This window comes from Manis javanica, chromosome 11, assembly GCF_040802235.1.
Source record: "Manis javanica isolate MJ-LG chromosome 11, MJ_LKY, whole genome shotgun sequence".
Classification (NCBI taxonomy): domain Eukaryota; kingdom Metazoa; phylum Chordata; class Mammalia; order Pholidota; family Manidae; genus Manis; species Manis javanica.
Genome location: NC_133166.1, coordinates 52,921,265 through 53,028,918, shown reverse-complemented (window position 1 = coordinate 53,028,918; position 107,654 = coordinate 52,921,265). Strand labels below are relative to the sequence as shown.

Sequence of the window (107,654 nt, the reverse complement as noted above, 5' to 3'; positions counted from 1 at the left end):
TGCGGTTTGACTGAGTGGGGGAGTGTCAAGGTCCCCACCTTGGGGAACATGGTGGGGACTGGAGGCCACATGTAGAATTAGCAATTCATCAGTCCCCTGTGAATGTACAACATATCCTGGCACTGGTGGACACAGGAGATGAGTGTTCTTTGATTCATGGCAACCCTGAGCATTTTCCTGTGACCCCTGCTGTGATAGATGGCTATGGGGCAAGGCAATTAGAGTGAAGAAAACCCAAATCCCATTGGGGATAGGGCATTTACCCCCAAAGGAGTATACTGTGTACATTTCTCCCATCCCTGAAAATATTTCAGAGGTAGATATCCTTCAGGGCCTGTGGTTACAGACCACTGCAGGTGAGTTCAGACTGAGGGTACATGTGGTAAAGGCAGTTCTGAGGGGACATGCTAAGCACCCACCTGTAGCTCTGCCTGTGCCTCAGTGGGTGACAAATACCAAGCAGTATAAATTGCCTGGGGGCACAAAAAAATTGGAGAAACTCTACAGGAGTTGGAGAAGGTGGGCATCATAAAGCCCATGCATATTCCTTTTTTTAAATTCCCCAGTGTGGCCAGTTCAAAAGCCAGATGGCTCCTGGCATATGACCATGGACTACAGGAAACTGAATAAAGTCACACCCCCTTTGCATGCTGCTGTCCCCTCTATAGCACCATTCTGGACACCCTCAGCCATGAGCTGGGACTATAACATTATGTAGTAGACCTTGCTAATGCTTTCTTCTCTGTTAACATAGCACAGAAAAGTCAGGAACAGTTTGTCTTCACATGGGGAGGCCAGCAGTGAACATTCACTGTCCTTCCACAGGGATACCTCCACAGTCCCACCATCTGTCACAGACTTGTAGCCCAGGACTTGGCCACATGGAAGAAACCAAGAATGGTGCAGCTGTATCACTATATTGATGATATTATGCTCAATGTCTGATTCTCTTGCAGATTTAGAAGGGGCAGTTCCTAGACTGCTGCAATATCTATAGGAGAAAGGATGGGCTGTGAACAGCACCAAGGTTCAGAGACCTGGTTTGTCAGTAAAATACTTGGGGGTTGTCTGGTCGGGTAAAATGAAAGTTATTCCTGAAGCAGTCATAGACAAGGTCCAGGCTTTCCCCACCCCTACCACTGTGGCAGTATTACAAGAGTTTTAGAGTCTTTTAGGCTACTGGAGAGTGTTTATCCTGCACTTGGCACAAATTCTGAAGCCCTTATACCAGTTGGTACAAAAGGGCGTCAGGAGGGACTGGGATGAGACATGTGCAGCTGCTTTTACTAATGCTAAATGGGCAGTCAAGTCTGTAAAGGCCTTGAGTATAATGGACTCATCAAGGCCGTGTGAGCCAGATGTTCATGTAACCAAAGATGGTTACGGATGCGGTCTTTGGCAGTGACTTGAATGGACACACCAACCTATTGGATTCTGGTCACAACTATGGAAAGGGGCAGAGGTGTGGTGCACCTTGATAGAGAAGCAACTGGCTGCTGTCTACCATGCCTTGCTGGCTATGGAACCCATTGCCAGAACAGCTCCTACCAAGGTAATAACCACCTATCTCATCATGGGGTGGGTGTGAGACTGGACCCAAAGGCCACAGAGTGGCGGGCCACAGATGCCTACACTGGCCAAATGGGTCACGTATTTACAGTAGCATAGCACCCTCTCTACTGGCCCCTTAAGTGGAGAACTCCAATGCTTATTGGGGCCAGTGACATATACCAGTAGAAAACAGGAAGAACTTGCTTTTGAGCCATTGGTAGCCAAGAGTCCTTATCAGGAGGGAAAAGGGGAAAAGCCCCTATACCTGAAGATGCTTGGTACACAGATGGCTCCAGTTGTGGGCAGCCCCCAAAATGGGGGGCTGTGGCTTTCCATGCTAGTCTGAGACAATATGGATTGAAGATGGAGAGGGGAAGAGCAGCCAGTGGGCTGAGTTGTGGGCAGTATAGCTCATGATCACCCAGGAGCCTTCCCCCATAGTTGTCTGCACTGACAGCTGGGCCATCTATCAGGGCTTGACCCTGTGGCTACCAACATGACCATACCAACTGGATGGTTTGTCACCAGCCCCTTTGGGGGCAAGAGTTGTGGCAAGACCTATGGGACTCTGGTCAGATTAAGACAGTTACTGTATATCATGTGACTGGCCATTTGCCTTTGGCATTCCCAGGGACTGATGAAGCAGACACACCGGCCCAGGTGCACTGGCTTGAAGGAAAGCCTGCCTCTGATGTGACCCACTGGCTACACCAGTGTTCGTTGCATGCAGGGCAAAAGACAATGTGGGCTGTAGCCCATTGGTGGAGCTTGCCATTGACCTTTGAAGAAGTCAGCTGAGCCCAGAAGGAGTGGCTTGTGTGCTCTAAAAGGGACTTGCGCAGCAACATGAGACAATAGTAAGAGAGCCAATACCCCTTGTCTGGTGGCAAATAGACTATATGGGGCCTCTGCCCATATCAGAAGGATATTGGTATGCCATGACTTGTGTAGACACCGCTACTGGACTATTGGTTGCTTCAAATCACCAAGAGGGTCCTAGAGCATCTCTTTGCAGTGTATGGCTGGCTGCCAGTGATTGAGAGCAAGCAAGGCATCCACTGCACTGGACATGTATTAGAAGGGTGGGTACAGCAATTAGAAATAAAGTGGAAGTTTCATATACCATATAACCCTACCAGGGCAAGCATGATAAAGATGTACAATGGTTCATTGAAATCTGGCCTGAAATCAGACACCAATAGTTTATGGGACTGGTCAGTTCACCTATGGACAGTGCTATGGCATTTGAATGAGAAGCCCCGAAAAGGAATCTTGAGCCCTGTGGATATGCTAACACACTGTATGTGCAAATCCAGAAGAGTTACTGAAGCCAGGATATGGCCAGCAGAGCAACATCCTACTGCCAGCCCCTACTGCATTATACCCTGGAAACACTGTTGAATGGATGTGGCCCTGGACATTTTGACACAGGGAGCAGTGGTGACTGGCCCTTCTGGCACCTTGGGGGAAAGGCCTGGAAGCTGGCCTAGTGTGTTTCTGGAGTAACAGCAGAGTGGCCCCCAAAGATCATGATAGTTTACCCAAAATGTCCAGTTAAGAGCACCCTACAGGGAAGTTTTGTTTATCTTTATGGCCAGTGCATGTACCTCCCATAACCCTATATACTGACCTTTCTGTAACTCCCACAGGGAGGGGGCTGAAATGGTACACTAGACCAGGATGAGGTCCCATTCCTGCGACTATCCTATCACAAGACCATTCTCTTGCATGCATCCTACCTGATTGATGAGATTTGCCTATGCTGGTGTCATTAAAATATGTATCTTATCGCCCTTAAGCTTATTTTCTTCTCCAGTCCTTGTGGCCTGGATGTGCTGCCTGGCTGCAGCTGCTGTGTGATGATTGCTACTGCCTTCCTGTAGAATGGGAGAGCTATGGACTTTGAACCTAGCTGAATCCTCTGGCTTGAGGATTGTCATGATTTATTGCTGTTGCTTAAGTATGTCATTAGTCTGGTTACACTGCTCCAGTTTTCTTACCCAGGGTCCATTGCCAAAGAGGGAGAATGAGTAGATTGTAAGGTGAAATTTCTGGAGGGATGGCCTGTGGGTAAAATTGCAGAATTTCTAGAATGTCTCACCTGGCTTTAGTGCATCTCCATAGCAACAGGCTCTCCTAAGGCGTGGAGAGAAGTAGTTCACCTCCATATCAGTGGATAACCTCCTGGGTGACCCAGCGCTTATCTGAATCTGAGAGGTTGAGGGGAGGTTTCGCTTGCTTCTGCCAGGACAGGAAAGAGATGGCCAGGACCACAGTTGGTAAGCAATAAACAGGTTTTAAATTTTATTTCTCCCTTTGACTGATTTCAGCTTTAGAGGTATTTTGCCCCAGGATTTCCTCTTCCTGGAGTTACAGATGTTAACGAGACTTTCTGTGGTGGTCATTTTGCAACATATACAAATATGGAGTCATATTGTACACCTAAAACTAAGATAATGTTATACGTCAATTATATGTCAATAAATAAAAGAAGCATCTGCAACATATGCTTTTGGTTGGGCTTTTCGGACAGGGGAAGTGGTTACTAATGGAGTGGTAATACGGATAAAGAAAATAATGCGGGCAGAAGCACAGTCTACAGGGGTCCTAACCTGATGAGACCGATGACAGAAATTGATTTTTTTTTGTAATTCTAAGTGCTTGTCCTTCACAAGGCAGAATGTACCAAGAAAGCAAGATACAAAGAGATCTTTTCTCCCCACAGCAACTTAAGGCTATTTACTAATATCTGTTTATAAAAAACAAACAAAAATTTCTCTGCACTCACTGCCCTTGTTAACTACTGTTTCCTGTCCCTATTCTTGATTTATTTTTCAGGAAAATCCCTTCAAATATTCACTCTAATTCTTCTCCCCATCTTTGTTAACCTCACTTCAATCAGATAGTTGCCCCCATACTCCTACAAAACTGCTATGGTCAAGTTTATCAATAACCTCTATATTCTTAAATCCAATGACTAATTGTCAGTCTTCGTACTTGACCTACTAGCTGCATAGTTGATCACTTCCTTTTCCTTGATAAACCTTCTTTATGTGGCTTCTAGGAAAATACACTGTCTTGAGTTGTAGTTTATTGAAACAGAAATTATGAAGGTCTGTGAAATCCAAAATGATATCCAAAAAAGAAAAATCCAGGAAAATGCATTTGTCAAAACTTGAAACAAATACTAACTCACTTTCTTACTTAAAATTTGATAATTAAAGAAGAATTAAGCCTTTAACCTGCTAATAAACCAAGTAGCCCAGTTCATGGAAAATTCTTTAAAAGAAAGCTAGTGACATCCATTCATGATAAAACTCTCAGCAAAATGGGTATAGAGGGCAAGTACCTCAACATAATAAAGGCCATATATGATAAACCCACAGCTAACATCATACTGAACAGCGAGAAGCTGAAATCGTTTCATCTGTGATCAGGAACAAGACAAGGATGCCCACTCTCCCCACTGTTATTTAACATAGTACTGGAGGTCCTAGCCATGGTAATTAGACAAAACAAAGAAGTACAAGGAATCCAGATTGGCAAAGAAGAAATTAAACTGTCACTATTTGCAGATGACATGATATTGTACAAAAAGAACCCTAAAGACTCCACTCCAAAACTACTGGAACTGATGTCAGAATACAGCAAAGTTACAGGATACAAAATTAACACACAGAAATCTGTGGCTTTCCTATACACTAACAATGAACCAGTAGAAAGAGAAATCAGGAAAATAATTCCATTCACAATTGCATCAAAAAGAATAAAATACCTAGGAATAAACCTAACCAAAGAAGTGAAAGACCTATACCCTGAAAACTATAAGACACTCTTAAGAAAAATTAAAGGGGACACTAACAAATGGAAACTCATCCCATGCTCTTGGCTAGGAAGAATTAATATCGTCAAAATGGCCATCCTGCCCAAAGCAATATACAGATTTGATGCAATCCCTATCAAATTACCAGCAACATTCTTCAACGAACTGGAACAAATAGTTCAAAAATTCATATGGAAACACCAAAGACCCCGAATAGCCAAAGCAATCCTGAGAAAGAAGAATAAAGTGGGGGTATCTCATTCCCCAACTTCAAGCTCTACTACAACGCCATAGTAATCAAGACAATTTGGTACTGGCACAAGAACAGAGCCACAGACCAGTGGAACAGATTAGAGACTCCAGACATTAACCCAAACATATATGGTCAATTAATATTTGATAAAGGAGCTATGGACATACAATGGGGAAATGACAGTCTCTTCAACAGATGGTGCTGGCAAAACTGGACAGCTACATGTAGGAGAATGAAACTGGACCACTGTCTAACCCCATATACAAAAGTAACTTCAAAATGGATCAAAGACATGAATGTAAGTCATGAAACCATTAAACTCATGGAAAAAACATAGGCAAAAATCTCTTGGACATAAACATTAGCGACTTCTTCAAGAACATATCTCCCCAGGCAAGGAAAACAAAAGCAAAAATAAACAAGTGGGACTATATTAAGCTGAAAAGCTTCTGTATAGCAAAGGAGACCATCAGTAGAACAAAAAGGTACCCTACAGTATGGGAGAATATATTTCTAAATGACAGATCTGAAAAAGGCTTGACATCCAAAATATATAAAGAGCTCACACACTTCAACAAACAAAAAGCAAATAATCAAATTAAAAAATGGGCAAAGGAGCTGAATAGACAGTTCTCTAAAGAAGAAATTCAGATGACCAACAGAAACATGAAAAGATGCTACACATTGCTAGTTATCAGAGAAATGCAAATTAAAACCACAATGAGATATCACCTCACACCACTAAGGATGGCTACCATCCAAAAGACAAACAACAACAAATGTTGGCGAGGTTGTGGAGAAAGGGGAACCCTCCTACACTGCTGGTGGGAATGTAAATTAGTTCAACCATTGTGGAAAGCAGTATGGAGGTTCCTCAAAATGCTCAAAATAGACTTACCATTTGACCCAGGAATTCCACTCCTAGGAATTTACCCTAAGAATGCAGTACTCCAGTATGAGAAAGACAGATGCACCCCTATGTTTATCACAGCACTATTTACAATAGCCAAGAATTGGAAGCAACCTAAGTGTCCATCAGTAGATGAATGGATAAAGAAGATGTGGTACACATACACAATGGAATATTATTCAGCCATAAGAAGAAAACAAATCCTATCATTTGCAACAACATGGATGGAGCTAGAGGGTATTATGCTCAGTGAAATAAGCCAAGCGGAGAAAGAGAAATACCAAATGATTTCACTTATCTGTGGAGTATAAGAACAAAGGAAAAACTGAAGGAACAAAACAGCAGCAGAATCACAGAACCCAAGAATGGACTAACAGTTAAGAAAGGGAAAGGGACCGGGGAGAATGGGAGGGTAGTGAGGGATAAGGGCGGGGAAAAAGAAAGGGGGTATTGTGATTAGCATGTATAATGTGGGGGGTGGGGAAAGGGGAGGGCTGTGCAACACAGAGAAGACAAGTAGTGATTCTATAAATCTTACTATGCTGATGGAGAGTGCCTGTAATGGGGTTTGTGGGGGGGACTTGGGGTAGTGGAGAGCCTAGTAAACATAATGTTCTTCATGTAATTGTAGATTAATGATAACACACACACAAAAAAGCAAACTAGTAAATAAATGTGAAAGCAATTTTATAGTTATAAAATGATAATAAAATAACATCTAATTAAATAGCAAGTCACAGGCTATCAGTTGGTATAAGAACTCTGAGGTAAATAATTGATGGAGAACTTAACATGTTTGTGATTACAAAAACCATTGGAAATTACTTTTTGGTTGCAAAAAGAATATAATTTAACAGTACAAATATTGGGATCAGACTGTCTCTACTCTAATCTGGTATATTAAGTTTTCTTGATGGACTCTAACTACACGTTTACAGGAAACTTATAGAATTGAGGTACTGTCAGGACATGGGACAAGCATCGTGATTAATTTTTCCTCCCTATGGTGAAAAATGCTGAGATATAAATCGTATAATGAGAACAGGAGGGACTCCATCTTAAGGCTAAGATTCCATTTTTCTGGATTTATGGAGTTAGGAGGTAAGATTCTGAATGTATTTTATGGTAATCAGCCAATAGCTGACCCTTTCTTAAGGCAGAGCAAGTAGTCCTAAATGATATGTCCACACTGTTTGAGGATAACTACAATCTTGGAGTAGGACAGGATCAATAAATTCCTTGCGCTAACTTTATCTTACAGAATACCTAGGGGATTGACTATGGATGGTGACATAATGTCTCTCACCAGCGATAGACATTGTAGAGAAAATGGAAAATTTTTTTGTTTTATTTATTTGTTTATTTATTTATTCATTTATTTATTTATTTTGAGAGAGCATCTCTCATACTTATGGATCAAATGGTTGTTAACAACAGTACAATTCTGTATAGAGGACTCAATGCACGATCATTAATCAACCCCAAGCCTAATTCTCAACAGTCTCCAATCTTCTGAAGCATAACGAACAAGTTCTTATATGGTGAACAAGTTCTTACATAGTGAATAACTTCTTACATGGTGAACAGTGGAAGGGCAGTCATATCACAGATACTTTCAGTTTTCATCACACATCATGAACTATAAACAATCAAGCCAGATATGATTCTTCATTTGATTTTTATACTTGAATTATATGTGAATCCGACATTTCTCCCTTATTATTATTATTATTATTATTATTTTTAATAAAATGCTGTAGTGGTAGGTAGATGCAAGATAAAGGTAGAAAACATAATTTAGTGCTGTAAGAGGGCAAATGCAGATGATCAGGTCTGTGCCTATAGACTAAGTATTAATCCAAGCTAGACAAGGGCAACAAAACATCCACGGATGCAGAATATTTTTCTCAAAATGGGGGGGGGGTGAGGTTCTAAGCCTTACCTCTGTTGATCCCCAGTTTCTCACCTGATGGCCCCCCTGTGACTGTGCCTGTCTTAGGTTGTTCCTCCCTTGAGGAATCTTACCCATCTCTGGCTTACCAGTCATCTTCCAGGGCCATACAGGGAAATGTAAAGTTGGTAAGTGAGAGAGAAGCAGTATTGTTTGAAAAGGTTAGCTTTTTACTTCTTTGCAGATTTATGCCCTGTGGCTTCTATGCCCAGCATTTGTCTTGAGGTATCTTTACCACTTGGAAGAATTATGATACTCAGTAATTTTCAATATGAGGCACAAATTCTACTAAAGGGTTGTAATTAGGAAGGAAGAAGAGAAGCTATAGAAGTAGCAGATGGAAGAAAACATGGGATGATTGATTATTTCTTCGACATATCTTCTTGTAGGGAAACATAAGCATGTATAGGTCTTAAACTACTAATTAAATTGCATACACACATTAACGTAATGGGAATATAGCTATATAACCAAAGCAGACCTACAATTACCAGCCATATCCAGTGAAACCAAGAAACCCAGTTAGGTACCCTAGGCATTTGTGAAAACTTATCAATGATATCATGGATATTGTCTAACTGAATTTGAATAGTTTGAGAAAAATCAGACAAATTAAAACAACACATTCCTGGGAACTGTTCACATCCTATATGTTCTTTTAACAGTAGATAGTCTATAGTCACACGATTTTGGAGCACTGCAACCTGCACTTCTCCTAATTCTTGGTTGAGTTCTGACAGTATAGATCCAGTCAGATTTGTTGTTTTACTGTACGCACAGGCCAGCTTAGATATCTCCTTCTTCATTCCAATGGCAAGTCCAGGAACTGGTGGGAGGAATGCAGCTACAACTGAAACAGCGCCAGGATCCTTGTTGAAGTTTTTTGATGATCATCTTCTGCAATGACTCTTCCAGAAGATATTGATGTTGGAAGTTCTTTGTTCAGATCTTAATTCGTTTTCTGGGTAGCCAAATTAGGCTTTGATCCTCTGTATAAACACAAACAAACCCTTTGCCCACACTTTAATATGCCCTTTATACCATTGTGAAGAACTTATTGGAGATCACCACACAGGAACTGCCTTTTTTTTTTAAGAGAAAGGAATGTTATCAGAAAAATGTACTTCCATAGCTGATCATCTGACGCCCTTTAAATGATCAAAATTAAGGATATGTAAAGCATGCATTAATCGGTGATTTGCAGTTAGTTTTATCCTATCAGGGAGTAACCTTCCTTTTCTTTCTCTTTTTTTTCTTATCATTAATCTACAATTACATGAAGAATATTATGTTTATTAGGCTCTCCCCTATACCAAGTCCCCCCCACAAACCCCAGTACACTCACTCACTGACCATCAGCACATCAAAATGTTGTAGAATCACTACTTGTCTTCTCTGTGTTGCACAGCCCTCCCCTTTCCCCACCCCCCACATTATACATGCTAATCACAATACCCCCTTTCTTTTTCCCCACCCTTATCCCTCACTACCCTCCCATTCTCCCCGGTCCCTTTCCCTTCCTTAACTGTTAGTCCGTTCTTGGGTTCTGTGATTCTGTTGCTGTTTTGTTCCTTCAGTTTTTCCTTTGTTCTTATACTCCACAGATAAGTGAAATCATTTGGTATTTCTCTTTCTCCACTTGGCTTATTTCACTGAGCATAATATCCTCTAGCTCCATCCATGTTGTTGCAAATGATAGGATTTGTTTTCTTCTTATGGCTGAATAATATTCCATTGTGTAAATGTACCACATCTTCTTTATCCATTCATCTACTGATGGACACTTAGGTTGCTTCCAATTCTTGGCTATTGTAAATAGTGCTGTGATAAACATAGGGGTGCATCTGTCTTTCTCAAACTGGAGTGCTGCATTCTTAGGGTAAATTCCTAGGAGTGGAATTCCTGGGTCAAATGGTAAGTCTATTTTGAGCATTTTGAGGAACCTCCATACTGCTTTCCACAATGGTTGAACTAATTTACATTCCCACCAGCAGTGTAGGAGGGTTCCCCTTTCTCCACAGCCTCGCCAACGTTTGTTGTTGTTTGTCTTTTGGATGGCAGCCATCCTTAGTGGTGTGAGGTGATACCACATTGTAGTTTTAATTTGCATTTCTCTCATAATTAGTGATGTGTAGCATCTTTTCATGTTTCTGTTGGTCATCTGAATTTTTTCTTTAGAGAACTGTCTATTCAGCTCCTCTGCCCATTTTTTAATTTGATTATTTGCTTTTTGCTTGTTGAAGTGTGTGAGCTCTTTATATATTTTGGATGTCAAGCCTTTTTCAGATCTGTCATTTAGAAATATATTCTCCCATACTGTAGGGTTCCTTTTTGTTCTATTGATGGTGTCTTTTGCTGTACAGAAGCTTTTCAGCTTAATATAGTCCCACTTGTTCATTTTTGCTTTTGTTTTCCTTGCCCAGGGAGATATGTTCAAGAAGAGGTCACTCATGTTTATGTCTAAGAGGTTTTTGCCTATGTTTTTTTCCACGAGTTTAATGGTTTCATGACTTACATTCAGGTCTTTGATCCATTTTGAAGTTACTTTTATATATGGGGTTAGACAATGATCCAGTTTCATTCTCCTACATGTAGCTGTCCAGTTTTGCCAGCACCATCTGTTGAAGAGACTGTCATTTTCCCATTGTATGTCCATAGCTCCTTTATCAAATATTAATTGACCATATATGTTTGGGTTAATGTCTGGAGTCTCTAATCTGTTCCACTGGTCTGTGGCTCTGTTCTTGTGCCAGTACCAAATTGTCTTGATTACTATGGCGTTGTAGTAGAGCTTGAAGTTGGGGAATGAGATACCCCCACTTTATTCTTCTTTCTCAGGATTGCTTTGGCTATTCGGGGTCTTTGGTGTTTCCATATGAATTTTTGAACTATTTGTTCCAGTTCGTTGAAGAATGTTGCTGGTAATTTGATAGGGATTGCATCAAATCTGTATATTGCTTTGGGCAGGATGGCCATTTTGACGATATTAATTCTTCCTAGCCAAGAGCATGGGATGAGTTTCCATTTGTTAGTGTCCCCTTTAATTTTTCTTAAGAGTGTCTTATAGTTTTCAGGGTATAGGTCTTTCACTTCTTTGGTTAGGTTTATTCCTAGGTATTTTATTCTTTTTGATGCAATTGTGAATGGAATTATTTTCCTGATTTCTCTTTCTACTGGTTCATTGTTAGTGTATAGGAAAGCCACAGATTTCTGTGTGTTAATTTTGTATCCTGTAACTTTGCTGTATTCTGACATCAGTTCCAGTAGTTTTGGAGTGGAGTCTTTAGGGTTCTTTTTGTACAATATCATGTCATCTGCAAATAGTGACAGTTTAATTTCTTCTTTGCCAATCTGGATTCCTTGTACTTCTTTGTTTTGTCTAATTGCCATGGCTAGGACCTCCAGTACTATGTTAAATAACAGTGGGGAGAGTGGGCATCCTTGTCTTGTTCCTGATCACAGATGAAACGATTTCAGCTTCTCGCTGTTCAGTATGATGTTAGCTGTGGGTTTATCATATATGGCCTTTATTATGTTGAGGTACTTGCCCTCTATACCCATTTTGCTGAGAGTTTTTATCTTGAATGGATGTTGAATTTTGTCAAATGGTTTTTCAAGATCTATGGAGATGATCATGTGGTTTTTGTCTTTCTTTTTGTTGATGTGGTGGATGATGTTGATGGATTTTCGAATGTTGTACCATCCTTGCATCCCTGGGATGAATCCCACTTGGTCATAGTGTATGATCCTTTTGATATGCTGTTGAATTCTGTCTGCTAATATTTTATTGACTATTTTTTGCTTCTACATTCATCAGGGATATTGGTCTGTAATTTTCCTTTTCGATGGGACTTTGCCTGGTTTTGGTATTAGGGTGATGTTGGTTTCATAGAATGAGTTTGGGAGTATTCCCTCCTCTTCTATTTTTTGGAAAACTTTAAGGAGAATAGGTATTATGTCTTCTGTGTATGTCTTCTAAATAAGCAATTCTAAATAATCAATGGATAAAATTTCTAGGTAAATCCCTCTGGCCTGGGGGTTTTGTTTGTGGGTAGCTTTTTGATTACCGTTTCAATTTCTTTGCTCATAATTGGTTTGTTTAACTTTTGTGTTTCTTCCTTGGTCAGTCTTGGAAGGTTGTAATTTTCTAGGAAGTTGTCCATTTCTTCTAGGTTTTCCAGCTTATTAGCATATAGGTTTTCATAGTAGTCTTAATAATTCTTTGTATTTCTGTGGAGTCTGTCATGATTTTTCCATTCTTATTTCTCGTTCTGTTGATGTGTGTTGATTCTCTTTTTCTCTTAATAAGTTTGGCTAGAGGCTTATCTATTTTGCTTATGTTCTCAAAGAACCAGCTCTTGGTTTGATTGATTTTTTCTATTGTTTTAGTCTTCTCAAATTTGTTTATTTCTTCTCTGATCTTTATTATTTCCCTCTTTCTGCTGATTTTAGGCCTCATTTGTTCTTCTTTTTCCAGTTTTGATAATTGTGATGTTAGACTATTCATTTGGGATTGTTTTCCTTCTTCAAGTGTGCTTGGATTGCTATATACTTTCCTCTTAAGACTGCTTTCACTGCATCCCACAGAAGTCAGGGCTTTGTGTTGTTGTTGTCATTTGTTTCCATATATTCCTTGATGTCTATTTTAATTTGTTTGTTGATCCATTGATTATTTAGAAGCATGTTGTTAAGCCTCCATGTGTTTGTGAGCCTTTTTTTTGTTTGTTTGTAGAAAATATTTCTACTTTTATACCTTTGTGTTCTGAAAAGTTGGTTGGTAGAATTTCAATCTTTTGGAATTTACTGAGGCTCTTTTTGTGAACTAGTATGTGGTCTATTCTGGAGAATGTTCCATGTGCACTTGAGAAGAATGTATATCCCGTTGCTTTTGGATGTAGAGTTCTATAGATGTCTATTAGGTCCATCTGTTCTAGTGTGCTGTTCAGTGCCTCCGTGTCCTTACCTATTTTCTGCCCAGTGGATCTATCCTTTGGGTTGAGTGGCATGTTGAAGTCTCCTAAGATGAATGCATTGCATTCTATTTCCTCCTTTAGTTCTGTTAGTATTTGTTTCACATATGCTGGTGCTCCTGTGTTGGGTGCATATATATTTAGAATGGTTACATCCTCTTGTTGGACTGAGCCCTTTATCATTATGTAATGTCCTTCTTTATCTCTTGTTACTCTCTTTGTTTTGAAGTCTATTTTGTCTGATATTAGTACTGCAGCCCCTGCTTTCTTCTCTCTGTTGTTTGCCTGAAATATGTTTTTCCATCCTTTGACTTTAAGTCTATGCATGTCTTTGGGTTTGAGGTGAGTTTCTTGTAAGCAGCATATAGATGGGTCTTGGTTTTTTATCCATTCTATTACTCAGTGTCTTTCGATTGGCGCATTCAGTCCATTTACTTTTAGGGTGACTATTGAAAGATATGTACTTATTGCCATTGCAGGCTTTAGACTCGTGGTTCCCAAAGGTTCAATGTTAGCGTCTTTAGTATCTTCCTGCCTAACTTAGCTTGCTTATTGAGGTCTTATATACACTGTGTAGAGATTCTTTTCTTCTGTCCCTTCTTATTCCTCCTCCTCCATTCTTTATATGGTGGTTGTTTTATTCTGTGCTCTTTCATGTTTCCTTTAACTGCTTTTAGTGGGTAGTTGATTTTATTTTTTGACTTTAGTTAGTATTAGGTTGGTCTGCATTCTTTGCTGTGATTTTATTTTCTCTGGTGACATCTGTTTAGTGTTAGGAGTGCTCCCGTCTAGAACAGTCCCTCTAAAATACACTGTAGAGGTGGTTTGTGGGAGGCAAATTCCCTCAACTTTTGCTTGTCTGGGAATTGTTTAATCCCTCCTTCATATTTAAATGATAGTCGTGCTGGATACAGTATCCTTGGTTCAAGGTCCTTCTGTTTCATTGCATTAAATATATCATACCATTCTCTTCTGGCCTCTAAGGTTTCTTCTGTTGAGAAGTCTGATGAAAGCCTGATGGGTTTTCCTTTTTCTCTCTAGCTGCCTTTAAAACTCTTTCCTTGTCCTTAATTTTTGCCATCTTAATTATTATGTGTCTTGGTGTTGTCTTCCTTTTGTCCTTTCTGTTGAGAGTTCTGTGTATTTCTGTGGTCTGTTCGATTATTTCCTCCCCCAGTATGGGGAAGTTTTCAGCAATTATTTCTTCAAAGACACTTTGTATCCCTTTTTCTCTCTTCTTCTTCTTCTGGTACCCCTATAATACGGGTATTGTTCCTTTTGGATCATTCACACAGTTCTCTTAATATTGTTTCATTCCTGGAGATCCTTTTATCTCTCTGTGTGTCAGCTTCTATGCGTTCCTGTTCTCTGGTTTCAATTCCATCAATGGCCTGTTGCATCTTATCCATTCTGCTTATACATCCTTCCAGAGTTTGTTTCACTTCTGTAATCTCCTTCCCGACACCTGTAATCTCCCTCTGGACTTCACCCCTTAGCTCTTGTATATTTCTCTGCATCTCCATAAGCATATTTATGATTTTTATTTTGAATTCTTTTTCAGGAAGACTGGTTAGGTCTGTATCCTTCTCAGGTGTTGTCTCTGTTATCTTTGTCTGCCTGAAATTTTGCCTTTTCATGGTAATAGAGATAGTTTGCAGAGCTGGCATGAGTGACAGCTGGAAGAACTTCCCTTCTTGTTGGTTTGTGGTCTTCCTCTCCTGGGAGAACAGTGACCTCTAGTGGCTTGTGATGGGCAGCTGCATGCAGATGAGGCTTCTGATTCTTGCCTGGCCGCCATGGAGTTTATCTCTGCTGTTGCTCTGGGCATGGCCTGCCTCAGGCGGCTGCTCTGATATGGTGGAGCCGCATTGTAGGGGGAATGGCCAGGAGGCTATTTATCTCCATGAGGGGCCTCCGTGCTTCCTGCTGCCCAGGGGGTTAGAGTGTCCAGAGTTTCCCAGATTCCTTGCTGCTGGACTAAGTGTCCCAGGACACTTCCATCTGGCTTTGGGGTCCCTGTCCCTTTAAGACTTCCAAAAAGCACTCACTTTTCTTTGTCCCCAGTGCGCCGGATGCGGGGACCCACTCACAGGTCTTACTGTCCTGTTTCCCTATTATCCATGACCCCACGCATGTACTGTGTCTGTGCTCTGGTGTGGATGGCTAGGGCTGGCTATTTAGCAGTCCTGGGCTCCCTCTCCCTCCCCGCTTAGACTCCTCTCCTCCCACCCAGAGCTGGGGTGTGGGGTGCTCGGGTCCCACCGGGCTGGGGCTTGTATCTTACCCACTTCATGAGGCGCTGGGTTCTTGCAGGTGTGGATGTGTTTTGGATGTTGTCCTGTGTCTTCTGGTCTCTCTTTTAGGTCTTTGTTGTATTTTCAAAAATATATGTGGTTTTGGGAGGAGATTTCTGCTGCTCTACTCATGTGGCCATCTTGGCTCCGCCTGAGAAAATTATAATTTTTGTCCAGGGTACTCACCTGGCCTTGATATCACCTGTGTGTACATAGAGAGCCTGTTTGTGTATCTGTGGGATGTTTACAGGGGACAGAGTTGCTGGTCAGTCATGGGAGTACTGGGCCAGGGGAGAGGTAGAGAGCAAACAGCCATTCTCTCCTCTCCTCAGTTCCTGCATGTAATTGGCCAGTGGCCTGACAGTCACCATAGAAACCCACCAACAGATTTCTGCCCAATGATAGGGGAAGGGAACCTGGGAGAATGGAAAAGAGTGGAGAAGGGAAGCCTAGAGGGAGAATGGGAGAGAATGGAGGCTGGTGGAGAGAAGCCATGGAGTCCTGGTTCTAGGAGAGGATTAAGCCTGCACTGGGGAACAGGAGGGAGCAGTGCTGGAGCTTAGAGAGCCTGAGCTGTCTGTGCTGCTTGTACACTGCTGGGTGACTGCCATGACAATAAACGTGGTATGAACCCCTTTTAACACTCCCAACTGGCCCTCATCCTTACTTGGTCTCACTGAATTCATAGTGAACTTGACTCGAGGTGGGGGACTTCCTCCTCCCAGAGCAACAGACATCATAAGACCACATGCCAAGCCTACACACCCCCATCTCTTTGCCCCATTCTTGAAAGCCTTAAAAGACAGAATTCTAAGCCCTAAGTGTCCTCCTCTCTAAAGTTGCCCACACCCCCTTTCTCTGTGTGTCATTTCTGCCTTAAATAAAGACTTCTCACTGCTTAACTTACTGCATCTAGTCTCTTTTCTCTTCCAGTCTTAAGTGTCTTTGTGACTTTGCTATTTTATTCTATTTTCTAGACTTAAGCACAAGTCATCACTCTCTCTGTTCTACTTCATACAAGTAGGTAAGGGCTATTAAGATTTGGGCTTGCAAGTTCCTGTCACCTGGGTTATGCAGACAGGACAGGACTGCAGCTATATGACCATGCTCTTTAGTAGTGTGCCTGAAAATCTCCTATCTTTGCCTTTGGGAAGTTCTTACAACATAATCTAACTCCATTCAAGTTCTCTGTGGATCCCCCAAATTCTAGGGTGGTAGGGTCTTACATCCCACACTGTGCAGATTCAAGTGGACACTGGACACCAGGTGACCCTAGCTTCCAGAGTTGGTAAGGGATTTGCCCATTGCTGAGCAGGAGTTCAGTGAACTTCCCTTTCCTCCCTCTCCTCTTCCTTGCGCTCTGCTGCCTGCATGGCTGCTGCCATTCCTGCTACTCTTTCTTTAATGAATTCCTTATCTACACTCGTCAGATCTGTTGAGAATTTTTTTCTCAATCAGAGTCAAGAATTCTCCCCTGTCCAGGTGAGGTTTCAACTAGTGCCCAGAGAGAGACCCCCTCAGACACAGCTGTCCAACAGAATCACTTCATCAGGAAACAATGAGACAAATCCAGAAAGTAGGACATTCTAAAAGACAATTGGCTTGGTCTCTCCAGAAAATCAATTTTGTGAAAAAAGAACTGTCCTATATTATAAGAGACATGAGGAACAAATAAGCTAAATACAATCTGTATTCCTCAACTGGCTCTCAGTTTAAGCAAACCAGGTATGAAAGAAATTTCGGAACAATTGGAAAACTTCGAAAATGTACTGGATACTAGATGATGTTAAGAAATTATTAATCTAATTAGATTTGTTTTTAAAAAACAGCTAAATAAATTTGAAGATCTATTTGGCTTTATGTAGTGATTTATTAATATTAGAGCATCTCCTCTAGCAAAAGACATGTGCTCCCAAGGGCTAAAGAAAGGGAGTTTTTTTTTTAATATTCCAAGTTTTTATCCATCTATTTTATAAAGTTATCTCCCTAACTATTTTTCCTGGGAGCATCTTCACGTGTGTTTATACAGAATTGGAAAGGGTTTACATAAATTAGAGTATAGATCCAGAATTAAGACTTCACAATGGAAAAAAGAAAGGAATGTAGTATTTTACTGCAAATGAGAATGCAAATTATTTTTTGTTTGTTTTGTTTTTGAGAGGGCATCTCATATTTATTGATCATATGGTTGTTAACAACAATAAAATTCTGTATAGGGGACTCAATGCACAATCATTAATCAACCCCAAGCCTAATTCTCAACAGTCTCCAATCTTCTGAAGCATAACGAACGAGTTTTTACATGGTGAACAAGTTCTTACATAGTGAATAAGTTCTTACATGGTGAACAATGCAAGGGTAGTCATCACAGAAACCTTAGGTTTTGATCACACATCATGAACTATAAACAATCAGGTCAAATATGAATATTCATTTGATTTTTATACTTGATTTATATGTGAATCCCACATTTCTCCCTTATTATTATTTTTTTTTGAGAGGGCATCTCTCATATTTATTGATCAAATGGTTGTTAACAACAATAAAATTCTGTATAGGGGACTCAATGCTCAATGTACAATCATTAATCCATCTCAAGCCTAATTTTCATCAGTCTCCAATCTTCTGAAGCATAACGAACAAGTTCTTACATGGTGAACAAATTCTTACATAGTGAATAAGTTCTTACATGGTGAACAGTACAAGGGCAGTCATCTCAGAAACTTTTGGTTTTGATCACTCATTATGAACTATAAACAATCAGGTCAAATATGAATATTCATTTGATTTTTATACTTGATTTATATGTGGATCCCACATTTCTCCCCTTATTATTATTATTATTATTTTTTTTTAAATAAAATGCTGAGGTGGTAGGTAGATGCAACTTTCTGTTGCCCAGGTACTTACCCCTTTATATGGAGCTGAACTACTGCTTTCCACCCCTGAGGAACACGTGTTAATAGGCAGATGCAGTAAAGCCAGGCGAGATATTCTGGAAATGTTACAATTTTACGCACACTATGTAATACTCAAAGAGTTAATCTCTATAACATAGATAGCAATCTTAAGATTCAAGACAATGAAGACCAAAAATAAATGGAAAAATAGGGAAAAGACATGAAGATAATTTAGAGTAAAAGAAAATGACTCATATATATTAAAAGAACATAGCCTTACTTAAAATAAATGTGAATAAAACTATACTGAAATATAATTTCTTACCTATCAGATTGGTACAAATCCAAGTTTGACAGTACAGTACTGAAGGTACTGTGGGAAAAATAAAACACAGATTTTGGAAGTGCAAAATGGCACATTTCCTATGGAAGGGAGTTTGATAAGATCTACTAAAATTACGTGTCTTTTGTCTTTTGACTCTGTTGCTCTGGGGTGGAAGGATGTTCCCAGTCTGGGGCGAAGCCCCTGCAAAGTCAGTGAAACTCAAATCAGTCAAGAGAAATAGGTTGGGAGAAACTATTTTTTATTGCTCATAGCTTGCTCAAATTTGCTAGCTAGGTCCACTCTTTCTATGTCCTTCTGCCGCAGCTCACGCTCTGGTGCCACAGCGCACTCCCTACTTCCTGCCCACCCTTTCTGGGAGGAACTCCATTGGCGGGCCCTTGGTGACTGGCAGATGCCAGACCAATTATGTACCAGGAATGGAGGAGGGAAGAGAATGGCTGTTATCTCTCCAGCCCTTGCCCCACAGGCTGTGGGAGGCTGTAAGTGGTAAACACCTATTGATATGTAAATGGGCACAGGCCAGGCAGGAGTTTCTGAAAATTCTGCCATTTATCCACAGACACCACAATCCCACTGTTAGGAATATACACAGAAGATATAGCCACAAACAAAACACAACATATGCACAAAGATTATTTGATGAATAATTATTTGTATAGCAAAAATTTGGAAACAACATAGATATCCATCAATAGGGTTGGGTAAGCTTATGGAACATCCACACAGTGGAGTGCTATCCACATGTGAAAGAGAAAAGGAATGATGAAAATAAATATTTTCATTACTTACTTTACTCATAGGGAGTGACCTCTACAATGTACTAAGTGAAAAAAAGCAAGCATAGAATATACCTTTTGAGTAAGAAATAGAGTGAAAGATACGTATAGCTTATTTTGACAAAAAGAAACACTAGACAGATTAAACTGGATATTAATAGAAAAGGTTATCTGTAGAGGATGGGAAAGGAAGGGCTACAGATTGAAGTGAAACCTCTCTGAGAATAACTCCTTATATAATTCTGTAGTTGAGCCATGTAGTGGGGTTTTTACATTTAAAAATCAAGTTACATCTAAAAAAGGCAAACATTAAAATTGAAAACAAATGGAAACAGCTGAACATAACTATATGTCAAATTGGTTACAATAATTCAGTGAGAGAAGAATTATTTCAATAACTTTTGTACACAGCATTCTGAGTGAACATACTTAATGTGATGTGATCCAAGGACAAAAACTTTAAAGAAATCATTAGCCTCATTTGGAAAATATATTGTTATTGATATTTTAGTATCAGTATTTTTTCTCTTTTTTAAAAAAATTCATTTTGCTATCATTAATCTACAATTACATGAAGAACATTATGTTTACTAGACTCCCCCATCTTCAGGTCCCCCCTCACAAACCCCATTATAGTCACTGTCCATCAGAGTAGTAAGATGCTGTAGAATCACTACTTGCCTTCTCTGTGTTGTACAGCCCTCCCCATGACCCCCCACACACATCATACATACTAATCATAATGCTCCCTTTCTTTTTGCCCGCCCTTATACCTCCCTTCCCACCCATCCTCCCCAGTCCCTTTCCCTTTGGTACCTGTTAGTCCATTCTTGGGTTCTGTGATTCTGCTGTTGTTTTGTTCCTTCAGTTTTTCTTTGTTCTTATACCCCACATATGAGTGAAATCATTTGGTACTTGCCTTTCTCCGCCTGCCTTATTTCACTGAGCATAATACCCTCTAGCTCCATCCATGTTGTTGCAAATGGTAGGATTTGTTTTCTTCTTATGGCTGAATAATATTCCATTATGTATATGTACCACATCTTCTTTATCCATTCATCTACTGATGGACACTGAGGTTGCTTCCAATTTTGGCTATTGTAAATAGTGCTGTGATAAACATAGGGGTGCATCTGTCTTTCTCAAACTTGATTGCTGCATTCTTAGGGTAAATTCCTAGGAGTGGAATTCCTGGGTCAAATGGTAAGTCTGTTTTGAGCATTCTGAGGAACCTCCATACTGCTTTCCACAATGGTTGAACTAATTTACATTCCCACCAGCAGTGTAGGAGGGTTCTCCTTTCTCCACAACCTCGCCAACATTTGTTGTTGTTTGTTTTTTGGATGGTAACCATCCTTACTGGTGTGAGGTGATATCTCATTGTGGTTTTAATTTGCATTTCTCTGATGACTAGTGATGTGGAGCATCTTTTCATGTGTCTGTTGGCCATCTGAATTTCTTCTTTGGAGAACTGTCTGTTCAGCTCCTCTGCCCATTTTTTAATTGGATTATTTGGTTTTTGTTTGTAGAGGTGTGTGAGCTCTTTATATATTTTGGATGTCAACCCTTTATCGGGCCTGTCATTTATGAATATATCTTCCCATACTGTAGGGTACATTTCTGTTCTATTGATGGTGTCCTTTGCTGTACAGAAGCTTTTCAGCTTGATATAGTCCCACTTGTTCATTTTTGCTTTTGTTTCCCTTGCCCAGGGAGATATGTTCATGAAGAAGTCGCTCATGTGTATGTCCAAGAGACTTTTGCCTATGTTTTCTCCTAAGAGTTTTATGGTTTCATGACTTACATTCAGGTCTTTGATCCATTTTGAACTTACTTTTGTGCATGGGATTAGATAGTGATCCAGTTTCATTCTCTTATATGTAGCTGTCCACTTTTGCCAGCACCATCTGTTGAAGAGACTGTCATTTCCCCATTGTATGTCCAGGGCTCCTTTATCATATATTAATTGACCATATATGTTTGGGTTAACATCTGGAGTCTCTATTCTGTTCCACTGGTCTGTGGGTCTGTTCTTGTGCCAGTACCAAACTGTCTTGATTACTGTGGCCTTGTAGTAGAGCTTGAAGTTGGGGAGTGAGATCCACCCACCCACTTTATTCTTCCTTCCCAGCATTGCTTTGGCTGTTTTGGGTCTTTTGTGGTCCCATATGAATTTTTGAACTATTTGTTCCAGTTTTTTGAAGAATGCTGTTGGTAATTTGATAGGGATTGCATCAAATCTGTATATTGCTTTAGGCAGTATGGCCATTTTGACGATATTAATTCTTCCTAGCCAAGAGCATGGGATGAGTTTCCATTTGTTAGTGTCCTCTTTAATTTCTCTTAAAAGTGCCTTATAGTTTTCAGGGTATAGGTCTTTCACTTCCTTGGTTAGTTTTATTCCTAAGTGTTTTATTATTTTTGATGCAATTGTGAATGGAATTGTTTTCTTGATTACTCTTTCTATCAGTTCATTGTTAGTGTATGGGAAAGTCACAGATTTCTGTGTATTAATTTTGTATCCTGCAACTTTGCTGTATTACAATATCAGTTCTAGTAGTTTTGGAGTGGAGTCTGTAGAGTTTTTTATGTACAATATCATGTCATCTGCAAATAGTGACAGTTTAACTTCTTCTTTTCCAATTTGCATTCCTTGTATTCCCTTGTTTGGTCTAATTGCTGTGGCTAGGACCTCCAGTACTGTGTTGAATAACAGTGAGGAGAGTGGGCATCCCTTGTTCCCAATCTCAGAGGAAAAGCTTTCAGCTTCTCACAGTTCAGTATGATATTGGCTGTGGGTTTATCATATATGGCCTTTATTATGTTGAGGTACTTGCACTCTATACCCATTTTGTTGAGTTTTTATCATGAATCGATGTTGAATTTTGTTGAATGCTTTTTCAGCATCTAGGGAGATGATCATGAGGTTTTTGTCCTTCTTTTTGTTGATGTTGTGGATGACGTTGATGGATTTTGGAATGTTGTACCATCCTTGCATCCCTGGGATGAGTCCCACTTGGTCATGGTGTATGATCCTTTTGATGTATTTTTGAATTCAGTTTGCTAATATTTTGTTGAGTATTTTGCATCTACGTTCATCAGGTCTATTGGTCTGTAGTTTTCTTTTTTGGTGGGGTCTTTGCCTGATTTTGGTATTAGGGTGCTGTTGGCTTCATAGAATGAGTTTGGGAGTATGCCCTCCTCTTCTATTTTTTGGAAAACTTTAAGGAGAATGGTTACTATGTCTTCTCTGTATGTCTGATAAAATTCCGAGGTAAATCCATCTGGCCTAGGGTTTTTTTTCTTGGGTACTTTTTTGATGACTGCTTCCATTTCTTTGCTGGTAATTGGTTTGTTTAGATTTTCTTTTTCTTCCTTGGTAATTCTTGGAAGGTTGTATTTTTCTAGGAAGTTGTCCATTTCTTCTAGGTTTTCTAGCTTGTTAGCATATAGGTTTTCATAGTAGTCTCTAATAATTCTTTGTATTTTTGTGGGGTCCACTGTGATGTTTCCTTTCTCATTTCTGGTTCTGTTGATGTGTGTTGATTCTCTTTTTCTCTTAATAAGTCTGGCTAGAGGCTTATCTATTTTGTTTATTTTCTCAAAGAACCACCTCTTGGTTTCATTGATTTTTTCTATTGTTTCATTCTTCTCAATTTTATTTATTTCTTCTCTGATCTTGATTATGCCTCTCCTTCTGCTGACTTTAGGCCTCATTTGTTCTTTTTCCAATTTTGATAATTGTGACAATAGACTATTCATTTGGGATTGTTCTTCCTTCTTTAAATATGCCTGGATTGCTATATACTTTCCTCTTAAGACTGCTTTCACTGTGTCCCACAGAAGTTGGGGCTTTGTGTTGTTGTTGTCATTTGTTTCCATATATTGCTTGATCTCTATTTTAATTTGGTCATTGATTCATTGATTATTTAGGAGCATGTTGTTAAGCGTCCATGTGTTTGTGAGCCTTTTTGCTTTCTTTGTACAGTTTAGTTCTAGTTTTATACCTTTGTGGTCTGAGAAGTTGGTTGGTAGAATTTCAATCTTTTTGAATTTACTGAGGCTCTTTTTGTGGCCTAGTATGTGGTCTATTCTGGAAAATGTTCCATGTGCACTTGAGAAGAATGTGTATCCTGCTGCTTTTGGATGTAGAGTTCTATAGGTGTCTATTAGGTCCATCATTTTGTAGTGTGTTGTTCAGTGCCTCCGTGTCCTTACTTATTTTCTGCCCAGTGGATCTATCCTTTGGGGTGAGTGGCGTGTTGAAGTCTCCTAAAATGAATGCATTGCATTCTATTTCCCCCTTAACTTCTGTTAGTATTTGTTTCACCCCTTGTTGGGCGCATATATATTTATAATTGTTATACCCTCTTGTTGAACTGACCCCTTTATCATTACATAATGTCCTTCTTTATCTCTTCTTACTTTGTTTGAAGACTAGTTTGTCTGATACTAGTACTGCAACACCTGCTTTTTTCTCCCTGTTGTTTGCATGAAATATCTTTTTCCATCCCTTCACTTTTAGTCTGTGCATGTCTTTGGGTTTGAGGTGACACTCTTGTAAGCAGCATATAGATGGGTCTTGATTTTTTATCCATTCAGTGACTCTATGTCTTTTGATTGGTGCATTCAGTCCATTCACATTTAGGGTGATTATCGATAGGTATGTACTTATTGACATTGCAGGCTTTAGATTCGTAGTTACCAAAGGTTCAAGATTAATTTCCATACTGTCTAAGAGTCTAACTTAACTCAGTTAGTATGCTGTTACAAACACAATCTAAAGGTTCTTTTCTGTTTCTCCTCTTTTTCTTCCTCCTGCATTCTTTATATATTAGGTATCATATTCTGTACTTTTTGTCTATCCCTTGATTGACTTTGAGGATAATTAATTTAATTTTGCATCTGCTTAGTAATTAGCTGTTCTACTTTCTGTACTGTGGTTTTATTACCTCTGGTAACAGCTATTCAACCTTAGGAACACTTCCATCTATAGCAGTCCTTCCAAAATAGACTGTGGAGATGGTTTGTGGGAGGTAAATTCTCTCAGCTTTTGCTTATATGGAAATTGTTTAATACCTCCTTCACATTTAAATAATAATCTTGCCAGATAAAGTAATCTTGGTTCCAGGCCCTTCTGCTTCATGGCATTAAATAAATCATGCCACTCCCTTCTGGCCTGCATGGTTTCTGCTGAGAAGTATGATGTTAGCCTGATGGGCTTTCCTTTGTATGTGATGTTATTTCTTTGTCTGGCTGCTTTTAACAGTCTGTCCTTATCCTTGATCTTTTCCATTTTAATTACTATGTGTCTTGGTGTTGTTCTCCTTTGGTCCCTTGTGTTGGGAGATCTGTGGATCTCCGTGGCCTAAGAAACAATCTCCTTCCCCAGATTGGGGAAGTTTTCTGCACCTACCTCCTCAAAGACACTTTCTATCTTTTCTCTCTCTCTCTTCTTCTGGTATCCCTATAATGCAAATATTGTTCCATTTGGATTGGTCACACAGTTCTCTCAATATTCTTTCATTGTTAGAGATCCTTTTTTCTCTCTGTGCCTCAGCTTCTTTGTATTCCTCTTCTATAGTTTCTATTTCATTTATCATCTCCTCCACCATATCCAACCTGCTTTTAATACCCTCCATTGTTCTCTTCAACATTTAGATCTCTGACCTGAACTCATTCCTGCGTTCTTAGATGTCTTTCCATACTTCCATTAGCATGTTGATGATTTTTATTTTTAACTCCCTTCCACAAAGAGTCACGAGGTTCAAATCATTTAAATCTTTCTCAGGAGTTGTATTAATAATTTTACTCTGGACCAGGTTTCTTTGGTGTTTCATATTTGTATATGGCGCCCTCTAGTGTCCAGAGGCTCTATTCTGGAGCTGCTCAGCCCCTGAAGCAATGTCAGTGGTCACAGGGGAGCGGTATTGGTGCCCCATTTGGTGAGGTATGCTGTTTTCTCCAGGTGTATGCAGTCTGGTGCCGTCCTCTTCCCTGTTGCTCTCTCAGGATTAGTTGCACCAACTATATTTTCTAATTGTATCCAGTTTTAGGAGGAAGCCTCTGTCTCTCTCACACTGCCATCTTTAATCCTCTTCAGTATCAGTATTTTAATTTAGAAACTTTTAAACATATTTTGTAGGAAGCAATATTTTTAGTATAAGAGAAGAGAGATATCAATGTAAAATAAACAAAATAGAAAACTGGTTGTAAGTCCGGGGAGAGGAAATCCCAGGGCAAAATACCTCTAAAAACTGAAAAAGGGAGAAATAAAGTTTAAAACCCATTTATTGCTTACAAACTGCAGTCCAGTGCCGTCTCTCTCCCCTGCTCAGAAGAAGCAAGCAAGCAAGCCCTTCCCCTTAACTTCTCAGGTTCAGACACACCCTTGGTTGCCCAGCTAATTACCCACTGACATGGAGATGAACTTCTCTCCACCCCTGAGGATATGCAAATACACTAAAGCCAGGTGAGATATTCTGAAAATGTTTCAATTTTATCCACACCAGTATATTAAATTTGAATTGGAAATCAATATAATAAGTCATGATTTAGAAAATACATTTCGTATATCTAAATACTGAAAAGACTTGAAAGCAATGATACCCACTAGCAAAAAGTACATCAACTGCCTACATCTTGGTTCTAAATACTATTTCCCAACTGAAGGAACCAGGGTACACTGGAGAAATGACTTGAGTCCAGATCTGTGATAGGGAAGGTACATAAGTGAGTCTGAGACAACTCAGGCCAGAAGGCTAGGAAGTTGTTGAAGACTAATAGCATCATGTCAAAAAGACACAGGATCTACTCACCCAATTTGAAGGGACTTGTACTGGCCTCAAAAGAACAATGATCACAATTGATTAAAACAACTCATGTCTTATGAATCCACAATGATACTCAAAAGGAGAAGGCCAGGCAAAAAAATCATTTTCCACTACTTGTAGATATGAAATCAAACTTTACTTTGAAAATTGGTCATTAAAGGGAAAAAAATCAGACATTTACCTTGCTTTTTTTAAAGGTTAATGAGGAAGAGTTCTTTTTCACAGAAGAGCTTTCTGTTAATGTAGAAGGAATAATAGAATTTGAAAACTATTATTTAATCAACAAATATTTCATTGTTAATTCAGGAAAGATTTATTGATAGATTACCAGACCATGGTGAAAATTTGCTGGGGAACAGGAAATTAGCACTGTGCCATAGCCTTAACTCTTCAATTATTTCTTAATACAAAGGATGAAATATACATAATGGAGAGATCTGATAACCATAACCTTAGAGAAGTGATCAAACTCAGCCTCAAACTAGTAATTTGATGTACCTCCTGATATAATACAAAACAAAGTACATAGCTATACCTATGACATATTCTTACCAAAATGTTTAATCTGAATCTAATTACTCCTTTACAGCACACTTTGGGGAGAATCCAGAATATGGAATATTCCTAGAGACAACTAGACAAAAATAAAAAATTCATAAAAAATAAAAAAGATGAGTGGACTATTTATAGAACTAAAAAAGACTGAAGAAATATAACAATTAAATGTAATGATTTAAATTTCTTTGGATTCTGATTTGTAAAAACTTTCTAAAATACATTTTTTGAGTAATTTGAAAATGACTGAATAAGAGATGATTATTTATTTTCTTCAGAGTGAAAATGATATTGTAGATACCAAGGAGAATGTCATTCTCAGAATATAAAAATTGATTTATTTTGGGATGAAGAGTCATGATGTCTGTTATTTACTTCCAAACTGTTTTGCAAAAAAACAAATTATATATGTAAATAGATACATATAAAACAAATATGCACAAATGTTGTGAAAGTGGTGGGGATACAGGTATTTATTCTTTTATTCTTTGACCTTTTATTCCTTTGACTTTTTCATAATAAATATTGGGAAAAAAATGGCACCTGAGTCAAACTTTGAAGAATAGAATGTGAATAATATCTTTAAGACTGTTGCTCTTGCAAAGTTCTTCATAGACAAACTCAGGAAGCAGATAAAAGGAGAAAAATTGTGTGACACTCTATCTAGAGATTACTTTTAATATTTTGAGGTAGTGTATATACAGTTGGCTCTTGAACAATATAGCTTTGACTCCTCAAAAACGTAACTACAAATAGCCTACAATTGATTTTATGGTAGTAAATGATAAAATAGATGGGTATGTACATATATTTTATGCATTCATTACATACCTAACTTTTCCTTTATTTTTTCAATATTTCTAGGCTACATGGTTCATCTGTGAGTTTTTTCAAATTGTCAACAAATCTCAAACATTTTTTCCAATACATGAATTGAAGAAAACCTGCATATAAGTGGGCCTATGCAGTTCAAACCTGTGTTGTTCAAGGGTCAACTATTTATGTATATGTGTGTGTGTGTGTATACACACTGTATATCCTATATAATGTGTGCTATTTTAGTATTCTATTTTTTTTTTACTTAATATCATGGATATCTTTGTTAGTAATTGCATATTAGTATCAGTTTACTGGCTGAATGACTGTAAGTCCAGGGAAAGGAAATCCCGGGGCAAACTACCTCTAAAAACCAGAATCAGTCAAAGGGAGAAATAAAGTTTAAAATCCATTTATTGCTTACAAACTGCAGTCCAGGGCCTTCTCTCTTTCCTGCTCCAGCAGAAGCAAAACCAGCCCTCCTCCTCACCTCTCAGGTACAGATAAAACCTCTGTTGCCCAGGTAATTACCCATTGATATGGAGATGACTTCTCTCCACCCCTGAGGAATGATGCAAATGCACTAAAGCCATACTTTTTTCCACCTTTGAACGCCTATTATATGCAGATGTACTAAAGCCAGGCGAGATATTCTGAAAATATTACAATTTTACCCACAATGACATTTCATTGTACTAGTATCTTGATATATTTCATTTAGTCTTCTATTATTGGATTGTAAAGTATCTGTTAACACATCTTTTCTCTTGTGTTTGATTACCTGGAAGGGTAAAAATTCATAATGTGTAAAGCACAGAGGAGGAAATAGGAGTTAAAGCACCCAGACGGAAAAAGAGTAAGGTGTATATGGGAAAGGTTGAATAGTTTACTTTTTCTGGGGCGTAGGCCACTATAGACAAGGAGAATAGAAGGAGGTAGCTTACCATGATCCTTGAATGGAAGAGTTTGAGAAGACTTGCTCTCACTTAATCTTGGACTATGCCAGGTACTGTTTTTTCATGTATAACGTACTCAAATTGCAGGAACTGTTGTTTTTCCTAACTATAGGCAAGGAAACCCAGGCACGGAGGAGTTAAATTGCCCAAGGTTACCCATATTAATGAGAGATAAAGCCAGGATTCGAGCAAACGCAGTCTGGCTCCAGAGCCTGAGTGCTGTTCGCCTTACTTTGCAGACAAGGAATAGTGAGATGCTGAGCTGAAAACCTAGGACCTACCGACCTCAAGGCCTTAAACATAATAGATGGTGACAGTATAAATTAATATGGGCTTGATCCGTCCCCCTCGACCGTAAGAAGCATAAAAAGCGTTAGTTGAATACCCCTTAAAACCTCGATGGATTCCTTATCTCCAAAATGTAGGAAGCATTCAACACTTAGCCGCCCTAAAATGGCCAGTGCGCCTGAATTGAACTGATTTAACACTCAGGCTTCAACGGTGACGAACCGGGCTCCACCGCTTGATAATTAAATTCTAAAATGCGCGCGAGCCCCTAGGCAAAACAGTTTCCCGCCTCCCAGTCGGTTGGCAGCCAGCTCAGCAACAGCCTTCCAGCCCTCCAGCCCAGGACCGTGACGTCAGCACAGGCTTTGGGCCAGCCTCTGCGATCCGTCGGCTTCTGTACAGCTGGGTACCCGGCTCTTGGCCCCACCCGCTGCCCCGGAAGTTAATGTAGAAGTCACACCTCCCTCCTCACCGGCAGGGCGCAGCCATTTTAATTCATAGCTGAGTAGGCGGTGGCGATTTGAGTTGGTGGTCTGGCTCTGCTGGGCAGGGGGCAACTTTACTGGTTTGGGGTGGTTTTTAGTTTAGTTTTTCTCTTCTAGCTTTGCATCGCGGGCCAGTTCGCACGTTCCAATCAGCTGAGGCCATGTCAGGAGACGGAGCCACGGAGCAGGTGAGGAAGGAGAGTGGTGGGGCCTCGTGGCGACCGCTTTTCTCCTTGTCTCTGTTCGTCCGAATACTTGGCTATGTTCACTTGAGAAATAAATTGCGCTTAATGAGCCCAGGGGTTCGGGTACAGGAGAATAGGGACAGGTTGGGGAGCAAGATCTGAAACTTAAAATTATTTTTTGGCTTCTCCGTTTTAGGCGTTATTAAGAACTAGTACTTGATTTAGACAGTAGTGGTAGCTTCTTTGTCCCCTTTAGGTTCAGGGGGTTTATTCCAATGGGAAACCTTCCTTTGATACCATTTTGATATTAGGGTGGTTAGGAATTATAACGTGTGCTTGCTGTTTACGGAAAAAAAATTGTTTCCCCCGCTCCCTTTCCTATATGTACGGTACCCAGAAAATAGGTTACTAGTTTGAGAAATAATTTGAGATGAAACTAATCTGGAGGACTGTCGCTAGAGCGAATGAAGAAAGCAGTATGCTATGAGTAGAGTTTGGGAATTTTGTGACTTTTTCCCGCTTCCTTCTTATCTTATCCACATTTCATTTTCGTTTTTCAGCGACACAAATATTGCAGGATTTGCTAAATCGAAAGCCTGTTTTGGTCACTAAATAAAAGCATATGTTGTAGTATTGGACATGTGACATTAAATATTTTTAAATTCAGACCTTTAAACGTTACTTTTGCTCAGAATTTTGTAGGATAGTATTTACTTTTTAGTTTGGGAGCGGGAACTGATATTCTGTGAAAGACGTCATTCAATTTTATTTTCTATTTAAGTCCTGGTATGTTCGGGTAAATAGTTTTTAAAACGGAGGTTGGCTATCGTGCAGAGTCTCAATTTCCTGAAATTTCCCATTGCCATAGCAACGAAATACTTAGGTTTTCGTTTTCAAAGTCCCCAGTTTACAAAGTGGAGGCTGTTTTTGGAGATTAACAGAGATGAGGGAAAACGAGCATTCCTATTGAAAAGTCTAGGTGACTAAATTTCATTATTTCGGGGCACTTGGACTAATCAGAATTTTGTGTTTGTTTGTCAGCTGGTTCAGACGTGAAATCTTAGCGGTGTTTCACATGCCGTTAGTATGCCCAAGAACTCAAAGTCTAAAATTATATCGAATCTGTTTATGTATATCCTTTTTCTGGCCTTATAGTTGGTCATCTTAAAGCCGAGGAGGGGTAATGTACTAAGGTTTCATTGAAAGTTTCCGGAGTTCCTTGTTAATTCTTAAATTTATCTAAAATTGTAAAGGCTGAAATGTTGCTATGACCGTAAATATTCTAGAACTGTGGTGTTTTAAATAGAGGTGGTGGTGGAAATACACAGAAAAGAAGTTACCCATAAGTTTTAATGTACAAAGTTTAAAACAGAGCAAAGTTCAGTGAATACCAAGAATAAGATTCTTTACGTGGAATCAACAATTGTTAAATATTTTGCCATATTTATTTTATCTCTCATACACATTATTTCACAGTAAGTAGAAACATATTTCAGCATTCCCTTATATAAAGGGCATTAATGCTGTTATATAACCATCATACCATTTTCCTACCTATGAAAACTAATAGTAAACCATACCATTTCTAAAATCTAGTATGTCTACAAATTTCCCCAGTTGTCCCAAGATGTGATTCGTAAATTTGTTTTTTTTTTTTTTTTAAGCCAGAATCTAATCTGGGTTTTCATTGCATCATTTGGTTGAATAGACCCCATATTTTTTCTCCTAGGATATTGTCTGTCTGAGGAATTCAGGACAGTTTTCAAGTAGGACTTGCCATTTCCTAAGTTTACTTGATTTTTTTGTGTGTGGTGTCATTTAACTTGTCTCTTTATCTGCGGTGTTTCTGAAAACTTTATGGTTAGGTCTAAACTCAAGAGCTTTGATAATGTAGGGTTAACTATTTTCATACAGAATACTTTATAACATTGCATCAAAAGACACTTCATGCAAAGTTGTTTTAGTGATTGTTAAGTTTGTTTATTTGCTTGGCTTGGACGTCTTCGTTGTGAAAAATTTTTCCCCTTTGCAGTTAGTAATCTGTGGGCTGATATTGCATTCCTCAGTAACCTTTTTACCTAGTTATTTATCATCAATTGATAATCGTTTATATAGTTATTACATTGGAGGTGACACATGGTAGTTTGGGTTTTTTTAATCTGTTATTCTTTCTCAACTTGCTGGCTCATATTTTTCTTTAAGAGAAATTTCCTTTTTTTCCTTTCTCCTTTTTAAGATTGAGTGTCACTGGATTCATGGTTTAATGTGTTACAGTCAGCTATAGCCATTTTTCTTTTGTATGATCAACTAACTTGTCCCCACCTTTATGGTGGCTCCTGTATCTTCATATCCATCAACCTGAAGGACAGTTTTTGACATTTGATTGCAAACAAGAGTCATCTTCATATAATCTTTCAACTTTTTAAAGTGATAGATTTCAAATATGCAGAAAAAAATAGAATGTATGATATTTCTATCATAGAGCTTCAACTTGTTGCTAATCTTGTTTTCCCCATATTTTCATTTTCTCTCCACCCATTACTTTGAAGCAAATCCCAGATATTATCCAACTTTAACTGAAATGGTAATGAAATTATTAAAAATATGAGTCAACTAGCTTGATGTGTAAGACAGTAGTAGCATTGAACATTTAAGGGAAAAGAGAGTGACTTGAAATGATGGACAAAAACTAAACAAAGCTGAAGAATGATAGGAAAAAATATTAAAACCACTCTGAATCATAGATTTGCTTTGAAAAGTTGCCAAGGGATGGGATGGACAGAGAATCCTACAAAATATGAGGTACAGTTTCTTTTAAGTCTTTAAGCTAAAAAAAAAAGTTTGTTGAATAAACCCCGTAATAGCTTTTTTCCCCAACTGTAACTCATTTTTTAAATTAAGGTATCATTGATATACAATGTTATGAAGGTTTCACATGAGCAACATTGTGGTTTCAACATTGACCCATATTATCAAGTCCCCCACCCCACTCCCATTGCAGGCACTGTCTATTAGTGTTGTAAGATGCTATGAAGTCATTACTTGTCTTCACTGTGCTGTACTGCCTTCCCTGTGACTACCTATAAACCCAGTAATATCTTAAATTTGTTACTCAAAAATATGTATGGTCATTTCTTTTTTGGTACTGACTAGATTTGTGCCCTCTGAAAGAGGGAAATGATTGTAGACAAGCAAAATCCCTGCTGAGGTTTATTGTGTTTTTTTTTTTAACTCTTGAAGGAAATTCCATTTTGCATCTAGGGAGCTATTTAAATTACTTTGCAGTGTTGGCTATTCTGAAATTCCAGGTTTATTGTCTTTGCCAGTTTAATGGTGACAAAACTGTATGTGTGTAAATTTTTCCCCACAATGAAAACATCTGGTTCCTTTGCAGAAATATGGTTATATTTTTATCTTGCACATCTTTTTTTTTTACTGCTTGGTTCAACTTTTGACCTCATTCTTTAACTCCATTTTTCCTTGTGCACTACCCCTACAGCGTTTAGTAGGTAGGCTGTTGTGTAGGGTTCCTTCATTGGGTTTGAGCTGAGTTGAAAGGGCTGCCTTACTTATTCATCATTGCATGGTAAAAATGAAATACTGTTTTGATATTTAAAGGTGTTCAGTAAATGAATGGATTAATTTTGCATCTTGGCTATGCTAATAAGTTATCGATTCTCAAGGAACCTAATCTTAGAGAGACACAGCATAAATAATACAAAGTAAAATATTTTGGACCTAAAAGAGTGGGTGGTTTCTAAAGTTTTTTTTTTTTTAAGGATGGTGAGAAATGTGTTAGCCAAGTCAATTGATATGAACTTTTAAGTCCTTAAAATTCTGTTTTGCAGTCTTAGCCTTTATAAATGTTACTCCACTTTTTAAACAATTTATAGTCTTTCATAGAATTAGGAAGGTCAGAGTATCCTTTGGAAAAATTGGATAAGCACAAATTAATTGCCAATAGTTCTTAACAAAGAGGGGGATTCAGGTCCAGAAATATTTTGCTTTTGGTGGAAAATAAGTTTTGGAAGATACACAAAATGTGAAAAATGTGTTCTGTTATATCTTACTGATGAGGGAAAGTTGAAACATCTATAGTGTTGAAACCTGAAACCTGGTTTATTTTGTTGGGTAACCGTTAGTACTCACTAGCTGTAAAGAGAACAGCAGGACCAATTTAAAGCCAAAGTGGATGATGTGTGAGGGGTTAGGAAGAGGGAGGGAGAGGGCTAAGTATGTATGTTAGGTGATATGTTCTTTGGGCCCAGTTATTTTCATATCTATTCTTAACAAAATCTTTCTGTAATAGGGTTAACTACTTTTCCCTCTCTTATTTTACATGATACTTAGTATAACAGTTTGGGGGAGGCAAATTTGATTTGTTCATCATTGTCAATATTTCTTGAAAATAACTGGAAAAATATATAGAATACTCTATTTGGCAATAATTGTTCCTGAGACAGATTGATCTATGTTTGCAGAAACACTGGTTTTCCTTAGAGGTACACCAAAGATTGTGTTAGGTGACCTTGTGTTCCTTCAGAATTAGGAATATAGGTGTTTCAAGGGAAAACAGGACTTCTCATCCTAGATAGACATTCCATAGTGGCAAAATCTGTACTCAGCTGTTTACCTATTAAGTGGAAACTTCCTATAAGTTTATAGTTTTAAGCTCTTCTGCCATTTTCTGTAAATCTCTCTCTTTACCAAGATCTGGCTAGAAATTTAAGTCTTTCTGTTTTGTTTTGCTAAACAGTGGTAATGGTGTTAGAATTGATAATAAAAGGGTTTTGAGTTGAGCAAATGTTTATTTTTTGATCAGTGGATAGTTTATTATAAAACAGTAAATAATAAAACCAGAAAGGCAAAACTATTCCCTAATTGAGGTTTTTCTGATGTTTCACAGAGTTTATATAGTTAATTAATATCTTGGCTATGCTTGATCTAAAAACTACATTTATCAATTCTAAAAAACTAAGTTTTGTTTTTTCATAGGGCATGAATAAATTAATAAGCAAATGTGATAAGTGTAATTATTTGGACCAATAACCTTTAGTCTATTTTAAAAATTTTTCAGTTGTAGATTTTTAGTTTTTGGAAGGGTTGATTGGATTATATGCAGGATACGTATTCCAATTCATTCACCAAAAAAATCTGGTAGACTCTTCTGCACTGGTAAAGGAACACAGGACTAAGCTGGCATCCAATCCTAATGTCACCTTCACATAAAATGCTTTATTCTTCAGGCATATGAATTCGCTCAGTTATTACTTGGAGATGGTCTTGCAGAGTGTTACCCTAGTCTTAATTTTATTTTGAAAAAAGTTAACTACCAAAACAGACTTAAGACTTCAAATATGTAGTATAGTATATGCAGTTTTCTTAATGCTTGTACACACACACACAAAATTTAGGTCTGGTGCCACTTTATTTTTAAGGAAACACAACATTTGGAAAAAGCAGATTTACAGAACAAAGATTAGATAGTTTCTTAAAATGGTGTCTGTGGTCCCTTGCATCATAATCATTTTAGGTGCTTTATAAAAGAGTGGTGCCTACACCCCAATTTCAGACATGGTGTAACAGATTCTATAAGAGCCTGAGAATCTTCATTGCAAACAAGTACCACAAGGGATTGTTACATAAACAAGCTTAAAAACCACTTAGGGGTTGAAGATAACCTGGACCTTAAAAGTTGTTTTTGATAGATTTTTGATAAAGTAAGTGGAGAAAAAAATTGCAGATTATTTGAAGATGACTGGGCTTTTGACAGTATTTTACTGATGTTTCCTCTCCTATTATATTTAATCAGCCATTACTGGTAATCGTAGAAAATACTCATTACAAAGTCAGTTTTGAGACTTACCTACTTGTTCAATTGGTCATGGTCAAGGTCTTAGATAGGTTTAAATCCTTTAACTTATTATCTCCTCCTTACTTTTGACATTTATCACATGGATTAACTTTCAACTGATCTCTGTTTTAACTTAATTCAGTATGACTCCTAGCATAATAACACCCTTTCCATTTACCACAGATAGACAGCTATTTGGAGAAAAATAACTACTTTTTTCTTTTCCTTTTCAAGCTTTATTTCCCTGGTGGGAATGGGAGAAAGAAACTAGGTTATTTTATTCTTTCAATCATTAATATAATAGTGTTTGTCACTTCACCTCCCTCCCCCAATTAACAGCCCCCTAATGTATGTTAAGCTGCCATAAGAAAGAAAGTGGTTTGCAGTTGTAACAAAGCTTAACTAAAGAGATTTCTATAATTGTGTCATACCCACAGTTATATGAAAAGGCTATTAAAAATGTTTCTCCCCTTTCCAGCTACACTAGTTATGTTATACTTCACAATGGCAGTTCTGTAGTCATAATACTTCATCCAAAACAACGTATTGCAGTAGCTTGAAAGTGGAAGCAAATAATGTCTTCTGTTTAGCGAGACATTAAAAGAACCACAAAAATACAAAACAATGCCATTGTTTTCACTTGTTTTATGTTTTGGAAAACATTTAAAAATAAGATGAGAAGTTTATTTCAGAAGGAATTAAATTTAAACGATTTTGTTTTAATTTATAACATGATAATATTGACAGATTCAACCCACATTTTTAAAAAATCTCTGGTTCTTCAGTTTTTAAGAGTACAACGATTTTTCACAAAAAGTTTGAGAACAGTGAAATAGTGTGTGGTGCGTCATGCCAATGTCACAAGTACTGTTTCTCTGAGTTAGCTTCACATAACAAACAGTGGTAAAATGAAGACAACCCACCAAATGGGGAGAAAAATTGTGTAAATTAGATACTTGATACAGGTTTTGTATCTATTATATAAGACTTGCAATTCATTAATAAGATAGCAAAAGTGGGCAAAGAATCTGAATAGGCATTTCTTCAAAGATAATACAAATGGCTAATAACATAAAAAAATGCTGAACGTTATTATGCATCAGGAAAGTGTAGATCAAAATCACAATGAGATATTATCCACTAGGATGGTTATTACAATCATCAAAAATACACATAACAAGTTTTGGTGAGGATGAGGAGAAATTGGAACCCTCATGCGCTGCTGGTGGAAGTGTAAAATGGTTCAGTTGCTTTGGAAAACCAGTCTCGCAGTTCTTCAGTGTTAAAACAATTACCATATAACCTCGTATAGCAATTTAACTACTAGATATAGAACTAAGATAAAAGAACACAAATGAATTCCACCAAAAAACTGGAAACAATTCAAATGCTCATCAACTGATGAATTAGCGAAATGTAGAGTATCCATAACAATGGAATATTTGGCAATAGAAAGGAAAGTACTGATACATGATAAAACATGAACCTTGAAAACCTGTAAAGTGAAAGCCAGAAACAAAAGAACACTTACTGTATGTCACTTACATGAAATAACCTGCACTTTGATGGAGACAGATTGGTAATTGCTTAGGGCTATAGGGTGGGAAGTGAGAATGACTATTAATGGATATGGGTTTCTTTGTGAAGTGATAAAATGTTTTAAAATGTATTGTGGTGGTTGCTAAAAACCACTGAATTATATGCTTTACGTGCATCATTTGTATGTTATGTGATTATATATATCTCAATAGAGCCATTATTAAAAATGTAAAAAATCAAGAACACATAATGGATTTACTGTACCTCCATACTTCTAGTCATTGACATGTACCTTTATTCATAAGAAAATAAATCAGTTGATATTTTAGCAGTGTACTACTAGAAAAACAATTCATAGAACAGATGTTAGCAATAGTTTCTCAGTAACTTTTCTCTCTACACTTTTTAAGAGTATCATTTAGTTCACATTTTTTAAAGTTTTTTGAGCTTAATACTGTATATTGGTGTGTATCTCTATTCTCTGTACAGTTGTGTTATTTTGCTAATTTTTGAAACTGAAATTAAAGAAGTTCCTAAAGGCATGCTAGTGTCATTAGTAATATGCAAGCTTTGAGAGCTAGTCCCGCCTTTCTGCTTATTTGATTTGGGGATCTAATCCTACTCCAAATTAACATTGCCTAAAGATTGATAATGGGATTAGAGTTTATTCCATAGGCAAAAACTGGATTTTGATAGTTTCTTACAGTAATATGTTTTGGGGATAGTAATATGTTTTAGGGACATAAAAGTATGGGACAGCTGTTCTTTTACTATACTAAGCAAGAGTTCTGACCTCACTCCAGTACAAATGGGCATTGGAAACATCCCATAAAAGTTTTCTTAAAGTGACCTGTTCCTCTAAACTGGCAGCATTACAACACAACTCCCATTTCCTATGTAGGCCCAGTTTCCTTTTTCATGCAAGAGCAGTGTTCAGTTTTCCTTTGCCTTATAGCAATATGGTAACCAGGCCAGAAATCAGAAATGTTAAACTGTTGACTATCCAACTGGTTCATAGCTTTGATAATGAATGACATTATTATGGGCATTAAATGTCATAACTGCCAGAGTATATGGTTGGCCATTTTGGTTAGCTTCCATTGTTGAATAGTGCACTTGATTGAGAATTATCTGTGTGTGTAGATTGTTTTGTGAACATTTAACTATGCTCTTGTCCAGGGGAAAATTTAGGGATGTAACAGATTTTGAAAAGAGCTTTTTAGCCATGGTTCTGCCAGATTCTAACTGGACTTGGGGCAGATTCATGTAATTTTATTTCTTATTAGGAAATGGGGTTATTAATTACTTAACAGAGAGTGACAATTAATGCCTGACATAGCAGGTGCTAAGCAAATACTCTTTACTTCTGATCTCCAGCATGCTACACATAGATTCCTAGGTCCTTTCCTCTGGTGTTTATGGAGAGAATTTTAGGACTTCCATGAACTTGGATGAGAAAATTAACACTTGTTTTTTTCACTAATCTCTAACTGAAATCGAACCCTTCCTTTTGTTTCGAATGTAGACAAGAAACCATAGGAGTAGTGTTAGCAACAACTGCAACTGGGACATAAATCCAGATATTGTTGCACACATCACTAGACTTGCCACTAGGTCTTGTTACTTAATTTGTTAAGTATCTTTTACTATATAAACTTTGTTTAAAAATATTTCAATAATTATATTTCAATATAATTGGTTTTCTTTGAAATCCCTCATTGTTTATATTGTGTATTTAAGAACTTTCTGAGAAAAGGCCCATAGGCTTCACTAGACTGCAAAAAGGTTCTCTGGCACCAAAAAAAAGGTTAGGAACCCCAGGAGAGCCATGGTTTTCAACTGAGGCTGTGTGTTAAAACCAACTGGAGAGTTAAAAAAAAAGAAAAAATAGTGATGGTCTAGGCCCATCCCAAAAATTCTTACCTAGAAGGGTCTTGAGTATCTCTTTTAAAATCCCCTTTTCCTCCAGGTGATACTGGGCTGCCAGGGTAGAGAATCACTAAAGGAATGGGTTATTTTAATTAATAAGGAGATGTTTATACTCCTTGTTGGTTGGGTTCTGATGATCAAATATTAGGTACTGTCTTACAAGTTTTCTTTGTTCTCTTACAGATTATGGTATACATTATCTATTTGGTAGGTTAATTTTCATCAAGTGGATCTTGACTGTTTTTGCCTTTGCATCAGACTGCTTTGAAATACATAGTGTTGATTAACTAAAGCAACTCAAGTATAGATTAGTTGTTTAGTTTCTGATTTAAAGTTCCTGTATTAGATAAACTTATTTTATCATTAACATTTTATAGTTGTATTTTATGAACTAAGATCCTGGTTTATTTAAAAATATTTTTAATTTTTTTCAAGAAGTTAACTTTTTAAAGGAAGTCTTGATTTTGTTGTATTCCAAATGCCCCTTCAGAAATGTTTGGCACATACCAGGCACTGAGCAGATACTTCTCAGGTGAATAGTAAAAATTCAAACAGCAGAACTGAATACAGTTTAGAGTGTGTGTGTGTGTGTCTCCCCAGACCATCCCTTTTTTTTTAAACCCAGTTACTATGGAGATTGTTCCATGTATATATAGAACTATCTAAAGACTTGCCCTGCCATGTTTTTTTAGTGACTACAAATTTCATAATATAGCTAGTTCTTTTATACACGATTATTTAAATAATTTCTGGTCTTATGCAACAAAATAAAGCTGACTATTCTTCAGTATATATCTTTGCGTATGTGCAATAGGGTAAGTTGCCAGGCATGAAACTCAGGGTCAGACATACTAATTGTGATGATTATTAATACTTGCCCCTGACAGCAATAGAATGTCTGTTTCTCCATACCCTTGCCAGGGCAATGTTATAAAACATGTTTGATTTCTGTCTTAATGTTCACATTTGTTTGTCTTTAGAGTATTTAAACTTCATTGTTGCTGTTTTTCTATGGATTGTTTGAATATTTTGCTCTGTCTTTTTGAGTGGCTGGTCGTTATTGACTAGATTTTATTTTAATAACTTTGGTACTTTTCTGTATGTGTTGGAGATTTTTTTTAAAGTTTGCCTTTTGACTTTGATTATGCTTTTCTCATTCACAAATTTAAATTTTATAAATAAAGTTTATTCTTTTAAATGCTTCTGAAGAACCTTTGCCTTGCAAAGATATTTCACTGTTTTCCTTTAGTTCTTTATGTTTTTGTTTTTAATGTTTAAATCTTTGACTTACCTGAAATTTACTTGGGTAGAAAGGGTAACTTTGTTTTATAAAGTTGACTTTTTGCAGTTTTTCTAAGAGGACTACATTTACTCCAACACCATACATTGACTAATCCACCAGTCTGATTTGAAATGCCACCTTTATTATTTGCTATTTTTCTATATATTGTTTTCTGTCTGAGCCATCATGATCCAGTGGTTGATTTGTCACCATTACCCAACTGTTTTACTCTAGTCATTTTATGCTTTAATATGTGGGTGGAGTCAGTAGTCCTCCTTTATTAAACTTTCCAGTTTTAGTTTCTTAAGCCAGCTACTTACAAAGCTCTTGTATTAGTAATACATAATTTTTGATACAAATTTGTATTAATCTTTTAAATAATGTTTTTCTTTCTACATAAATGTGTAATCATCAATGGTGAAAGCTATTTTGTTCCAAAGAAAAGAGCGTATTGCTCCCAGGTAATTTTTTTCTGAACAGATGACTAAAAACTTTTTTTCCCAACTCTGGGTGTTTTGACAGAATTGTTCTGTGAGATATAAATTGCCACTAAAAAGAGAGAAAAAGAAAGCTTTTAGGGGCAACTTCCCTCTCTATCTCCTGTTGAGTATTATTAGTGTGTATTACCATAAAGATTTCAAGACGTCCTGCAAAAAGGCAAAACAAAACTTCATATAAATTAATATCTGATTAATTTGAGGCATCACTTTTTTGTGATACATAGTTGTATTCAGAATGCTAATTTTGAGAAGCATTATTTGTATTTATGCCTCAGGTGCTAGCTACTATTTTAGGTATTTTTTAAAGATTATTTCTGTAATAAAAATAAACTACCTGATGAAAGGGTTTGGGAAATACTGGAAGTTAGAAAAAGGTGGGGGAGATCACCTGTACTTACACCATTCTTCACCCAAACATAACCATTAGACATTTTAGTAAAATCTTTTAAAATTTCTTTTATTGCAGATGTTCCATAGTTTTTTTGAATCATACTATATATACAGTTTGTGAATCATGTTTTTAACACTTTTACATCAAAAATAAAATTTCCATGTCATTTCATGCTTTTTCTTTGTAGCTCAGGATGAATGCTCTATAAGCAGTATTTCTCAAAGTTGGTTCAGGGACCCTGAGTGTTCCTAAGACTTTCAGAGGATATGTGAGTCCAAATTGTTTCATAATTAATTTAAGACATTGCCTTTTTCAGTTTTAATCTTGCATAAACTATATGGTGGAATTTTTACATGGTGTGGTAATGCATCGGATTGAATGCAGAAGCAGATAAGAAAATCCAGTTACACTTTTTTAAGTCAGATGTGAAACAAATATGTAAAACAGGGATCTTCTCACTGAATTTGAAGTTATTTTTTGTAAAAGTGTTACTTAATTAACATGTAAATAATTTTATTGTTATTTGTCCATGAATGCTTAACATTGTTCTGTTTTAATATCTAACATAGTAGATATTATATAATAACAGAAACAAAAGCTCTTTGGTGTACTCAATTTTTAAGAGCATAAAAGGGGTCCTGAGATCACAGTTTGAGAACTGCTGCTCTGTAGTATGTAGTACAAAAGATAGATTTATTAAAATTTTAAATGTTTCAGAAGTATGTGATCACTTGATTTTGTTTTTAAGCAAGTCATTTACAGTGTATACAGATTACAGGAAATACAAGCTTTTAATAAGAGGATATTTTATTTTGTATTTTATGTTGTGATGTTGCATTGGGGACTGATACATAAAGGGCATAAAAGGGGTCCTGAGATCACAGTTTGAGAACTGCTGCTCTGTAGTATGTAGTACAAAAGATAGATTTATTAAAATTTTAAATGTTTCAGAAGTATGTGATCACTTGATTTTGTTTTTAAGCAAGTCATTTACAGTGTATACAGATTACAGGAAATACAGGCTTTTAATAAGAGGATATTTTATTTTGTATTTTATGTTGTGATGTTGCATTGGGGACTGATACATGTACTTAAATTAGGCATGAGATTTTTGAAACAGTAACATCAGTTCGTTATTTTTTTTCCCCCAGGCAGCTGAGTATGTCCCAGAGAAGGTGAAGAAAGCTGAAAAGAAATTAGAAGAGAATCCATATGACCTTGACGCTTGGAGCATTCTCATTCGAGAGGCACAGGTTTAGTGATATAGGATTACATTTCCTTCTCTATGGGTCCAATCACACTACTTGGTTCTGCAGTAAATATTCTCATGATCCTAACATTGTAAATGCTGTTTATTGGTTTTCAATTTTAGAATCAACCTATAGACAAAGCACGGAAGACTTATGAACGCCTTGTTGCCCAGTTCCCCAGTTCTGGCAGATTCTGGAAACTATACATTGAAGCAGAGGTTAATATTTTATTTTATTTTTTCTTATATAGCATATAATGGGAATTGCAGCCTACACTATCATGATAGCAAACAAGTTAGGAACATAGATAGTACAACTAGGACAAGGAGGATTTAAATGTTTCTTGCCTTTATTTTGTAAAATAGGTATGAAGTAGTAATTAAAATGAATTTTTGAAAGTTGGGTCTTTACAAGCTGATGATTGTTGCATTTTGGAATTGCAACAACATTAAAACAGTTTCAATGGTATTGGAGTGCTTTAGCCTTTTATTTACTTGTCATGTGTCAATTTATTGCCTCCTGTGTCATTTATTTAGAACTCATTTTTCTTTTTATTCCTACTTACATAACTAATATGAATGGTATTAAAAGAAAATACAAAAATGTTAACATAGTTTCGTAGGCTATTTTGAGTGTCTGGTGAAATGAAACATTTAGGTGAATAATTGTTTCAGATTTTAACTGAAAATGCATTGTTTGCCAATAAATGTAAGCACTTCAATAATTTAAAGAAATTTTTTTCTGTAGGATAAAGTTTACATTACACAGGAATAAGCTGATGTGACTCAAATCTATGTAATCGTAATTTACCCAATGTTACTTTGATTTTTATTTTTCGTTCTAACCATTTTGAAGTAAGTTGGGCATGTTTATTTTAAAGAGTAAGGGCCCCGTTCTTGATTATAATTGGAAGGGAAATGTCCATTTTTAAAGACTGGAATTAGCAGTCAAGATAATAATAAAGCATTAATGTATTGGTAACCATTGCACCAAGTAATCATTGAGGTTATAAATTAATGTGATGGAAAAGTGAAATGGGACTACTTGATACCCACATTAAGCTGAAAATGATATCTTTTTTATAATTTATAATACTTGTCAAATATTCTCATTTTGAATATTATTCATTTTGTAATATAAATTCTCAACATAATCAAGTACACTGCAGCCTCTTCATAACAGTTTCCGCAGTTGCTGAAATTCAATAATATATGGTTCTGTTTTGGACCTATTCAAAGGGTTTTAGTCATCAGCAGTACTGAAGAAACTTCAACACAACACAGTGTCTGTCACCTGTGATGTGTCCCTCAGAATGGACCCAGCCAACAGCAGATTTAAATCGAGGCTACAGTGTACTCTTTTGTTTTTGTGCTATAGTTTATATTGCCTTACTTTGGGAGGGTTGGATTACTGGACAATACGAGGAACATTATGTGTGTGTGTGTGTTAAATTTTTTGTGTACGGTAGTGTATGTGGTTTGTGTGCTTGTGTGTTTGTATGTCTGAGAGAGACTGTACCTTATGTGGAGTCTGGATGTGGTTTTGGCCCAAGACCATATCTTTAAGGTTTCGTCACTTTGCATTTGGAACCATTTTTCTTTGATATATTTAATTATCAGAGTAGACTGGCATGAAATTCACCAGGTGAGTGACTAGACCTGTCTGAAGTATGCTGAAGCCAGTGCTGCTTTGTAATACTCATTAAAGCAAGGAACCTGTATCACCTGTACATGGTCTGCATTCCAGTTTGACTTTACAAACACAATAGCTTCTATACAAACTCATCAGAAGTGAACATAGTTGGTATAGTTTTTTTTAATAATGAAGTAATACTTTTTGATTTTTAGGAATTTCTTTCAGTTTCTCAAACATTCAGCCATTCATGCACTTCATCATAGCATAAGTTAAACTGAAATTGGCAGGTAGATACTCCATTCTGTAAGTATAAACACAGTGGGTCTGTTTCTCCCATTTCCTAGCTAAAAATAACTGCATTCTAAAAAGAATTCTCAGACAGACCAGATGTCATTCCAACAGGCTGGAAGTTGTGTAAATAACAGGCTCATTTCATATGATAATTTTGGAGCTGCTCATAGTTACTGGATTTATTTAGTTGGTAATGTTTGCAGTCATTTCACACACACATCACATAAAAATATGAATATATGTATAAACATCTCTTGAAAAAATGGTAAAGAAACCTATCTGTGTACTTTGTAAAATTTACATTTCTGGTTTAGGAGTTAAGTTAAATTGAATGCTGATCTCGGAAGTGCCTATCATGAGCCATGTTTTTCTCTTTCTTGATTTGCTCTTTATTTTTTTTTTCTTCACATTTTGTACTTTGGCCCATGAGAGGCTAATTATCTTTGGTCATGTTGCCCAGTGTGACCTTTAGTATATCTGGAGAAGACATACATAATCTATTTCCAATATATTAAAATTTGAAGTAACAAGAATGTCTTTACATTAAAGGTTAATACTAACAGCATTTACAAAACACCCTGTATGCACTCTCAAGAAAATAAAGTTTGGTTAATACATTTGTTGTAACTCAGTACTTCATGGTGGGAAAATTGTTTCATTAATTTATGTTAAGCTGAATCAATGTGTGTGAATCTGAATACAGTTAGTTCTTTTCTAATGGAGAATACATACATCTTTAATAACAAAAGATGATTGCTTCCTCAGAGAAATTTCTTGTATATCCTACTTAACAAAATAACCCCCCAACAAGGACTTGGGTTTTTGGAGGAGGATTGTTTTTGTTTCTGTTTTGCGTTTATTGAAACATCAATTGCAAATGAGAGCATTTTATAATTTTTATCAAGGAGGTTATTGGACTAATCTGATATCTTAAGTATTTGCCAGTATATCAGCGTTTCTCATACTAATGAACATTTAGCAATTCCTAGCTACTTGTATAAAATTTGAGCTCTCAAATTTAATCCTTAACCCATTACTTGTTTTTATTTATTTATTTATCTATCTATCTACCTACTTGTTTGTTTGTTTTGCAAAAGCATAGGAATTGTTAGAGGTAAATTTCTCTTGTTCTAATGAAAGGGCAACATCTGTGTATTTATAATATAATTTCAAAACTAGGCCATATTACTTTAGTGTTGCATATATTATATTTAGGAGATCACAATTTTGCCTGTGAAAAGTGTTGCGTTAGTCTTGAATTCTAAAACTGCTATGCTACATGATTTGACTGTCATAAGAGCAGACAACTGTATGACTATTCTTAAAGTGATAGAGTTATCAAGTTATCAAATACTAGGATCTAAATGTAGTTGTTACAATATTGAAATAGTTCTGCTTAGTTTTAAAGGAAAAATTGATATATAAAGGTGTCTTAAATCTGTAGTGTGTGTGTAGTACATTTTTGAATTCAAGAAATGTGAGCTTTTAAATACTAGAGTTAAGTGGAAGACCCAGAGTCTCAATCCTCTTTAAATAACCCACTTTTAGAGTTGTCAGAGGGGTCACTATCACAAAATTGAGAAAATTTACACTTTGCTATATTCTTTTGTAAGTCATTCCCTTCTCTCCCTTTGTGGTTTCTGTAGCTTTTCATGTAATTAGGTAATGTGACAGCATGTAAGAAGTGATAATATCTTATTGTTAGAAGTAATTTATTTTCAATCAGGACAAATTCATAAGAAAGGATTATGTTTTTTATTGATAGCTGAAGGAGAAATGAAGACGGTAATGCTGCTGGTAATAGCAACACTGTATCTTGCTGTCTGTGAAAGCTGTAATTATTGAATAAAAGTGTATAGAGAATTGATTGCTTTTTATTTAAAAAATTGAAAATGTGAATCCTTATAAACAACAGTTTGTGAAATACACATCTCAGTTTTTCAAAATAATCTTTCTACTTGGGAAAATTACTCTTAAAAACACTTTTCTTCTTGGAAAATGGAAGTAATCTCAGAATGGAACATGAGTGACCTATGTTGAAATAAACTTCACTGTTCATAGTAGTTCAGTACCTTTAAGTAGCAGTTTAAACTACTGTATTTATGATGTTTTGTATATATTGGGCAATGTGATTTTTGAATGTAGATAGAATTATTACATTACATATAGATTATAATTTCTTCAACTTGGAATCGTTTTAAAAAACAATCTGTACTCTTTTCCTATAGATCTGCTCTTTTTCTGTTTGTAATAAATGTTGGTCCATGTCTGTGTGATTATTCAGGTTATACTCTAAAACGCTATATACCTTTTAATCTAGTTTCATAAATGCATGTATAAATGCAGTGTAGGGGTGTTAAAACAGGAATTATTTGCAGACAGAACCAATTGATCAAATATCTGAAAGTGCTTTGAATAATTACATAGTATTTTAAAAACAAAGAAGATATTTTCATGTTTGCTATTAAAAATACTGAAGTTATATTTTAGGGTTTATTGAAGTATCCCTTCCATTATTGTAGCATAAGTGTTGTCACTTCTAGTATTATCTACATTTTTTTGCATGGGAGCTTTTCACCCAAGGCTTGGCATAATACAACTGTTTGCAAAACGACAGTTAATCTAGATAAAAAAATTCCTTCCAAAGTTTCTTTTTCATTTGTTTTGTCTTATAGGTAATTTATTATTTTATGTGAAATGTAGCCATTTCTTTTCAAGCAAAACCTTGTACTGGTCAGCCTGATAGTTTTATTTATACTTCTCAACTTCATAATGCAAAGTTATGATCTTTACAAGCACTGATAAACTTTGAAAAAAATGGTCCTTTTACTTGTGGAAAGACTCTTAAGTTTTAAAACCAGCTTCTTCTGTTTGTGTGTGTTTATGTAATAAGAGTTACAGTATATTCTGAAAATGTGGAAAAGGTGTCTTGCCAGAAAAGTACATACATTCTAAAATTTGTGAAACCAAGGGGCTATTAGATCACACAGTTGGAAGTTTCCCTGTGAGTAGTGTTTTAGTCTAAAGTTTTTGGACATTTTGGAATAACATTTAATATATAATACCAATAATTAAGTATTTAAAAATTATTGGGCATTGTAGTCATCAAGATCTTAGGGTGTCTCAGTGTACAGCCACCTACCCTGTCCCAGGAGGTATTAAAGTTATGCTTCACTATGGCATCTGTGAATGAACAAAAACACTTAATGCTCTTCATCATACAGGGTTAGACATCTCCAAATTTAGAGAGAGAACTAAACCTAACAGGAAACCCTTTCTTAGGATGCTCTGTATTTTCTTTTGGGTGGGGGCGGGGTTGCGTTCTGCATTTTCACTTCTAACTTGAGCATAGGGAAACTAGGTACCTATTGATTGAATTTCTCTTAAAATGTCCTCTTAAAGGGCTCCAATGTTTTTTAATGGGGTTGTTTTTGTTTTGTTTATTAGTGTATGCTTTCAACTTGCAAACAGCTGCTCTTTCTGAATGAGTCTGGTTCAAGGCACTTCGAAGAAATGAGGATGTCTGAAATACTAGTGATATCTATAAAAACCACTTAATGTGGACAAGAAAGCATTAACTTGTACATTTACTTTTTAAACGTTAAATTTTATTACTAAACAGTTTTGTTCTTAGCAAATTTGGAGGAGGTAGCAAATGGTTAGTATAATCATGTTATAAAAATTGAAGTCTATACATTTTTTTACCCCAAATATTCAGGATCCACAGCAATTTGAACAAAATTGTGAATATTTGCTTTGCGTACAACTTGTTGAGAAACTAAATGGCTTTTCTAAGGCTCAGGGAAGCATAACCCGGGGTAAGTTTCACCATTTTTTTATTCTAGGAGATCTCCAAAGAAAAATTTTCTGTTTGGAAGTGTTAAGTGATAGTTCTAAAAACAAAGAATCTAATGTTAAAGACAGGATTGAAATGTAGTTTTTGAGTAATAGTTTGAAATGTAGTAAGCTCCAAAGATGACAAAATCCCAAAGCTGTTTTTTTTATGATGCTTATATTCATGTGAGAAAACATGAATATAATTTCTTAAATGCAAAGTTTTAGTCTAGCAATTACAGGAATCTTTAGATTCCTCTGCAGGAAATGGTCTTTTTTTCTCTAGTTTTATTGAAATTTAATTGACAATACTGTGTAAGTTTAAGGTGTACACCATGACTTGATGAGTGTATCTATTGAGAAATGATTACCACAGTGTTAACATCCATCACCTCACAGAGTAACAAGGGAATAGTCTTTTGTGATGACATTTTCAGTAACTTTTTCATACTGAATTCAAGAAGAAAAAGACCATTTCATGATGATTATTTTCTTGAAGTTTTTTTTTATTGAACATATTATAAATATAGAAGTGTACATTTCTAAAGCCAAAGTGGACATAAGTTTAAATCAGATATTTAGAGTTGGAAGATGAGATGAATTAGTTTAGCACCCCCTCTTTTTTTTTTAAGGTGCCATTGATATACATGTACTCTTACAAAGGTTTCACATGAAAAACATTGTGGTTACTACATTCACCCATATTATCAAGTCTCTCCCATACCCCATTGAAGTCACTGTCCATCAGTGTAGTAAGATGCCACAGAGTCACTACTTGTCTTCTCTGTGCTACACTGTCTTCCCTGTGACTACCCCAACACCATGTGTACAAATCATAATACCCCTTAGTCTCCTTCTTCCTCCCTCCCCTTTGGTAACCGCTAGTCCCTTCTTGGAGTCTGAGTCTGCTGCTGTTTTGTTCCTTCAGTTTTGTTTCGTTTCGTTATACTCCACAAACGAAGGAAATCATTTGGTTTTGTCTTTCTGTGCCTGGCTTACTTCACTGAGCATGATATCCTCCAGCTCCATCCATGCTGCAAATGGTAGGATTCGTTTGTTTCTTATGGCTGAATAGTATTCCATTATATATATATATAGCACATCTTTATCCACTCATCTACTGGACACTTAGGTTGCTTCCATATCTTTAGTCCCCTTATTTTATACACAAATAAGATAAATCAAGAGGTAGTTTTGCCCTAGAACCAAAGTTAAAAACTACACTGCTTTAGGATCACCTGGGAAGCTTTTAAAACACATGCTTCACAATGAGAGTATCAATATTGCTGACTCAGTCTCCAAAAGATTGGCACATGGAATCTGTTAAGTGTTCATGGCAGCCAGTTTTCAGGAATTGAGGCATTAGGGAGCAGTAATTGAATCTTACTGTTGGTACCTCACAGAATTCTCCCTATACTTTGTCTAGGTTACAAGATGAGTAGTTTGTGCCTTGTTACTGCACCATGTGATTTATCAATATGTAGTCCATCAAGAAATAATAGGCATGCACTGCGCTTTGGTGGTGGTATTGATAGTGTGGTGACTAATTCTCAGATCTGCAATCTGGGTTAAGGTTGTATTATTGAACTTTGCTTTTTTTACCTGCTCATTTCATTCCTGGGTTTGAAACCCAATTTTCTCATTCCATAAACTTTGTTTTCCCTAATTAAACAGTATAATCACTGAAGTACCAAACGGACAGCTTCTAAGGAAGCCCCATGTGTTAAGAGAGGGCAGTCTAGCTGGAGGGTGTAGCTTAAAAGAATGCATCTTTTTTTTTTGGTAGCTTTATAACCTTGGGTGAGTTTTTAAACATGAATACCACATCTTCATATTTATTTTCAGATTATTAACTAGCATCCATGTATTAGTATTTGGGTATTTAGAATTACACTTTACAAAGTTACTTTTTCTTTAGGGGTGGGGATTGGAGTGTGCCCACTGAACATCATTTCTAGCTGTTTTCACTACAGAGATGAATGTGGTGTTTCTCAACCATTTTTAACTCATGTCCTCCCCTTTAAGACAAAATTTCTTTTCCCTTGGCTTTGGGCAGTTTTACAATCAAATGTGACTTTAAAAATGGTTGTTGTATTTCCAATTAATGTGTATACTCAGGAGACTTGGCTCTTTACAGCTGTAATCAAGAATTATGGTAGTGATATTTGTAGAAGTATCAAGTAAAATTATTTAAAACAAGTATAATAAAACAAGTTAAAAATTACTTTAACATTTGTATTCTGTATTATCTGTACCTTTAATTCATTCATTCCTTTGATTACCTATTTTCACTATTGTGTAATAAGTTCAGTTCTTAAGGTTTTGTGGTACTTTTAATCAAGATACATTAGTAGGTGAAAAAAATGCTTAAAACAACTACCGTTTGGAGTGTGGCCATCACTGGGGATCACATAGTTTAGTCTGCTTTGTTACGGGTTAAATAGCAAGTCAGCATTGCTTTTACTGGTTATAAACTTGTTAGTTTTATTATTTAAGCAATTTCTGAATGCATTTTTAACTTGAAAATATTCTAAAGTTGGAAGAACAATGCAAGAAACTCTTCCTATACACCCTTTACGCTGATTGACCAGTTTTTAATACTTAACACAATGTTTTATTAATTCCTGTCTTTCCTGAACCAGAGGAAATTGGGTTGCATACATCACAACCTATAATACTTAAGTGTATTTTCTAATAACAAAGATATTCTCATACAGAAATAAACACTTAGGAAGTTCAGGAAACAAAACGTAAATAGAATTTAATCTGCAGTCCATGTTCTATTTTCACTATTCTAATTATGCCCTTTTTAGCAATTGGTATCTAATCCAAGATCATCATTATGTAACTGTCATTCCTCTTCAGTCTCCTTTGATGTTCTCATCAGTTTCTCAGCCTTAATTTTGATAATCTCATTGGATTCAGGTTATATACATATTAGCGGAAAAGCTACATGCCTGTGTCCTCATAGTATCATCTAGGGGCACATTATGTTCATTTACCCCTTACTGGCAATGTTAATGTTGACCATTTCCTCCACTGCGTAGTTTATTTTGTAATTGGTAATGGGAGATACATTGAGACTATAAAAACACTTTTTTGTCCAAACACCCCCCACTCCATTTTGAATCTACTAACGATTCGTTTCCGAATCAGGGATGTTTTTCTCACAAATTAGTGTTTTTCAGTATATTGAATGTAAATACATACTGTTTATGAGTGACTCAAACTTCAAGCTTACTCAAATTTGAAAAATCATTGGGAAGTAGTACTAGCTTCTCTCCACCCCCACTCTTTTTTTCTTTTAAAAACTTACTAGTAAGTAATTGCAAAAGATGGTGATTTACAGGATTGGAGTGGCTTATGATGGTAGCAAGTTTCCTAAATATACACTGTCACTAATGCTTTTAAATTCTGTCAGATCAAATGGGGAAGATAAAATTTGTTCCCCCATTCAGTAGGTTATATAGAAACTTAACTAGTTTTGTATTTTCATAAGAACAACTGGAGGCTACAGGAAATAAATATCTTTATTGATGTACTTAGTTGACCAAATGTCAAATTATTTCAAATAAGAATTTTTACATTTTTTAAGAAGCATGGGAGCTTTGGCTTTAAAACAAAGTGAGTCAAAAATCTAGATAAGTATTTGTGTTGCAATTGCTGTATTTTTTATGTACTTTTCTCATTTGAGCCACAAATTAGAAAGTTAGAACTTTAAAATAACCTGTTAGCAATTAAAGGATTGATCAAACAGTGGAAGTGGTTATTTTCCAAAGAGGAAGCTGTTCCCATTGTAAATTTGTTTTCCTGAGATTAGTTAAATGAAATTTATATTTAAAGAATAGATGTCCTGATTCAGAGGAACTTGTGTCTGATTTAATCTTTTACAGTTAAAACAGGTATTTATTTGCCATGTGCCTGAACTCCAGGGTCAGATTTCTCCGTTAATTGTGTTACAAAACAGTGGCCTGATCGTTTTGGTAGTGTGGAAAAGATGGATTTAAAGAATTAGTTTTTTTAGAGAAATGTGGGAATTTGCAGGTTATCTTATAAAGTAGTGGTATAGAGGAATAGGAATGACACAATTTGAAATCTGGTGACCTAGGATTTTCTGCTTTAGCTCTTAAATTGAATTACTGTGACCTTAGGCAAGACATTTACTCTCCTTCCCAATTTTTTATGAAAATTTTAAAAAGTTGAAAAAGTAGTATGAATATTATAGTAAAAATTCATATGCCTTTCACTGTGATCAATGTTAGTTTTGCCTTGCATGCTTTACTTGTTTCTATAAAGAATATTATCCTCCATAACCACAATATCATCACACTGAAAAGTAACAGTGGTCTAATATTATTTAATATCCAGCTCACATTTACATTTTTCCAACTGTTGCAGATTGTTTCTAAAATTCCCTATTTCCAAATTATTTTAAATTTTATGTTCTTGTAATGGTCCTTTTTATGCTATACCCTGTGTTTATCCTTTACCACAGATTTCCTACTATTGCTCATTCTTGTCCCCTCCACATTTGAAAAGGAAAACTAATGTGAATTCAGTCGTTTAACAGTTATGAATTATGATATAAATGGAAAGTTTCCATTAACTATTCTAGATAAGAACTGCTGGAATATTGAAGAGTGGGGTGGGAATTTTTTATATTTTTACTACTAACAGGCAACTATTCTGAATTTAAATATGTAATAAAAGTTTTGTTGATCCTAATGAGAATATGCATGGAACTGTATTGGAGTTCTTGGTGTTCTTCAGTTACATTTTAAGTGTTGCTCTACAAAACCACTAAATCTTATGTAAAACAATATTCCATGTAGACATTATATAATGAAAAGTATGTGAGGAAGTTATTTTTGGAGGTGAAATGCTTAGAATATATTTTCACAAAGAAAGTCAACATTTTAAAAATCCATTGTTGACTTAGTTGTACCCTATTGATAATAACTTTTCCTTTATTCTGATTACTTGCCTCAACTATAATTGCTAAGTTTATTAGTCCTTTAATATATTTAGTACTAAAATATGGGATATGTGATTGGTCACATTTTACCAGTTGAGCTAAGTATGTATTGTCCCATATATTTTTTGTTTGTTTTTGGATGTTCAGCTTTTCTGAGCTTTTAAGGAGTTAAACAGCTTTCCTAAGATCAACAAAATTATAATTTTAAGCTCCTGGAATTAAGTGGGAAATCTAGGGGCTTATTCCTGAGTTTTCTCATTCCTGGGTCTGTGTTCCTAGTCACTAATCACTATACTAAGGTAAGAAATCTAAAAAACAGTATAGTTGTAGAAATAGCTATAGTGTAAGTTCACAACTCTTATTTGCTCAAGAGTTTCTTGCTTTCTAATTTAGCTATTAGGATTTGGGGGTATAACTGAAAAAAATTATTATGTGTAGCTACTTACAGCCATGTAAAATTGCTACAAATCTTAGAAGATGGCATGATACAGTAACTTCCATGCAACCTCATCTTAATGGTTTATGTAAAATCTTAACCCTGAAATAATTCTTTGCTGTTCTGTGTAGTTTTATACTTCACAGTTTAAACAATTTTTAGCCATGTGTAATTGGGTTTAATTCCAAATAGAGAAGAATTCTGTATGGAACAGTGGCAAGTAGTAATTATGCACTTTTAAGTTTATAAGGACAGATTCTTTACAGCTCCAAATGCTTATTATTTTCATCCAAAATAAATGTGAGAAGAATAAATGTACCTTCTATTTCCAATTTAGCCATTAGGAACTTTATTAGGAGTTTCTTAAATCAAGGCCAAAATTTAGAGTATCTGTTTAGTAGATAGTTAACCTCCATACTTTTTATTCCATAGAAATGTAAAAGTCTTGGAAAGTAAGCTTTGTGATAGGACAGACTATTATTTTTTTTTTGGGTGGGGGTGGTCTTTAAAGTGTTTGAAATTGTGAAGCAAAATTGAAAAAAGGAAAACGAAAGGTTGAAGTCACAAGAACAGAATACCTAGCTCTCTTAAAAAACAGTTCTGTAAGGATTTTGACTAATTTTAATAGGAAAAGTCATGTATTCAGTGAAACTTTTGTAATTTGTGGTTTATCGAACAAATTTGAGAACTGTTTTTTGAGCACATCTCCCACCTTACATCACTGAGTACTGAAATTTCATGTCAGTTCCTGATACTGCTCAATTGATGTTAAATAAACTGTATGACAAAATTTGTATTTCTTATAAGATGGTTTTGTGGTTGTTTCCTTCAGTTGAACTGCAGATTTATTCAGTGATGCTTATTCTAAGATACTTTCTGGATGAGAAGAAAAATACAAGCTGTAAAATATTAGGAGGTTCTATGCAGATTAAAATAGGCAGAATTTTGTTAGGAAACGTTTTTAGCAAGTAATTTTATTTGTAAAGTCTTTAAAAGTCCCTTAAAACCAGGTGTTTAGTAGAATGAAGACTTACAGATGCCTGTTAATTTATTTGCCTGGGTTATATTCAGGTAAAATTGCCCAAAGTGTTATACTGTTTTTCAGTAGTAAATTATTCAATATATTATTTTTAAAAAAAGTCATGGTACATTTTCAGTCCCTATAACCTGCATATTTTTGTAGGTTTTTGTGTGGCTATAAGCAAAAAAAGTACATGAAAATGTCTTTGTTTCAGGTTCTGGCCTTCATTTTTATGTATGGGGAGATGGGAGAATTTGAAGTACCTACTGAGTAAACAACATGCTAGACACTGCCATCTCAGTGAACAAATTTACAGTTTGGTATAGGAGACTTACAGTTCTGGGTGCTAAGTGCTGTCATAGAAAAAATACTGGGATAATATGTAAGGGTGAGTTAAGGAAATCCTCTGAAAGAACAAAACTTAAATATAGGCTTGAAATTAGCTCAGAATCCCTGGCAAAGAGGCTTTATTTGAGGAAATAAAACAAGTTGATAGTTACTAAGATGAATATTGCTGAACAAATTTTTGGGAAAATACACCTCCTAGTATTTGAAACAAATGACCTGTAACTGTTACATGGCAATTCTTAAACTTACAGAAACACAAACTTGACAGTTAATGTAGAATTGGCAGCTAAGCTGTTAGGAAATTGAACTGAGGAAAAACAAGAATATCTGAAATGATAATGGCTAGAATAATATGGTGAATGTAATTATGCTCTAGGAAAACCTTAAGTGGAGATAACATAATTCTGGTCCCTTGTTTTAACTCAAATACCTGCATAAGTTTGGAAGTTAACTGTGTATAAGTTCCCATTTTGATTGTCAGAAATAGTGAATGTTAGAAGTTTTCTTGATTTTGAGTCTTAAGACACTAATAGGATTAAGAAACTATGAGACCTTTTATTCCCTTTAATAATAATCTTCATATAGTTTCAAGGAAAAAGTGATATTAATTGATCAGACTTCATATTTTGGGAGGAAAAAAAGACTTTTCTAAGTAAGAAAATTATTTTTTTCTTGAGCAGTTGCTTCAAACAACTTGATTCCTAGAAAAATTTTCACCGAGTAAAATTTTTTTTTATGAAATGCCCTAGGATACCACGTTGCCAATGTCTAATTCATCCAATAGCATACTTTCCGGCTTGACTTAATAGTAAAACTTTTGCTCATTTATTCTATGACAGGAATGGTTACACTGAAGGGGACAGATTAACAACCAAGATTTTAAAATGCTACTTATACTTTTATTGATTCTTTTGTCATAGATATAAACTTAGTTTTGAATAAAACCCTGAAACAAATGTCCAATGTCTTTTGAATGTTTTTGGAATATATAGAGACTGGCTGAAATTAAAACAGCACAAGAACTGGTTCCCAAATATCTATTTGACAAAATAGTTGGCAAATCTATTTCAGTCTTAAACCTTTACAAATTTCTGTAAAATCCAAAAATCAATTAGGGAGTACTATTATTACAATGTTAATATGAAAAGGAAGCATTAAGGATTGTACTGATGGGATGATAATGTATACTTTTAGAAAGGTAGTGGTATTACATGAAAAACAGTATTTTTATAGCAATAAGAGTAGAGTATTATTGTGATCACTGAGCTATTGGGTTTGGCTACTTTCTGTAATCTTCAAAAGCATTAGAATAACCAGGGTTCTATTCCAATTAGAAATTGGATGTAGTAAGAAAATTTCATATTTTTAGTTAATATATGTGAAGACTAACATTTTTATGTTTAAGAAGCAGTTATTTCTTAGTCATAAATTCAGATTAAATTTTTAATTAACACAAAATTTGTGTAAGGAGTAAATGGGGATACCAACTAAGTATACAGTTTTGTGTAGTGAAGTCTCTTCAGTCACACTGGCTTGTTCTTGGTAAATTCCTACCCGAAGGCTTTTCTTTATTTTAGCTGTTTTATCTGCTTTCAAGATACTTATCCAGATAGCTGCCAGAGAAAATCCTTTGCTTTCTTCAAATCTTGGCAAAATTTTTATCAGTGAATTCTGTGGCCACCATATTTAAAATTTCCACCTCCATTCCCAACACTTGAGAACTCATTTTTTCCTCTGTCATTTCATCTGTAATACCTACCCTGTCCTAATACATTGGACAATTTACTTAATACTTATAGTTTGTCTTTTGTACATTGATATGTTTCAGGATCCTAGAACAGTACTTGGCATATAGTGGTGCTCTAAATATTTGTTGGATGAAAACTCTACAGTGAGAAAATTGAGGTTATATTTTAAAACTTGAATTTTGATTTCTAAGAATTAGAATGTGATACCAATTAATGTATTTTTCATAAAATTGTAAGTGGCCACTACCTTCCTTGTTGACATAGGTAAAATCTTTTTATTTAAAGTTTCTAAAAATACAGTGTTCTTTTAAATTATCTAATAACCCCTGATATTTATCTTAGAATAAGTTTCATTGACATTTAGAATTGTATGATGTATGACATGAGAAAGGTGTTTAAACAGTTGCCAAACTTAAAGGATATTAACATTTTGAAGTTCTTTTTTTTTTCAAAGATAAGTTGCTTGTGATTGTGATTTAAATGCTTTTGGATAAATCTTAAATATTGATTGAGAGAATAAATAATCTGCAGTAAAGTTTTAGGCTTATTGGAGTAAAATTTCTGAGACATTTATGTGCGTATATATGAGATAAAAACTTGAGTTTTCACATTTTTCACAGGTTATTGTCAAACTGTAAAGTATAAACATCCTAACCCTTCTCCATCCCTTTTAACAATTTTGACTAAGGTATACATGCAGTGCCAAAATCTGATTGATGATTAAAAATTGACATCGAGATACTTAAAATTATATAAGTTCCTGTTTTAATTTATCCATAAACTTTACATAAGTGGCAATTTTAAAAACAAATATAAAAGATGAATTACTCTAGCTTTTGTGTTTTTTGAAAAAAGCTGTAGAATTCTGTATTAAGTATTATTTATCATTTTACTTTTTGTAGCTTTCACCCAAACTTCACTTACTTATGCATAGCAAACATTAAAGGTAAACTCAAATGGCTGGATTCATAGTGTTTCAGAGAACTGAATCACTCTTAATTTGGGAATTCTGTATTACAGGAAATATATTTGGTTAAATACTATAGCTTTTTTCAATCTGGAGTTTAGTGTTACAATGAACATTAGATTTTAAAGTTTTTGGTTGATTTTCAACAAATAGCTTGCATACAGTTTTTTTTTTCCTAATGTTTTTGAAAGCCTAGGTGTCATAGAACGTAATGAAGATTCATGTAATATGATGAGCTTGGTGACTCAGATCAGCTCTCACTGAAAGAAACTAAGGCTGCTGAACAGGATTTTAAAAACTTCTTAAAAGCATTGAAGAACTGACAGCATAGCAAGGAATTAGGTCAAAACTTAGTTGGAAAACAAACACAAAAACCCAAAAAATAGGAACACTCGGAGATAAGCAAAGTACCTAAACTGTTGGCACCTTGAAAGGCTTTGCCAAACAAACTGAGCTGCAGTTTTGAATGATTCTAGGAGCTCAGGCAGCAAAAGTCAAAGCCCAAGCCTGTCCAACAAGTTATTCTCCCTCTTTGAAGCTGTGTACAGGCAGTACTCAGGGTGATTGAACCAGAAATAAAACTATGTCACTTTCTTATCTTTAAGAGACTTAGGAAAGTTGCTGTGATCCTGAGCAGAGTGGAATGGGAAAGTCCTGGTACATTACAGTGAGTTGGCCTTTGCAAGGATTTGTGGTCCAAATAAACATCACTTTAGTGGTTCAAAAGAAATTCAGAGCATGAATATGTTAAGATGAACTCAGCCTGAAGTATGCATGTAGGTGCCTGATAAACTTACTCAAGCCTTCTCTGGAGGAATGCAGCTTCATCCTAAACAACAAAATCTCAGATATTTTTCTAAAGAAAAGGAGTTGCTAAAAATAGCATTTTAAGGAAATCACATACCAAAGAAATAGACCTTAAAAACCAGAAAGATATAATTAGGTTAATAACATTAAGCAGAAGTGAAGAGAGAATTTGAGAATTGGAGAAATTCATATTGGAGCTTAAAGAGAGAAGAAAATATGAAAGATTAAAGAGCCATGATGTATAGAGTGAGTATGTGTCTAAAGTTCCAAAAGAGGAGAGGTATTGGGCAGAAGCACAATTTGAAGAAGTACTAAGGATTTTCCAGAATGATTAAAGAACTCAACAGATTTCAGGATGCTCAGTAAATCCCAAACAGGATTTAAAAATTATCCCACCTAGGACATAAGAATGAAATAGAGAACTGAAAGGAGAAAAAAAGCTGGATGCAAAAAGACAAATGACCTTCAAAGGAATAGCAGTTTGACAACTCCCAGCAACAACAGAAGCTAGAAGACGATGGAATTGCCTCTTCAGTTTGCTGAAACAAAGTAGCTGTCGGAGTTCTATACCCAGGAAGGAAATCTTTAAGGGAATGAATAAAGACTTGAGCTAGGAAAGATTACTAATATTGTCAAGACACATGTATTTTTGGACATTTCCAATTATATAATTTTTGTGTGTTTGTGGTCTTTAAAGAATATTCATGTAGTTAGTATCTATTAGGTTATTCTTAATATTTGTTCCTTAATAAGCTTTCTTCCCCAAAGTCATTCTGTTCTAATGAAAGTTCTAAATGAAAGGACTTTTATTAAAATGGTAATCACTGGTATACTTAAAGCTTTATTTCTTGAAGCAGAAAATGATTATGAATTTCATTTTCATGTTTATAAGTTTGGTAAACCTTACTTGATTCCTTTAGTGCCAAAATTTTATGAAGTTTGTGACATCCGATAGTTTCTCAAAGAAAATGTTGACTTTCAAATTTTTACTTATGTATATCATTTCAAAAATCTTATCATTAAATGTATAAATACTTTATAAAAAAACTTTAAATTTTGAATGACACCAGTGTCTTGTTCCATTAGTTATATACCTGTTTTTAAGTTTGACAGTTGCCTGACTAAATGAGTTAGATTTTTATGGTAGTACTGCTGGATTTTACAAGTTTGTGTTAAGGTTAATTGCTGTCTTTTTAAAATGCTTAAATTCTAGTAGGTGTTTTGCAAGTTGCAAAAATAATCCTTTGACTTAAAAATATTGTTAAATACTTTAACAATATTATATATCTAATTTCTGTGTGCATAGTATCCTGTTTCTTTTGTATATTTTTAGAGTATGTTTTTTGGAATGTTTTGAGAATTGGTGGTGAAATACAGAGATGTGTTTAAACAGAAGCTCAAAAAAGGTTATATAAGACCAATAGGATTTAACAATACATGTATTTAAAAATATATATATATGGTTCAAAAATCCATGATACAAAGGACCTACAGTGTGAATAGTCTTTTGTCCACCTACTCTTGAGCCACCCAGTTCTCCTCCCCAGGGGAAATGCTCAACTTATTTTCTTCCCTCACCTCTGAACATGAATAATGACCTCTTATGTTTTGTTTTACACCTTGCTTTTTTTTTCTTAAACAAATTTTAGAGAGGCTGTTATTATAATTTTTTTGTAAGTATTTAGTATTCCAGTATTTTGTTTAGCCTGTATCCTGCTGAAGGATGTTTAGGTTTTTCCAAACCCATCTTATTACAGTCATTACTGCATTGAATATCTCTATATATGTTATTTCCATTTGTGTGAATATATCTACAGATTAAATTTCTAGATGAAGAATTACTACATCAAAGAGTAAGTGGGATTTTTTGAATTGTCTGTATCCAAATTGCCTTCCACAGACACTGTAACAATTTTAAATCCCATTGATAAAATCTTTAAAAGACCCCACTTCCTTACATCCTCTTAATGCAATATACTATTACACCTTTTAATTTTCACCAGTATTCATAGAATAAAAACTATAATCTCAATGTGGTTTTGACCTGAATTTCTCTTACGAATGAGAATGAGCATGGTTTCATATGTTAAAGACTGTTTAGATTTCTTTTTCTGATACCTTTATGCCATTTTTTCTGTTTTGTTTTTTCTTATTTGCAAGAACACTAAGGGAAACTTTAAACTTAAGCATGATTTGCTATTTAGAAGTTCAAGTAATTTTGATAAAGCATTTGAATAGTATGTTACCTTTATTGCTTTCATTTTAATGTCAGATAGGATAAATATCCTGAGATAAAAGAACAATACTTTTCTTTCAAATACATGTTTTGTGCTTAGATTTTCACTTAGCCAATCTATACTTTTCCATTTAAACCTTAACATTTACAAATTATTTTTCTTGAGTTTTTTATATTCTTGCAACTCAGCATTAGACATGAGGACTTGGATATTTGTATGTTATGGTGATGGTTTTCAGTAGATTTTATAAGGGTATGTTTCTGTTGTTGGTTGTGTATTTTCTTCCGTGAAGTTAATTCAACTATAAAACGTGAAGAAAAATCTTGAATCACAGTACAGATTTTCTTGAGCTATTCAGTAAGGTCCTTGAAAATAATAGGCATCGAAATCAGAAAAGAAAGGCATCTTCAAGAATCAGATCCCTTTGAAGTGAGTTTTATGATAAAGATTACATTTGTATTGCTTAACATTACTTTTAAGCTTGTTTTCCCAATGGTAAAGTAAACACTTAATAAAATGTGGTTTTCTAATGTGCACACCCTCTTATCCAACCATGTATCTCAACTGTAGCATTTTGAAAGGTATCTATAGGGTATTTTATGCCTTGTTTTGTGCATATGGTGAGATGATTAGGGAATGTGGGGAGGTGAACAGAATAATGGTCTTGTCCCCATCCTCCTGTCCTTCTTCAGGTTTAGGTAGTGATTAGGGAAAGGCTTTCTGGAGATTGGCTTCTTTGAGAAACTGAGCATTAGGAAGCAGTTTTTTTCCTATTACTTTTTTTTTTTTCTGGGTGGTTTAAAACAACATTTATTGTCTCATAGTTCTGGAGGCTAGAATTCCATGATCAAGGTGTTGTAAGGACCATGCTCTCCCTGAAACCTGCAGGGAAATCCCACCTTGCTTCTTCCTAGCTTCTGGTAGTTGGCTCGCAGTCTGTGGTCCTTGTCTTGCAGCTGAATGACTATTCGCAGCCTTTATTGTCACAATGCCTTCTTCCTGTTTATTTTTTTTTGAAATTTTTATTAAGGTATTATTGAGATACACTCTTCTGAAGATTTCACATGAAAAAACAATGGTTACTACATTTACCCATATTATCAAGTCCCCACCGATACCCCAATACAGCCACTGTCCATCAGTGTAGGAAGATGCCACAGTCACTATTTGCCTTCTGTGCTACACTGTTTTCCCCGTGACCCCCCACACCATGTGTACTAAACATAATGCCCTTCAATCCCCATCTCTCTCCCTCCCGACCTGCCCTCCCACACCCCCCCCTTTGGTAACCATTAGTCCCTTGGAGTCTGAGTCTGCTGCTATTTTGTTCCTTCAGTTTTGCTTTGTTATACCCACAAATGAGGGACATCTTTGGGCACTGGTCTTTCTCTGCCTGGCTTATTTCACTGAGCATAGTATCCTCCAGCTCCATCCATGTTGTTGCAAATGGTAGAATTTGTTTATTTCTTATGGCTGAATAGTATTCCATTGTGTATATGTGCCACATCTTTATCCATTCATCTACTGATGGACACTTAGGTTGCTTCCAATTCTTGGCTATTGTAAATAGTGCTGTGATAAACATAGGGGTGCATATGTCTTTGTGAATCTGAGAACTTGTATTCTTTGGGTAAATTCCAAGGAGTGGAATTTCCGGGTCAAATGGTATTTCTATTTTTAGTTTTTTGAGGAACCTCCATATTGCTTTCCACAATGGTTGAACTAGTTTACATTCCCACCAGCAGTGTAGGGAAGGTTCTCCTTTCTCCACATCCTCGCCAGCATTTGTTCTTAGACTTTTCAATGTTGGCCATCCTTACTGGTGTGAGGAGATATCTCATTGTGGTTTTAATTTGCATTTCCCTGATTTTTCCTATTTTTACATGTCACAGCTTTTGATAATCTGACAGCTCCACTAATCTTATTACATAAAGACTGGACAAAATTAGACCCACATATTAGAATCCACTAGAAAGAATGGTCATATGTTTATTAGATTCCAGGCCTTTCACCAGACTTAATTTATAGGCTCTAGTATCATCTTGACCCAGAGCTGCTTGCTCAGGTTTTTCTCTTAACATTTTCTTTACATTTCAGTGGCAGCACAGTGGGGACCTCTTTTTAGAGTAGGAATTTCAGTATAACATTTCATTCTTATCTACTATAACCTTAATACCAGTATTTCATATAGAATTTGAAGTTAATTCTTCTGGTGGTGTCTCTTTGGAAAATGTCATCTGATCTAAAGAGTAGTTAAATGGCATTGATAACAGTAGTTTGTTTTAATCTGAGTAATGAACTGAAAGCTTTGTAGGATGGGGAAATGGATTTTTTCCACATTCATGAATTTGGTGGAGAAATACTGGAAGAGCACGCACGTTGCTCAAAAAGTGGAGAAGCATATGCCACAGAATTTGTATCTACTTCATTTTAGAAGCTTAATCTGGCTTCTGAAAAGTGGTTTAAAGAAAAACTAGATGACATTACCATGATACTAGGTTTCTAGAATAAATGTTATACTTGATTCAGTATATAAATTCAGTATATAAATGTATACTTATAGGATTAGATACAAAGAAATGAATAGAAAAATTTGTCATTTGATATCATTGAAAAATTAGGCAACCAAAATGGTATTCTGATAGGAATCTATCAAAATGGGAAGGAAACTATCTTGATTAGTGAAACTAGAATGATATACATAGAGAAGTGGTATGACTGACTGACTAAGGCTTTCGTCCAATGATAATTCAATTGTTAATTTCTTGAAAGTAGCCATTCTCAATTTGTATGCAGTGAGAAGTAATGAGAGATGAAAATTGTAGAGAGCTTTAAATAAATGGATTTTTACTCCAAGATTGCCCTATGCACACTTTAAAAAGTTGTGTTTGCAAATGGGAGATTAACTCAGTACATGAGATATTTTCAAAGGCAATATATAAAGTTCATGTAGTAATTGTACATAAATTCTATTGAATAATATTTTAAGTTTGCCTGGAAGGCTTTTCATTTTATTAAGAGAATAATTCATAAAAGCTGACTATTAAGATAGCAGGATAGAAAATACTAAATTAATGTGAAAGAAACTGATACTGGACCTTTCAGGAAAGCGAATCAACACATCTACTTGAGCACCACTCTGGCTGCACAGTACGGAACTGATAACCATTTTTAAACTCAGTGGCTTATAAACTTGGTTCTCGGACATTCATGGTAGCTTGAAAATTTCAAATAATTGTACACATTTCTTACTCTAGTTTTGATTTATTGCTGAAGATCTATGCCATGTATCAATGTTGAGAGTGATGGGGGAGGTGGCATAGTGGAACTAGAGTAGTAAAACCTATTAAGTAAGGAAGATTGATTCATGACTTTTGCTATTTCAGACCAAATTACTCACTCTTCTCAAAAAGTAAAATATTCTGTTTTATTTCAAGTAATGTCTGGCATGGTGTTAATAGTTTACTGGTAACTAAGAGCTTAGACATTTATATTAAGTAAAACAGGCTGAATCTATAGATACCAAGTGATTATTGTTGACAGATGCCCTGAAAATGGGGACAAAATCAAATTTATGTCAAAAATTTACCTTCTTTGACAGTCTTCTTTGAAATGAATTTTGCCTGATACCTAGCAATTATTTTAACTTTTTAGCTTCATAGGGCTGGCTGAGAATTTGAGAGCATTTATAAATGAATTTTAAATGGAGATTTTTATTGCCAGAGAAAAATCCCAATGAATTACTCAGAAGAATTTACTGCTTCAATTCAGCTATGATTGTCTTTGTCTTCTCTTAAAAAATAAGAAAGCTCTCTTTACTGCTGTGAAATTGCATTCTAGAATTGAAATGTGTTGTGGAAATACACAACTGAAACAAAAAGTATCTTAATTCTCCCAGTGATAACAGATTTGGCTAACAATATTGTATTTCTCATTTCTGCTGTTTCTCTTGCATGATAGGTAGGTAGGTAGGTAAGTAGATAGATAGATAGATAGATAGATAGATAGATAGATAGATAGATAGATAGATAGATAGATAGATATTAATAAGAGAAAGGGGCGGCAGGGTGGGGAAGACAGATAGGTAAACATACCAAATACGCATGTATTATCAAAATTCCACTTCTGAAAATAATATATAGTGGACATAATTTCATTCTGTATTACAGCTATACATCAGTGCTTTTAAAGTTTTATGTAATATGTATAACCCATTCTATCATTTAAACAAAAGCATAATTTAGTTATTCTGCCTTTAATCATTTAGGGATCCAGGTTTTCTGTATTATAAGTAGTCTTTAGTGAACATCATCATACACGTCTTGCTAAAGAGCAGTGTAGTGTAGTGCCTAAGACTTTAGTTGTGCAATCTTAAGCAAATTCATAAACCTTGTGCCTCATTATTCTCAGTATAATAGTATGATAAAGTATAATATAGTATGGTATAATAAAGTAAATAATTACTTTAGTGTTCTAAGAATTGAATGAGTTAATACATAGAAATTCTTAGATGGATAACTTGAACTGCTGTGTTGCATACTTGAAACCAATATAAGATTATATACATATCAACAAAAAAAAATACTTAGAGAAGTGCTTGCATAATTAAGTATTTAACAAATGCTATTAGTATGTGCAGTATTTTGTCATTGTTCTCAATTCTAAATTTAAATTTATAATAGATTAACAATAATTTAATTCTTAGAATTAAGAATTACATTTCTGTAATTCTTTTTACTAAAGATTGTAAATAACATTTACTGATGAAGGGGGAACATTTACTGATAAAGATCTACTAATCTTTTCTACATCTTATTCCTTTTGACCTGTGGCATACCCCCATCATCCAATAGCTTTTTCTTATAGTGTTGTCCTTTGACTTGTTAGAAATGATTTTATTTTTTTTCTCTTAATTTCGTGTATTCTTTAGGCCTCTCTTCCCTTTGTCTGCCTGGTAATGGATATGTTTGAGAAATTAGTATTGTCTGTATATTCTCTGAAGCAGAGAAAACACTTAATTCCTTAGGTATTATATGCACTAGGTACATATAAGAAACATTTTTTTAAACAAGCGATTGAAGTAAACATCTTTAATTGCATTGTCTTATTTGAAAACCAATACCTCATCTCTTAACTTTAAGCAATTTTTACCTGGCTTATACATGGTCATCTCATTAAACCTAATAAAAAAGTACCGCAACTACCATACATTTTCTGTTTTTGTTCCCATGAAAAAATACCTATGTTGTTTCCCCTCTATATTACTGTTTTTCTCTCTGTTCCCTCTCCTGCAAGCCCAGGCCACTAATTTCCTACTGAAAGATGAAAGCAGTAGCTTCTTGTCTATTTTTGAAGCTAGTGTCTACTTGCCTCATGCTGTGGCACTGCAAACCATTTCTCTTTCCCACCTTCCCCCGCCACCCCAGATGAGCCATAGTTTTTGTTATTGGGTGACAATTCAGTTTTTTGTGTATCATATTTAAACCCTGCTTAGCTTTTTAGGCACTATGTAATGGAACTCCACCATACATGTTTTTTCTTGTGTAAGTGTCTTCACTACAACACAGAAAACTTCAGAAACTCATGTTATTAAATGACTTACACAAACCTTTTTCCTAATTAATGGCCTGGATTCCACCTGCTCAGTCAACTTTCCTTGGTAATTCTAATTTTTATGGAACTCCCGTTCCTCTAAATTTTATAGGACATGGAACATAAAATACTTTTAGTCCTGTGTTCTTTCCAACAATTTATGGATAGCTATTACTAGACATTAAGTTCTTTATTAGAGATCAGATTCATATTCTCATATTCACTTGGTAAATCTAAGCACACACTACAAATAGTTTTTAGTTGGTTCAGAAAAGTAGATTAGTTAACACCTAATTTAGTTAGTACAAAGAATCAAAATAAATGTAAACTTAACCTAGAACTGCAAATAGTTGTAATTTTGCTTAGCACATCTTAATTTTTATCATAGTGGAAATATAACAGTAGTCTGTACTTTTATTTAACAAATATTCCTGTAACATGAAGTTTCTGGGAGAACTTAAAATTATGGGACATCAAGTCTAAATCTGTTTGTGTGTGTGTGTATATATATATAGTCATACATTTGTAACTACATTTAGTAGGAAAGTTATGAATTATAGAAGTAGTACACAATATTCTAGGAAAAAATAGGAAGGACAGATAAGCATTTGAAACTACCTAGTTTCTTTATCTAATTCCCTCACTGAAATATAACTCTGTGAGTTACAAAACTTAGTTTAGTCCAGCACTGTACTTCCAGGGCTAGAAAGAGCCTGCCACATAGGCACATCATTATTTTTTTAATAAAAATGAACTTATCTGCAGACACCCCTTTCCTGATATCTTTAAAACTGGCGCTGGATGGTGGAAAGGATAGCTACTCCAATAACTTAAAAATCGGCTGATACTCTTAACATTCTTAAAGTTCCATTCTTCAGTATTTCCCAAATTCTTTAAAACTACTTATACTCTGTAATCTTCCAAGACATTTTTCAGTATATGAGAAATTGGGAGGTAGCAGAAAAATAGTGAAAAGACTAGTACATTAATAGAAGATGGGGTTTATATTTAGGATTCCACTTGCTCTCAGGTTTAGAATTTGGGCTAAGCTTAAGCAGAATCCAGCAGTTTCTGCAGCTCTAACCCAAAGTGATTGTCTTCAAACCCACAAAAGTGCATATGATGTTACACTTGAGTAGAAAATATGTAGGAAACAAATTAGGAATGTGAGTTTTGCAATTCATCACATTAATTGGAGGCAACTTACATGTAAAATTACTTGAGATAAGCCCTAGCCGTGCCTCTGATGTGTAGTCCAGCAGTGTCAGAAAACAAATGCATTGACCTGTCCCAAATGGGTTATATGAAAATCTAAATAAAATAGGTAGAGACTTTTTTCCTTTAGATTATTTCACTTGTTTACTTTCCTCTATAGAGTTACGTCACTTGGGTTCACTTGTCAAATGTGTTTTTGAACCATTACAAAATTAATTGTACAGTTACTATTCTTATAATTGACAATTTAAAAAATAATATTAAAAAATTCTGATTTTGTGGGGTTTGCTTTTTTCCCCCAAGGTATAAGAAAAAAAATTGAGAAAATCAGCCAAAATGCTGTTGACATGTGGAGGTTTATTTCTCCGATAAATAAAATGTTAGACCAATAATACCAATGTTTTATAAAATGTTCAGTGAAATACAAAAAACATTCGTAACAGGGAAAGTCAATTTATTTTTCAACAGTTTATAGTGTGATTTCTATAGATCTTCATATAAAGATGTTGCAGTAAAAGATAATCTGAACTGTTAATGGATGTTAACACAGTCTGTTAATTAACTAGACTTTTTTTTTCTTCTGGCAAGGTTTATATTTCACAAATTAAATAATCTTCTGTAAGTGATCATTAGTTCCAGTAATTGTCCAGAGGATAGTTTTAGTTCCAAAAGAAAATGTTGAGTTAATGCTAGGGAATAATTGTGGAAGTTAACAAAGCACTGGAAATAGGAAGTGTTCAAAAGTATCAGAAACAGATCTGTGTTTATTCAATATGTTATACTTGTTTCACTCTGCCCCAAATAACCACTCATTTGAATTTAAAGATTAATCTTTATAGTGTTCCAGTTATCTTCCCTCTTTATAAAACAAAAATAATTATTAGGGAGTTGACAACTTAAAAATTTTTATTCCTTTCCCTCCACAGGAACTTTTCATATCTTGGTAAGATTCATATGAATCATCAATAATAGTGCATTTGTATGGCAAAGTTTTATTATAAACAGCATATTAAGATATAAGGACAAATACTAAAAATTACCAAATTTTTCTTATAATCATTTTTTAAATTACAAAAGTAATATAACCACATTCTTATTAAAAAGCAAAAGTTCCTATTAAAAAACAAATCCACACTTTAACAGTCACCTCAAATGATTGCACATTAAAGTTTGAGAACCAAAGACTAAGATAATTTTTAGAGTCCTTGTCATGAAAATTACATGACATTACTTTTATAGGTAAGATATGAACAAGTTCTGGTAAGCTTTGCAAAATTACGTGTATGTATAATGGGCTTTAAATAGGGGCACTTTCTATTGGTTAATGACAAAGATCTGAGAATCTGTGATGTCAAAATCCAAAGCAGTATCAATTTTATTTTAAAAAGTTAAGCCAATATTTGGTTATCAGGTAGATATAAATGTACATAAGTTTGCTAAATATATTTAAGAATATTTAAGTTATAGGTAAGATGTTTTCATATATATACTAGTGAATAATTCTTGAGCTAATAATCTTTAAGAGAAGAGAAATGGGCTAGTAGTAGGATGACCAAAGGCAGGGTGTCACATGTTGTACTAGTTTCACCAATAATGGAATTAAATGTGACCTGCAGCTTAACCTTTGCATTTCTCTCAGAATGGGGTCAATGATAGTAACATTGCTCTTTTTGGCTACTTAATTTACATACCCATGGTTAGAGAAGATGTCAAAAAGTTTATACTTTAGCTCTTATGTTATTTGGTATGATCTATAAACACCTGGAATATCTAGATACTTTATTTTCTTTTCAATCCTTGGAAAACCTTTTGTAGGAGATGTTACCATTCCGTTTTATAAGTAGGAATATTAGATGCTGGGAGAGAGATTTAGTAGTTGATACCATGTGATCATGTTCTATTTATCACGCTGCTTTTCCAAAGCAAGTTGTGTTTTTAAAAATTAAATGTTGTTTAAGAATGAGATTATAGCAGCTTTTAATACTGCCAGCATAAGTTCTATAGAGGGGCTGTCAAAGAGTATTGGTTGAATTAATGAATGATAATCAATGGCCATGTATCAAGGCCAAGAGAGTCTTCCTATATTAGTTGAAAGTATCTTTCTCTATATGTATGTATTGAACTAATACTAAATGAAGCAGTAAATAATTGATGAATCCAAGATTGGACAAATTAGGATAAAGACAAAGTTTTTTTGGCCTATATTTTTTACACATGTGTAGACATAATTTTTAGTGAAATGCACAAATGAAATCATATAGATGAAGTACAGTTTCTTCTCTCTGTTCCTCCCTGTACAAATAAAACTGTCCACCATGACATTAACAACTTTGTATGTATTCCATGTTTTCTCCCTGCTCATAAAAATCATATACAAACTATACATATATACAAATAAAATTTATTTTTGACTATCATTCTATAGAAATGGATTATATTATACACATTTTAAAAATCTTTCATTCAATAAAATTTTAAAGAAATTCCACAAATTACTGTTAGAATCCTGATTTGCTGTATATGGGTATATAGTCTTCCATGCATCATAATTTATTAAACCATTTCTCTGTTGGTGGACATTTGCTTTGTTAACTGTTTTTGCTGCTCTGAAGTTTGCAGTAAATAACTTTATACAAATAGCTTTATATCCTGGTGTTTTTATTTCTGTAGGGTAGATCCTTAGAATGAAATTACTGGATCAAAAGATGTTACTTTTTTATTTAAATAGCTCTTGCCAGTGGTTTTTCCATAAAGGCTATAACAGTTCATATTTCCTCCAGCAATGTTATGAAATCCCTTTTCTTCATGCTTCAGTAGTGTTAATACCTTTTAAGCTTTTACAATTCTGATTGGTGTAAGTGGCATCTTATTTTGTTTTCCCATTTTAAAATTGTACATGTTGCCATATTATTTTTAACTATTTGTATTCTCTTCTGTAAATTGTCTATTCATATTTGCCCATTTGCCCATTGAGTAGTTTTTGGTTTTCCTGGCCAGTTGTAAAAACTATATGTATCTATCATCAGTATATGGGAAACTGGTGACTTGAAATAATCTTACTTCACTCCCACTCTCAACTCAACATATTTACCTCTTTTGAGCCAAGCAGCTGGATGCAAGGAAACCTCAGGTTCTATGGCAAACTCATAGAAGAAGGCTGCTGGAAAGCATAGGGCAAAGAGTAAGAAAGTGACCTATGGAAATACTTGGAACCCTTGACCTGACTTTCTGCCCCAGAGGAATGTTGGTATCATCTTGACTTCTAGGAATTAAAAAAGGAGCAGAATAGGCTGAGTCCTGCCTACTTTTGAGCAAACATTTCTTTCCAGTTCTTTGTCAGAGGTCTACCAGCAGCCTATTTGCTGAAAACACAGGTGTCATGGTAGGGAAGGGATCTACTACAACTCCAAGACTGCCAACACTGACCTTCAGTGAATAGATAGAAAAAATAGCTGCACATGTAAGGATCCAGCATAAGAAAGGAATATGAACTAAAACTGTCAGGACAGGCAACCAACAAAACACCTGCTGGAGGAAAGCAACAACTTGAACAAAATAATAGGAGCACAGCAAGATTGAAAGCATAGTATTAAAAAAAAAACTCGGGCGTCAAAAACCATTTTTAATCAACTACATCAACAGGTCAGATGGAGGAGAGCAGTAACACGGAGACAAATTAGTGGCTTGGAGAATCTAGTGGAAGAAATCTTTTAAATTTAGAGCAAAAATTCAAAGAGTAAAAACAGATTTTGAAGATTAAAAACAGGGAGACCTAATATGCATAAGAGGATCTCTAAGTGGAAAAGAACAGATGGGAGAGAGGCAATAACTTCAAAAGTTCTTGAGCTGAAAAGGACCCGAGTCTAGCTTCAAAGGGTTCTAGGCCAAATTTGTGGCAATAATAACAAATTACAGCAACTGCTCCCTCTGTCAGGCAATGTTCTGATGGCTTCACATTTATTTAACTCATTGGGTCCTTAACGGCCCTACAAAACAGGTACAATTATGCCCCTTATTCAGATGAGGGAAGAGGTTAAGTGGATAGAGAACCCAAAATGTCTGACTCCAGAGCCTTGAGTAAACTGCCTCAAAGAGCACAGACCCATATTTAGGCATATCCTGTTAAAATTTATGAACTCTGAGGATCAGGGGGAAATACTACAAGTTCCATAGAGAAAAAGCAAGTTATCAACAGAAGAAAAAGACTCATCAAAAGTTCTCAGCTGTACACTATTTACAATAGCCAAGAAATGGAAGCAACTTAAGTGTCCATCAGTAGATGAATGGATAAAGAAGATGTGGTACATACACACAATGGAATATTATTCAGCCATAAGAAGACAACAAATCCCACCATTTGCAACAACATGGATGGAGCTAGAGGGTATTATGCTCAGTGAAATAAGTCAAGTGGAGAAAGACAAATACCAAATGATTTCACTCATCTGTAGAGTATAAGAACAAAGGAAAAACTGAAGGAACAAAACAGCAGAATCACAGAACCCAAGAATGGACTAACAGTTACCAAAGGGAAAGAGACTGGGGAGAATGGGAGGGTAGGGAGGGATAAGGGCGGGGAAGAAGAAGGGGTATTATGATTAGCATGTATAATGTGGGGGGTGGGGGAAAGGGGAGGGCTGTACAACACAGAGAAGACAAGTGGTGATTCTACAACATCTTACTATGCTGATGGACAGTGACTGTAATGGGGTTTATAGGGGAGAGCCTAGTAAACAATGTTCTTGTAAAAAAAATAATAAATTAAAAAAAAAGTTCTCAGCTGTAGGATCGTAAGCCAGAAAATGGGGGAAATTAAAGATTTCTTTAACTAATCAAATTCACCTGTCAGGGTGAAACAACGATTTGCTGATACATCACAATTGAGCAACTAATTCCACCTACCATCTGATGAAAACACTCAAAGAAAAGAAAGGGAAATCTAATAATACTTAACCTTGGTCTTTGCACATACTATTCCTCTTGCTTGGAATAACTTCCCTCTTCACCATGTAACACCTTTAACATCTTAACTTTTTCCAAGAAGTCTTCATATTTCTCCAAGTCTGGGTTTTTTGCTCATCCTAAATGATCCCATAGCACCCTGTCTTTTCCCCATCTTACTGTAAGTCTGCATAAGGACATGGGAAGACTGCACTGTTGTAGCCCTGGTGCCTAGCACAGTGCCTGAAAGATTGGAGGCTGACTTGAGTGATTAAAATTTATATGCAGTCAAAATCAGCAAATCTTTTTTTGTTGCCCTATTCAGATTGCTCTAGTAGTAGCTATCAGGGAAAGAAAGCTTTAAGTAAAGTTTGTCTTCAATAGATGTCCTAATCAAGTATGCCACGTATATATATACTTCCGTATTTGTCTTGTGACTAACACAATTTTACATTCACAAAGTTCCAGTATAACTATGAAAATCTATCCATGTAGAATCAATTTACATAAGGCATATTTACAATGCATATTACCCATGTTGGGTTCAAACTTCTATTTGTTGTTTGTGAGAGCAGAAGCAGTAGGAAAGTTTGCCCGATCAGTTAAAGAACTCAGTGTTTTAATACTCTAAAAAGAGTGATATTAATCCTGTATTTTTGTTTCTCTTCAGATTAAAGCTAAAAATTATGACAAGGTTGAAAAGGTGAGTTCTCCTAAGCATACTTTGAATATTATGCTGAAGTTTAATTTAGGACTTACCATAGATAAGGCAAACAGTAAAATGTTAACAAAATTGTTGAGTCTAGGTAGTGATTATATAGGAGTTCATTGTACTTGTTCAACTTTTTGTGTGCTTGAAAATGTTCATAATCAAAATTTTGAAAAAAAAATTTATACTGTACTGACCAAAATCATGAGAATGATTTTGATTAAACTGAAAATAGGAATTGGTGGAGGGGTACCTGAGGGGCACAAAAATCTCAATCATAATGTAAGTTGGTCAGAATATAGTCAGTGGTTCTGTAACATCTTCCTATGTTGACAGTAGTAACTGCACTAGTTGTGGTGAGGATTAAATGATATGGGTAACTGTTGAGCCACTGTGTTGTATACTTGAAACCAATATAATATTACATATCAACTATACTTCAATTAAAAAATACACTTAAAAATAAACTGAAAGCAATATTTCTTATTTGACATTTATTTGTAAGATAAATTTATGAAAGCTGAATTTTTTTAAATGTTCCATTTCACCCATGTATATGTGAAATTAACTGGATTCTGATAATATTTTCTTGTATTTACAGCTATTTCAGAGATGCCTTATGAAGGTTTTGCACATTGATTTATGGAAGTGTTATCTTTCATATGTCCGAGAAACCAAGGGTAAACTACCAAGTTACAAGTAAGTTCAATCAGGATTTTAAGAATCCAGGTAATCTCCAGGCACACAGTCAATCCCACATAAATTCACACCTTCTCTTAATTCCAGAAAAGAAGAGACTTAAGAATTTGAGAAGTCATGGTTCTCTGAGAAGAAAAAGTGCTTCAAAGAAAGCCACTGACATTAGTCTTATTCTGGAAAATTGACTCATTCATGCCCTTCTTCTATATTGAAACACACTGTACATTTGCAACACCAAATCACTTTGTTTACAGGCTTGTTGTCAGAACTAATAACAAGCATTTTATTAGTTGTCATGCCATCATTCTTGTGAGGTTATGATGCATTGACCTACTTAAGTACTCCAAGGCATCTTTGGCTGTTCTATTGTTGTGTATGATCTCCCCATATGACTTATATCCACATACCTATCTTCAATGAATCTAAATGAAGGATCTTCTCAAATGCTACTTATATACTGAACAGGCCATTATTTCTGTAACTAGAATTCTATATTTTCTTTTCCTCATTATCCTTTATTGTCTTACATTGAAGAGGAAGTTCTTTCTCCCTAAATTTTACTTCAGAGCTAGTAGATCTTCAGATATAACTTGCCTCTTAATTAGAGAACTAGATATTTCCACATTTTAATGTGCTACATGGAAATTTGGCAGTTATATAGAGATAAGTGAAACATGGACCTTATCTTTGATAAGATCACAATGGAAACAAGGCATATAAATTTAATAACAAGCTAAACAATGCAACTATATACTTGCAAAGATGTCTGTATTTCTGTTTATACAAAAATGTTTCAGTTGGATATTTTAATAACATGTACAATTTTTTTTAAAACATCCTTCACATTTATTTCAGAGAAAAAATGGCTCAAGCATATGACTTTGCACTGGATAAAATTGGAATGGAAATTATGTCTTATCAGGTAGAGTTAACATTTTTTTAATATACAGTATATAACAAATTTGAAATAAATATCAAGAAAGATACCAATATTTTATTTTATTTCTTAGATTTGGGTGGATTACATCAATTTCTTAAAAGGCGTGTAAGTATTTTTATAGTTTAGCTTGTTTTGTGTGAACAGTTGATATAGTTGTAGTGTAATTGATGGCATTTCTTATCCAATACCAGAGAAGCTGTTGGATCTTATGCAGAAAATCAGAGAATAACAGCTGTCCGAAGAGTTTATCAGCGAGGTTGCGTTAATCCAATGATCAACATTGAACAGCTCTGGAGAGACTATAACAAATATGAAGAGGTAAATAAGGCCAGACTAGTTTATTATTATAATCCAGCCATTTTAATCTGTATGCATTGTGGTCTGGTTTCTAGCCTTTCTAGTATCAGGTACCTGGATATCAGTGCTGCACATGTCTGTTTTCATATTGATTGTAATACAAGAACGACTCCTAATGTTTTTGCAAGGTTTTGAGTCTCAGTACCTATTTACTTTTTAGAGAATACTCTGGGAGAATTATAATTCCTACAGAACCATTTTTATTGACTGCTAAACCATATTCACACAATCATAGCACACACATCGCCCTTGATCTCTTATGAAACGGTACCTTTTTAGTTGTTTTTTCTTATTAAGGTATTATTGATATACACTCTTATGAAGGTTTCACATGAAAAAACAATGTGGTTATTACATTCACCCATATTATCATGTCACCCCCCATATGCCACTGCAGTCACTGTCCATCAGTGTAGTAAGATGCCACAGAGTCACTATTTCCCTTCTCTGTGCTACACTGTCTTCCCCATGATCCCCCCCCACACCATGTGTGCCAATCATCCCCCCTTCTCCCTCCCTGCCCACCTGCCCCCACCAACCCTCCCCTTTGGTAACTGATAGTCCCTTCTTGGAGTCTGTGAGTCTGCTGCTGTTTTGTTCCTTCAGTTTTGCTTCATTGTTATTCTCCACAAATGAGGGAAATCATTTGGTACTTGTCTTTCTCTGCCTGGCTTATTTCACTGAGCATAATATCCTCCAGCTCCATCCATGTTGTTGCAAATGGTAGAATTTGTTTCTTTCTTATGGCTGAATAGTATTCCATTGTGTATATGACCACATCTTTTTTATCCATTCATTTACTGATGGACAATTAGGTTGCTTCCATATTTTGGCTATTGGGAATAGTTTTGCAGTAAACATAGGGGTGCATATGTCTTTTGAATCTGAGAAATTATATTCTTTGGGTTAATTCCTAGGAGTGGAATTCCCAAGTCAAATGGTATTTCTATTTTTAGTTTTTTGAGGAACCTCCTATTGTTTTCCACAATGGTTGAATTAGCTTACATTCCCACCAGCAGTGTAGGAGGGTTCCCCTTTCTCTGCATCCTTACCAACATTTGTTTTTCTTAGTCTTTTCGATACTGGCCATCCTAACTGGTGTGAAGTGATATCTCTTTGTGGTTTTTATTTGCATTTCCCTGATAGTGATGTGGAGCATCTTTTCAATTGCGTATTGGCCATCTGAATTTCTTCTTTGGAGAATTGTCTGTTCAAATCCTCCGTCCATTTTTTAAATAGGGTTATTTGCTTTTTGGGTGGTGAGGCATGTGAGTTCTTTATACATTTTGGATGTTAACCCCCTCCCCTTGTCGGATATGTTATTTACAAATATATTCTCCCATACTGTAGGATGCCTTTTTGTTCTCTTGATGGTGTCCTTTGCTGTACAGAAGCTTTTTAGTTTGATGTAATGCAATGTGTTTATTTTTGCTTCTGTTTCTCTTGCTCAAGGAGATGTATTCAGGAAGAAGTTGCTCATGTTTATATTCAGGAGATTTTTGCCTATGTCGTCTTCTAAGAGTTTTGTGGTTTCATGACTTAAATTCAGGTCTTTGGTCCATTTCGAATTTACTTTTGTGTATGGGGATAGACAATAATCCAGTTTCATTCTCTTGCATGTAGCTGTCCAGTTTGCCAGCACCAGTTGTTGAAGAGGCTGTCGTTTCCCCATTGTATATCCATGGCTCCTTTATTGTATATTAATTGACCATATATATGCTTGGGTTTACTGGGCTCTCTAGTCTGTTCCATTGGTCTATGGGTCTGTTCTTAGCCAGTACCAAATTGTCTTGATTACTGTGGCTTTGTAGTAGAGCTTGAAGTTAGGGAGCATAATCCCCCCAGCTTTATTCTTCCTTCTCAGGATTGCTTTGGCTATTCGGGGTCTTTTGTGGTTCCATATGAATTTTAGAACTATTTGCTGTAGTTCATTGAAGGATGCTGTTGATATTTTGATAGGGATTGCATTGAATCTGTAGATTGCTTTAGGCACAATGGCCATTTTGACAATATTAATTCTTCCTATCCATGGGCTTAGGATGTGTTTCCATTTATCGGTGTCTTCTCTAATTTCTCTCACAAGTGTCTTGTAGTTTTCAGGGTATAGGTCTCTGACTTCCTTTGTTAGGTTTATTCCTAGGTATTTTATTCTTTTTATTGCAATTGTGAAACGGTACCTTTTTAGAATAGTTTTACTAGTACGAATATCATTTGCAATGTACCTCTTTCACATAGTTACAGTGATGTGATTATTGGCTTACATTTCTGAGATACAGGGCTACAGTCCATGTTCTTTGTTCCATTGGCATATTTTTTAACCAGTTGAGCTTATAAGCCTATATATGTAAACATACATGTCAAATAAGCTCTGTCATTAAAAGAAAGTTTCTAGTAGTATCCACTGGGTTTTGAAGAACTACATAAGGTATGGAAACTCTCCTTTCATAGGTATAAAAAGTGGTTGTCAAACTTCCTGGTGTTGGCATTTTAAAAATTATTGAAGACTACAAAGAACTTTTAATTTTAATGTGGCTTTTATCTATCAATATTTAGCATATTACAGTTAAAACCGAGAAAATTTCAAGGTATTTATTTATTCATTTAAAGTTTACAATAATGAACTCCATGTATTTTAACATAAATAGCATTAAAACAAACTTTTTTTCAAAATAAGAAAAACTTTAGAAGAGCAGATGTTATTTATTTTTGCAAATTTCTTTGATATCTAACTTAACAGAAGACTAGATTTTCATATCTGCTTCCAAATTCAATCTGTTGTGATATTGAATGTCATGTAATCTCTGAAAATCTATATGTTTATGAAAGAGGCAAATAATGTCTTAGCATTGTATGAAACTTGTTTTGGTCTCATGGGCCCCTGAAAGAGTCTTGGGGACCAGGAATCCTTGGACTACTCTTTGAGAACGCTAGGTATGAGTGATAATGTTCATAGCTCCTTGCTACCTCTGTATTTATTTTAAACTTATGCAGAACTAGTTAGAAAAGTTCTTTCAGAGCTAAAGTACGGCTGTTTTCTCAGATGAATCTATATATCACTCTTAATTAGAACTTTATATGAAATAATTGACCCTTTTCAAATCATTTATCTTTAGAAATACCTAATATTTAGAAACATACTGTCAGCTCATAACAGATATTAACAGATCCTCCCTTGATCTCTGAAGCATAGAATGTAATTGAGCCTTTATTTTACTAATCAAAAACATTAAAAAAAATAATTTAAAATACTTAGTGAATAAATTAACTGTATTGTGCTAATATTAAAATATATTTAATTTTCAAATATGTTTCTTTTTTTCTTAGGGTATCAATATTCATTTAGCTAAAAAAATGATTGAAGATCGGAGCAGAGATTACATGAATGCTAGGCGTGTAGCAAAGGTATGGAATTCCAATAGGCCACTTATTTTTTATCATTTTTATGAGTTTGTTTACAGAAGAACTTTCCCTGTCTGTATTACTCTTGATTTTTCGATCATTAGCAATCTTAACTAGTAACAATTAATTGCATTGTCTTAGCAGATGATAAATGAAATGAAATACCTCTTTATGGTACAAAATAAAATAAATGGAGTTTGGAAGAAATTATTTTTTTAAATACAGAAACAGGTCATAGAGACAAGGTTCTATCTAGAATTGATGAAGTGGTTCCCGTCCTTTCCTCCAATCTGCTTGTATATATTTGAGTACTATACTACTCTCTGGTCTAGGAACAGCTTTCAGGGATAGTTATGTCTTGTGTACATACCTTCCCATTCATTGAGACTGTTAGAAGTTAGGGAAAATAACTTAGTAATATTAACTACTGAAATTTAAAAAGACAGTTTCTCTAAAGATGGCAGTGATAGTGCCACCAGATCATCAGTCATATTGGTCTGTCAAGGCCTCTGTCCTGGAGAGTGACCTCCTGGATCATGTGCAGAGAGGACCTAAGGGTGTTCTGTTTACCCATTCCTGGGAACCTGTTCTTGAATAGGAAATCGTCTGTTATCTTTCTTCCTGCTCTTAAAATAGTTTTTAGATTATATTAGCAAAGTGGTGTTTGGAAATAATGGCATTTTGAACACAGGTTAAAAAAAAAATCAACTCCATTCCACATGTCTGAGTTGTTCCTAGGCTCACCACAGAATTCTATATGCTTGTTGTCTAGGAGTATGAGACAGTAATGAAGGGTTTGGACCGCAACGCTCCATCAGTGCCTCCTCAGAATACTCCTCAGGAAGCTCAGCAGGTGGATATGTGGAAGAAGTACATACAGTGGGAAAAGAGCAACCCTCTTCGTACAGAAGATCAGACCCTTATAACAAAAAGAGGTAACAGCATTAACCCTCCTAGGACTCCAGTTAGATATGTTAAGCTCCTGAAATTATCCTATGGCTTACTGAGGCTGTTTTTTTTTTTTTTAATTTTTAATTTTGGTATCATTAATCTACAGTTACAGAAAGAACATTATGTTTACTAGGTTCCCCCCTTCACCAAGTCCCCCCCCCCACATACCCCTTCGCAGTCACTGTCCATCTGTATAGTAAGATGCTGTAAAATCACTACTTGTCTTCTCTGTGTTGCACAGCCCTCCCTGTGTTCCCCACGTACTATACATGCTAATTGTAATGCCCTCTTTCTTTTTCCCTGCCCTTATCCCTTCCTTCCCACCCATCGTCCCCAGTCCCTTTCCCTTTGGTAACTATTAGTCCATTCTTCGGTTCCATGATTCTGCTGCTGTTTTGTTCCTTCAGTTTTCCTTTGTTCTTATACTCCACAGATGAGTGAAATCATTTGGTGTTTCTCTTTCTCCGCCTGGCTTATTTCACTGAGCATAATACCCTCTAGCTCCATCCATGTTGTTGCGAATGGTAGGATCTGTTTTTTTCTTATGGCCGAGTAATATTCCATTGTGTATATACTGAGGCTGTTTTTAGCCCCTGCCTTTTTTTCTCTTATGTTCTTCAGATTTAGTAATTTCTATAGCTCTATCTCCATGTTCTGACCTTTGTTTTATCATGTGCTGTCTGCTGTTAAACCCATCTAGTGAATTCTTCATTTCAGATATTAAATACTTCTTGGTTCTATAAATTTCCTCTAGAAAATTTTGTATTTTTTTATAGTGTCCATTTCTCTCTTGAGAGTCCATATCCATTGCCATCTTTTTCTTTATGTCCTTGAACATATTTATAACAGTAGTGGTAAAGTCTTCACTTGCTGATTCCCACATTTGGGCTTCCTTTTCTCTTGTCTATGCATCACATGTTCCTGTTTTGTCACAAGTCTAGATATTTCTTTTGGACATTGGACCAAAGTACAGTGGTACAGTGTAAAGACTGGATTCTGTTATCATCCTCTGAAGAATCTGAGTTTTATTTTAACAAGGAGTTAAATTACTGGTAGATCATTGGGACCTTGTGGAGGCTTGGTTTGACATTGTTTGGATGGGTCTGTTTTAGAGTTGCCCTTAATCTTGGTTAATCTTTTAGTCCTGACACAGTCTTTACTCTTAAGGCATAATGGAAAGCTCAAGTGGTTTATCCAGACCCTCTAACTTGGTATGATTCAATTCCAAACGTGGTCTCCATTACAGTGGGGAGCTGCTGAGATATCTTTTCAGTTCTTTCATCCTTCCGACTTTGTTTTCCGTTTGGGCTCTTTGTATTCTTTACTGTGTATGTATATTTTCAAGGTCAGCTAGAGATTTGAGGGCCTTTATGCTCAGATTTTCAGGTTCCACTCTCTGTGGCTCTCTCTTTTGGGTATATTCTCCCTTAGTTTCTAGCTGCTGCTCTTATACTCCAGAACTCTGTTAACTTACCTCAAGCCAGCAAGACTTAAGCATTTGACTGGAGTTCTAGCTATTCCATAACTGTATACACAGGGGTGTGCCCTTCAGGAGGAAATCCATGTTAAATATGGATCTCACCTAGTGTGGTTCCAATTTATTAAGGGCTGTTTTCTCTGGTTTCTGTTTCTTTTGGCCATTCATCAGACCTTTAAATTTGCTTTTTGTATTTTTTCAGCTTATGATTTTTATTTTCAGGTAAGTTAGTCTGATACAAACAACTCTACTACTGCCAGAACTAGAATTTGGTACTTTAAAAAAATTCCTCAATCTTTCTTTGCTCTCTAACCTATGGGCCTTTGCAAATATGGTTTCCATTACCTAAAACATTTTCATATCTACCTCCGTCCTTCCTATGCTCCACTTACTCTCTCCTCTGCCCAGCTTCTCTCAATTCTTCAGGTTTTGCTTTAGATGTCAATCCTTAGTGAAGCCTTTCTTGAGGTGCTTATGTCAAGTCCTGCTTAATATCAATCTTCCCAATATACTGCAGACATCTTGAGTGTAGGAAGTCTTATTTGGTTATGTATTCACAGTGACTTTCACATTCCCTGCACGTAGTTTGATGCTCAATAAACATTTAATAAATGATGAATTGTGGGGTTTGGGTAGATGATGGTACCAGATATCACTAAAGCTTTTTATTTTTAATTATCTTTAATTATTGAGGGCCCTTTCTTAGCCTAATAATTTACCTGTAATGCTTGTATTGACAGCTTTATAAGTAATACCTATTTTAATACAATGTTGTGAATGTCTTCCCTTAGTTATGTTTGCCTATGAACAGTGCCTACTTGTGCTGGGCCATCACCCTGATATTTGGTATGAAGCTGCCCAATATCTTGAGCAGTCAAGTAAACTGCTAGCAGAGAAGGGGGTACGTATTCCTTTTTCCATCGTCTTGGTGTTTTCATGGCCTTGATATAGCAATAATTTGTTAATTTTGGTAATAAAGTGTAATTGTTGAAATTTTACACTTATTTCAGTATGGACTTTAGTGACCTTCTTAAATGATTTTGACTACCTTAGAATTAAAATATAGTGGCTGATAATGTATTAAAGTGAGAAATCATTTAGAATACTTACTTGTATGATTCTTCTGTATGTTCAAATAATGGAAGGAGTCTTTGGAATATTTTTAGGATCCAGAAACACATATGTGTCCATATGTATATACATGAGTGCATATTTGATTCTCTTTTAGCTATTTAAAATGGTTGAGAGTGAGCTTTCTTTTCCCCCTCTCCTAGGATATGAATAATGCCAAATTATTTAGTGATGAAGCTGCTAATATATATGAAAGAGCTATAAGCACTTTATTAAAGAAGAATATGCTTCTTTATTTTGCATATGCAGATTATGAAGAGGTAAGTAAGAATATTTAGAACTTTCTTATAATTGGAGCTTTTACTACAGCACAGAATTTTTGTTCTGGCTGTTTCTTTGCCAGCCAATTGCTTTTGGTAGAAAGAGATGATGTAAAATGAAGTTATTAGTCTTCAGCTCAATATATATTTATGCTCAAAGCCGGTACCATTGTGGGCTACAGTGTCTGGATTCCTCAGAGCTCAAATCCTGTTTGTTTATGAATGTATATTTATATTCACTTCTTCTGTATCACCTTAGAGTCGCATGAAGTATGAGAAGGTTCACAGTATATATAACAGACTTCTGGCAATTGAGGATATTGACCCCACCTTGGTGAGTAGCTACAAATCTATTTCCTCTGCTTTAACAACAATAATTTAATATACATATAATAAAATTCACTGTATTTTTGTATAGTTCTGTGAATCTTGACCAATAACACTGAATCATGAGGCTACCATCACAAGATACAGAACACTTTGGTCACGTCCCAAAAATTCCCATATGATCTCTTTATCAACACTTCTCTCTTTCCCAGCTCCTGCCAATTACTGATCTGTTCTCTGCTTACATTTTTTTTGTTTGTTTGTTTAATGCAGCAATATGAAACAGCTATAGTGGGGCTTTCTCTAATGTTCATGGTTTGAAGCCATTTGTTTATGCCACAAAATTGTTGCTTAATAAATGTTTCTTTTTTAATAAATGAAGGCAGGAGAAACCACCATTCAGGGAAGGGATTGGACAGGAACAACACTTTATCCTGAATTCTGCTCTGTGATAGTGTTTTTCAAAGCTCCAAGTTTCTGCAAAAGGACAATGGAACACTTTCAGTGGGAGGGGAAGGGGACAGGCCAATGTGTGGGGCTCTGTTGCCTCATATCAGCTATAGCTACGTTGTTTATACTGCTTTGATTGTTTGCATTTATTCATCATTTTGAAATTTATTTAGCAAACCACTCTATGATATGCACTATGCTAGATTCCAGCAGTATAATGACAAATTAGATAAAATTCCTTTCCTGAAGGAACTCATAGTTCATCCATCCATCCATCCATCTGTCAAAACTGGGCAAATCAACATGCTACTCATAGTCACCTTACTTATAGTCCAGAGATATTTTTGTTCATTGAACAAATATTGCATGCTCATCATGTATTGGACACTCTGTAGGTGCTGAGTATAAAATGGCTTATATATAGTTTATCAATAAAGTTGTATTTTATGGTCATTGGAAAATAAAGTAGTGGAGTTTTAAAGCAATAAAGCAAGAAATATGAAGTTAAACAGGTATTGTTAAACATGCTTGTATTAGATGAAACCTTGAGGTTTCTAGTGAAGTACCTTTTATTAGTTTCACTTTTTTCCCCTCCTTAAAATTTAATTTGCATATTCTGGAATTAGTGGTGATGTTGCACAACCAAGTGATACACTAAAAATCATCAAATTATATACTTTTCAAGGGCAAATTTTGTATGTAGTATGTGAATTATATCTCAATTTTTAAAAATTAACTTGAATGCATCTTTAATACCAGAAAAAATTTGCTTGTGGATTTAAATAGTGCAACATCTATAATCTTATTTTGTGATTTATTGGGCATTCACAATTGCTTTATTATATAGGAAACATTAGTACACATTAAGGTGAGCCAGTGTTGGATGCTACAGGGATCACATTCTGCCTAAACTGTAAAGAAGAAATACTTTTCTTTTTGTATAGGTATATATCCAGTATATGAAATTTGCAAGGAGAGCAGAAGGTATCAAATCTGGAAGAATGATATTTAAAAAAGCTAGAGAAGATACCAGAACCCGCCACCATGTCTATGTTACTGCAGCACTCATGGAGTATTACTGTAGTAAGGTAAGTACTAAAATAAAATGTAATGGTAAAATAATTTCCTTCATCTGTGATGCATTAATTGAAAGAAAAGTAGTTCTAGTTTCCATCATTAAGCTTTAATTGCTCCATGTCATTAAGGAATTTTAAGTATCTGTAAAATTACATAGAGCATCATCCAATCCCCATTACCTGCTAATTTATGCCTTACTAAACTCCATGTTTCTGAATCTGAAACCTCTTGAATAGCTTTAGCTCAGCAAATTCTGCTTAAAATGATTTAAGTTTCCATTTTAATTCCTAATGTATTGTGTCTGATTTAGATGTTATAGATTTAATATTCGTTTCAGTATCTTGTCTAACGTTTCATATAAATCCTTCCTTTTTCTAGGACAAATCTGTTGCCTTTAAGATTTTTGAGCTTGGGCTTAAGAAATACGGAGATATTCCAGAATATGTCCTGGCTTATATTGACTATCTTTCTCACCTCAATGGTAAGTAATTCCAGATCTATAATGGTACTTAATATTAAACTGTATATGTCATTCTCTGAAATTATGTTGCTCTGAAATTATGTTTTATCCTTCTCCAATATGTTATAATTCTGCCATCACACTAGAATCAGGCACTTCATAGGCACTCAAGAAATATTTGTGGCTTCTCAACCATAAATTTGTATTTATTGAATAATGGTAGATGACTTTGGATTCTGCAGAATGGTCTTTAATGCTTCATCAATAAAATCCCCATTGGTAACAGAGTAAAGTTATAAATTCAGAGTTGGGAGACACAGAGTGTTTATGCTCATTGCTGTTGACTGCTGGCAGATCATCTCTTGTTTGCTTGTAGGAGAGTGGGGGAACAGACAAAATAATCTCCAGACATCAAGATGCCCAAGTAATAAAGTAAAATGCTTTGAGGCTAGAGAGTTCTTCTTTGGGAAGAGATTTCAAAAACAAACATTATATTGATTAACATCCTTATTTTTATTTCCTTATTCTGTTGTAATAATAATGGCCATTCTTTATTGAGTTCCTACTTTATAGGCCCTGAGTAGGGGATTCATATGTATATATCTCATTTAGCTAGTTTCTCAAAACCTAGGATATATACTTTCTTGGCTAAAAATGATCCAGTATAAAAATTTATTTCAGAAATATATGATTATGTGCTGTATAATTAGTTATAGAATTTGATATCATAGGTATATATAAGTGGTTTTAATGATATTTCAGAAAAATATAGCATTCTGTATACCTAAATAATAGAAAATAACACCTGAATATGATTTTGAATTTCAGCTTAGTGATTCTATACTCTGGAAGAGGACTTAACTAAAAATGAAACAGTAGAGCATTTAACTAAAAAGAAATTTTCTTGTATGAAATTAATGTTCCTCACCAATTTATTTTGCTTGAATTTTTAGAATAGTTGCTAGTATGTATAATAATTCCAAAAATGAGAATGATATCTCATGTCAGCATTATCTTCCCAAATTAGTGTCTTAGATAATTCATTCATTTGTTCATGCATCCATCCATCTAGCCATCATTTATTCAGTACCTTCTGGTTACTAGGGTCTGGAAGTACAAAGATGAATTAGACTCCATTGTTACCTAACCTTAGCATTCTTATGGAGGAATCAGATATGTAAACATAATTGATTCATCATTTGGTGCTTAATTGTAGCATGAGTTCAGGAGTTAGGTATGTAATCTTGTTTCAGATTTCTCATCTGCTGAATACTTTTCATTTTGTTGAGGATTGTTGAGAGGATTAAATGAGTTTTTGCATGTGTTTGACTTATGTGGACTGTGGTAAGCATACTATAAATAGTAACTATGATGATGGGCAATCATGAAAAAATGTGCTAAATACTATAATAGAGCCTTGAGTAAAGCACTGTAGAAGTACAGAAAGGAGAGTGGAATAAGTTCTAGAGCTGTGCTGTGCAGTTATGGTAGCCACTAGACTTCTAAGCATTCAGCACCTGAAATATGGCCAGCCCAAATGAGAGATGTGTAAGTATAAAATCAAACCAGATTTCAAAGAGTTATATGGAAAAAAAAATATACAACATCTTAATAAATTTTCATATTACATTAATTAATTATATTGGGTTAAAGAAAATATATTAAAACTAATTTTATCTGTTTTTACTCTCTGACAGAAAATTTAAATTATATAACTGGCTTGCATTATATTTTTATTAGACAGCATTGTTCTAAAGGGTATCATAGAGGAGACATGAGATGGGTCTTAAAGGATGAGTAATAGTTTAGCCAAGTAAAGATACAGGAAAATGTATTATTCCATGTACAAAACACAGCAGGTAACCAGCAGAGGGAAAGTTGTATAGAACAGTAAAAGGTGAGTCCAGAGCAAAATTTGGAATAAAGCAGAAAGTATAAAGTGTAAGATTTACTTACCACTTTTTAAAGTGCAGTATGTTACATTTAACATGAAAGCCATGAATATGGTGCCATCTTCTTTGGCACCATCTTCGATACATGTAGTCTCTTGGTTTTATTTTGTGTATGGACATATAATAAAACTGACTAACTATACTGAGACAATAAAAATGAATCACTGCTGGAGTTTTTAAAAATACATTATTGAGGTATAATTTATATATCATAAATGCACCCATTAAAAATGTATAATCAATGATGGTTAGTAATTTTACTGCTGGATTCTTAAATTTTAATAGCTCCCTTAAGAGCTTAGCAAGAAGTGTCATATTCCCACCTACAGCTACAGAGGACCTTGCAAAATGTTTTTTTTACTCAATTTTATACAAAATTTAAAGTAGTTATGTAGAGAGTAGTCATGGTGTTGCAAATTAAGAAAATAAACTATGTAGGTGAGGCTCAAGATGGCGGAGTAGGAAGGCAAGATGGAGACCTCGTCCTCCACACACACCATCGAAGCAACAATAGCAAATACAACTAAGCCTGAAAGCGACCTGAAGACTGCAGAACAGACCACCCACTCCTATGGAAGAAGAAAAGACCACACAGAAAAGGGTAAAGTGGCAAAGACAAAATCGAATGCGACGGGCTCTTGCCCCATCCCAACCCACAGGGAGGAGGAAGAAAAACAGAGTTGGGAGGGGTTAGGTGCCCAGGAACTCTGCACACCTAGCCCTGGAGATCTGCTCTGGGAACACAAGTCTACATTGCATTGGGTTCTGGTGATTAGCAGGACTGGACACCAGGGACAGTTGGAATGTTCTGGGAGGCTGAGACACCAGCTACCTATGGAGGACAGGAATGTTCTGCTGGTTCCACTGAGACCCAACATGGAGGGAGAGTTTGAAAGGCTTGCTGGCAGTGGTAGGTGAGACTAAGAGGCGAGGTTGGACAAAGCTATCTCTGCAGGAGAAAGGGCAGGTGGATGATACCTCCCCAACCCAACATGTTGGGTACTCTTGGGAGCACCAGATGCTCCATCACCCTCACTGGTGGTTTAGCCCTGAGGCACTTTCTGCACACCAACAACACACCAACGCACTTTTCAAAGCAGCATTAGACTTTGCTGGCTGTCAGGCAGAGGGAGACTCTCCCAACTTTTATGGCCCTGTTTCAACCCAGCTAGAGAGGCACCTGCAAGGAGACAGTTTCAAGAGCTCCTTCCTCACCATGGGAAGCCAAGCCCAGTGCCACACACCTGGCTACAGCTAGGGGGCACCCGCCCCACTCACTTCAGCATCTGCGGTCCACTAGCTGCTTCCACGCACCAGCCTGGCCTCCCACCTACAGCTCACTACTGCTGCCCGCCCCTGCCCCCGACAGGCCCTCCTACTGTGATAGTACATACACCCTTTCACTGTACGACTACTGTCTCTGGACCTCCATGTACCGCCCAGCACATGACTCGAAGCAGCTACATACCTTGCTGTCACTGCTGGGTGCACCTTTCCACTGTGCAGCTCCTAGCCACTGCTGAGCACCCACTGACTTCACAACTGGGAGACTTGCAACTACCTTGAGCCCATGCACCTTGCCATTGTGCAACTCACTGTGAGACAGCCCCACCTATTCCATTAGCCCAGCAGCCATGCCATTGCTGCAGGGCAGGCTGAGGGCAGCCCTGCCCACAAATCTCAGCCAAAGTGCCACTGCTCTGGTCACAAAGGGCTGGCTGAGGCAAACTGCCAGCCTCAGCAGACTGAGATAAACCACTGCTGGAAAACAGAGAGAAAGGCAGCCGTGCCCACTGCCCATCAACTGGGCCTCCACAGCAAAGGAATACCAGGCATTGAAGAGGAAAGAGTCCTGAGATTCTGGGAATGGCTTTCTTCATAAAGTTTTTACTCTCTAGATCAGGAAGCATAGCAGATTCATGTAATCAAAAGGCAGAAACACAGAAACCCTAACAAAATGAGGCAGAGGAATATGTTCCAAACAAAACTGCAGGACAGGACACCATAAAGAGGGCTAAATGAAATGTAGACCACCAATCTTCTAGATGAAGATTTCAAAGTAACAGTCATAAATATGCTCACTGATCTGTGGAAAAGTATTGAAATTTTCAGGGAGGACTTCAACAAAGAGAACTGAAAGGAGGCCATTCAGAGCTCAAGAATACAGTAACTGAAATGAAACATACAGTGGAGGGGGTGAATTATGCTGCAAGTAGAGGAGATAACAAATGAGATGGAAATTAGAGAACAGGAAAACAATGAAGGTGAGGAACAGAAAGAAAGAAAAATCTCTAGAATCAAGAAGATTCTAAGAGAGCTATGTGACCAATTCAATCAAAACAATTCACATAATAGGGGTACTAGGAAAAGAGAGAGACAAAGGGATAGAAATTCTCTTTGAGGAAATGTTGAAAACTTACCCAACTTGGGGAAGGAAATAGACACTCAGGTCATGGAAGTACAGAGAGACCCTAACAAAAGGAACCCCAGGAAGGTAACACCAAGATACATAATAATTAAAATAGTAAAGATTAGGGATAAGGAGAGAGTATTGAAAGCAGCCAGAGAGAAAAAAAAGGTTCCCTTAAAGGGAAACCCCATCAGGCTATCAGCAGACTTCTCAGCAGAAACTTTACAGCCACAAGGGAGTGGCATGAAATACTTAATGTACTGAAACAGAAGGATCTTCAATCAAGAATCCTCTACCCAGAAAGATTATCATTCAAATTCAAAAGTAATACCCAACATTTCCTAGCTAAACAAAGGCTCAAGGAGTTTATAACCACTAAGGCAGCATTGTAGGATATGTTAAAGGCACTGCTGTAGATGGAAATGTTCCTAAGGCTAAATAGTTTACACCAGTGAAAATAAACCCACAGGAAAGGTAGTAGACTAATTGCTTATCGAGCAAGTATGAAATTAGAACTAACTATATACAAAGTCCGTCAAGGAATACATAAAAAGTGCAGATTATGACATCTAACGTAAAGTGTGTAGAAGGAAAAAAGAAGTATTTTTAGATTGTGTTTGAAATAGAGCAATAATCAATTTAATGTAGACAATTTATATAGACAGGAAGCTATCCTTGAACCTATGGTAACCATAAACTTAAAACCTGTGATACACAAAAAATTTTAAAAGAGGAATCCAGTTACAACACTAAAGAAAACCATCAAATAACGAGTATGAGAGGAAGAACAGAAGAGAGAAGAGCTATAAGAACAATCAGAAAACAATAAAATGGCAATAAGTACATACCTATCAATAGTTACCTTAAATGTAAGTGGACTGAATACACTAATCAAAATCAGAGAGTGTCAGAATGGATGAAGAAACAAGATCCATCTATATGCTGCCTACAGGAGACTCACTTCAGACCTAAAAACATGTACAGACTAAAAGTGAAGGGATGGGAAAAGATATTTCATGCAAACAATAGGGGTAAAAAAGCAGGAATAGCACTACTTAAACAAAATACATTGCAAAACAAAGTAATGAGACAAAGAAGGACATTACATAATGATAAAGGGGGTCAGTCCAATAAGAATATATAACCATCGTAAATATCTATGCACTGAACATATGAGCACTTATATATGTAAAACAAATACTAACAGATTTCAAGGAGGAAATAGGTTACACATTGATTGTAGGAGATTTGATTAAATTGATTATTGCTCTATTTCAGTTCCACTCACATCAATAGATAAAGCGGACAGAAAATAAATAAGGAAACAGAAGCACTGAAAAATACATCAAATCACAAGGACTTAACACATAGCTACAGAGCACTCCACTCAAAAGCAGCAGGATACACATTTTTCTCAAGTGTACATGGAACATTCTCCAAATAGACCACATACTAGGCCATAAGAAGAACCTCAGTAAATTAAAAAACACTGAAATTGTATCAAGCAACTTCTCAGATCACAATGGTATGAAACTAGAAATAAATTACATACAGAAAACAAACAACCCTACAAACACATGGAAGCTAACCAAAATGTTTCTAAGGAATCAATGGATCAATGACCAAATTAAAACAAATTAAGCAATACATGGAGACAAATGAAACCAAAATTAACAATAGTCCAATATTTGTGGGACACTGCAAAGGCCATTCTAAGAGGGAAGTGCCTAGCAATGCAGGCCTACCTCAAGAAACAAGAACAATCCCATATAAAGTCTAAACTCACAATTAAAGAAACTAGAAAAAGAACAAAGGAAATCCAAAGTGAAATCAATAACATAGAGAGGAATAAAACAATAGGAATAATAAAACCAAGAGCTGATTCTTTGATAAAATAAACAAAATAGATAAACCCCCTAGCCAGACTTACCCAGAAAAAAGAATATACAAATAAACAAAATCAGAAACAAAGGAATATTCAAAACAGATACCACAGAAAAACAAAGAATTATTAGAGAATTCTGTGAAAAATCATGCCAAAAACTGGACAACCTATAAGAAATTCCTAGAAAATACAAATTCCTAGAAAAATATAACCTTCCAAGATTGACCTAGGATGAAACAAAATCTGAACAGACCAGTCACAAACAATGAAATTGGTAATCAAAATCTTCAAAAAAAAAAAAGAAAATTCCAAAACCTCATGGCTACACAGCTGAATTCTACCAAACATTTAAAGAAGAGCTAATGCCCATCCTTCTTAAAGTATTCCAAAAAGTAGAAGAGGATACAATACTTCCAAAGTCATTCTATGAGGCCAGCATCACTCTAATACCAAAACCAGACAAAGGCACTACCAAAAAAAAAGATAATTATACACCAATATCCCTGATGAACACATATGCAAAAATCCTCACCAGCAAATATTAGCAAACTGAATTCAAAAACACATCAAAAGGATATCCATCATGACCAAGTGGGATTTGTTCCAGGGAGGCAGGGATGGTATAATATTTGTAATCAACATCATACACCACATTAACAAAAAGGATAAAACCACATGATTATCTCAATAGACACTAAGAAAGCATTTGACAAAATTCAACATACATTCATGATAAAAATTCTCAACAAAATGGGCAGAGAGGGTACATACCTCAACATAATATAGGCCATATATGACAAGGCCACAGCTTTCCTCATGCTTAATGGTGAAAAGCTGAAAGCTTTTCCCCTAAGATCAGGAACAAGACAAGGATGTCCACTCTAACCACTTTTATTCAGCAAAGTACTGGAAGTCCCAACCATGGCAATCAGACAACACAAAGAGTTAAAGGCACCCAAACTGGTAAAGAAGAAGTTAAACTGTCACTATTTGCAGATGACATGATATTTAACATAGAAAATCCTAAAGACTCCACAAAAAAACTCTTAGAACTAATTACTGGTTTCACTAAAATTGCAGGATACAAAATTAATACACAGAAATATGTTGTGTTCCTGTATCTAACAACAAACTAGCAGAAAGAGAAATCAGGAAACCAGTTCCATTTACATTTGTATCAAAAGAATAAAATATCTAGGAATAAATGTAACCAAGGAGGCGAAAGACCTATACTCTGAAAACTCTGAAACACTCATGAGAGAAATTAAAGAAAACACAAGTAAGTGAAAATCTATCCCATGCTCATGGGTAGGAAGAATTAATATTGTTAAAATGACCATCCTGCCCAAAGTAACTTACAGATTCATGCCATCCCTATCAAAATACCAACAGCATTTTTCAATGAACTAGAACAGATACTTCTAAAATTCATATAGAAAGCACAAGACTACAAATACCAAAGCAATACTGATGAAGAACAAAACTGGGAGTATTATGCTCCCTGACTTCAAGCTCTACTATAAAGCTATAATGATCAAAACAGTGTTACTGGCACAAGATCAGACTCATAGATCAATGGAACAGAGTAGACAGCCCAGATTTAAACCCATGTATGTATGAATTTAAATATATAATATATAATATATAATATATAATATATAATATATAATAAAGGAACCATGAATATACAGTGGGGAAAAGACAGACTCTTCAATAACTGGTGTTGGGAAAACTGGACAGCTACATGTAAGAGAATGAAACTGGATTACGAACTCCATACACAAAAGTAAACTTGAAATTGATCAAATACCTAAATGTAAGTCATGAAACCATAAAAGTCTTAGAAGAAAATGTAGTAAAAAATCTCTTGAACATAAATATGACAATTTTTTCCTGGACACATCTCAGTCAAGGTAAACAAAATAAAAAATGAGCATCTGGTGGGACAACATCAAACATAAAAGCTTCTGTAGAGCAAAGAGCACCATAGCAGAACAAAAAGGCAGCCTACAGTATGGGACAATATATTTGTAAACGACTTACCTGATAAAGGGTTAACATCCAAAATATATAATGAGCTCATATGCCTCAACACCAAAAAAGAAAATAGCCCAATTAAAAAATGGGCAGAGGATCTGAACAAACATTTCTCTAAAGAAGAAATCAGATAGCCAACAGGCCATTGAAAATATGCTCCACATTACTAATCATCACAGAAATGCAAATCAAAACCACAATGAGCTATCACCTCACACCAGTCAGAATGGCCATTATCCAAATGGCAAGAAATAACAAGTGTTGGTGAGGATGTGGAAAAAAAGGTACCCTCCTACACTGTTGGTAGGAATGTCAATTGGTGCAGACACTGTGGACAGCAGTATGGAGGTTCCTCAAAAAACTTAAAATAGAAATACCATATAACCCAGTAATTCCACCTCTAGGAATTTACCCAAAGAAAACAAAATCCCTGATTCAAAAAGATATATGTACCCCTATATTTATTTCTGCTTACTTACAATAGCCAAGATATGGAAGCAACCTAAGTGTCTATCAATTGATGAACGGATAAAGATGTGGTACATATACACAATGGAATATTCAGCAATAAATGAAATTCTGCCATTTGCAACAACATGGATGGACCTAGAGGATATTCTCAGTGAAATAAGCCAGGCAGAGAAAAACAAATACCTCATGATTTCACTTATTTTTGTAATATAAATACAGAGCAAACAAAATGAACAAAAATAGCGGTAGATTAATAGACACTGAGAAGTGACTGGTGGTTACCATGGAGAAGAAGTTGGGGTTGGTGGGTGGGAAGTTGAAGGGGATGAAGAGCATAAAAATTCTCAATTATAACATAGATTGGTCATGGGGACGGTAGTAAACATAGAGAATATAGCCAATGATTCTGTAACATCTTCCTATATTGACAGATAGTAGCTCTATTAGATATGGGGGAGGATTTAATAATATGGGTAACTGTAGAACCAATCTTCTGAATGGATAAAGATGCTTCCATATCTTGGCTATTGTAAATAGTGCTGCAATAAACAGGGGTGCATATGTCTATTTGAATCTGAGAAATTATATTCTTTGGGTAAATTCCTAAGAGTGGAACCCCGGGTCAAATGGTATTTCTATTTTTAGTTTTTTGAGGAACCTCCATATTGCTTTCCACAATGGTTGAACTAGCTTACATTCCCACCAGCAGTGTAGGAGGGTTCCCCCTTCTCCGCATCCTTGCCAGCATTTGTTGTTCTTCATCTTTTCGATACTGGCCATCCTACCTAGTGTGACATGATATCTCATTGCGGTTCTAATTGCGTGTCTCTGATGATTAGCAATGTAGAGCATCTTTTCCTGTGCCTGTTAACTGTCTGAACTTCTTTTTTGGAGAAGTTTCTGTTCATATCCTCCACCCATTTTTTAATAGGGCTATTTGCTTTTTGGGTGTTGAGGCGTGTGAGTTCTTTATATATTTTGCATGTTAACCCCTTGTCAGATATGTCATTTATAAATATATTCTCCCATACTGTAGGATCCCTTTTTGTTCTGGTGATGGTCTCCTTTGCTATAGAGAAGCTTTTACGTTTGATAGAGTCCCATATGTTCATTTTTGCTTTTGTTTTCCTTGCTCGAGGAGATGCATTCTGAAAAAAGTTGCTCATGTTTATATTCAGGAGATTTTTGCCTATGTTATCTTCTAAGAGTTTTATGGTTTCATGACTTACATTCAGGTCTTTAATCCATTTCAAGTTTAGTTTTGTGTATGAGGATAGACAATAATCCAATTTCATTCTCTTGCATTTGGCTGTCCAGGTTTGCCAACACCAGCTGTTGAAGAGGCTGTCATTTCCCCATTGTATGTCCATGGCTCCTTTATGGCATATTAATTGACCATATATGCTTCGGTTTGTATCTGGGCTTTCTAGCCTGTTCCATTGGTCTATGGGTCTGTTCTTGCGCCAGTACCAAATTGTCTTGATTACTGTGGCTTTGTAGTAGAGCTTGAAGTCAGGGAGCATAATCCCCCCAGCTTTATTCTTCCTTCTCAGGATTGCTTTGGCTATTTGGGGTCGTTTGTGGTTGCATATGAATTTTAGAATTATTTTCTCTAGTTCGTTGAGGAATGCTGTTGGTATTTTGATAGGGATTGCATTGAATCTGTAGACTGTTTTAGGCAGGATGGCCATTTTGACAATATTAATTCTTCCTATCCATGAGCAGGGATGTGTGTCCATTTATTGATATCTTCTTTAATTTCTCTCATGAGTGTCTTGTAGTTTTCACTGGATAGGTCTTTCACTTCCTTGGTTAGGTTTATTCCTAGGCATTTTATTCTTTTTGATGCATTTGTGAATGGAATTGTTTTCCTGATTTCTTTTTCTGTTAGTTCATTATTAAGAGTATAGGAGTGCAACAGACTTCTGTGTATTAATTTTGTATCCCGCAACTTTGCTCAATTCAGATATTAGTTGTAGTAGATTTGGAATGGATTCTTTAGGGGTTTTATGTACAATATCATGTCATCTGCAAACTGTGACAGTTTAAGACTTCTTTCTTACCAATATGGATGCCTTTTCTTTGTATTGTCTGATTGCCGTGGCTAGGACCTCCAGTACTATGTTCAATAAAAGTGGGGAGAGTGGGCATCCTTGTCTTGTACCTGATCTTACAGGAAAAGCTTTCAGCTTTTCACTGTTAAGTATTATGTTGGCTGTGGTTTTGTCATATATGGCCTTTATTATGTTGAGGTACTTGCCCTCTATACCCATTTTGTTGAGTTTTTATCATGAATGGGTGTTGAACTTTGTCAAATGCTTTTTCAGCATCTATAGATGATCATGTGATTTTTGTCCTTTTTATTGATATAGTGGATTATGTTGAATTTTTAAATGTACCATCCCTGCATTTCTGGGATCAATCCCACTTGATCATGATGTATGATCCTCTTGATGTGTTTTTGAGTTCAGTTTGCTAATATTTGAATATTTTTGCATCTATGTTCATCAGGGATATTGGTCTGTAATTTTCTTTTTTTGTGGTGCCTTTGCCTGGTTTTGTAATTAGAATGAGTTTGGAAGTATTCCCTCCTCTTCTATTTTTTGGAAAACTTAAAGGAGAATGGGTATTATGTCTTCTATAAATGTATGATAAAATTCATCAGTGGTCCAGGGATTTTGATCTTGGGTAGTTTTTTGATTACTGATTCAATGTCATTGCTGGTAACTGGTCTGTTCAGATTTTCTGTTTCTTCCTGGGTCTGTCTTGGAAGGTTGTATTTTTCTAGAAAGTCATTCCTTTCTTCTAGGTTATCCAGTTTGTTAGCATATAATTTTTCATAGTATTCTGTAGTAATTCTTTGTATTTCTGTGGTGTCCATAGTGATTTTTTCCTTCTCGTTTATGAGTCTGTTTATGTGTGTAGACTCTCTTTTTTTCTTGATAAGTCTGGCTAGAGGTTTATCTATTTTGTTTATTTTCTCAAAGAACAAGCTCTTGGTTTCATGAATTTTTTTCTATTGTTTTATTCTCAGATTTATTTATTTCTGCGCTGATCTTTATTATGTCCTTCCTTCTACTGACTTTGGGCCCCATTTGTTCTTCTTGTTCCATTTTCAATAATTTTGAGTTTAGACTGTTCATTTGGGATTGTTCTTCCTCCTTTAGATAGGCCTGGATTACTATATACTTTCCTCTTAGAACTGCCTTCGCTGTGTCCCACAGGTTTTGGGCTGTTGAGTTGTTGGTTTCATTTGTCTCTGTGTATTGCTTGATCTCTGTTCTAATTTGGTCATTGATCCAATTATTATTTAGGAGCATATTGTTAAGCTTCCATGTGTTTGTGAGCCTTTTTGGGTTTTTTGGTGCAATTTATTTCTAGTTTCATACCTTTGTGATCTGAGAAGTTAGTTGGTACAGTTTCAATCTTTTTTAAAAATTTGCTGAGGCTCTTTTTGTGGCCTAGTATGTGGTCTATTCTGTTAAATGTTCCATGTGCACTTGAGAAGAATGTGTATCCTGCTGCTTTTGGGTGGAGTGTTCCATAGATGTCTGTTAGGTCCATCTGGTCTAATGTGTTGTTCCGTGCCTCCATCTCCTTACTTATTTTCTATCTGGTTGATCTGTCCTTGTCCTTTGGAGTGAGTGAAGTGTTGATGTCTCCTAAAATGAATGCATTGCATTCTATTTCTCCCTTTAATTCTGTTAGTATTTGTTTCACATATGTAGGTGCTCCTGTGATGGGTGCATAGATATTTATAATGGTTATATCCTCTTGTTGGACTGGCACCTTTGTCACTATGTAATGTCCTTGTCTCTTGTTACTTTCTTTGTTTAGAAGTCTATTTTGTTTGATGCTAGTACTACAACACCTGCTTTTTTCTCCTATTTTTTGCATGAAGTATCTTTTTCCATCCCTTCACTTTTAGTCTGTGTATGTCTTTGGGTTTAAAGTGAGTGTCTTGTAGGCAGCATATAGATTGGTCTTGCTTTTTTATCCTTTCCATAACTCTGTGTCTTTTGGTTGGTGCATTCAGTCCATTTATGTTTAGGGTGATTATCAATAGATATGTACTTATTGCCATTGCAGGCTTTGGATTTGTGGTTACCAAAGTTGCACGGGAAGTTTCTTTACTATCTAGCAATGTACCTTAACTCACTTATTATGCTATTATAAACACAGTCTGAAGATTCTTTTTTCTCTCCCTTCTTTTTCTTCCTCCTCCACTCTATATGTTAGGTTTCATATTCTGTATTCTTTGTGTATCCCTTGACTGACTTTGTGGGTAGCTGATTTAATTTTGCATTTGCTTAGTATGTAGTTGGTCTGCTTCCTTTGCAGTGGTTTTATTTTCTCTGGTGACAGCTATTTAGCCTTAGGCCCACTTCCATCTAGAGTATTCCCTTTCAAATACACTGTAGAGATGGTTTGTGGGAGGTAAATTCTCTCAACTTTTGCTTATCTGGCAATTGTTTAATCCCTCCTTCAAATTTAAATGATAATCTTCCTGAGTAAAGTACTCTTGGTTTGAGGCCCTTCTGTTTCATTGCATTGAATATATCATTCCACATCCTTCTGGCCTGTAAGGTTTCTGTTGAAAAGTCTGATGATAGCCTGATAGATTTTCCTTTGTAGGTGATCTTTTTTTCTCTCTCTGGCTGCTTTTAGTACTCTGTCCTTGTCCTTGATATTTGCTATTTTAATTATTATGTCTTATTGTTGGGGAAGTTTTCAGCAATTATTTCTTCAAAGACACTTTCTATCCCTTTTTCTATCTCTTCTTCTTTTGGTACCCCTATAATGCAAATATTGTTCCATTTGGACTGGTCACACAGTTCTCTTAATATTCTTTCATTCCTAGAGATCCTTTGTTCTCTCTCTGCCTGAGCTTCCCTGTATTCCTGTTCTCTAATTCCCATTTCATTTACTGTCTCCTCTACCTCATCTAATCTGCTTTTAAATCCCTCCATTGTTTGTTTCATTTCAGTTCTCTCCCTCCTGAATCCATCCCTTAGCTCTTGAAGATTTTTCTGTAGCTCTGTTAGCATACTTATGACTATTATTTTGAAGTCTTTTCAGGAAGATTGGTGATTTCAGTCTCACCGAGCCCTCTTTCTGGTTTTTGAGGGAATTTGGATTGAACCAGGTTCTCCTGCCTTTTCATAGTCCTGAAGCGATGACAGTGGTCACAGGCGTGTGGCGTGGGTGTCAGCTGGGAGGACAAAGTCCCTCCCTTCTTGCTGGCCGCAGTGCCTGTCTCCACTGTGTGAGCCCATTAGCCATGTGCAGGGAGAACCTCTGCATTAAGCTGTGTAGTTGCTGTAGGCAGGGCTGGCCTTCGGCTTGTCTGTAGCAATGGCGAGGACAGCAGGTTTGCATGCAGGTGCTAGCACGGAGGAAGGAGCGGCAGGCTGCTTAGCATGGTGAGGGGCCCTGAGGCTGCATAGCCACCCAGGGGGATAGGTATCTGAAGCTCCTGTAAGTTCCCAACCTGCTGGGCTGAGTGTGCCAGGATGATTTTTTCCACCTGTTCCTTCTCCTAAACCCTTGCCCCTTTAGCCACCTTCTTTTGAGAAGTCTTTTAAAGTGCCTGATTTTGTTTTGTCCCAGGGCATCCGGTTGTGGGAACCTGTTTACAGTCTTAGTCTCTGACTGGTTTTCAGCCCCTCTAATCTCCAGAGCACTGTGCAATGTGGATTTGTGCTCCCAGGGTAGATTTCTAGGGCTGGGTATTTAGCAGTCCTGTGCTTCCACTCCCTCCCCACTCTGATTCTCTTCCTCCCACCAGTGAGCTGGACTGGAGGGAATGCTTGTGTCCCACTGGGTTGTGGCTTTTTACTTTACCCTTTTCCATGAGATATTGACTTCTCCCAGATGTAGAGTGGTTGGTGTACAGTTACTTCTGGTCACTCTTTTAGGAATAGTTGTATTTGCTGTATTTTCAAAATATATGTGGTTTGGGGAGATTTCAGCTACACTCTTCATGCCACTATCTTTTCTCCTCCCAACTACATATAAATTTGAGCTTGCCCCAGGCAGAGAAAGACAAGTACCAAATGATTTCACTCATTTGTGGAGTATAACAACAAAACAAAGCTGAAGGAACAAAACAGCCGCAGACTCACAGACTCCAAGAAGCGACTAGTGGCTACCAAAGGGAAAGGGAGTGGGGAGGGTGGGTTGGGATGGAAGGAGAAGAGGATTAGGGGCATTATGATTAGTACACATAATGTAGGGGTGTCACAGGGAAGGCAGTATAGCACAGAGAAGACAAGTAGTGACTCTATAGCATCTTACTATACTGATGGACAGTGACTGCAATGGGGTGGGGAGGGACTTGATAATATGGGTGAATATATTAACCACAATGTTGCTCATGTGAAACCTTCATAAGATTGTGTATCAATGATACCATAAGAAAAGAAAATTGAGCTTGCCATCCTTCACAATTTATTTTTAAAATACCAACAGTCTGACACTTTATAATCAGAAGATATGTAATTTTCATCATTTTTAAAAGACAAATGAGATATCTGGTCTAGATATCACATTGTTACAAAGTATTTGACTTTTCAACTGCAGTATATACTATAGGAGGGCTCAACCACAGGTAAAAACACCTGGCTTCTAGTCACAACTCTATTACTCAACAACAGCAAGCCAGATCTGTTCACTTAAGCTTTTCGAACTCAAGTTGTCTGTAAAAGTTCACAAAAATCTACATAGGATTTTTGTGAGGATTAAATGAGATAGTGCATGTGAAAATACACTATTGAATTATAAAACTGAACTTTTTTAATAATTAAAATCTTTTATTATCCCAGAGGACAATAATACTCGAGTTTTGTTTGAACGAGTATTAACATCTGGAAGCCTCCCTCCTGAGAAGTCTGGGTAAGCCACTGTGAAAACTTGGTCAGTTTCTACTGGCAGCTTTAATACTTGAATGGTGATCTATGGGATGAAAATCTGCTTGTTAAGTATAAGTTTCAGGAGAAATTTTTTTCCTCTCTTGAAGCTTAATTTACATAGGGCCTGCCTTTAATACTTTCATACTTAAGAGTGTTTTAAATATTGCAGAACAAGACAAAACAAAATTTTGCATACTGATTAGAATTGTCTGGAGAAATGTCTTAGCAGTTTGTTACTAAATATTTTAATATATATTTCTAGTTTACTACATGCCTGGATGTTGATATGAACAGATTAGAGTTCTGAAATTTTTACCTCCCTTACTCAAAAGCAAAGATTTCTGCATATTGAAAGCGTAACACATTATATTTCTGAGTTATGGTTTTGATTCTGTCAGTATTACAGAAGAACATGGTACAGTAGTAGTAGTAAGGCTGCGGGATCTTAGATTTAACTTCGAGCTCTGCCAACTAGACCTTGGAAAAGATTTCATACCTTATCAATCCTTATTTTCTCACTGAGTAATAATAATGTCTACCAGGGTAGGAGTTTTGTGATAGTCCTATTCCTAGTATATAACAGGCACTCAGTTACTGCAGAGGTGCTCAGTGACATTTAGATAGAATCTTAGTGACTACATACTGGGTGCTAAAACAGTGCTGAGGTACAAATTTGTCCAAAGTCTGTATTAATTGGAAAAAGAACAATCATGTTAGATTTTGAAATATATTTTTATTCATACCTGAGTGAAGAATATATTCTACATTATAATTCATGCCACCAAGCAAAATGGTGAAGCCACATTATTTAAGGGAACTTGGACATCTATTTTTAGGTTCCTTTTTCACCTCTTCTACCTGGAGTTTACCACAAATAAGGTCAATGTCTCTCTTACCACAAATGATAGGATGGTATGCTAAATAAGTAAAAACTCAAAGAATGTCTTAAATACAGTATTATTTAGAGTAAAGTGTTATGGTGTCTATAATATACTTTTAAACATTGATGCAAAAACAAGATGAAGCAAATCTGGCAAAAATATTAATGATTAAAAACTATATAATATATAGGTGTTCATTATACTATCCTAATAGTCTATAGTTTAGAATTCTTTATAATAAAAGAGCTTTTGATAATTTTAAAAAAGGAAGGGAACTTAAAAGTTTTTTGTAAGTGGACTCCCTGTCCCAAACCAGAAGTATTGACTATATTTATTGTCTTACAGAGAAATCTGGGCCCGGTTTCTAGCCTTTGAAAGTAATATTGGTGATCTGGCTAGTATACTCAAAGTGGAGAAAAGACGGTTTACAGCATTCAAAGAAGAGTATGAAGGCAAAGAAACAGCTTTATTGGTAGATAGATACAAGTTCATGGATTTATATCCTTGCTCTGCAAGTGAACTAAAAGCACTTGGTTATAAGGTATGTACTTAGGACCAAGATGTGTATAGTACCCGTACTTTTCCAATGTTTTACAATAGTTTATGAATAAAGTTGAAAGTAAATTTTGAAATACAAGTTCATCTAGCTTTAGAATACATTTGCAGAAAACAAGAAAAAAGGTCAGGGATTTTCCTTGGGTTTATGAAATACTGAGTACCAAAAGTATCAAACAAAATTAAAATAAGATTTAACATTTTCATTATTTCCCTGAAATTGTCAGTGCTTTATATCTTATGTCTGGTGGGCAGAAGGAAAACAAAAGAAAATTTGGATGTCATTTTAGGTATATTTTTTTCTAATAGTTCTTAAAACTGATGAATGTGTTTTGACAGATTTTAAACGAAATGTAGCTCCAGTTACATATTTTCTAGGTGTAGTGAAGAAATATTACAGCTTGTTAAACCCATAAAGTTCCTGGAGGGATTTGTATCTCAAAACATTACTCCTGTAGTGGGGCTCTTGAGGAAATGAGCTAATCAGTTACAGAGCTCCTTTACATAAACTAGAGAGTCATAAGGAAACTAATCTGGCACTTGAACCTGTTCAAGCCAAGGGGAAAGATGAATGTTTATGCAGCCCCAGAAATAGCTCTTGCTGAGAAAACCATTATTCTATCACTTCTTGATCTTTCTGGGTCATGAGAGCAAATACCAAAATGGAAATCCCAGAGGGATGCTATAGCCATCAGAGGCCTAGACTGCTTCCGTTAAGCTAAGCAGCATTAAGATGATCCTGACCTGATCCACTGTTTCCTCACAGGCCAGTTTTGGTCTGGGTCTCACTAGTCTGGTGTCTGAACCAGATTAAAATGTTTGACAAAATACCCATAATTTAGCTTCAGACCTTTTCGTTAATAGAAGCCCCAAGTCTGCCAGTCCCAGATTCCTACAACTAAGGCGTGACTGCTCAGGGGTGATTAAGTTGTGCTTCTGGTTTAATTACTTTTTAATGAAAAGTCAAAGACATATTAAAACTACTATGTAGAACTATTAGAAAAAGCTGTTTCAACTTTGCCAAGATGAAAATGGAAATTAGTTAATGAAAATAAAGATTTTCAAGTATAACTAGTTCTTGAATATTGATTTTCCATTTTGTATTTCTGTTCCTACTTGTTTATTTGGTAAGAATTAATTTGCTTCTGTTTGTGTAACACGTGTGAAAGGGAAAGAGAAAAAAGCAGTTCCCAGTGGGCCTACTGCCTTTGGATGTCACCGTCTGCATATGAACAAATTTAGAGAGAGTGAAGCAATGCTCTTATATCTTTTGATGGTGGGTAAAGGGGCTCTCTTGCCACCATCAAAAGACAGATGGCAGATCGGCCCCAGGTGCCAGCAGCAGGGGAGCCTCCCTGGGGTAGCGCCTCCGCTGGCAGCTGGCTGCCCTGCGCCCTCTGACGTGTCTGGAGAGCTGTTCTCAGTCGCTAACACACTGCACAGCCGACTGTGGCTGGGCCTGCGCTCAGAGAGGCTGCGCTGCCAGTCTCCTACTTCTTAGCTGCATGACCTCGGAAATACCAGAACCGGTCTGAGCTTCATCCCTTCTACAAAATGGAGAGGTTACTATTTGCCTCATCACAAAGGGAATAAATGGCTAAAACTGACAAATAGTGGTTGTTCAAACGTTCCTTTTCCCCTGTAACAGTAGGCTGGGAATAATTTTTCATTAACAAAATCTTATTAACCAGCGCAAGTGATTTTTAAACTTTATTTTAGCTTTCAAGAAGCGGTCACTTAACCCAGCTTCACTTACAGAAACTAATATAGATATTGTTCAATTCCAGTAGGAGATGTCAGAAACTTACCTAAATTGCAAATTTTCTTGGAAATTACCCCACTCTCTGCCTGGTACCCAGTCTCAAGTATTTGCCCACAAAAGCTTGGATCTATCCTTCATATGTCCTCCCTGGCAACATTGATTCTTAACTGGGGTTGGGGTAAGGTTATAAAACACCAACTCTTCAGAGCCTTTTGGCTTTCCTTATTGAGTATTTAACAATCTTACCATCACTGAGTTCCTGCTTACCCCTCTCCATTCTCTCTGTGGTTTTAACCCAATTACTCAGTGTTATCGTCAAGATTATAGAATTGCAGAGTTATATTCTGTAAGTCCCTTTTTCAGGTTTAGGATTCTTCTGTTCTGCATTTTCAGGATGTCTCCCGTGCTAAGCTAGCAGCTATAATTCCAGACCCAGTTGTAGCTCCTTCTATAGTGCCTGTTCTGAAAGATGAAGTGGATAGAAAACCAGAGTACCCCAAACCAGACACTCAGCAGATGATTCCATTTCAGCCACGACATTTAGCACGTAAGCCATGACTTTAGATCCAGTACTGAGACCTCAATTTGTTGATTTAAATCTAGAGGTGTGTCGGGGGAAGTAATGTGACCTTTCCGCTATAGGTTAATTATTAGACCAGGGGTCAGTCACAGTGACAAGGAAGTTGACTGTAATCTTGGAACCAAGATGAGTTAGGAATGTCTTTAACAATAAAAAGAAACCCCAGTGATGGGATTTCAGGAACCCATTTTGGCAGTGATACTTCATTTTCAGAAATGCTGCTGTGTCTAGATTACGTATACAACTGGAAGCTCATTTCAGTAATGCTATTTGGTATTATTTACACTTATTAATGGGTAGTAGCACCCTAGATCCTATTTGAACAAGGCCCTTATGGTTAAGTATGTTGTTAAAGAACTGACTTTTAACAGGATTGCTGAAAACAAATGACTTGTGAGGCTTAGAAATGGTTTTTGACAAACTGACTTTAGTCCAGCCCCTGGGTTTTCTTATGAAAGTCACTTGTTTACTTTTCTGCCGCCTAGTGGCCAGTGGGGTGGAGACTACTCTCCGTGTGTCACCCACTTGAGTTTGGTCAAACATGTAAAAACTTTAAAAGCAATTTAAAATGTCCAGAACCAAGCAACATAGACATAGAACATCTTTATGTACAATATATTTATTTTTGCTCTGACATACATAGAAATTCTTCCATCCCATTTGATTCCTACTTTCCTTTCTTACAGCTCCAGGCTTACATCCTGTCCCTGGTGGGGTATTCCCAGTACCACCCGCAGCAGTTGTGCTAATGAAACTTCTTCCTCCTCCTATCTGCTTCCAGGTTTGCTCACTTATTTTCACGATAGATAATCGCTGTGTGTGTGACAGTAGTTGTGTGCTGCTTCTCTTGCATCATGGGGAGTACAAAGTGGTGCTATTTTAACCTGTCAGTTTGGGGATTAAAACTTATTTGTGTCAAAATAGGGTCCTTTTGTTCAAGTGGATGAATTGATGGAAATTTTCCGAAGATGCAAGATACCTAATAGTAAGTGACGAAAGCTCCATTTTTAGGGTGGAAATTCAGTTCTCTTAGGCAGGAGGGATTATTATTCTTTGCTACTGAGGTTTCTAAAACCTTGCAGAGAAGTACAGTGAAACCCAGGGTGATCTAAACCCTCTTTGTTACAGAGAGGTTTGCTCATATTCTAATTACACTAAGCAAAATGTCCTAAAGGCTAATCTTTTCTAGTCATGGGAACATGCACTATTAGACTTGGCTTATGAAAATAATTTTGACAGCAGCTTTCATCTTTCCCTGTATTTCGTTCAGTAGTACTGTTGCATGCTTTGTTACTAGAAGCCTGTGAAATTAAGTATAATGTATCTGATGTAGTACATACACAGCCTTACATGGTAGCATAATTTGAAACATCGGCCCGCAATCCCTTCTGCTTTGTTGCTGTAGCCGTTGAGGAAGCCGTGAGGCTCATCACTGGCGGAGCCGCGGAGCTCGCTGTAGAAGGCAACGGCCCGGTGGAAAGTAACGCAGTGCTCACCAAGGCTGTCAAAAGGCCCAATGAGGATTCAGACGAGGATGAAGACAAGGGAGCTGTTGTCCCTCCTGTTCATGACATTTACCGAGCGCGGCAGCAGAAGCGCATTCGGTGAAGCAGGCTCAAAACCTGCCTCTGAAAGACTTATCCAGGATTCCCTTTTTGCCTAAGTCATATGTTTAAAAGAGACAATGCTTTGTTACAAGGTTCTTGGAAACAAAGTTGTATTGTCATTGGTGCCTCTATCATATGGTTCTTGGTAAAAAAAAACGAACCTGTGTGAATTTTAGAATATGGAACAGACCTGTGCTCTAAGCAAAATTAGGTTTTCAAAAATGTGACAACAGCACAAAATGGCAGAACCACATTTTGTTCCCTCTTCAAGGGTGTCTTGTATGTGCCGCTTGAAGACTTGTGAGTTTTCAACAGTTTTATTTTAAAAACTGGATGGCTTATGATTGTAAAGCATTTTATCACATTTTCTGAAAACGTTCTCGGTTTGCTTATGTAGAGTCCTGCCTTATTGTTTGTTTTTATTTATGGCAGAATGGCATCTGTTTTGTAGTTTACAATTTTAAAACAATCCTTTAAAAAATAAAAGGATCTCAGAAATTATGCTTCCTGTTTCATTCAGAATTTACTTATGTTATTCAGCCAATACACTTTAAAATATTTAAATGTCAACAATACAAGGAAAAGTCGTCTTGTATTTACTCTATGTACACTTCACTACATGTCCTTTCCTGGTCTTTTTTGGAACTCATTGAAAACATGAAGGATCCATTTTTTTTTTTTTTTTTTGAGAGGGCATCTCTCATATTTATTGATCAAATGGTTGTTAACAACAATAAAATTCTGTATAGGGGACTCAATGTTCAATACACAATCATTAATCCACCCCAAGCCTAATTCTCATCAGTCTGCAATCTTCTGAAGCATAACGAACAAGTTCTTACGTGGTGAACAAATTCTTACATAGTGAATAAGTTCTTACATGGTGAACAGTACAAGGGCAGTCATCACAGAAACTTTCGGTTTTGATCACGCATTGTGAACTATAAACAATCAGGTCAAATATGAATATTCATTTGATTTTTATACTTGATTTATATGTTGATCCCACATTTCTCCCCTTATTATTATTATTACTATTTTTTAATAAAATGCTGAGGTGGTAGGTAGATGCAAGATAAAGGTAGAAAACATAGTTTAGTGTTGTAAGAGAGCAAATGTAGATGATCAGGTGTGTGCCTGTAGACTATGTGTTAATCCAAGCTAGACAAGGGCAATATAACATCCACGGATGCTGAAGATTTCTCTCAAAACAGGGGGCGTGAGGTTCTAAGCCTCACCTCTGTTGATCCCCAATTTCTCACCTGATGCCCCGTCCCCCTGTGACCGTACCTGTCTTAGGTTGTTCCTCCCTTGAGGAATCTTACCCGTCTCTGGCTAACCAGTCATCTTCCGGGGCCATACAGGGAAATGTTAAGTTAGTAAGTGAGAGAGAAGCAACATTCTTTGAAAAGGTTAGCTTTTTACTTCTTTGCAGATTTATGCCCTGTGGCCTCTATGCCCAGCATTTGTCTTGAGGTATCTTTACCACTTGGAGGAATTATGATACTCGGTGAATTGGATATGAGGCACGAATTCTATTTAAGGGTTGTAATTAGGAAGGAAGAAGAAAAGCTATAGAGGTAGCAGACAGAAGAAAACATAGGAGGATTGATTATTTCTTTGACATCTCTTCTTGTAAAGTAACTTAAGCATGTACAGGTTTTAAACTACTAACTAAATTG

At 35.9% G+C, this 107,654-nt stretch overlaps 1 protein-coding gene across 1 annotated transcript; it reads left to right on the top strand.

Moving 5' to 3' along the window:
• Positions 1-29,624: 29,624 nt before the first annotated feature.
• On the top strand, positions 29,625-106,470 carry CSTF3 (cleavage stimulation factor subunit 3). Its single transcript, XM_017658482.3, has 22 exons — positions 29,625-29,727; positions 29,825-29,895; positions 42,539-42,640; positions 42,760-42,855; positions 73,355-73,387; positions 73,995-74,092; positions 74,948-75,014; positions 75,103-75,137; positions 75,224-75,350; positions 78,714-78,791; positions 79,561-79,723; positions 82,008-82,117; positions 82,491-82,607; positions 82,867-82,941; positions 84,329-84,472; positions 84,840-84,942; positions 100,501-100,570; positions 101,814-102,009; positions 104,179-104,332; positions 105,052-105,146; positions 105,290-105,350; positions 105,771-106,470. The coding sequence occupies exons 2-22, from the start codon at positions 29,869-29,871 to the stop codon at positions 105,971-105,973; spliced, it is 2,154 nt and encodes a 717-aa protein (XP_017513971.1). The 5' UTR covers positions 29,625-29,727; positions 29,825-29,868; the 3' UTR covers positions 105,974-106,470.
• Positions 106,471-107,654: the final 1,184 nt, after the last annotated feature.

Excerpts from the sequence above, each read along its gene's own strand:
- CSTF3 (XM_017658482.3), top strand. The coding sequence starts at position 29,869 with ATGTCAGGAGACGGAGCCACGGAGCAG. Across the intron at positions 79,724-82,007 it reads GACCCTTATAACAAAAAGAG|TTATGTTTGCCTATGAACAG; the intron begins GTAACAGCATTA and ends GTCTTCCCTTAG. Across the intron at positions 100,571-101,813 it reads CTCCCTCCTGAGAAGTCTGG|AGAAATCTGGGCCCGGTTTC; the intron begins GTAAGCCACTGT and ends ATTGTCTTACAG.